The following is a 144,179-nucleotide window of genomic DNA, read 5'->3' as shown; positions in this document are numbered from 1 at the left end:
GGCCCTCGTAATCTGCAGACCCATTAATCATGTTAATGGCCTTGGTGCAGTCCAATTCAAACATCACTCTCCGGTAGCCAAGCTCCCATGCCTTCTCAATTCCAAGATGGGTACCCCACATTTCCGCCTCCAAAGCTTCACACGTGCAAATATGTTTCGAAAAGGCACCTAAAAATGTAGCATCCTCATTTATGAAAACGCCTCCACACGTAGCACGGTTGTTTTTTCCAACACACCCATCCATGTTGACCTTAATCTAGTCGGTGTCTGGGGGTTTCCATGGTTGGCTACGCCTGTTGTCCCTCCTTTGCATGCTGTCTTGAGTTCCTCCTTAGTATCACTTCAATATCATTGAATTGGTGATGCAACCAATCAATCTTGTCTTGGATATCCTTCTCCACTCCATTGAACACGAAGATGTTCCTCCACTTCCAAATCCACCAAGCCATAATTGCAAACCTGGCGTTCCTCTGCTTTCTCCTCTGTTCGTTTGGGTTGCCTGCCATATTAGTGCTTAGTCGCGCCATTGATTAAAGTCCATGGAAAGAGACATACTTGGATTCTCCAAAATGCTGATTCTTCTCCATCCTGTCGCAGCTGCCAGACAACTCCTAATGGTGTGTTCCACGTCTTCTCTTTCAGCGCCACATATACTGCAGCATTCATCAAAAGTAAAACCTCTTTTTTTCCTCTCCGTATTGCACATTATCCTTCCATGCTTAACAAGCTGTTGAGTTTGTCTCATATATGGATTAGGAATATGAGTTTGGCTCATACTAGGAGTAAGAGTGAAACAGGTATACCCATTGTACAGGGATTAGATGCCTATAAATATATTAATTGTATCCCTAAGGGGTTGTGTCACCACCACAATCACCATCACTATGAATAAGAGTATTGTTTCACTCCCGTGGATGTAGGCACATTGCCAAACCACGTAAATCTTGCCTACTTTACCTTTTTTGCCATTATTATTTTTCTTTTTCTTGTTAATCTCTACAAATTGGTATCAGAGAACTATTGAGATGGTCCGTTCAAGTATAAAATTCGAGGTATCAAAGTTTGATGGTATAAGGAATTTTGGGTTATGGCAGTCTAGGGTAAAAGATTTGTTGGCACACCAGGGCCTTCTAAAACCTTGAAGGAGGGAAAATCAACTAATCTGGATGAGGTTGATTTGGAGGAGTTGAAGAACCAAGAAGCTATGAACGTGGTTCAAGCTGATGACTCTTATTATAGTGAAGGTGATGTTCTAGCGGTAACTAGTAACAAGTTCGAACATTGTTTGGACTTGTTGGGCGTTTCTAGATGTTAGATGAGAAGGTGGTGAGGGGCGCTGTGGTGTTAGGCAGCGCGGATACCAGGAGGGGCCGCGGACATGGTATGGGCTAGGCTTGTCATGAGTCACGGCTGGTATGAGCTGGGCTAATATGGCTTGGTGTGACGGATTGCTTGGGACGAAGCAGTTCGTGAACATGCATGGGGAAACGTTTGATGCTGCGTGGTGCGTGTTGCTTACTAGTGGCAATTACTAGTTAGTGGAGCATTGGTCAAGGCGCACGGGTTTAGTGTGACTTTGCAGGGGCGCTGTTGTGTTGGGGCAGCGTGTATACCAGGAGGGGATATGGACCTGGTATGGGCCAGTATGGCACTGGTATGGGCCGGGCTTGGCGTGAGTCACGACTGGTATGGGCTGGGCTTGTCATGAGTCACGGCTGGTATGGGCCGAGATTGGCGTGAGTCATGGCTGGTGCGGCGGATTGCTTGGGATGAAGCAGTTCGTGAACATGCACGGGGAAACGTTTGATGCTGCGTGGTGCGTGTTGGTGACCAGTGGCAATTGCTGGTTACTAGAGCATTGGGCAAGGCACACGAGTTTAGTGTGACTTTGTAGGGGCACTGTTGTGTTGAGCAGCGTGGATACCAGGAGGGGATATAGACCTGGTATGGGCCAGATGCAGGAGGTCAACTGAACGGGCAGTTAGCATGAGTCGCAGCTGGTATAACAAGTCGACGGCTGAGGGCGAATGACTTGGGACGAAGCGGTTCGTGTACATGCACTGGGTAACGTTTGATGCTGCGTATGCATGTGGCTGGCTAGTTGGAATGAGCATGGTTGTTCCTACCCATGTGTATATGTGAGATAAGTCTTTTTCTCCTAAAGGCAATATTTGTAAAGGTGGAGATGGTGAGATAAGTTTTTTCTCTTAAAGGACATATTTGCGAAGGTGGAGATTTGTTGAGTTATCTTTTCTCCTAAAGAGCATATTCGCCAAGGTGGAGATAGTCTTTTCTCCTAATGGGCATATATGTGAATGTGGATATGGTGAGATAAGTCTTTTCTCCTAAATAGCATATTCGTCAAGGTGGAGATTTGTTGAGTTATATCTTTTCTCCTAAAGAGCATATACGCCAAGGTGGAGATTGTTGAGTTCGTCTCATATATGGATTAGGAATATGAGTTTGTCTCATACTAGGAGTAGGAGTGAAATAGGTAGACCCATTGTACAGGGATTAGATGCCTATAAATATATTGGTTGTATCCCTAAGGGGTTGTGTCACCACCACAATCACCATCACTATGAATAAGAGTATTTTTTCACTCCCGTGGATGTAGGCACATTGTCGAACCACGTAAATCTTGCCTACTTTACATTTTTTTGCCATTATTATTTTTCTTGTTCTTGTTAATCTCTACACAAGCCATAAGAAAGATCGAATTCTGTTGGGAGTACGAAGCTTCCAAATAACTTTCCAGCCTGCATTTTCGATACTGTCTTTTCCGTGCATAGTCATTCCATATGTTGATTTGGTCGAAAAGATGTTATCATCAGTAGGTCTCCATCCCATAATGGCTAGAATTGACGGGATCCAAAGAAGCATGGGTTGTCAACCGAGCAACGGTCTCATCAAACTTGAAAGGAAATTACGTTCGGACCTTGAGGAGACTCTCCACCAAGAAGAGCTGCAGTGGTTTCAAAAAATCCAAAGAAGATTCGATTCTCTCGGGTGACATAAACATCAGGTTCTATCACACCGCAACCATGGTTCGTTGTACAAGAAATAGGATTCACAGCCTCAATAATAGCAACGAGGAATGAGTTCACGATAAGGAAGAAATGGACACTATGATCGAGGAGTACTACAATAATCTGTACTCACTAGAGAATGCAAATGATATTCCTGAAGCTTTACCCGGTATGTTTCCAAGACATTTACCAAAATATGCAAGCAACAATTGAAAGGTATGGAAAACATTTGTGAAAAAAAAAAATCACATTCTTTCCAACATCCATAGTTAGAGAAAACATATTTGTCGTAACCACTTCTATTGTTTCAAAAAAATATTTTAAAAATAAATAAAAATCAATATATAATTTTGAACGTTTACAATACAAAAATTTGTTAATTGCATTTAGTTAGTTTTTTTTTTCCTCCTCTGTTAGTTCTCTTGTTACATAACTTTTTACAATAAATTTTGTCCAAATTCATAAGTATCAAGTAAGTTTGATTTGACATTAAAAATATAATACTGTTAAACAGAAAAAAGACACAGAGTGGAGAAGGAAAGTTCAGGATCTTTTCATTCATCATCTCATACATAATCCAAGGGTACACAATATAAAGGAACGATAAATGGTCTACATAATGATCATTAAATGTGTCTGTTACAAATATTGTCCACCATCAATATTATTTTTAACACTCCCCTTTGGACATTATTTTACCACGATCTTGCCTCGTTAAAAACTTGCTAGGAAAACCCTGTGGGAAAAACCTAAACAAGAAAAGAGTACAAGGTATATGGATAGCATATTTGAATACATTCATGCCTCATTAAAAACTTCAATAGGAAAACCACGTGGGAAAGACCTAGTTGAAGAAAAGAGTACATGATATTTGTAAAATCATATATTGTATTGATTGCCTCATTAAAAACCTTAACTTAATAAAACCCTGTGGGAAAAACTTAGTTAAGGGAAAAAGAGTACAAGCATAAGCCTTCAGGGCGCAAACTGCATAATCTTCAGGATTTTGGGATTTGTCCATTGAAGCAATTATTTTGCAACATTTCCTCATTTACATCATTATATCATACTCATGCCTCGTTAAAAACGACACTAGAAAAACCCAATGGGAGAAAACTAGTGAGGAAAAGAGTACACGATATTTATGTATTTATGTGTTGCAAATAGTGCGCAACTGTTAGTCTTTTATGACTTAATCTTCAGGATTTTACGTCTAATCTTCTGGATTGATTCGAGTAAATGTACTTCTCGTCTCCCCCTGAAGATAACAATCTTCAAGTTCTACATATATTTCAAAATTTGAAGAAATGGATTAGACAAATCTTCTGCATTGTCACTAGACTAAATATCTTGTACAATAATCTTATGGCTCTTTCTAGAGCTCATATAATATTTGTGCAACACAAGTGTTATTGTCCTCATTTCGAACATTTAGGGAAATTCATTGTATAACCAGTTTGGACTTGGCATTGCGGGGATCAAACAAAATAGCCAGTACCCAAGTAGCCTATTAAAACCGTATCATAGTTTCTTACATAAATGTCATGTCTTTTGTATCTCGAAGATACTAGAGGATATGTTAATCATTATTCAAGTACTTCATTTGTAGGAGGAGCACTAAGATTTTGCTAGCAATTTCATCGCAAATATCATGCCTGTTGCGATTATGGAACTTCTGGTTCTAAAATGGTGCTCCAACTATAATGAAATAAGGGACTTCGAGTCCAAAGGGCTCATTATCTGCTTCAAGAGATTATTAGGCAACCTTTAGTTTGATAAAACATGACACTTAAGCATATAGACATGCGAAAAAGCATTTTTAGATGTAGGTTGACTGGTGTAAAAAAAAAAAAAAAAATTCTTCAAGGAAAAACTCGATCTTCAAGTCGAGACAAAACTTAGTTTTCCCAAGCTTTTGTTTCAAAAAAACTCCGTCTTTAGACATGAACTGATATCATCAAGCTCTTTAGATATTTCATTGATGCTTATATTATCAATATTGACTGAGATAATAAATAAGTCCATTTATCAACTCTTTATTGAGCACATAATGGTATATATTAGTCCTTCTACATAAGGATAATAACCCCATTCGCAACTCTTTAAAGAGTAAATAATGGCACATAATAATACTAAATAAATCCTCATCTCAAGAATTATATATCCATCCGGGATTCCTCAAAATAAATTTAATTGCATATCTAAATTTATTATTCTGCCAATTTATTATGTAACGGAACTTAATGCCATTTACCGTGGGAGAGTATATTTGATTAAAATCAATTAAGGGTCTCTGCGTGGACCCATAGGCTACAAACTCGCTGCATATCATATCACCTTGTTATTCTTACTTCTCTTTCATGCACACACCCATTTGTAACCTTCAGGGTTAACGCTCAACGGTGTAATGTTATAAAGAGAATTTATTCATTTTAGCGAGTCGAGCTATGCCTTAATTGCTCCTTTATATGTTAAATAGTCATGACACTTCCGGTGCCTAACTCTGGATCCAGATTATCATATAACGAGCAATTTGTAATGGTAATTGTGTTGTTGACAACTATAACCTTTTTATAAATTTCTCCCATATATTTGTAAAAGTAATGACAATTTCTAAAACAACCAGATTCTAGACATTTCCCAAAGATATTTTGATCTGGTCGTTCCGCATCCCTAGTATTACGTTTGTTTGGTGCACCTATAAATTTTACTAGGGTTTTTCGTCATCTGGGCGAACGTCTGCAGGACATAATTGTTCAATGCTATTTCAAGAGTGACAATGTTTCTTTACTAGATCTAGTATTACGATGCACATCTCTTTCACCCATAGATCTCCTACACTTCTAGTGTCAAGGAGTATCTGTAGATATGTTTGATCCAAGTTTGGGGAAGAGATATGGGACCTAGTCACTCTTTTATGATCATTATGATAATAGGTATGTTTGGCAGATTATTTGCTAAAATCGAAAATAGATTATCTTTTGAACTTCAAGTTCAGTCTAACTAGTACATGGATTTAAATAATAAAGACGTTTTCATTCTATGACATTTCTTGGCATTCCATTAAAAGCTACGGAGTAGTATATTGTCTCCCACTAATGCCGAGGAACAATCTTCATTGGGAATGCAGTCAATGTACCCCATTATATGTATTCATCCCCTATCATGGGCTTTCGGTATTTAATCGATAGACGGAGGTTCTTTGGTAGCCCTTTTAGAGGTACGTTGTTGTGGTGATATATAAAATAGACTGCGCACTAAAAATAACGCAGATAGGGAAATATTACTTCTGAAACCACGTACTAGGTGAAAAGGGGGTATACCAATCCTTGAGGGATTGATTTGTGATATGCATTGAGTTAGACTTGGGTAAAAAAAAAAAAAAAAAACTTGACTCATAGTAACGTCATAGCAATCCTGAGGGGATTGATGGGATAGGTGGACCATTTTTGGTCAAGAATTCATCGTCAAGATTCATCCTAAAGGGTGACTTAGAGAATTAAAGTCCTTAATCTACCTCTGCGCAAATAAATAAACAAAAATAAGGGCTATAAATTTAAATAACATATACCCAAATCTCATGTCAAAGAGTTTCTATAGCAGAAACTAGCATTGTAAACAGGTCATAGCCTTTAATTGTTATCACATGCAAGCTAAGGTTTAGCAACGACAGGTGCAACCTAACCATAATGATAATTCATGCTATTGTCTCACTTATAAGTTGTGTGATGAATTTCAATAGCTATGGCCTATAGCAAATCATAAATTTCCAACAAGAGAAATAACAAAATCTCTTATATGAACATAATCAAGAGATTATATGCTAAATATTGTCAATTAAAGAGAAGCACATGCAATATGTGATATAATTGTCCCTTATGTCTTGGACACCAAAATCTCAATTGAGTCATGCACATCCATTAAATAAAGAGTATCATATTTGGTACACACAAGGCATGACATGACAAGAGATATTCTTATTAATTCATAAATTAGAAAAATGAGAGAAGTAACGTTCGCTGAAGAATAATGAGCACATGTTTGCTGCCGGGCCCATTCATTCTTATTTTAGGGAGTCAAAAACAGTACTTTTCCAAGCAAGCTCTCATTTTATTTCATAATTTCATACAAGTATGAAAACATCACAAAATAGCAAGATATACAAGCTGAAAACGTCAGAAATTTTCAGAATTTTGACCTAGATTGCTGAATTTTCTGGGAAACAGCGGTAACACATTTTGACACGAAATTTTTCAAATATGTATTTCAGCAAGTCTAGAATGTACATAAAAATTTTCATGTCAATCCAAGGTCTAGAAGTATTTTTGACAAAAATTTTCCCAACATTGCTCCAGGCAGAAAAATAACTGGCAGCATACTGCCAAAACCTTTACAGAATTATATTTTCTGGGATAACTGGAGCATATTTTCAACAAAAACTTTTTATAGATACCAAATGACACAAGTTTAGGTTCTCCAGGAAAAATTTTATGCCAAAAGGAGTTCAAGAAGTATTTTTCACGAATTTAATTTTCAAACTGCGCCACTCAGAATTTTCAGGCAGTGATTACTATGTGAAAAAAAATTATTCATAATTTGTTTGCTTTAGGCAAACCAACATGATGTCAGTCAATTTTGACTTTTGGAGAGTAGCATAGCATTAGAAATAGAAGTTGCAAACTTCACTCATGAGCCATTGGTCACCTTAAAGATCAATCCACATTCAGGGTCTTCCAGACCTTATTAAAAAATAGCCCAATGACCAGACACTTAGCATAATTTTGTCATGTACTACTACTAGAGTACAATACGACCATTGACAATGAGACCCGTATACACCAAATATCCTTCAGGGATTGACTTAGGGTCTATAGATCCTTTTAGATCAAATATCTATAATTGAGGGCTTGTAGCAAGATAACGGGTGACTCATAAAATTAGTGCTCTTGATTTACCTTCTGGGTAAAACTATATTAAAAATTAGACAATATCATTTTGTTTAAATACTCAGAGTCTCAGATTTAAGATTTATTCTAATGCCGAAGACTGATGTGAAATAATTTCTATAGCAAATTCGCACCATCAATTAACTTTTAAAACAATACAAAACCAATTTTACATTAGGGAAACCGCCCTAGTGCTGTTACTTCTAATTTGTGCTATGACTTCCATAATCGTCTCAAAAGGACCAAGGAGATGACTAATTGAGTTTAGCCAAACACCTGCCGCCGACGCCGAAAAAAATGGCCGTAGAAGTTTGCGAAGGTGTTGTGACTCTTTTTTGCAAATCGCCAGAGCAGTTGCGGTTGGCGTGCGTGGTTTAGGCTTTGGGGTTCTGTTCACCGGGATGTAGAGCAAAGTGCTGATAACGTGTTAAACAGAAAAATACAGAGAGTTGAGAAGGAAAGTTCAGGATCTTTTCATTCATCATCTCATACATAATCCAAGGGTACACAATATAAAGAAATGATAAATGGTCTACATAATGATCATTAAATGTGTCCGTTACAAATATTGTCCACCATCAATATTATTTATAACAAATACCATAACAATATAATGATCTAAAGTATGAATTGAAGTACAATGCCATTTCAAAATGATATTCTAGAAAATATTTTAATTTCTTTTCACTATTACAAATTACAAATTCAAATCTCATCACTACTATTAAACACATTACAATTCAAATTAAATGATATTCAGAGAGTACAGTGGCATAGGTTATCCACTAGTTAGTACATAAAAAAATATTAAATACATATAATTAAAGTGAAAATAGTTTTTCTTTTTTTTTTTTAAATTAAGATATCAAATTTGAGCTTTATAAATAAAATGATAACTCTTTAGAAGATAAAACCAAATAGTACAACTCTAGATAGATTGATTAAACTAATGCAATTTAAAAACAAAATAAAACTTTGGACCGATACGCAAATTAAACGATTTTGTTGGTGCCAGCACAATGACTTGTTTGAAAGCCCTGACAGATACGTTCAATTTTTAAAATCCTTATATTGAACAGACGTTATGCCATGGAACCGTGTTCACCAATTCATGGTGAACACGGTTCTAACGGTGTTAGTACATCGTTATCTTTTTTTTTTTTTTTTAATTAATTGCGTGACTTTTCTTCTTTATTTTCACATTTTGCGGTTTCACTTTAATTTGAGGTGAACAAAGATTTCGGACATTCATAAATTATGAATTCATGCCTGCACATTCACTTTGGAACCATGCCTACACATTCCCGTCCGAAATCACGGACATTCATAAATTATGAATCCATGGCTGCACATTCACTTTGGAACCATGCCTACACATTCACTTTGGAACCATGAGATTATGAATTTTTTGTTATAAGATTATGAATTTTCTGTTATGAGATTATGAATTTTCAGTTATGAGATTATGAATTTTCTGTTATGAGATTATGAATTTTCAGTTATGAGATTATGAATTTTCTGTTATGCGATTATGAATTTTCTGTTATGAGATTATGAATTTTCATTACATTCATAATTTCGAACATTCATAAATTATGAATTCATGCCTGCACATTCACTTTGGAACCATGCCTACATATTCCCGTCCGAAATCACGGACATTCATAAATTATGAATCCATGCCTGCACATTCACTTTGGAACCATGCCTACACATTCACTTTGGAATCATGAGATTATGAATTTTCTGTTATAAGATTATGAATTTTCTGTTATGAGATTATGAATTTTCAGTTGTGAGATTATGAATTTTCAGTTATGCGATTATGAATTTTCTGTTATGAGATTATGAATTTTCATAAAATTCATAATCTCATAACAGAAAATTCATAATTTGATCAAACGCGCGTCGTTAACTCCACATCCGCGAAATTTTTTTTTTTTTGGCCTAAAAACGACGTCGTTTTGCCTTGTGTTCACCATTCTCGGTGAACACGATTCCATGGCATAATTTGCGTATATTGAACCTATAGGCTATAGTACAGAAACTGCTGAATTATTATTATTTGTTGGTCCTGTTACAAGTAAACGTTTATAGGAGTAAATAGACTTTTAAACAATTTTGAATTTTGAAAATGTACACAAAGTATGCATATCGGAAGCCTTAAACTTGAGAAAAACTTACCAAAACATTTTGGATGCGCAAGTGTATATATGAATATGGACAATTTTGTATATAATAAGTATAAAGTGTAATAGAGTCAGTAGAATTCAAAAAAAAAAAAAGTATAAAGTAAAGATAGAGGGATGTTTGGTAAATAACTGTAAGGCGATTGGGTTAGTGCGTTTGACTAGATGATAACATTAGCTGATTGTAAAAAGATGTTTCGTAAATTAGCTGTTAGCTTATAGCTGACTACATACAAAATGACTTGATTAAAAAGTTAATCAAAAAAGTAACTTTGAACAACTTTTTAAATTTTAGTGTTTTGGAGCAATAAACTGTTATAGTGGTCAACCAAGCCAAAATTATATTGGTTGATAGGCTAATTATTTTACCAAACAGGGTTAGAGAGAGATTTTTAATGGTTTGAGAAATCTCTAACTCTACTCTTCTCTTATATATTATTTGACTAGTTTTATTACGCGCTTTGCGCGAATGGGATAATGTCCAATGATTATTTTTAAATAAGTATTTTAAAGTATATCAATGCAATATTATATAGGAGATGTTCATGCATAGGTAAATAAATGTTAAATTTGTTTATTTAAATCGGTAATATAAATTAAAGTATATAAATGCAAGATAATATATGAGAGATTGATTATAATTTTTATTAAAATGAATGTTTGTAACTTTGCAATAACGCTAGTCAATCTAAATAATTAGTCTAAAAGCGATAGACTAAATACATTTTGTGGTTTAAATTTCTCTAATTCTTCTTAATTATCTTTTTGGTAGCATTGTCATTGTCTTCATTTTCAGTACATGTCCTCTTTTTTTTTTTCCTTTTTTTTTCTTATATATATATATTTATTATTGGCAGTGTGTCATGTGCAATTGGGTTACTGGTGGTAGCATAGAGGGATTCATCATACAATGGGATTATGGTGTAGGAAGCTTTTTGGCCTTGCTGTGTATATGACTAGGATCTTAGTTGTACTATGAACTCTTTATCTTACAAGCACGGTTGATATTTGAAAATAGTAGTTTTTCCCCTATATGTTTCATGTGTTGTGAGATGTGTGTTGTAGGTTATCATGTGAAAGTATTGAACAAAATATTAATATTAATATTTATTATTTGTATAAAATACTTGGTAAATAAATATAACATATTTTGTATTATAACTGTGATATTTTTTTTATTTTTTATTTTTGAAAACATAACTATGATATTTAATTACTACATAATGTAAAAAGAAGACAATGGACAATGTAGTGAATATAATAAATTAATAAATTTGAAGGTAAGAAATCTTTGAATTGTAGAAAATGAAGATAATATAATTAATGCAACTATATCTCTTTTAAAAAAAAATTATAATGAATAATTTTTTTAAATAAATGCATTATAGACATCTAATTCAAAATTAATTAAATGCAAGCCTGCTAATCATGTCGTAGTACTTCATTTCCTCAGCCTAAACTGGTAAAGAAAATTCTTAGGTCCCTACATCAATGGTTCAGAATAAAGGGAACCAGCCATCCAGGAGAATGCTGGTTGGGAGAACAAAATCGTGGTCGAGTTAATGAGAAATTTACAGACCTACAAATTGGAGATGTTGTCTGATCACAACAAAAAGGAGAAAAATATTGCCTTCACTGCTGGAGAAAATAATCTTGACTTAGACTCTAAGGAGTCAAATGATGATCCTATTTTTTTACTAACCAACCAATTTTCTAAAATTTTGAAAGAGGTAAAACAAAGGAACAATTCACGTGGAAGCAAATCACAAAGCCAGAAAGGACAAATTTCAAATTCATCAAAAGGCTCAGCAAGAAATGGCGCTTCAAATCACAACCGGGGATCATCCTCAAAGAGTTCACAATCAAAAGATAAGGCCAAAGGAATTCACTGCTACGAATATGAAGGATACGGGCATGTTCAAGCTGAGTGCCCCACATACTTAAGAAGGAAAAAGTCCATGTCTGCATTAAGATGGAGCGATGATGAACCTGGGCCAGACAACTCTAAATCTGACTTAGAAATTGCAGGAAATTTTGTTGCATGCACAGCTTTAGCTGGAACCGAATCAGAAACAGACGATGTAGAGTATACATCGACCGAAGACAAAGAGCTACCAGCCCCCTCATATGAACAAGAGTATAAGAAGTTGCACAAAAGATGTCAAATTTTTTTAAAAGTTAATTGTTCATTGTCTAGTCAAGTTAGAATGTTAGAAAATGCTCAAAAAGTATAAAGATCGTGTATCTGATAGAGACATACTGATAAAGGCAGGTCTAGACCGAGAAGAAAAGCCGAAACTGGAGCTGGAAACGCTTAAACGACGAATCAAGATGATGGATAATACATCCACTCTGGATCAAATGCTTGATTCAAGAAGGAAATCCATCACAAAGTTTGGTTTGGGATTTACAAGGGACAAAAATCACATCAACACAGTTTTTGTCAAAGCTGTTATTGGAAACACTAACATCCCTAAATCTTGCACAGCTCAGCAAGAACGTCGTAAAGAAAGAAAAACTAAACCAAATTATAAGACTTATAATCTTGTTTGTAATTATTGCATGTTACGGGAGTATCCAAGGCCATAATGCTTTTACTTTTACAAAGATAAAAGGCATGAAAAGTATACCTCCAAACACATCACACCATTTGTAAAGCAAGTTTGGGTCAAGAAAGCAGATTTTGTATCTCGTTTAATTCCAAAAGCATTTCAAGGGAGGCAAAATGAGATTTGAGAACTAGCGGAGGATAGAGAAAATCTCCAAATTCGTTAATTGTGGATCTCTGTAACACCCCACTTTTCTTACTCTTAATTACAACTCTAAGCAGTCATTAACATAAATTAAGCAGCGGAATTAATAACTAAAAAGGGTAACTAGTGGAAATGTCACCGCCACAACCACCACTCCGTGATGATTGCACAGACTAAGGGGTAGAACTAGACATAAAATAAAAATCTGACATTCATATAGAATACTGAAAACATAAGGGAAAAAACGTCACCCCAAAAGTCTACATCATCCTCAAAAAAACACAACATCAATAATGAGTCTAAAATCAATAACAAAGTCATAAATAACTAGAGTTTAGACATCTCAAACTACGACACTAATCTAATTCGATCTCTTCTCACTGTTGGGCCCACCTGAAAGGGGTTTTGCAAGCAACACATAGACAATAGCACGAAGCTAAGTATAACCACACTCAACCCTGTAAAGTATTATAGAATATACTTTGAAAACATTTGATTTCACTTGTATACAACAAACTCATCTCATATACATCTTTAGATCTATCATATACTTTCTAGATGCTTGCAACCTATAATATCAACAGACATGTTTCGAAACATAAGACTTAACAACTTAGATACCACAACATGTAATCTTCACATTAAACTTAACAAGAACATCATGCTTACAAGTAGTATCATGCTAATAAACCATACAACAGGTATTCTCATGCTCTCAAATTCTCATCACATAAACTGGATATACAAGGCTTCAAATATAACTATAAGATCAAGCTTGATGTACAATCTTAAATCAACATTTTCATTATACAATCACATACGATATTCTACTCAAATGCAATCTTGTGCAATATTATTGTTACATGCAATCTCGTGCAATACTATACTCATACTCATATGCAATCTCGTGCAATACTACAGTCATACCCATATGCAATCTTATGCAATACTATACAAATACTCATATGCAATCTCGTGCAATGCTATAATCATACTCATATGCAATCTTGTGCAATACTATAATCATACTCATATGCAATCTCGTGCAATGCTATAATCATACTCATATGCAATCTTGTGCAATACTATAAATATATCTACTCATGTACACTCATTGTAAAAAATAGAGTAATTTCTGTGGAGGTCTCTTTCTTTCTTTCTTTCTTACTTTTGAGTCTCTCTTGACTCGCTTTCTTTCTCTTGAGTCTCTCTTGACTCGCTTTCTTTCTCTTGAGTCTCTCTTGACTCGCTTTCATTCTCTTGAGTCTCTCTTGACTCGCTTTCTTTCTCTTGAGTCTCTCTTGACTCGCTTTCTTTCTTTTGAGTCTCTCTTGACTCGCTTTCTTTCTCTTGAATCTCTCTTGACTCGCTTTCTTTCTTTTCGCTCGTAGATGGCTCAGGGTTTCACCGTAGCGTGAATTGCCCCATCGGAAACGGCGTAAGTCCGACCCAATATCTTCTACCGTCTACAGAACCAATCTCGTGGTTCTCACGCTGTGGAATCAGGTATCGAACTTTAAGTGTGCACACCCCCTACCAGGATTCCAAGTCTGGCAGGTAGTTTTCAAATAACACTTGAATAACTTGGGGTGAAAATGTATTTTTCCAAAAAGATTTCCAAACAAACATTTGGTTCAGATTTCTCCCGGTCTCACTTAGATTGGTTTCTCAGTTTTAAACTTGGTACGCGAAGTACCCGAAAATTTAGGATTTTGAATTTAAAATAAATCCCGGTGTTGAATTTACTTAAAAGTGGCCCAAAATAATTTATTCAACACCGATTTCATCGCAAAAATCTTTACGGAGTGAAAAATGGCTATTTCGGAATTTCTTAAAATTGGATTTATGAAATTAAATTTTGGGTTGTTACACTCTATCCCCCTTAAAATTGCACAGGCTAAGGGTAGAACTAGAATAAAACAAAAATTTGGCATCCATATAGAATACTGAAAACATAAGGGGGAAAAACGTTACACCAAAAGTCTACATCATCCTCAAAAAAACATAACATCAATAATGAGTCTAAAATCCATAACAAAGTCATAAATAACTAAAGTTTAGACATCTCAAACTACGAGACTAATCTAACTCGATCTCTTCTCACTGTTGGGCCCACCTGAAAGGGGTTTTTCAAACAACACATAGACAAATAGGAAAACACCCGTTAGCACGAAGCTAAGTATAACCACACTCAACCCTGTAAAGTACTATAGAATATACTTTGAAAACATTTTATTTCACTTGTATACAACAAACTCATCTCATATACATCTTTAGATCTATCATATACTTTCTAGATGCCATGCTTCAAAACATAAGACTTAACAACTTAGATAACAGCTTAGATACCACAACATGTAATCTTCACATTAAACTTAACAAGCACATCATGCTTACAAGTAGTATCATGCTAATAAACCATACAACAGGTATTCTCATGCTCTCAAATTCTCATCACATAAACTGGATATACAAGGCTTCAAATATAACTATAAGATCATGCTTGATGTACAATCTTAAATCAACATTTTCATTATACAATCACATACGATATTCTATTCAAATGCAATCTTGTGCAATACTATAGTCACATGCAATCTCGTGCAATACTATACTCATACTCATATGCAATCTCGTGCAATACTATAGTCATACCCATATGCAATCTTATACAATACTATACTCATACTCATATGCAATCTCGTGCAATACTATAATCATACTCATATGCAATCTTGTGCAATACTATAATCATACTCATATGCAATCTCGTGCAATGCTATAATCATACTCATATGCAATCTTGTGCAATACTATAAATATATATACTCATGTACACTCATTGTAAAAAATAGAGTAATTCCTATGGAGGTCTCTTTCTTTCTTTCTTTCTTACTTTTGAGTCTCTCTTGACTCGCTTTCTTTCTCTTGAGTCTCCCTTGACTCACTTTCTTTCTCTTGATTCTCTCTTAACTCGCTTTCTTTCTCTTGAGTCTCTCTTGACTCGCTTTCTTTCTCTTGAGTCTCTCTTGACTCGCTTTCTTTCTCTTGAGTCTCTCTTGACTCGCTTTCTTTCTCTTTAGTCTCTCTTGACTCGCTTTCTTTCTATTGAGTCTCTCTTGACTCGCTTTCTTTCTTTTCGCTCGTAGACGGCTCAGGGTTTCACCGTAGCGTGAATTGCCCTATCAGGAACGTCGTAAGTCCGACCCAATATATCCAACCGTCTACGGAACCAATCTCGTGGTTCTCGGCCCGAAACGACACGTAGCTGAGCCACAAGGGCCCGGCCACTACACAAAATCTCCTCAGAATCAAACTCAGGGACCTGGGGCGGGACTCCTCATGGTCCGCCCCATGAGCCCCGTTACTCCATCAGGATTAGGCGGCGACCCTCCTCTAGGGTCGTGCCCTAGTTTCGTGTAACCACGGCTCTAGCCGACGGCCCTCCTGATGGGCCGCGGTTAGGGCCGCTAGTCTGATCTGGTGCACCAGATGGCATTTTCACCAGCAAACTCAATCCAAACAAGTCTAAAACATTCTCAACAACTCACAAACAAATACTAGATCACTTCTAAGCATAAACACAACAAAATCTCATAGTTTCTACTCATTTCTACCAATCTTAAGGCTTCACAGAGCCAAATTTCAAGAAGGAATTCATGGGGTTATACCTCTTGTAGTTCTTATTCTAGCTTGGATCTCTTCTTCCTCCTAACCTAGCTAGTGCCTCCTTCACCACCTATACTTCCCAAACAAACCATACAATCTTAGCCTAGAACCTCAGAGGTTAAATGAAACTAGAAGAGAAATGAAGGCTAGGATTGAAGAAGAAGATGATGAGCTTACTGTGATGTTTTTCTCCCTTCTACTTTGGCAGACAAAATGTTTGGAGAGGCAAAGAAAGAGATCAGGAAACCAACAATGGAATAGTGATGTTTATATAGGGTCCAAAACTCTAGGTAGAAGGCAAATGATTGGATGAGGGCAAAATGGTAAAAGCTTGGATAGAAAGTGTTCTCATCAAAGTTTTCTTGGAATGAAGTAGTTCACCTTGTATCATGAACCATAGTCTAGAAAGATGATTTTTGAATAACTTGGGGTCAACATGTATTTTTCTAAAAAGATTTCCAAACAAACACTTGGTTCAGATTTCTCCCGGTCTCACTCAGATTGGTTTCTCAGTTTAAAACTTGGTACGCGAAGTACCCGAAAATTAGGATTTTGGATTTAAAATAAATCCCGGTGTTGAATTTACTTAAAAGTGGCCCAAAATGATTTATTCAACACCCATTTCATCACAAAAATTTTTACGGAGTGAAAATGGCTATTTCAGAATTTCTTAAAATTGGATTTATGAAATTAAATTTTGGGTTGTTACAATCGCAATCCAAAATAATATGGTATCACTAAAATTAAATAAATTTTGTTGTTATCTAATAAATTACGTTGATGTTTTCAGAAACAGCGATAATATCTGCCAAGTTTCAGTTTTGAATTCAAGTTATTGCAATCTTGGAAGCGAAAAAGACAAAATCATCAATATCAGGGACGTCGGTAACCTCTACTATTTTATCTATCTTCTGTTGTTGACATTTCTTTTTTGTCTGAATTTGAACTTGTTATTCCTTATATGTCTTTTATATCTATTTCTATGTGTTCTTATATGGTCCGGTCATGACCTTGTCTGATATTGTTTGTGTGCCCTATGTGCTAATTGTTATGAATCTATGTCTATATATGCTTTACCGTGTCTTTCTATGCTGATCTTCATGGTTTATCTAACTGTCTATCTAGTTTCAACTTGCCAATATCTAAATTTGTGTCTATAAAAGCTTCTGTTACTAGAAGTCTGCTTGATCTATTTACAAATCAAAACCACTGGATAAAACAAGTTTTGAGACTCTCTAGGCTCCGTTGCCTAGCCTACTACCATGAAGCCGCCGCCACCGCCTAGAGCCTCCTTTGCTGCTGCCTCTCAGCCGGTCGCCCAACCACTTTCCATTAATGCTGCCATGGCCTCCACCGCCCTCACAACTACTGCTATTGCTGACCAGAAATCATTTGCACGGGTCTCCTTCACTAGCGCAGCCCAAAACGCCTCCGCCATTGCACAGTCCACCTTTGACAAAGATATCCGAAAATCATCCACAAAATTGTCTACTGAAATTGTTCAATCTACTAAAATTGAACCACTCATGGATGCTGCTGCTTCTGGATCTTCTACTGTTATTCCTTCTATCAAAAAACTTCATTGTTTCCCTGCAAACTACTACGTCTGTGATTGAGCTGAGTCTTCTGACTCTCCTATAGGTTCCTAAATGCTCACCTTCTTTAACATTTATTTGACAAATATATGGAGTATTTTGTGAGGAGGAGCAAAGCACACAAAAGACAAATAATGTTGAATGATGTTGTTCGTTTATTTTTGTTTATGTTGGTTGGATAAACTATGGTGATGAAGTTATGATGATGGGGTACGATTAATGTGGATTTTTTTTTTATGATACACTACTACTACAGTCTCTTGAGTACGAAGAACAAGCTAGCACCTCTACTAGATGATCACAGGTGAACCCTTTGTCAATTATGGCAAAAAGGGGGAGTATTTATTGTGGAGGAGCTTGCAAAGCTAAATGTGGTAATGCTGTTATATTTTTATCAGTTGGTGAAAAATTTTTGTTCTGTTTTGTTATTGGCTAGTAATCGTTTGCAAGATCAGTTGGTTTGATTGATTGAATGATGATTGGATGATGAATGTTGGTCTATCTTCGCATAATTAATTATAACTTGTTGTCTAGTATTTTAAGTGTTATCAAGTTTTACATATTTACACAACATATCTTAAGTCACCATTTAATGAAAATATTATGTTGATTATTATTTTTATTTTTGCCTTAAGAATGTAAGTGTATAGCTTTGACAAATAATTGCTAAAGGGATAGATTGTAAGTAAATAATATTTTATAGGATATATTGTCAATATATTTGTTAGTCTAATTTAATTAAGGTTTTAGTTAGTTGATTTATTAATTAATTATGCCAAGAACAAAAAATTGTGGTTACTATTTATTCAAGGAAATGATGAGTTTTTTTAGGGAGAAGATATGGATGCGTGATTCTCCATGTTTCAAGGGAAGTTTATGTAAAGGCCTTGTTTGGTAAAAAATTGATCTATAGGTTAATTTTGGCTTATTTGACCACTATTAATTGTTTTTTTTTTTTTGAAAATCACTATTAATTGTTTGATTTAGTTAAAATATCAATATAAATGTTTGGTTAATTAGCTTTTTGCAACTCCAAAAGGCTAAAATTCAAAAATCTACTCCAAGCAACTTTTTCAATTAACTTTTTGAGAAAAGAAATTATACCAAACGACTATCAGCTAACAGCTAATTTACCAAACACTTTTCTACAATCAGCTAATGTTATCAACTATTTATACCCTCTAATTAACACAATCAGCTAACAGCAAACAGCTATCCGCTAACAGCCATTTTATCAAACAGGGCCAAAGATTATTTCAAGAGATATCTAGTATAAATTGAGGTGAATCGCAAGAGTTCTTTGAAGCTGAAAGATACACAAAAAGCCACGCCAAACCTATTTGTTGTTTAATATTGGCCCTGCTGTTTTAATGTTCTAAGTATGTTAAATTATTTTAGATTCATTTATTATAGATGGCTGTCTAGATTTAAAGTTTTGTTGTAATCTGGTATTATTCAAGGAGTAGAAATCTTATTGATAGGTCAAAGAAATGTGAAGAAGGTACCGACGCAGAAGATAATGAATTAATGATGGTGATTAGTTGGTGTTGGAGATTAGGCCATAATTGTTGTATGAAAATCTATTGAATCTTGTATCATCTGTGATCATCTAGTGGAGTTGGGTTTCGCCTGTGTGTGGCCCCGTAGAAATAGGAGAAATTTCTTAACTGCGTAAACATATTCTTATTCCATTTATTTTTCTATATTATTTTTTTTTTAATGCTACTGACTCCATTACAATGTAGTAATACAGTACTAAATACAGATGGTTACTTCGTTCTAAAAACTAAGTAGGACCCAGATAGGTTTTCTCCTGCATTCAAGACTCACCAATTTACATTCCAAATCAGCCATAAAGATCATGTAAATTTTACTGTGGACCATGGTCCATAGATGATGGTCCAAAACGGTATCGTTTCTTTCAGCACAACTAAAGTTTCATTTTTTTCCAACTACCTACAGTTCCATTCGACATTATACATACAATAGTCTTATTACAGTGAGACATGTTATTTAATTTCATTTTATACCCACTGTAGTCTTATTACAATACCACCAAATTATAATTCTAATTCAACTATGGTTTAATTGGACAATATACACTCAAATATATGAAATTGTTATTTAGTTTAATTTTATATGCACTGTAGTTTCATTACAACACAACTAAAATATCATTTTGATATGAGTACAGTTTCATTTGACAATATACATTCAATATGTGAGACACGTTATTCAGTTTCTTTTTATATTATTGTAGTTTTATTTCAGCAAAACTAAAGTACCATTTCAATTCAACTACAGTTCTATTTGACAATATACACTCAATATGTGAGACATGTTATTCAGTTTCATTTTATGCATATTGCAGTTTCATTTCAACACAACTAAAGTATTATTTCAATTCAATTACAACTTCATTTGAAAATATAAACACAATATGCGAGACAAATTATTTTGTTTCATTTTAGATACACTGTAATTTCATTTTGTTATGAACACACAAAAAATATAAAATTTATTAAAATTTAACAATTATTATTTCTTTACTAAAAAAAAAAAAAAAACAGCACTGTTCTTAGACTATGGTCCACGGTATAACCACCGATGTCAAGTGTCAACCAACCCCAAAATTAAATACTCCTATAATAGTATATACCCGACCCACTTATTTGGCAAGATTTCGAATTGAATTTGAACTTCAATTTTAATTTCCCTCCTCTTTTCTAAGACATCATCAATTGTTAGATTTCAAATTGAATTTGAATTTCCCTTTTCTTTCCAAAAGGTTGAACCACCTGATAGAGCAACATGAATCACAGAAGCTAGACATCATCAATTATTAGATTTCAAATTGAATTTGAATTTCAATTTTAATTTCCCTTTTCTTTCCAAAAGGTTAAACCACCCGATAGAGCAACATGAATCACAGAAGCTAGACTTCCGCTGGTGAGACTTGATCTCTGATCATTCTTTATAACTTTTACCTCTATGACCAGTTGAACTACTCATGCGAGCTAATTTCCCTTTTCTTTTCTTAGACAACATCAATTGTTATATCGTAGACCAAGTTGAACCACTGACAAGTTTGAACCACCATCAATTTTAGCAGGTTACCTGCTTACGTGGCAGCTTAGTTGGCATTTTTAATAATTTTTAAATAATTTTTAATAATTAATTTTAATAATAAATTTTATAAAAAATTGGAAAAAATTAAATAAAAAATAAAATAAAGTCGTTTTTATTTTTTTTAAAAAAAAATAATAAAAATTTATTAAAAATGCCAACTCAGCTGCCACGTAAGCAGATAACCTGCTAAAATTGAGGGTAATCTGCTATCAGGTGAAATTACACATTTTTGGAGTGTTCAGTGGCCTAATTGCACTTTTTTTTTCGTCCATTGGCTTAATTGCATTTTCAGGTTACGTTCAGTGGCCAATTTGAACTTTATTTCATAAAATTTCAAGCAAGTGACTTATCTTGATGGGAAAATTTGTCCTTTTTGATCCCTTTCTCAAAAAGTTTAAGAAAAAAGCTAAGTAATGAGAAATAACAATTTTACCCTTTAAGATAAGTCACCGATGAGCGGAAATTAAGTCAAATGGACTAAATGTGGCAAATTATGCTGTGCAACCGAGTGCACCATGGATGGTGCACACGGGTGTAGATTCATAATTTCTATACTGTAGATTCAGAATTGCTATATTGTAGATTCATAAAATCTATACTGTAGATGCATAATTTTATAAATATATGTTCATAATTATAGAGCTATATGTTCATAATTTTCAATGTTCATATTCCCAATTGTTGAACTCTGTATTTACAAATCACATAATTATATGTTCAGAATTTGATAACTATAAAGTTTAGAAGTTATGAATCTACAGTAGAGAATTATGAATCTACAGTACAGATATTATGAATCTGCAGTATAAAAATTATGAATCTACTGTATAGAAATTATGAATCTACTGTATTTAAATTATGAATTTACGGTTTAGAAATTATAAATCTACAGTATAGAGTTTATGAATCTACAGTATAGAAATTATGAATCTAGACCCGTGTGCACCATGGCTGCACAGCATAACAATCCGTGTTATGTGGACCATAACAAAAAGTACATTTTTAATATACTAAATGTACATTATTATTGTACTGTATATACATTATATAATATAATGTACACTCGGTACAAAAATAATATACATCTCTTGAATATAATGTACATTAATTTTGTATTGAATGTACATTATTTTACAATATAAAAATATGGTCCATACAATTTGTATGAATTATGGCCCACAAAATAATGATAGGTTGGGCCTCAATTATGCATGTTGGGTTTTAATTTTATTTGGAAAGTCTGCTGCTGGACCCTTAAAGTAGAAATAATATGAAGATTAAAGGAATTATTGAAGCCCATACCTCAGCTATATAAATCTTCAGAAAAAAAAAAAAGAAAAAAAAAATCCAATGCTAAAATAAAATAAAATAGAAGTTAAACGAAATCTATCTATCTATATATATATATATATATATATATATATATATATATATATGTATATATGTATATATGTTTATATATATATAGAAGTGATTGTGAGTTTTTTCCCGCCCAACTCAAAGATAATTCAATAATATCAATATCATTGGATAAAAACGTCATTTAAGATTAGATTTAAAACCCTTAAATTAATAATTACAATTTTCTTTTGAATATATAAAAATAGGATGCTGTATGGATATAATCGAGATATTAATAATTGTATTTATATATATGATCAAGCATCTGAATTCTGTGTGTTAATACACTGAATCCTTACGTGTTAATACAATATATTAATGAAGATGCTTAATCATATATATGATGAATGTTCTGAGAGTAATAGAATTGTGTTCACAGTCAATAAACAATAATACACAAGTCTAAACAATATACAGGAGATAGAGTCCTAGTGTGACTCTACATATAAGAGTTCTATTACACCCCCTCAAGTTTAAGGTGGAAAAGACGCAACATTAAACTTGGAATGCAAAAGTTCAAAACGCACAGCAGACAATGGTTTAGTAAAAATATTAGTCACTTGATCTTTAGTAGAAATAAAATGAATCTCAAAGTGATAGTCAACCTCAACGTGCTTCGTCCTCGTATGAAAAACAGGATTTGCACAAAGATAAGTCGCCCCAAGGTTGTCACACCACAAGGAGGGTGGCTCAGCCAGGGCTAAATCGAGTTCCCTCAACAAAGACACGATCCAAGTAATCTCCGCAACTACATATGCCAAACATTTGTACTCAGCCTCTATAGAAGACCGGGCAACCGTCCATAGCTTACGACAGACCCACGACACGAGGTTGCTCCCAAGGTACACAACAAATCCACTCGTAGACTTACGATCAGTAGTATCATCAGCTCAATCAGAATCAGAATATACACGTAAAGCAAAAGACTTCGAGCACTGCAAACGCTAACCAAAAGATAAAGAACCTTTAACATACCGCAACACACACTTCAACAATACCCAGTGTGCAACAGTCGGTGAGTGCATATGCTGGCAAAGCTGATTCACCACAAAAGAGAGGTCCGGCCTCGTGACTATCAGGTATTGCAAAGCACCTGCCAAACTTCTGTACTGAGTGGGATTATCATGCGGAGCATCAAACGGGACAGCCGGGCGAGCCACCGAAACTGGCGTGGAGGATTGCAATCAGTCATCCCAACCCGCTTGCGAATGTTAGTCATGTACCTGGGCTGTGACAAAATAAGACCACCATCAACAGAAATGGTCTCAATCCCAACGGAAAAACAAGGCGACCCTAGATCACGAATCTTAAAGCAGAAGGCAAACGACCCAACAGAGTAAAAACTAGATCAGGATCACTCCCCATTAACAAAATATCATCTACGTACATAAGCAAAAACACTTGAGACCTGTTAGTCGAATAATAGAACAGCGATACATCAATTTTAGAAGCTTTAAACCCCACAGAAAGCAAAAAATCATGTAAACGCTTGAACCAGGCTCAGGGAGCCTGCTTCAACTCGTACAGAGACCGCTGCAACCGCTGCAAGAGGCAAACGTGGTCCGGATAGGCCGGGTCGGCATAGCCTGGTGGCTGCTTCATATACACCATTTCAGCCAAATGCCCATTGAGAAAGGCGTTATGCTCATCTAACTGACGAAGGGCCCACTTCCGAGACAAAGCCAAGGACAACAACATCCGCACAGTATTGGGTTTGACCACCGGACTAAAAGTGTCGAAGAAATCCTCAGCGGCAATCTGATTGAAGCCCTTCGCAACCAACAGATCCTTGTAGCCAAACTCCTAGTCCATAGCTAAGGATGAGCAGGAACCAACCACCAAGTCTGGTTATAGAGTAAGGCATTGAACTCCTGGTCCATAGCCAAACTCCACTATGGATGACGGGCAGCCTGAGTGTAGCATTTCGAATCAGAAGCAATAGCCACTAACGCCTGTAACAGTTCAACATGCTCCATATGCCGAAGAACCATCAAATGAGAGCAAGTCGAAGGCGGACCAGTCCTACCAAGACGTCTCGTAGACCGAACAGGAGCCTGGGTAGTGTGCGCAACACTAGTAGGCGCCGTAGGCAAAACAAGAACCACATCAGGAACTACAAGCGGCACAAAAGCAGGACCCAACAGACCAACACCCCAAGGATCCGGGTCACCAACACTCGAACCACCCTGGTTTACCTGCACAGAAGACAGCCTGGCAAAGGGAAAAACCCCCTCATCAAAACGCACATGCTGACAAATAAATAACTTACCCGTACTCAGGTCTATGCACCAATAACCACGAAAAGAAGACGTATAGCCCAAGAACACACAAGGAGACGACCGAAAAGCAAACTTGTGCTTATTATACTATCTGAGATAAGGATAGCACAAGTACCCAAAAACCTGAAGATAAGAATAAGACGGTGCAGAATAAAACAACCTAAAATGCGGGCTATCCATCACCAGACTGCCTACCACCACGCCTTGACGCCATCGCAATAGGGACCGCCGTCTAGGTCTCCGGCGCCGGCAAAAAATGTCACTGCGGATGAACTGATGTACGAACAGATGAACAAACAACTGCGAGATCGTTACATGGACCCCCGACGTGACCAACGAGGATGCCATGGCGCGGAACTCTAGACGCAAACCTCGGAAAATGAACAGATTCTGTTCGTCCAACAAAACTGGACGGCTGGCCATCGCCAACTCCTCAACAATGACCTTCGCTTGCCCTAGATATTCAGCCGGGGAACTCTCCCCTTGCCGGAGCCCTTGGAGCTGTCCGAGAAGATCTAGGGTACGCGCTCGAGTGGAAGAACCAAGCGCACCCTCCACCGCCTGCCACACTGCCCTGGACGTTGACTGCCCCACTACAAGGTATAGCACCTCCTCCGAGAGAGACGCCACCAACATGGAAAGAACAACTTGGTCCTGCTGCACCTAAGCCACCATCGTTGGGTTATCAACCGTAGCATTGTCATCGCCCGTGACCGCAACCAGCGAGGGACATGCATACAAACCGTTGACGTAACCAAGCAAGCCTTGGCCACGGAGGAAGGGAACCATCTAGGTACGCCAGAACAGATAGTTCCTGGAGGTTAGTTTAATCAACACAAAGTGGTGTGCCGAAGAGAGGGAAGGCGGAGTGACAGCCGAAGACGCCAGTAGGGCGCCGGCGGTGACCATGCGATCAGTGGAGGCATCAGACTGGTTATCACGTGGAGTAGCCATCACCAGAATCACCAAAAGCTTACTGATACCATATGAATATTCTTAGAGTAATAGAACAATTGTATTCACATTCAATAAACGATAATACACAAGTCTGAACAATACATGATATAACCTAGGAAATAGAGTCCTAGTGTGACTCAACATATAAGAGTCCTTTTATATATAAATACAATTATATTCATATAATTCTATATATATATATATATATATATATATATATATATATATATATATATATATATATATATATGTATGTATGTATGTATGTATGTATGTATGTATGTATGTATGTATGTGTATATATATATATATATATATATATATATATATATATATATATATATATATATATATATATATATATATATATATATATATATATATATATGTATATGTATATATATATATATATATATATACATATACATACATACATACACATACATACATACATACATACATACATACATACATACATACATACATACATATATATATATATATATATATATATATATATATATATATATATATATATATATATATATATATAGGCTATCTTTCTGGTGCAAACCATTATTAACATGTGAACTAGTGAACCAATATGGTGCGTCGATGTATTAGATCGTAGGGCACAAAATCACCAGCGCACCACATCCCCCTGCACCACGTAACACGGAGAAGAAACACAGTGTTCTTACGTAACAAAACTTCTCCCACCCATTACACAGACATTCGAATTCGAGTTTGACATCGCATCTTCCGCTAATGTATTGCAAGAGCTGCGGTCCAGACGTATCACCCGTGTGCGAACGACGAAGGATGACGACAAGCGACTCCGATGCCGGCGACTTAACAGGTCAGTATGTAATTTTACCCAGGTGCATGGCTATCGGCGCTGGTTTTTTTTTTTCCCCCATAGCAGCCGTCCCATATTTGTGCAGATAGCGTAGTGATGATACCGGACACAGTGTCCGAACCCGGCTTTGCGGTGGGTTTAACAGACACCGACCAACCACAATGGACCCCGATTGTGGACACTTCCATCCGGCCAACGCCGGGGCGTCTATTTAAAACACTCAACAAAGGCATCCAATGCTATATCAACTACGCTCGAATCAGCGGATTTGATGTCCGCCAGAGTTCCGTGAAGCGCGACCGAGCCGGAGAAATCTACTCATGCTATTTGGTGTGTATTCGGCAAGGGGAGAAAGGCAATGGTATTAAACCTCGTGGTATTGGAGGTTATATTATTTTTTTCAAATAAGCTCCACTTCAGTTGTTTGGCATTTGGACCATTATTATGGTCTTATTAGAATCTCATTAGCATACTACCTTTTAATACATATTTGCCATTTTTCTCAAAGCCGGCAATGCATGGTTTCATAGAAATGCAATGATGATTTACTAGACTGTATGTGCTGTAACTTCTCTCATTTGGGAAATGTGGTTTTCAAATGATTTGGTAGTGACTTATGTTAGGAAATAATTAATATATGGCTCAAATCCATGAAGTAATACACAACCCACCCACGTCGTAGCTGCATTTCTCCATGACGCACGCTGTTGCCGCAATTGCCTCTTCTATTGCACGTCTTCAATTTCCATGCGCTATTTTCTCATTTTTGAAGTATATAAATAGTAGCTTTGCTTTGTAATTCAATGCATCAATTTGAATTCTTTCCTTCTTTATCTTTTAGCTATCTCACGTGAATATATATATATTTGATTTCTATTCTCTTTAAGAGATTAATATATATATATATATATATATATATATATATATATACTTATATTTTGCCATTGTTCGTTATTCATATGTCATTTATATAATTTCCCTTATTTCTATTATTTAACTTCTATAATTCTCAATTTTTGATTCTTCGCTTCCACATTATTCCGCTATATTCCTAACAAGTGGTATCAAAGCGGTTTAATTGAGAGTTATTTTCAAAGATTTCGACTGTTACTAAGTTCGATATCGAGAAGTTCGACGGGAAAATTAGTTTTTCTATCTAGAAGGTTCAAATGGAAGCCGTTCTAACCCAGAACGGTTTGAAGAAAGAGTTAGCTGGGAAGAAGAAGAAACCGGCTATAATGACAAATGAAGATTGGGAAGATTTGGATGACAAGGCACGTTCAACCATCCTTTTGTGCTTGTCTAAAGAGGTTTAACGTGAGGTAGTAAGTGAGACGACTGCGTCAGATTTATGGTCCAAGCTGGATACGCTTTACATGGCCAAAACTCTGGCGAACACGCTACGCCTGAAGGAGCGTCTGTAGACAATCCGTTCTAACCCAGAACGGTTTGAAGAAAACATTAGCTGGGAAGAAGAAGAAACCGGCTACAATGACAAATGAAGATTGGGAAGATTTGGATGACAAGGCACGTTCAACCATCCTTTTTGTGCTTGTCTAAAGAGGTTCTACGTGAGGTAGTAAGTGAGACGACTGTGTCAGATTTATGGTCCAAGCTAGATACGCTTTACATGGCCAAAACTCTGGCGAACACGCTACGCCTGAAGGAGCTTCTATACACAATCCGTATGTCGGAAGGTACTTCTATTAAATCTCACTTGGATGAATTCAATTCTATTTTATTGGACTTGGAAAATATTGATGTCGTAATTGAAAATGAGGATCGCGTTTTTTTATTGCTTGTCTCTCTCCCTAAATCATACAAGCATTTCAAAGAAATTATGTTGTATGGTAATAGTAGTGATACCCTTACTTTTGACAGTGTTAAGTCAAGCCTATTGTCCAAAGAAAAGTTTGACTTTGAAATTAAGTCCAAGGACAAAGGTGAAGGCTTGACCGTAAGGGGTCGTTCACTTGAATCTGGGAGTAGCAATAAAAAATCTAGATCCAAGTCCAAAGGACGGAAGTCCAACAAATCCTGTAAGTACTGCAAGAAGCATGGTCAGGATGTGACTGAATGCTTTAAGTTGAAAAACAAGCAAGAGAGAGAAAAGTCCGTTGAAGCTAGTGTTGTTCAAAGTGATTCAGCAGGCGATGTTACGTTATCTGTTAGCTCCGGTTGCAAACGGAGCGAAACCGAGTGGATTCTGGACTCTGGTTGTACATTCCACATGTGTCCTCACAAAGACTGGTTCGTCTCTCTGGAACCGGTTGACGGTGGAGTTGTCTTGCTGGGTAATGATACTGAATGCAAGGTTAGTGGAATTGGAAGTGTGCAGATTAAAACTCATGATAACGTTGTCAGGACTCTTACCAATGTTCGGTATATTCCTGATTTGAAACGCAATCTGATATCATTGGGCACCTTGGAAAGTCTGGGGTGCAAGTACATAGCTGAAGGTGGAGTTCTGAAAGTCATAAAAGGCTATCTTATTCTCATGAAAGCTTCTCGTTCCGGAAGCTTGTACATCTTGCAAGGCAGTACTGTGACAGGTTCAGTAGCGGTATCCTCATCGACGTCTGATGCGGATCTCACTCAATTATGGCATATGCGTATGGGGCATATGAGTGAGAAAGGCATGCATCTCCTGAGCAAGAAAGGTCTCCTTGGTGGTTCAGGTACGGGTAAATTACAATTTTGTGAGCATTGTGTTTTTGGGAAACAAAAGAGGGTTAGTTTCTCTACTGCTACACACCGTACCAAAGATGTATTGGAATACATACATTCTGATTTATGGGGACCAACTAAATTCCAGTCTATGGGAGGCTGTAGATATTTTATGTCTATTATTGATGACTTTTCTCGTAAGGTCTAGGTCTATTTCCTGAAACATAAAAATCAGGCATTTTCTATTTTCAAGAAGTGGAAAATACTTGTTGAGACTCAGACAGGTAAAAAAGTCAAGAAGCTCAGGACAGACAATGGCTTGGAGTTCTGTGAGTCAGATTTCAATGACTTTTGTGCGGCAAATGGAATCACCAGGCATTAGACCTTGCCTGGTAAACCCCAGCAGAATGGTGTTGCCGAACGTTTGAACAGGACTCTATTGGAAAGAGCTCGTTGTATGCTCTCTAATGCTGGGTTATGGAAACGACGTGATTTTTGGGCCGAGGCCGTTTCTACTGCTTGCTATTTGGTAAATAGATCTCCACATTCATCCCTTGATTTCAAAATTCCAGAGGAAGTTTGGTCAGGTAATCCTGTTGACTACTCTATCTTAAGAGTTTTTGGATGTCCTGCTTATGCTCATTCCAGTACGGGTAAATTAAACCCGAGAGCTGTCAAATACATTTTCCTTGGCTATGCTTCTGAGTCAAAAGGGTATCGTCTATGGTCTCATGATTCTCAGAAAATCATTCTGAGTCGAGATATCACTTTTGACGAAAATGCACTACTTTCTTCTGGAAAAGTTCCCAGTACAGATGAGACACAGAGTACTGGTGAAAAGGTGGAGTTTGAGTTCAGGCCTATTGACCGTATTACTACCACTGATGGTAATACTAAAGATGATGCATCTACTAGCACCGCACCTCTCGTCGAGTCACAACGAGAGTATTTCATTGCTATGGATCGTCCTAGGAGGACAATTAAAAAACCTGCTAGGTATGCTGGTGTTGCTTATGCTCTTTCAGTCACACAGGAGGTTGATGGTGATCCATCCTGCTATTCTGAGGCTCTTCCTATTGCTAAGTTCAAGCGGTACTTGAGTTTAGTTGACTGTTCCAGTTGTTAATTTCCTCAATGGATTTGATCCAAGGTGGAGATTGTTAGGAAATAATTAATATATGGCTCAAATCCATGAAGTCATACACAACCCACCCACGTCGTAGCTGCATTTCTCCATGACGCACGCTGTTGCCGCAATTGCCTCTTCTATTGCACGTCTTCAATTTCCATGCGCTATTTTCTCATTTTTGAAGTATATAAATAGTAGCTTTGCTTTGTAATTCAATGCATCAATTTGAATTCTTTCCTTCTTTATCTTTTAGCTATCTCACGTGAATATATATATATATTTGATTTCTATTCTCTTTAAGAGATTAATATATATATATATATATATATATATATATATATATATATATATATATATATATATATATATATATATATATATACTTATATTTTGCCATTGTTCGTTATTCATATGTCATTTATATGATTTCCCTTATTTCTATTATTTAACTTCTATAATTCTCAATTTTCGATTCTTCGCTTCCGCATTATTCCTCTATATTCCTAACAACTTATATTGATTGATTTGCCAAAGAACTTCATTGATAATTGAGTTCTTTTTCAATATAAACAATATTAATATAGTTGCACATCCACGCTATTGCACACATCACTCTAAATAACAATTTGGGTAATAAAAAAAAATCAATGACAAGTACTTTTACAATCTTTATATATATATATATATATATATATATATATATATATATATATACACACACACACACACAAAAAAAAAACAACATGATTTCACACACACACCTAATAACAATTTTGGTTTAAAAAAATAACAAAAAAAGATCTAATGTCCACAGTCTTATAATATGCACACGCCATACCACAACTATGCACACACCACCATAAAAATCATATGTCTATTGTTTTTGCATTCTTTAAAAAAAACACCAACATAAAATCATGAATTCACGGTTACACCAAATAACGACTTTTAAAAAAAAATAAAGATAAAAAAAATAATAATGTCATGCAAAGTCCGTGGTACAGCAAGTTGCACACCACCGTAAATAACAACTTGTACGCACACGCTCAACTACATGTACGCATGCACCACCCTAACTATTCAAATACATTCAACAAAAAATCAACAGAATACCCTCTTACCTTATTTTCCAGTAAAAAAAAAAAAATCTAAAACCACATTACTGTACGCACACACGTACTAATAATTTCGTGCAAAATACACCACAGGAAAAATAAAAAAAAACATTCACATGCCCTATCCCAACACGTTGCACACACCTTAACACGTACACGCATACACCAGTGCAAATAAAAACAACGGTGCATAGCAAAACAACCGAATAATACCCTTACCGTCTATTTCATTCAAAACAAACTAACAATATCATTCCACGCACACCCATAATAATTATTTTGGGAACAGAATGAAGAAAAACCAATTGCAAACCACCTTAACCTACAATTTGCACACGACATACAATTGCAACGCACACACTTTCATAAAAAAACGCAGCCACAAAGCTTCTGCATTCGTTACATAAAATTATACCAAAAAACCATTACATATCCAGTCTCACTCTGCTTACCAAATGTTATAAAATGCATACCCAAAATAAATGACATCTACATATCATGTACCCCAGCATGCCAATTAATCATGCACACGCTGAACTACATGTACGCACACACCACCCAAATCGTCTAATTTTTTGGAAAGTCCAATCCCACCGTCTAATAAATATGCACACGCCAGATACCTTACACGCACACACCACCGTTATATATACCTCTTGTTAACAAATAAAAAAACAAGTCCTTCCAATATTAAAATCTTTTTCTTTAAAAACATCCCACCAACATGAATTCACGCACACACCAAATACTAATCTTAGGTTTTAAAATAAAAAAATTACAAAAGCAACCCCCCCCCCCCCCTCCATTCAATTTGCACACGTGAAAACACATATACGCACACACTAACGTAGTATACGCCACATGTCGAAAAAAAAACAGTTGCACTATGTAAGTCTTTTTCTTCAAAAACAAACTCCCAACGTGTACTAACGCACGCACAAACTAATAATCTTGAAAACCCTAAAAAAAATATCATAGAACCAACTCCATACAAAATGCACACGCCATCGTTCTTACTCACACGCACCACTGTAAAGAATTAGCAACAAAAAAATAATATTACAGTTGCACATACTAGTATTGTGACTACCCATTTTGCAAGCTCTGAATTGATGTTGTATTCAGCCTACTCTAAGCACATTTTCTCTTCAACAACTATGTACACATGTTATAACTAGTTGTTGCCATTTATATTATCCCTAATATCAAGTAAATGATTTCAATTTGATTCTCACCAAATTTAAACACATGACTACAATTACTTATTTATCCTTCTGATTTAGATATATCCTTAATTAATTTACATTTCTCTTTCAATCTTAATATTAACAATGAATTAATAGGTGTGATTAGATCTCATGATCTCATATACCATAGGGGTCTCACTGGATCCGCACCCTATATAGATTTTGGATCTGGTGCACCCCCCCTATTTAGGTGTGTTTGTGAGATGTAATCTGGGCCCTTTGATTGATTATTTTAACGGTACGGATTTAGGAATTATGAAGTGGCGTGTCTTCTCTTTGTAAATAAGCCGAGGGGTAGTATTGTATTTTGAAATGAGTCTATTTATGTAAAGACCTTGATTCGCGCGTGGTGGTGTCATATCGCACATTAAACTAGGGGGTTTTGTCCGTTTATCTTACTCTGCAGTCGATTCGGAGGAGAAGGTTCAAGTCGAAGGGTTTTCGACATTCACGTAGACGAGCTCTCTGGTGGATTTATTGCAGGTTTTTTTTCAGTCGAGGGGGGTGTGGTTTGCTTGTACCGGCGCTGGTCATGGCAGGGACGAGGTCAAGGAGTGCGAAGCGGCGAAGGGGGGTTGGGCATGCTCCAATTCGAGGTATTAATCATTTTTTTTTGTTTTTTCGACCGATCGTATTTGATTGTTTTCGTTTCTGGTCTTATTTTCTTGTGTTCTTGGCTATGGGGTTTGATGGGAACCGGTTTGGGTCTTCGGGGGTTTTTTTTTTTTTTTTTTCCTGTAATTTTTTTGTGTGGGTCTTTTGTGGGTTTCTCGTATGGGTTTTGTGTGGTGGTCCGGGTTTAGGTGGTAGCGGCTGTTTCGGGTCGTAGGGTCCATAGCAGGGTGCAGGTGCGGGTGCGTGTGTGTGTGTGTGTGGGTTGTGGGTGGTTCAGCTCACCGTCATTTGGGGGGGGGGGGGGGGGGGATTGGGGGGTAGTATGGGTGTTTGCATGTATCGGGGGGGGTGGTCTGTCTATTTTGTTATTTGTGGAGGTTTTGGGGGGCAGGGGGGTGGGTTGTGGCCGGACTGGTGATGCCCATGGAGGGGGAGGGAGGGGGGGATTGAGGTGGTAATGGTGTTTTTGGCCGCGGTTACGGTGGGTATTTTGGGGTTTGGTATTATTGTTGTTATAATTTGCTTGGGGGTGGGAGGTGGGTGGAAAGTTTTTTTTTGTCTGTGTGTTCTGTTGTCTTTTTGCGGGCTGTCGCGTATGGGGGATGGGGGTAGGGGATGGGGGTGTGGACGCATGGTTTGTGCGGGTGGGGGTTGAAACTATGTGCGTATTATGTTGTTGTGTTGGAATTTTGGGATTAATGTATTTGTTTTTGACATTGGTTGTATAGTAGGGCCAGTCCACAAAAAAAAAAAATAATAATAATGACTTTGTTAGGTTGTTATTTGGTGTTGGGTTTTGGAATTAATGGTGAATGCATATCCGTTGAATGCATATCCGTTGAATGCATATCAGTTTTATCGGAAATTGAAAACAGATTGTAATACCCATGGTTTTTTAAAGTGTTAGTACAGTAATGGTATGTTAGTATCGTATGGCTTTAACGGTAATGAAGTGTTCACAATATTTTTTACTAATATGGTGTGTGCGTTTTAGTGTGTCGGCTTGTGCATATTATTCTTTTATGGATTTTTGACATTACTGTTGAGGTGGTCTTGTCGTGTTTGTGTGGTGGGTGTAGGTTGGACTAATGTATGTGTTTATGTGTATGGATGATGCGTGTTGTGGTGGTGTTTTTTTTTTTTTTTTCGTGTGGGTGTTTTTTGTTGGGTACTAACAGGTTTTAGAGGTCTATTGGGTGTGTATGTGGGTGTGGGTTATGTCGTGTTTCTATGTGCATTGCAGCAGTAGTGGGTGCATGGGGTGGGATGAGAAGAATTCTGGTGGTGGGGGGGGGGGGGGGTGGTTGTGGTTGTCTATAGTTGTGTGGATTCCGGTTTTATGTTTTTTTTTTGTGTCTATTTTTTGTTGTAATATGATTTTTTTTTTTGTTGTGTGTGGTTTTTTATGCAGTGCCGTTTGACGTTGCTGCTGTGCCCGCACGTGCGACTGTTGGGGTGACAGATTTGCCCGTGTCTGACGCGCCCGGTGTTGCGGCAGATGGGGGAACAGTTTTGCACGAGACTGCCGCGCCTGGCGATGCGACAGAAGTGGTGTCAGATTTTCCAGTGGCTGATGCGGGCGAAATTCCAATTGAGCTGGCACGTCAACCCGCGGATTCGGATGATTCAGATGTACAGCCTGACGAAGTCGACCGTGGATTGTTTCCGGCATTGAAGATCCGTGCTTCGCCCGCGCATCTTGTGAAAGCAATGAAGCGATTCAGTGCCCACCAGCGGAAAGCCGTGTATGAACTGGGGTTGGGATCGCTGTTCAATCTTGACGTGCATGACATTCCGAAATCGCTATCAAGGTGGCTGCTTGAAAACTTTGATCATGACGATATGTGTTTGCGTGTGGAGAATGGGGTTGTTATTCGGGTGACGGAAGCAGATGTGCATCTGGTGTTAGGTCTGCCCGCCGGTGAGACTATTATCTTCAAAAGGGATAAAGACGATATCAGCGACGAACTTATGCAATGGCGTTGGAAGTTCGAGAGGGTTAATAATGCTGTTACACTGCCTATGATTTCAAGAAAGATCAAGACACAACGTGAGGGCGATGTGTGGTTCAAGAGGAACTTTGCGATGCTGGCAATCAGTACGTTGGCTTCTCCCATGATGAATGGATATGCATATCAGCGGGTGTATCACCATTTGGTGGACGTGAATGGGGTTAAGAACCTTAATTGGTGCAAGTTCGTTGTTGAGTGTTTGGTTCATCGGCGGAGGAATTGGTTCAACGATAAAAAACAGCCGTTCTCGGGCCCTATTGTTTTCTTGTTGGTATGTTATAATTAATGTTGCTGTTTTTTTTGTTTTTGATGCGGATGAATGACTCTTTTTCGGTCTTGCAGTTGTTGTATGTGGATAGACTTGTGCACGGAGAGAGGGTTGTGCCTCGTGCGATGCCAGCATTGATGGACAATTTTTATGTCCTCGCAAGTGCACGAGTCACGGTAGTAATAGCGTGCAAAAGCAAGGATCGATCCCACAGGGAATTGTACGATGCAATTTAACAACTTAAGAAGTAATTGACTTGAAATTAAAACAATTAACTTATCAGCTTCAATAGTTCAATTCTACGAGTTGATGCAAACTAAACTAATTAACAAGTGGAATATTTGAAAAGCAAAATCAAGATAATAATAACAGAAACATAGCACTGGCTCATTCAAGATCAACAATTAATTTAAATCTACTAACAAATAGTGTGAATGAAATTAAAATCATCTTGTTCCTAATAATATCAAAAGCATTTCAAAATTAATTGCAAACCAATTTAACATTGTTACGACAAGCACAGTACGTACACCACTCACAAAGTTGAAAGTAAAGAATTTATAAATGACAAGTGAAGATTTAAGAGGAAGAAAACCAGAGAACTGCTACTGCTAATTAGAGAATGAAAGTATAAACAAAGGGAAAAACCATGAAGAACGAGAGCTGTTGCCAAACGTTGAACCAAACTGATGCCACCGCCGGTCGGAAATCACCACCGCCCAAGGGCTGGTTGCTACCGAAGAATGCCAACGTTGCCGCCGGAGATCGCCGCCGTACGGACCGGAGTTGCTCCGGGGAGATTGATGTGGATCGCCTCCGGAATTGGTCCGGGGCCAAATTTCATGTTCAGGAGAATGAATCAGCGTCCCTTTTATACTGTCTAACCTCCATCGCCTCTCCAAGCCCAGCCACAATTTCTTCGATTCAATCGGATCGCCAAGATGACCAAGCCGCTGCCCGAGTTCTAGTTCTTCTGCGAATCATCCTCTCCGTTCGGCTCTTTTTGTTCACCGCACAATGACTTATTCTTTAGTTAAATAAATTAAAATTAAAAGCTTAAATAAATTACAATCCTTATTTAACTAGCTACACTTTTATTATTAACTTAAAACTACAACCATAATAATAATAATGATAATAATAATAATAATAATAATAATAATAATAATAATAATAATAATAATAATAATAGAGACCATATATAACTAATCTACATTTATTTAACTCCTACTGAACATGTACTACTAAAATTATAAATATTAATCATTAAATTAGGATCAAGAAATTATTAGACTAACAGAATTCAAATAATAAAATAAATTTAATAAAAACAACCTAAAATTGAATAATATTACTAAAAAACTAATTATAGCAATAATAAATAAAAATAGATAAGAATTAATCAATTATTGCAAATTAACTATAAAAAGATTATATAAAATAACACTAAAAATAATGTTTGTCAAATTTCCCCACACTTATTTATTTGCTTGTCCTCAAGCAAAAGCATTATTGAAAAGAAACAAAAGAAATTAAAAATAAAACCAAACATTAAACTGAGCTTTACCCAAATCACCTTTCAAATTTATTTGTCTCATCAATGCAAAGTTAGTGCCAACTCAAATAATGTATAAAACATTTGACTAGAAATTAAAAACTTTAACAACTAAAATAAATATAAAACGTGTGCTCGTGTGCTGACACCCCTTATATGAACTATACAAAAACTCAATAGAAAAATATGAAAATTTCACCAAATTCAACCTAAACCAAATTCAGAAATATTCTATCACAGTGCAGGTGCAAAACATGAAGGAAATAAGGATCAAGGCATTTATTAAAATTAAAAAGCAATTGCTCATCTCTTCCAAAGTTCACTCATTATTTTTTTATTTTGACTCTTCTCAAAGAGAACTTCCCCAAAAACCTCGCCATTTTACGCCAGACTTGTTTGGGTTTTCATTTTTGTGTGTACTCATAAACCAGACCACGACACTTATTTATTTATTTATGGTACATGTGTATAGGTGGCTGATTCAGCGAAGTAGAATCTCTTACTTTATTGCAAACAAAATAAATAAATAAATAATACACTCATTTTTATTTTTTTTTCATATTTTTCAAATCTTTTTTAAAAGATTTTTCACCTCACTTATGCCATACACAGATGATCCTTGAACCAACACACTACACCACAATTTATAGCACTCAAGAATTGTTTAAGAATTTGATAAAGGTAATATAAGGTGAAAGACACATATAAACTACTAAAGAAAAGATTATATAAAATAACACATATAAGGTATTTGTGATTTTCAAATTCTATTTTTTTTTTTCGTTTTTTTGATTTTTTTGGTTTTTTTTGAAACAAAGATATTCAAAATATAAAGAAATTAACAACTAGTCAAAAGCAATATACACACTAAGAGTTGACAAAAACATGCATTATTTTTATCACCGAATATTTAAAAGACTTATGGATAAAGCTCAAACTAATGCTAGAATTTTAAAATAAAAAGGTTTAAGAAAATATACATAAGAAAATTAAAAAGTTTGAAATTTTTAAATTTTTTACGATTTGTGGGTAGAACCCCTTCCCCACACTTATTTTCAACATTGTCCCCAATGTTGTGAGAGGAAAGAAAAGAAGACAAAGAGAGTCCCCCTTTATTAGATTTTTTATTTGTGGGATTCTCATTTAGCCCCGGAATTTTAGAATAACAATAAGAAGATGATTTATAATCAACGCCATTCAAAAGATTCTCCTTTTGTAGTTTTTCAAACTCCAACTTACCATCCTCTGCAAAATTCAACCCCTTAACTGCAAAATACTGGTTAGCTCTATCAAAGAAATTCATAGACATAAAAATTAGAAACTGAATAGTTTCATCAAGCACATTTTTGGTCAATTTATCTTTTTGAACATCAAAAGGGATTGTGGGCAAATCTTTTTGTAGCACTGCACTTACAGGCACACAACTTTTGAGCCTATTTGAAAATGGAGCCGGGGGCATATAAGGCTCGGGTGGTACATAAAGCTCTTCTTCCTCAAAATCTTCATTTTGTATAGGGGTGGTTTCAAAGCTTTCATCAACAAGAATTGGGGGCACATAAAGCTTGGGAGGCACATAAGGATTATCAGATTTATGCAATTGAGGCTCATCATTTTCTATAATAATATCATCAACAGCATCATGCAATTTTTCAATTATTTCAGTTTGTTCAGAAGTGATATTATCTTTTAACTTGTTTTTTTCATCATTCAGAGCATCCTCAGGTTGATTAGGTAACTTACCTGGCACATGCCCTTGCACAAATTTAGCAATTTGCTCTAAATGTGCTTCTATTCTTTTAAAACAAGCCTCATTTTCTTCAAATCGTTGTTCATCTGTGTCTTGGGGCTCATAAGCTTCTTGTTGCATCTGCAACCATTGACCATGTTCTTCTTGTTGCTTTTGGAACCATTGATCATGTTCTTCTTGTTGCTTTTGAAACCGTAGATCATTTGCTTCTTGTCGCCTATTGCAAGCCTGTATATAATCATTCAAGGAGTCCTCCAAAGATGGTTTTTCAAGTTGGGGTGGAGTTGATTGAAAATTATTTTGATTATTACCCCAATAAAAATTAGGATATTTTGGCTGAAAATCATTTTCATTATTCCAAGAAAAATTCGTGTGATTTTCCCAACCCGAATTATAAGAATTATAAAACGGGTCAGGCACAGGCCTTTGATTAGAAACATTAATTGAATTTGCCTGTACATAATCATCATTATAAGAATTATTTTGGTTTGATAAAAAAGAGTACATATTAAAATGTAAAAATTTTCAAATTTTGGTTTTTTTTTGTGTGATTGAGAATGAAAATATAATTATCAGAAAATAGAATGGACCAATGAATTAAATAAACGAGCAAGCTTAAAAAGGAAAAACAAACGAAATAATAAGAAAGAGATAACATTAAAGAATCAAGCAGTTAAGAAATGAGAAAATTAAATAAAGAGAATAGCGAAAGCAAAAACAAATATAAAGTAGTTTTTAAATGAACGAATGATTTAAATAAAATGCAAGATCAAAAATGAAGAAGATGACAATAATGAAAGGATAGCGAAAAATAAAATAAAAAAATCAAGCAATTAAAGAAAGAAAAAGAACACAAGCAAATTAAATTGCAAAATAAACAATTCCCCGGCAACGGCGCCAAAATTGATGGACAATTTTTATGTCCTCGCAAGTGCACGAGTCACGGTAGTAATAGCGTGCAAAAGCAAGGATCGATCCCACAGGGAATTGTACGATGCAATTTAACAACTTAAGAAGTAATTGACTTGAAATTAAAACAATTAACTTATCAGCTTCAATAGTTCAATTCTACGAGTTGATGCAAACTAAACTAATTAACAAGTGGAATATTTGAAAAGCAAAATCAAGATAATAATAACAGAAACATAGCACTGGCTCATTCAAGATCAACAATTAATTTAAATCTACTAACAAATAGTGTGAATGAAATTAAAATCATCTTGTTCCTAATAATATCAAAAGCATTTCAAAATTAATTGCAAACCAATTTAACATTGTTACGACAAGCACAGTACGTACACCACTCACAAAGTTGAAAGTAAAGAATTTATAAATGACAAGTGAAGATTTAAGAGGAAGAAAACCAGAGAACTGCTACTGCTAATTAGAGAATGAAAGTATAAACAAAGGGAAAAAACAGGAAGAACGAGAGCTGTTGCCAAACGTTGAACCAAACTGATGCCACCGCCGGTCGGAAATCACCACCGCCCAAGGGCTGGTTGCTACCGAAGAATGCCAACGTTGCCGCCGGAGATCGCCGCCGTACGGACCGGAGTTGCTCCGGGGAGATTGATGTGGATCGCCTCCGGAATTGGTCCGGGGCCAAATTTCATGTTCAGGAGAATGAATCAGCGTCCCTTTTATACTGTCTAACCTCCATCGCCTCTCCAAGCCCAGCCACAATTTCTTCGATTCAATCGGATCGCCAAGATGACCAAGCCGCTGCCCGAGTTCTAGTTCTTCTGCGAATCATCCTCTCCGTTCAGCTCTTTTTGTTCACCGCACAATGACTTATTCTTTAGTTAAATAAATTAAAATTAAAAGCTTAAATAAATTACAATCCTTATTTAACTAGCTACACTTTTATTATTAACTTAAAACTACAACCATAATAATAATAATGATAATAATAATAATAATAATAATAATAATAATAATAATAATAATAATAATAATAATAATAATAATAATAATAGAGACCATATATAACTAATCTACATTTATTTAACTCCTACTGAACATGTACTACTAAAATTATAAATATTAATCATTAAATTAGGATCAAGAAATTATTAGACTAACAGAATTCAAATAATAAAATAAATTTAATAAAAACAACCTAAAATTGAATAATATTACTAAAAAACTAATTATAGCAATAATAAATAAAAATAGATAAGAATTAATCAATTATTGCAAATTAACTATAAAAAGATTATATAAAATAACACTAAAAATAATGTTTGTCAAGCATGCCGGGGGTGGTCCTCTAGGATGTTAAAGGCCCGGGAACTAGATGAGTTTAGGGCGGGGGGGTTTGGACGTGGTGAGGTGGTTGGACCGTTCATCTCGCAGGTATTATTAGTGAACTAATGTTTATGTTGTTTACGTGTGTTTTTTAATTAAAGATTATCATTTTATCTGTGTTTTATCATTGTGTGGGGGGTAGGATCGCGATGAGGAGGGTGATGTCGATGAAGATGATGTTGATGCTCCTGAAAAGGTAATTGTTTCATATTTTTGGGGAAGGGTGGATGCGGTCCGATTTGTGTTTTTTGAGTGCGAGTTTGTGCATACTGAGATGACAGTTAGTGCATAACACTTTTATGTTTGTGCATTCTATTATATACCTGTTTTGGTTCAGAGATGCCAGTTAGTGCATAATACTTTTATGTCAGTTTGTGCTTACTATTATAAACCTGTATTGGATCATGTAGTATGTTGTTGATGTTTAAAAATATTTTAAATTTTTGGGTATTGGATATTCTGTTAGTCATGCACTGTGGTGTTTAACTATTTTTTACGAATTTAGTGCATTGGTTTTTAAGTTTTACCCATCTTGGTTGCATATTGGATTTTGTCGAGGTTTAAAAATAGTTTGTTTTTTGGAGGTTGGATATGCTGTTAGACATGCATTGTCATGCTATTAGTGTGTTATCTTTGTTTGGAGAGGAGGGGGGGGGGGCGGTGGTGTTACTGTTCTTTTTTTTTTTCTTTTTTTCTTTTTTTTTTTTTTTGGGGGGGGGGGGGGGGGGGGGGGGGGGGAGTGTAATGATGTTGGGTTGGCCCAGTTTATGTTGTTTGTTCTTGTTTTATTATTTTGGACGAGCATGTGTGTGCATGGGGGTGCGCGGGGTGAATGCGTTATTGTCTAAGCATGTTATATTATTGTTGTAGTATATTGGATGCTGTTGAGGTTTGAAAGTTAATTTAAATTTTGAGAAGTGAATATTCTGGTAGACATGCACTGTTATGCTATAAATATGCGTTGTTGCTTTCCCGTGTTGTTTTTTTTTTTTTTTTTTTTTTTTTTTTTTTTTTTTTTTTTTTTTTAATGATGTTGGGTCGGTGCAGGTTATGTTGCTTGTTTTGGATTTACTAGGGGGGCGGGGGGTGACGAGCTGTGTGTGCGTACGGGAGGGGTGGGGTGAGTGCGTATAGTTTAAGCATGCTATTCTATTGTTATAGTATATTGGATATTGTTGATTGTTAGAAATAATTTAAATGTTGTGTACTTGATGTTCTGTTAGACATGCACTGTCATGTTATAAACGTGTTAGCTTTGGGGGGGGGGGGGGGGGGGGGCGGGGGGGGGATGTGTTATTGTTATGTAATTTTTTTTTTCTGTGTTGTTGTAATGATGTTGGTTCGGTGCAGGTAATGTGGTCTGTTTTTGGTTTATTATTTGGATGCGTATATGGGTGCGTACAAGTTGGGGGGGTGGATGCGTTGTAGTATAAGCATGTGTGCCTTCTCGATTTTTTGGATGTTAGCTTTGGGGGAGGGGGGGATACTGTGGTTGATGCATTGTTGCATAACCTCCATCTTGTGTTTTGTTGCAGACTGTGGCAGAGATTTATGCTGAAAAGGCCGATGCTGTAGCTGCGGCTATGGACGATTTGCTGCTTTTTATGGACCACCATGGTGATGACACAGGACTGACGGAGGACTTTCTTAGAGTCGTTGCAGGTGCTCGGAGGATCATCTCGCTTGCTGATCAGTTTGGGTCCAAATGTGGTGCACCGTCTGATGGTCTGGGGGGGGGGGGGGCTACTGCGCTGAGCGGTGATGATATCTGGGACAACCCGGAGAACTTTGAGACGGTCGATGCGGTTGTTAGTGCTGTTCAGCAGAAGTCTACTGTCGTTGAAGTCTCACAAGCTGATGCGGGGTTAGACCAGCAAGATCCCGTCGAGCAGCAGGCAGATGTTGCGGGGAATGCGGGTCAGTGTGTTGAGACTGCCGGTGATGCTCCGTCCGAGGCGGGGAATGGAGGTGGTGTGCCCGTTGCTGTAAGTAAGGTTGTTCGCCGTCGTAGGAAAAGGAGGCGGTATTAGGGTTGGAGTGGGTGGTATTGTATGTTTTTGGGGTTGGTCTTTTTTTTTTTTTTTTTTTACGTTAGGGGGGTGGTGGGTTTATGTGTATTTTGATGACTTGGTTGGTTTGCGATTGTATCCGTGACATGCGGGTAAATATGTATATTTTTTGGTACTGCACGGTGTGTGTGCGGATGGCGAATGGTTGGTGTTATGCGTACATGTTTTGTCTAGTTTCATATTTTTATTGTTGCGTTACTTCATTCAGTGTGCAATTAGGGACGGTGTTTTGTATATATGGTGGAGCTTGTATGACTGGTTTTCTCATTTATTAGGATGATGCGTTCCGTCCATCGTTCAGTCTTGGGTTGTCTCAGCAATTTTCGTGTGTGGGTGATGGTCTGTCGCAGGATCTACCTTCCCAATGTTGGGATGTGGTGGACGCGATTGTTCGTGAGTATAACGCACAGTCAACGAATGTAATGCCTCGGGGGTGCTCTTCGGCCCCATGTCATCCAGTAAGTGTGCCTTGATACGTTTTGATTGTTTACATATATATTTACTAGGTGGTCGGTGCGTATAACAGTGTGGTTTACACAGCATCTTTTTTTTTTTTTTCTGTTTTTGTGGTGGTAGGTTGGTGATCACAGCACTCTTTCGCCTGGTGGTCGTGTTTTTGGGTCTTCGTGCGATGATGTTCGTGGACAGGCTTTTACAAAACGTATTGGTCGGGAGGGGGTTAATGTTGATCCCGGCACCCCATTCACCCCTAATGAGGTACGGTGTATAATGGTGTGTATATTTATCCAATATATGTTATTTTATGTGGGTCTTTTTTTTTTTGTTACACATTACGGTGGTTGGGGATCGGTTTGCTGTGCAGCGTATTCGTGTAGGGACGGGGCCTGGCAGCGTCATTGTTGATTCTGAACCGTGCCGTGCACCAGCGAAGCATTCCCGGCAGCCTTTAAATAATGTTCGCGCGTTGAGGACTCTTGATTTGAATTCGTACGAACGGTGGACACGCTCACGCGTTGTACACGCGGAAAATGTGCAGGGTCCTAGTGCGCAAGATGTTTACAATTGGATTGCTAGATCGGGGCGCGCTGACATGTATGTCAATTGTGATACCTTCTGTTTTTATTTCCTACTTTACTTGTGATTTTATTTTTCTTTTTTCTGTCGGGATTTTATAATCAGGGAAGAGGTGTTGTTTCTTTGGCGTGGTCGGTCAGCACGTCGGGACGACTTCGTCTCCCTAGTGGAAGGTAATGAAGTGTTGGTGGGCATTTTAAATGCGTGGACTTGTGTGTTATCTTTTAGGGAAAGGTCAAAGGTTGCTGGGGAACCGTCTAGGCTTTTTGTCTCCACGATGACTACGGTTTGTCTGTTGTTGTCATTTTTTTTATAAATTCATATCCCATGTTCCGTTGTTTAGATGTTTTAATCGGGGGTCTAACATTGTAGCTGTACACGGTGGTTGATGTCTCGGCTCCTCGTGGAAGTCGTTTACAGTTGTTTACAGATAGCATGCAGGACGAGTTGAAGTTGTCGCCTTATAATTCATGGGATGATATAGACATGGTTCGGTAACTTTTTGTGTCCATTTGGTTAATGCGCATTTGACATCATTCATTTTTTAAAATGGGTGTTGTTGCATTTCTTTGTGCTGCAGTTTTTTTTCCCCATACTTCAAGCGCACCACTACTATGTCGTTTTAGTGGATTTCAGGCGTCTGCGGTTTGACGTCATTGATAACTCCTCCGCGGAGGATCCGTCGCTCGACAAATATGGTCACACCCTAACGGTGTTGGTAGGTGCAGTCAGTGCATGTTCCTTTTATTTGGTGTATGCCCGCGGATATACATGCTTCCGGTGTTGTGTTTTAATTTTTTGGGTTTTTTTTTTTGTAGCACAATCTGCTGTCCGTTTTCTTTGAGGATATGGGGGTGTTCGCATTATATATGAAGGCATCAAAATTGGTGCCTCGTAGGGTTCGTTTATCGTGGCGGGACGCAAAGAACAAAGTCGATTGCGGTGTGTTTGCAATGCGTCACATGGAGTCTTATGTGGGGCAACCGTATTCTACATGGAATTGCGGGCTACGTCGGGGTGATGCGCGTGCCTTATTAGAATTACGTGTCAGGTTCATGTTTGATATTTTGTTGTTCCAACGCAACACGCATAGAGCTGCAAATGTCGCCCGTGTTAAGAGCTTGGTTTGATGCAGTCCGTTGAATGGGCGTACGGTTATTTTATTTTTTTACTTTTTTTTTTGGTTTGTTTGCCGTTTGTTCGACATTTCCTAATAATGCGGGGTTAGACGCGTGTCGTCATTGCATTGGTGTGTGGTGTTTTTATCTTGTATTTCCACGTAAAATTTTCCGTATTAATGATGTTTGTTCATGTTGCATTTATTTTTTTAGCTGATGCGTCAATGTCAGACTACATGCACATGCGTTCAGAAGTATTACGCACTCACGTTGTTTTTTTTTTTTTTTGTTTTAACCTCCAAATTTTGCAGATATATGCAAAAAACTTGCCTGGCATGCATTTGTTTGTTTAGGTAACCAATGGGACCTGACGCTTTTAGATGATGACCGTATCATTCTATTAATACTTTCCGACACTCGTTGTATACGCACATGCGTACTTTACAGGCGCGCACTTTTTGTTTTTTCTTTTTTTTCAGTAATTTTTTTCGGAAATCCATGTGGGGTATTTCGCAGGTAGTGATCCGACATCCATTGTCCATCATCGGTACAATATGGCGGTAATCTGACTGTCTTGATAAAGTTTAAATTCACTCTGTACGCACACGCGTAGTTTGCACCGGGGTTTTTTTTTTTTTTTTTTTTTTTTTTTTAAAAAAAAAACTAAAAACATTTATAGGTACGGAATGTGCTATACATTAGCTTGATTAGTAAACTGATGGCACTAGGCGCGTTCCGATGATAACCATATCAGTCTATAACTACTTTCGGTCACTTATTGTCTACGCACATCCATATTTTACATTCACGCACCTTTTCTTGTTCAACTGTATTTCCAAAATCCATGGGGTGTATTTTTCGCAGGGAGTTGTCCGGCATCCAGGTTGCGTCAGCCAACCAATGTGGTGCTAATCTCAATTTCTCAATATAGTATTGACTCGTTCCCCACGCACACGCATTGTTTGCTGTCACGCACTGTTTTTTTTTTTTTTTTTTTTTTCAATTTTCATGTTTACGGTTACTGGGAGGTGCATTGCCTTTGTATTGGTATGTGAGTATGTTTGTTGGTATTTTCGGGGTCCAGGGATGGAAGGTTTATTGAATAGAAATATTTATTAACTCGTAATTTAGTAATAATGTCAGAACAGTTGTGCACAGAATAGCATTCACAGATATTAAATTATTTCTACTTTTGTGGACAGCTTCTACTGTTGTGTCCGGTTGCGAGTCCACATGTTTTGCATGTTCGCTTCTTCTTATTTTGTTCCTTCATTGCGATTTCTTTGGCTGTCCTCATTCGTTTTCCTGACCCTTTGGTACTTGATACTGCGGGCGGATGCACGGTGATTGTGTCAGGTGTGGGGGCACCACAAAATGTCTCTTTGATCGATTGTTTCCCTTTCTCTACGGCCACGTCGTCTTCACCGTTGTTGCACCATGTGGTCTCAATTTCCGTTAGCGCATTGCGTATTTGTTTTAGCTTCGTGGGATCTCCTTGCGCCATGGCTATGCACCTGTACACTGTGTTAAGCACGTCACTTTCTTCTTTGGTGCCCCGTGCTTTTGGGGTGCCACGCTGGAGCGTATCATTGCATGTTGCGATTGGCGAAGTGGTTAGTGCGGTACGTGTCCACCGGGGTGTGATATGTTGGGGGGGTATGTCCTCGTTCCTGTCATATATTAACACTGCAAATGCATGGCTGCACAACAGTCCAATCCGGATGTACATTCGGCACTCGCAGGTTGTCGTCCTTGTCCCGTGTTCAACGAACACCGTGTATCGTACATCGTGCGCATCCTCGACCTCATATGTGTTCCCGGCCTCACTGGGGGTCACTCCACGGACACGGCAATCAAAACATCCGGCACATATCTCCTTCTACACATCATAAAACACAGTTAATGTATATATTGACGCTGCCGCTCGCTCGATGCGCAATTGGGTTTTGTAGGGGGGTGTCTGTGCAAGGCTGGCACCGTTTAGCTCGGTCTGTGTTAGGCGTTGCTTCCTGATTGAACTCTCTATCCTGTTAAAGAATTCCGAAACACAAATGTGTTTGCTAGTGTTGCTTCTGAAAATCCGGTTCTCTGCTTCAGAGCGTGATGTTGTACGCAATAACCCACCCATAAAAACATCTTCGAAACATGCAGGGATCCACGATGCACGCTCGTCGTACATGCGGTTTAGCCATGGATTTTCAATTAAGCCAAACTTTTCTATAATCGCTTTCCATGCAACCTCAAATTTGGGGGTAGTCAAGCTGTCATTCCAAACAACATCATTCAGCTCTCTTCGGAATGCTTCATTTTTTGCTAATTCAGGACTCACTTTATCGGTGACCTTCGACATTATATGCCACATACAGTAACGATGCCGAGTTTCTGGGAATTCTTGTGCAATAGCAACCTTCATCGCCGGGTCTTGGTCGGTTATTGTGAGTGGTGGTGTGCTTCCCATTGCGTTTCTAAAGTTCTTTAGTATCCAACGGTACGAGTCGACATCCTCACGGGCAATCAGTGCTGCTGCGAATGTTACGCATCTTTTATGGTGGTCTATGCCGGTGAATGGGACGAACACGAGACTGTACCTGTGGTCGCGAGGAAACGTGTTAATTAATACGCATGTAGCGCACAGGGTTTCATACTGTGAAATAAATATAATTATAGGAATATGTTGTGTGGAAAATATTAAAGTTAGGGCTGTGTACTGTGAAAGATGTAATCAATAAATTTATTAGCATTTTAATGTAACCAATCGTCTGATCCATTCATATCTATAGCCGTGCAACGCACAGACCGACGGCCCGTACACGCACTCCAGTAGGCGTTAAACCATCTACACGCACCAACGTTAATGCAGCCCGTAAATGAGGTGCGTACCTGTTAGTTTTGTACGTAGCATCAAATGACACAACATCTCCAAAAACACTATACTGCTTTCTTGCCATACCGTCTGCCCAGAAAACACGGGCCAACTGGTCATTCTCGTTTGCCTCGTATTCGAAATACATATCGTCATAGTCCGATTTGAGATCGAGGTATTTGGATATTACCATTTGCGCATCTCCTCCTTGCATGTATGCCAAAATCTCCCTTCTATAGTTCTTGAAGTCCTGTTGTGTCGCTCCCACGTTTTCAACTCCTTCCACCATCTCGGCGTACAGGTCATGACTTTTACTAGCCCCAATATTGACTTTTGAGCAGTTCACGATGAATTGTTGGTGTCCAATATCCACTTTTCTGTTCCCTTTCAGGAAAGGTTTGTAACTCTCCTCGCACAAACAGTGGGTGTGCCCCTCTTCAAACTTCTTGACCACGTACCGTCCTGTACTGTTTCTTCTGAAAACTATTTTCGCCATGCACCCAACTCTGTTAGACGGGCGTCGTCGTTTTGTTTGTGTGGTGTTATTTTGGTCTGTTGTGGTGTTTGGTTTTGCATCCTTATACCCTTCACGATTACAAACTAGTTTCTTCTTGAGGATGATCCCATACCTGTTCTTAATGTCGGAACTCTTGCGCACATCAAACCCAGTTACGGATGCATATGTCTTGTAGTACGCGATGCCATCTTCCAACGTATCAAACACTTGGTCGACAAATGGTTTTATCGATGGGTCGCATTCCGTAAACCAAATGCTCGTACCGTCTTGGGATTCATCCATCACATAGTGTTGGCTTTTCCCTCCTTCTTCCATGCTTATGCCACCTACGTAATGATTCGTATTATTAGTACTGCAGTTAAAAACCGTATTATTCGTAATGGAGTTTTAAAAACATAGTTCACACAGTCAAACGGAATTTAGTCGTCATGCACGGGCATTGAAACAAACGACGCACCCACGCAAACACAAAAGCATTCACATCCATTGCATGCATGGCGACTCATTATATGCGTAGTGCACAATGGTTTAGTCTACAACGCACTCACCACAATAACTCCCAGATGGTTATATACAACGACCTAAATTATATGCGTGATGCACAAAGCTGTTTACTACCACGCACTCACCAATAATCAGCTTTAAGCATCATGCATATAATTTAGGTCATTGTATATAATCATCTACAACGCACTAACCACTATAACTCCCAAATGATTTCATAAAATAACCTAAATTATATGCATGATGCACAAAGCTGTTTACAACCACGCACTCACCATATTAGACATTGTTCAGAGGTGTGGGGGAGCCCAAATTGTGGCCGTGTCGTTACACGCGTGGTGCACAAGGAACCATAATGCCGTGCACCATCTCCCAGATTCGACTTCGGCCTTTCCGGATATAATACCATGCATCAACCAAAACACGGATGCCATTGAGGCAATACGTACAAGTTTATACACCATGAAACCACATGCCTGCCATTAGACTACACACTCGCGCACAAACATTCATATGCACACGCACCCACTACATTTAGTTCATTAGGTGCTAACTGGCAGCTTTTTTTTTTTATTCTGGGCTTTTGTCATTTTGCAAATTAAATGTCAGGGGGTAATCAACAACTGTCCGTAACAGATAGCCAAATTCACAAATGTCAACAAAATAAAAGTGAGTACACAAATTCGGGGGACAAAAAAAAAAAAAAATTATCGCTTTCATACGCATATGTACTGCGTGTTCTAATATTCATACACACCAGCTCAAGTTCGCGTTTGCCACTTTATACCCATTTTTTTAATCAATATATTATACTTCCATGCACTAACTGGTACATACCCAATTATCCTTAAATGGCCTCCGTAATCAAAAGTATGTGGTGTGTATGTTGGTTCCCAGACTAGTCGCATTCTCATATATACACACAGACACACATACAGTTTGTTGGGTTTTTAGTGCTCAAACCTTTAAACTCGTATCCCAGTTACATATAAATTTCAGAAACTGGCCACGCACAAACTGTGAATCTAATATGCACAAACCTGGAATGGTAGCTTCTTGAGCGTCCAACCTCACCGTCCGGCTTCCAACATGAAATGTATCGACCTTTGCTTTTTACTTATTCCCATGTGATGTATCACACCATATATATTTACTGTGTTAGTATCCCTTGATTCATGCATAACTTCCCATATTAATTTTAACCATAATTAAGCCATTAGGTACAATTACTGATAACACCCCTTATTAAAGACGAATCTTTATTTTATTCTAGGAAGATCACATGATCTCAACCATTGATGGGGAATCAATCTATGGATATCAACAAATCTCACAGGATCATCTAATTAGGGGGATGCACCAGATTTGAAGCCTATATACATATATATATATATATATATATATATATATATATATATATATATATATATATATATATATATATGGAGAAAATATATAATATGAAGTAATGAAAATGCACTACTTAGAATCCCAATTGGGCTGAAAGGAATATTGAAGCCCATACCTCAGTGATATAAATCTTCAACAAAAAATCCAATGCAAAAGTAATAAAATAAAAGTTCAACCAAATTATACATACACACATATATCGGAGGGTTGATCGAAAAAGGCCCCCGAATAAAAAAAAAAAAAAAATAGAATTGATTTGATCCATCTATTTGGGTAAATCAACGGTCGAAGATTATTGAAAAATAAGAAAAAATAAATAAATAAACTAGTTTTATAAATACTACAAACTTAAAAGTTTACAATAATTATAAAATTGACTTTATATATATATATATATATATATATATATATATATATATATATATATATATATAATTTTTGTGTAATTGAGTGTCTAAATTTTAAAAAATGTTCATTTAAATCCTCAAACAAGTAAAATATGTTTTTTTTTTTGAAAATAAGTAAAATATGGTTAATTGGTATATTTTTCAAATTTTACTAATAGAATATGATCATATATATAACTTACATGGTATGTACTAAGAATCGTCATTTCCTATGCTATACTAGTTGGGATGAAAGATTGAAATGTTTTCAACTTAAATTGTATTAAAAGAAATAATAAAAATGTCTCAATTACACATATTTTGATTGTTTGATAGTTCGATTGCACATTTTTTTAAGTTTAGTAACTCAATTGCACAAAAGTAACACATTCAATCACTTATTTCACACTTATTCTTTTTTGTTTTACTAAAACTTTAATTTTAATTATTAATAAACACTGCATTTTGAGTCATTGATAAATGTTCATTTTTAATATACTGATATATTAAATATTTATTTTTAGGTAATATACAATATATTGAATATTTATTTTTATATGTTAGTAGTTCATATTGCATGGTATAATGATTTCTACCGTTTGTGATGGGTTTTAATTATTGGATTTTTTAGGGCAGCATCCAATCATGATTATTGAGTGGAGCAACATGCTGTGTGCTGTTGCATTAGTGGGTTGGTGATTTTGATTATTATTGGGTTTTATTTTTCTTAATGGTTCTTGCTGTTGCCCAATTATTGGCCTTGTAAGCAACTTCTTGTGTAAGCATTTGTCCCATTTTGTTGGCACATTATGCTGTGTATCCTGGTGCATACGGATGCAAAAACGACATCATTTTAATAAAACGCGCATTTCCCCTTTAAAAAAAAAAAATCAGGTTCGATTCCCAGAAACAACATATGAACTAAAATTCCATAATCGATGAACTATAATTTCATAATCTAATCTATGCACTAAAAATTCCAAAATGAATGAACTAAAATTCCATAATCTATAAACTAAAATTTCATAATCGATGAACTACAATTCCATAATCGATGAACTATAATTCCATAATCAATGAACTATAATTCCATAATCTATGAACTAAAATTCCAGAATGAATGAACAATATAATATTGTTGCTGGGAATCGAACCTGAATTTTTTTTAAAGGAGAGACGCGCGTTTTTTAATAAAACGACGTCGTTTTGGCATCCGTATGCACCATGCATGTGGTGCATACGGATGCACAGCATAACTATCCCATTTTGTTGCCCTGTAAATTTTGAGACGATTTTTTTTTTTTTCATTTCACACTGCTGGAAATTATGGAATTTCCGACCAACTGAAAATGATCTTAAATTAAGGGGTATTCCGACCACTTTTGATATTCGGAAAAACCTTTGGTGTTATTTCCGACCACTTTTTACTTTCAACTTGATATAATATCACTTTCAGGTGGTCGGAAATTCTATAATTGCCAGTAGTGTCATTCCCGTAAGAAAGGTGAGTTTTATATAGCAGGAATGTAACCTTTAAGAAGATTAACGCAATAACACGAGTTGTTATTTTATCGTAAATTTCAGTCAAAATCTAACTGGAATAGTTATTGACGTAATACTTCAGACAGAATACAATAAAAATAATCAAACTAAATAAAAAAAAAATACACATTCAAAAAAAAAAAAAAAAAAAATACATTATCGCGGTTGGAGAACACCTCCTACTCTGCAAAGCCACGTCCAAAACTTTTCACTAAAGATTAACCGATGTTTTGAAAAGTACAAGGTTCAAAATATTTACAAAAAAAAACTAGGTCTACCACCTATTTTTTAACATTGACCGTAAACAATAACTTAGTAAGAAAGTCTCAAAATACAATATGTGCTAGTCTTAAGTGGAGCAGCTACTCCACATAATACTCCAATATGTCCCTTCTTTCTTGAAATTTCTTCACAAGCTTTGTGATTAAATGTCTGAATTTCGAAACCTAAAACTTCAATTTTCTTCATTACAAAGTCCCTTATTTATAGTCCTCAGACAATACAAAATTAGGCTTTTTAATTTGGATCACAACTTCCCGCATGATTTACGTAGTAGGGTTGAGGAAGTTTTTCTTGATATATTTTCATCCACAAATTTGGTTGAGAGATATTTGCATCTTCTACCAGCACATCTAGGACTCCTTAATCCCTCAAAATTAGGCTCCAAGATATTACAACCTATTTTTACTTAGACTAAAATATATTTGACTAACATTTACAATGGAGCAACGTATGACAACAAAAAGAACTTAATTAATATGTTCATATTAATTACGTACTTACAATCTCTCCTTGGCATATATTGATCAAACGAAAACAATTTTCCATTTACAAGAAAACTTACAACTCCCCCTAAATCTGTACATGTCTCCCCTGAGATGTTATAAATGTTCTCCCCCTCAGGCCAAAAAGGTATTTTCCGATGACAAAAAGATTTTTTTTTTTTTTTTTTGCTTTACAACTAAAGTAGATGATTCACAAAGTCATGGACTAAAACAAACGTGGTCAGACTAAAGCCGATCGGGTGTGTTCACTTCTTCACATAATCCTAAGCTTCCAACTGTGCTGCAAAATGATTCTCCCACACCCAGAGGTCTTCACGTACTCAGTATCGCCATTGATGAAAGATGATTTGGGGACGAGTTGAAGGATATGAAGTCAAGAGTCAGGTGAAGGAGATGGTGCAATCCACGGCTGAAGAGACAAAAAAAAAAAAAAAAAAAAAAAAAAATCAACACCGAAAACCAAAAAACTAAAAAAAAATTTGAAAAGACAAAAATATAATTGCCTAAAATAGGGCTTCATTAGAAAAAGTTATCAAAAGGTCAAAAAGTGTCCAAAATATGATACACTGGGTTGTTAAATGGCAAAAACGATTGCCTGGGAGGCTGGGACTAAATTCAAAATTGTCATATACTTCATTGGGAAAGTAATAAAAAAAATTTTGAAGAGATGACAAGGCTTAGAAATAGGCTGAGGGTTCACAAAGATAAGGCAAGAAAGAAAGATAAGGTGATAGATAGAAGATTTTCCGGAAAGGGATACTAACTCCACACCGAGCCTAACTCCGTGTTTAAAACTAGCCAACGATCTACTCAAATCTAACGTCTTAGCTAGCAGGACACAACCTATAACCAAAACTGACACCAAGAGGACTCTAGAGCTAGATCACTCGGGATCAAAGAACCAGGATGGCGTCTTCAACTGTCCTCCGCTGACTTCATCAACCAAAGGAGGCAAGGTACGCACACTACACAACTTGAGCTCGGCATCCGCTTGAACTTGATCTGTCACTTCCAGACAAAGGCTACAACTGCCAGATCCAAAACACGAGCAGAATGTCCTTCTCCCTAGATCTTGGGCTGACTTGATGCATGCTGCCGACTTAACACTTGCATTAGCACAGAACCCAGAGCTCTCTACAAAGCAACGCTTGAAACTTCAAAGGTTCCGGTCCGGATGAAAGGTCCAAAACAGGAACGGTAACAAAGGAGGAAGGTAACTCAGGGGAAAGAAGGCTCACAAGAAGAGATGCGGTTCAACGGAAAGGATTAGAGTGAAGGGTTTATGGTTTGAAAACTCGAAGATCACATTGGTTAAGAAGGGAAGAAAGGTAAACATGGCTACAACTTAAGAAGTAAGGAATCAAAACAAAGTTTAAGGGAGTTGAAAAGGATTTCCCCACGGAGGGTATCCGATTTAAACTCAAGGATAGCGCTGATTAGGAAGGGAATCAAGATTTTCAAGGTTACAACTTAAGAAAACGAGGTTGTCACCTTGTACAGAATCAAATCCAGAAGGAAACAAGAACGGGATTCGAAGAGTTAGGACGGATTTCTCGAGAAGGGGCAAAGGGTTTGATGAGGGTAAGAGAGGAAGATTGGCTTCAAGATGTGAAAGGGTTCACGACTACAGGCGAAACTTCAGCTTGACGCTGATGATCACTACGCTTGTCGAACTGAAGGCTCTCTACCTCGACTCAGACGCGGCTTAACACTTAGACCTTTCCCGATTCCTTCCTAAGCTGATGTCACCGCCGCCTTGCACAAGATGGTTTGGAAAGAAAACAAGAACAAGGTTTGGAAGAAAAGGATTACATGGCAAAAAGGGTGATTGGGTTTGTCTAGGGGAAAGAAAAGATTAAAGGGGGTCAAGGGTGACTCCCGAACAAGCTAACGCCCGAAGCTAACACGCAAGGAAGGGCACAAGGACAAAGGGAGGTGCAACAAAAGGGTACAAGAACTTACTTCATCGATTCCCACTTGCATCTGACTCACGACTGTGGATCTTGCCTTGCCGAGGTCTCGACTTCGTACACAGGTCCTGGATACTACTTCCACTTAGTTCATTGTTGCTTCTACTTCGAGGCTTACTTCCCGACCGGGGTCTCATACTACCAACTAGTTTTGAGTCCGCTGAAGTCTTCCTCTTAATCCTGCACTCAAAAGACCGGTGACCCTTCTTGCCGCAAGCAAAGCACTCTACCGATTTCCCAAGACAGTCCACGCCGGGGTGGTCACTTCCACACTTCTTGCAAACGGAGCGCCTTCCCTTAGCCTTGTTGTTCCGGATTGGCTGAGGAGTCTTATATCTCTTAGAGCCGTCTCTTTGTAGACTTCTTGCTTATTCAGCACCAGTAGCCATCAAACTCCTAACCACAGGTGTAACACTTCCTTCAAGCTTCCTCTTACGGTTCTCCCGGATTCCTTTCTGAACTTGTTGTACCAGGTAGGGGTCAACTGCACAAAGGTAGGCTTCCTTGACATGAGCAGGATAGAACCGCTCACGTAACTTAACCTTTAGATTTTCCCAACTGAACTCCGGATCTTGTCTACATATTGGCCTTTCAAGCATCCACCACAAGTCCGCTTCTTGCCTAAGGTAGAACGTAGCCAACTCTACTTGGCGATCCTCCGGGCAAACCACAGCTTCGAAGATCTTGTCGAACATCCAGATCCACTCATCCAGCATGGCGGGATCTTCTTCACCGGCGAAGAACGGGGGACGGAGACTTGATACTTAGCGTACGAAGTCCCAATTCCCATTCTGAGGAGGGTAGCTGTTGTTGTGGAGGGTGTTGCTCAGCGTCTGGGTGATATGCATCAGTTGATGAAGGCTTTGAGCTAACTGCTCGCATGTGGCCGTTTCTGAAGACCTTGCACGACGTCTCGATGGTGCCATCCTTGACTTCTACAGAAATAGCACGATAACGAGAGGGAACTTAGGGCCCGCACCCTTACCTGGTGCCTTAACTAAAGAGAACCAAAGCTAAAACTAAAACAAAGCACAGGAAACACAACAGAAAACGATAAGAGAAGTCACAACCTCACCGCGCGCTTCCTAAGGATCCTATACTTAGGTACTTAAACACTTAAAGGTTTCACTAAGCATTTTAGGGTCTCAACTTACAAGCACTAACCTAAGCTCAACTTAGGTTCTTAAAGTCCAACTCTTAACATCCTAGGCTCAAACCTAGGCTCTGATACCAACTGTAACACCCCCGATTTTTACCACATTTTTAAAACTTAAATGCACAAGCGAACATCTAATCATCAAGATATAAAACAACGGAAGCTATATAAAACCAGGGTATGTTATGCCACACCTATCTCAGATATAGGTGCACAGGCGGGAAGAACTATCAATTCAAACAAGTCATAAAGTATCTAGGCACACAGGCTGCTAAAACAGGCTCACAGGCCAACAAAACAAAGCGTCTAAACAAGGAAGCTAAGCTATCTATTGATCCACGTCTAGCGCTCTCAAACATCTACTCAAAACCTGTAGAACAAGGAAAAAACATGGGGATAACACCCGGTCAGCGAATATTGCTGGTAACCATCAATACGCGTTAAATAACATATATAGATAAGTATAAGTCAAAACCATTTTGAAACGGAATACAGTATATATCATTTCAAAAGTCATAGAGAGAAGTCAACTTCAAGGACTCATTAACACTCTCAAAAGGGAAATGAATCACCATCCTTACAACAACAACAACAAGACAAGAAACATGAAAGACGATACAACTCAAGATGCATTCTACTGATCACAAAGTAGAATACATCGAGACATGCGCATAAGCAAAGATTACACATTCACATAACGACAACTACATGCCGCAGTGACAACTACATGTCACAAGTAACATAGTTCCAAGTTCCAACCTTATGCCCTGTTCCAACCTTATGGCTACGCCTGGCCTTATTTCAGTTCCAACCATTACCTCCGAGTAACCCCTGTACTTCTGAGTCCAACCTTATGCCTCCGGGAACCGTCGTTCCCCAACCAACAACCACCAACATTTCCACCAACATATCAGTACACGAGGGGACGATTCATTTCACAACCACCAACATGTGAGCCAAGCTCAAGTAACAACCACCAACATATAAATCATAGTCACACAAGTCATCATCATTACCAAGAAGACTAAGGTTCCACAATAACCTTAATCAAGTATCAATCAAGGGGTACAACGATTACATACGTACACATCATAGGAATCAATCAAAGATCACAACAAAGACATGAGACCATACTCAACAACAAGGGATCACAATCCAACACCAAATGATTGTCAACACAAGTTGCCAATCCCAATAGGAAGGAACAAACCACACATACTAGCATTTCAACATCAAACTAGCATGCTTAACAAACGGGTAAACCAAAAGTAGTTCCAAAGAACATTCAAGACTCACATTAGCCCAACGAATCACAAAGTTGGACCCTTAGCACGATTCAAGACACCAAATCCTACATGGATTCCTAACATACCGTTCTACACATACGAAACATCAAGAAGACTCACAAATAGCCCAATAAAACAACATCGGGAGGTCAAAACATCAATACTGAGTCAAAAGAATCACGGGAAACAAATCCCCGCCAACATCCATACTCTTTCCCAGCGGGTGGGGCCACGGGTGGACAACCACCAGCGGGTACAGAACTCACGAGGCACCTGTTCCCCGCGGGTGGGGCAGCGGGTAGGCCTCTGCCCGCCGTTCTGCCCGCAGGTACCACTCTGTACACCAAAATAATCCCTTCGGGGATTTTCAACAACAAGTCCAAATTCAAGTCCAAAACACCCAAAATCTCACACACAACAACAATATGACTTGAACCCAAGAAATAGCAAGCAATGGCATTCAAGAACCCTAAGAACAAGCTCTAAACATGCATTACCATAAGACAATGCATCAAATCTCACATTTCAACACAAGAATCACAAGTAGAAACCAAGAATCATCATATAAGTAAGAAAATAGGTTTTCTAAAGCATGGGTTACCTTTGTAGCCTAATAACTTCCTCTTTTCACCCTTAGAAAGCCTTTCCTAAAGCTCCTCTTCCACACCAACCAAAAGACAACAAAGATTCTATCTTTAGAAAAAGACACCTAAAAGGAGGTTAAAAACACCAAAAGACCAAGGATCTTACCCTCCCCTATGCTCAAGATGAAGAAAGTAGGAATCTTGGGAGATAAACTTGCAAGACTTGGGTGCTCAAATCCTAGCTTGGAGAAGAAGCTACACCTTTTTAGAGAGAAGCTAGAGATTTTGTGTTTATATTGTAGGGTGAATGAAATGAAAGGGTATTGCTAGGTTAGCTTGAACCACAAACCGTAGGTAGAAAGACATTCCTACCCTTACTAATGTTAGGAAGACAAGGGAACAAGAGCACAACTCAAGAAGCACAAGGTACAACTCTTTGACTTAAGTGACTAGTCAAAATCTAGAGAAAATTTAAATTTTGGTCCACTGACTATTGGAGTTGTGTTAATTGCAACACTTGACTTTCAAAAATGTTAATTTAGTACCTTGACTATACAATTTCTATCAATTTTGGTCACGCCGGCCAAATCTCACCGAAAAAATTTAATAGGTCAAATAATGGGGGTATTTTAGTCATTTTACTCATTTTCTTTCTTCTCCGATGAGTTTCTCCATTTCCGGCGACGTCCTTCTCCATTTCCTTGCTCTCAACTTAGGCCATGAATTCAAAAGAAAATCACTACTCTAGAAAGCAGACTTTTCTCTTTTGAAATTTGTTTTTAAATATTCAAATTTGATAATTTTGATAACATAAACTCATTCCGACAAATTAAGTTTAAAGCTGCATTGCAGGTGGAGCTATGTGGGCACGCCACTCTAGCGGCTGCGCATCATCTCTTCGCAAATGGTTTGGTGAGAACTGAGACGGTGGAGTTCACCACACTGTCTGGGGTTTTGACTGCCAGAAAGTTACCCGACGACCAAGCAGCCGACAATAGAGAAAAAAAATTGATTTGAGAGCAAGGAAATGGAGAAAAATGTTGCCGGAAATGGAGAAGAACGTCGTTGGAAATGGAGAAGCTCATCGGAGAAAAAAAAATGGGTAAAATGACTAAAACATCTTCATTATTTGACCTATTAAATTTTTCCGGTGAGATTTGACTGACCATTTGGCTGGCGTGACCAAAATTGATAGAAATTGCATAGTCAAGGTACTAAACTAACATTTTTAAAAGTCAAGTGTTGCAATTAACACAACTCAAATAGTCAGTGGAGCAAAATTGAAATTTTCTCCAAAATCTAGTCCCTCAACTATTGAATTTCAGGATTTTTAAGAATAAATTAACAAAGAGACTAGGATTAACTCTCTAATTAATCCTTGATTAGAGTTTGGATTTACGGGGTGTCACAGGTTGGGTGTGTCCCGTACGATTGTGCGGTTAAATATGAGTCATTGATCTTGCCTAAATCAACATCTAGGATTAAAAATGATTAAAAACGCAGTGGCAATTTGGTCTTTTTGCACCTAGGTCAAATTTATGGTGAGTGATTTTTCTTCTTAAGGTGCGTGATTTTTGTGCTTAAAGTGCGTGGTTTTTGTACTGTGTTGCTTAAGGTGCGTCAATTATTGAAAATTTAAGTGCGTCGATCTAAAGCTTTAGGTGCGTAGTTTTCCTTCTTAAGGTACGTGGTTTGTGTGCTTAAGGTGCGTTAGTTATTGAAACTTAAGGTGCGTTGGCCTAAAGCTTTAGGTGTGTGGTTTTCCTTCTTAAGGTGCGTGATTTTATGCTTAAGGTGCATCAGTCATCGAAACTTAAGGTGCGCCAATTTAAAACATTAGATGTGTGGTTTGTATTCTTAAGGTGCTTTGTTTGTGTGCTTAAGGTACGTGATTTGTGTATTTAAGGTGCGCCATTTTAATGCTTAAGGTTAGCTGCGTCAATTCTACACTTGTGCATCTTTTTGTTTTAACCGCACAATTGCACGGGAAGTTATCTTTACACCTGATCAATTCCATATATATATATATATATATATATATATATATATATATATATATATATAAAGATTCTAGAAAGTACACTACTTTCATCAACTAATCCCTGCCAAGGTGGCAAATTATGTTGTGCAACCGTGTGCACCATGCATGATGCACACGGAATTAGATCCATAATTTTTATATTATAGATTTATAATTATTGAACTTTATATTCACAATTACAAAACTCTATGTTCATAATTTTCAATGTTCATATTCCCAATTGTTGAACTCTGTATTCACAAATCACTAAACTATATGATAATAATTTGATAATTGTATGGTTTAGAAATTATGAATCTATAGTATAGAAATTATGAATCTATAGTTTAGAAATTATGAATCTACAGTATAAAAATTATGAATCTATAGTATAGAAATTATAGATCCAATTCCTTGTACACCTTGCATAGTGCACACGGTTGCACATCATAACGCTCAATCATTATTGTGTGGATCATGGTCTACACAAGTTGTGCGGATCATATTTTGTCTACTTTAAAATAATGTACATTCAGTACAAAAATAATATACATTTAATATATTAAAAATATACTTTTTATTATGGTCACATTACATTGTGTGGACCATAATTGTCCCATAACGCTCCTGCCAAGGTTTAGCCAAAGTTTGTGAAAAATAGACGGAATTCATCTCTAAAGGGTTTCATTTTAAAAAAGAAATGAAGCCTGTAAACAAACAATGAATCCATGGGCATTTGAACCTGAATATCCCGTCATTGAAAAACACATGCGGATAATTATCCAAACAAAATGTACGTATAACAAATTGGGCCAAACTTAGGTGTTATGCTACCAAATTTAAAATAATATTTACAACTCTACATTATTTAAAATATTATTTACATTTTATGATAGCACAATTAAAACATTAATCCACTAATACTATATAAATCTCTAACATCTAATTTTAAACCGAAATGAACAATTCTAGTTTTACATACACATGAACTTAAATTGAGTCCTTATAAATTTGAAATTGAACAAAAAATTAACTATTAAAAAGATGGTCTCCTACCAAAAAAAAAAAAAAAAGATGGTCTCCTTTTTTATTTATTTATTTTTAAATTATAAGGAGGACAACTCCCCACTCAATCTAAACGCATTTCAAGTGCAAAATTCCCACCTTATCAACGGGCAAAAGCTACACACATGAATGAGGTAGAACTTGTATAGTCCACAATATTCTTCAGTCATGACAAAGAACGCCTACCAAGTAATCAATTACCCAGGGCATCATAAGTAGATCTCCTTTGAAAATACATAGTAATAAATTAATACATCAATAAGTAAAAATTAACCCAACAAAATTGTTAACCCGGCATCAATAAAAATAAAATGTTAACTATTAACATCAATCATCAGTTATCATATATTCATATTAAGGAGTTTAAATGATGTTGAATAGAAAACACTTTCAATTTTAAATACATTAATTAATTTAAATCAGGACCTTATAAGTTTTTTTTTTTTTTTAATTTTAAATTAAAACTAAATAATCATTTAATTTCAAACCTAAACATGTGCAGGCCGGGCCAAAATTACACGGCAAATTATGCTGTGAGTACGTGCTCACTTTGCAAAGTGAGCACGGTTTCATATCCATAATTTTTATACTGTAGATTCATAATTTTTATATTGTAGATCCATAATTTCTATTTTATAGATTTATAAAATTTATACTTTAGATTTCAATTGTTGAACTCTGTTTTTCACAAATCAGAGAACTATATGTTCATAATTTGATAACTATACAGTTTAGAAATTATGAATTTATAGTACAGAAATTATGAATATACAGTACAAATATTATGAATCTACAGTATAGAAATTATGAATCTGCAGTATAAAAATTATAAATTTTATGTATAAATTTTATAAATCTATAATATAAAAATTATGGATCTACAATATAAATATTATGAATCTATAATATAAAAATTATGAATCTACAATATAAAAATTATCAATATGAAACCGTGGTGTAGTGGGCACGTGACGTTCCAAATTACACATGCATCTAATAATAATAATAGTAACCTTGCCCATACCCACACGCATTCCTAAGAAAATACTAATACGGCATTAGCAAAAAGGCCTATTGTTCCCACTATGAAGGAAAATGAGTTTGACCAAACAAATAACAACATGAAATTTGTGTATAAAATTGCACAAAAGGACAGATCCAACAACCCCCACCAATCACGTACTCCCATCAAGGCATGAAGTACTGACCCAGAACTGCACAGAACAATCTACCTACTCCTCCCACACCCATTAGCCACAAGCCAATAGCTTATTAACTTCTCTCTAGATTTAGCGGCTTACCATAATTGATTCATAGCATAATTTTAAAAGTTATGACTGGAAATTATTGCGCGAGTTTAAATCAAAATAAAATATATATAAGGAAAAAGTCGAAAGATAATCTTTGTGCAGTTATGTTACATGTGGACTAAAATCTGACTAGTAAACTAATTTTGCTATATAAATGGACTTAAGATTAGTCAAACAAAACTGGGGTTTAAAAAAAAATAAAATTAAAAAGCTATTAAGTATAAACCACCAACTCTTATGGTGCAGAGTGAGTCGCTCAATCTCGCTGTATATATATACCCCAAACATCCCCGCTATTGCCATAAGCCCATAACCTTCTCTCCCTCACTTTGAACTGGTTATCTCTTGTTCCAGATCCAAACTTCATTCAACTCAGGTACGTTAAGATCTAGAACTTGGCATTACTTTCTCGTGTTTATAGAAGTGTTTTCTTTAGTGGGTTGTTTCTCTATGAATTCGAAGCTGTAAAGATCGAACCTTTGATGGGTGGCTTAGGTAGTTTGTATTGATTAATGGTAATGTTTTGTAGGTTGATGCGAAATTAGATCTGTGGGTTTATGCATTAGTGTCTATATTGATTCATATGTTGTGTTGTGACTTGTGAGTGTGCAGATCTGATGGCTCCATTAATGAAGCTTTATTGAAATGTCAAAGATAGGCTTAAGTTTAGTGTGATTTGTGTTTGTAAAAGAAATGAAATTGATGTGAATTAGGATCTTGAATCCAATTAATGATTAAATCTTAAAAGTTTGTGATATGTTTTACATTTGGTTTGGTTACATGAGATAAGAAACTGATCAAAGTTGTGTCCTTATTTGTGAATAGAAAAGGAAGATGGATTCGTTCTTGTTCACCTCAGAGTCTGTGAATGAAGGTCACCCAGACAAGCTGTGTGACCAAGTCTCAGATGCCATTCTTGATGCTTGTTTGGAACAAGATCCAGACAGCAAGGTGGCCTGTGAGACGTGTTCCAAGACGAATATGGTTATGGTGTTTGGAGAGATCACGACGAAGGCGAAGGTGGACTATGAGAAGATAGTTCGTGATACCTGCCGAGGGATTGGGTTTACCTCGCCAGATGTTGGTCTCGACGCTGATAACTGCAAGGTCCTTGTGAACATTGAGCAACAGAGCCCCGACATTGCCCAGGGAGTTCATGGTCATTTCACCAAGAAACCCGAGGAAATTGGAGCTGGTGATCAAGGCCACATGTTTGGTTACGCCACTGATGAAACCCCCGAGCTTATGCCTCTTACTCATGTCCTTGCTACCAAGCTGGGTGCCAAACTCACCGAGGTGAGAAAGAACAAAACTTGCGCGTGGCTGAGGCCTGATGGTAAGACCCAAGTTACAGTTGAGTACAGAAACGAGAATGGTGCTATGATCCCGGTTAGGGTTCACACTGTTCTCATCTCGACCCAACACGATGAGACTGTTACCAACGATCAAATCGCCAAGGATTTGAAAGAACACGTGATCAAGCCTGTGATCCCGGCTAAGTATCTTGATGACAAGACCATCTTCCACCTTAATCCATCAGGCCGCTTTGTGATTGGTGGTCCACACGGAGATGCTGGACTTACTGGCCGCAAGATTATTATCGACACATATGGAGGGTGGGGAGCTCACGGTGGAGGTGCTTTCTCCGGGAAGGATCCTACCAAGGTGGACAGAAGTGGTGCCTACATTGTTAGGCAAGCGGCCAAGAGTGTGGTGGCCTCAGGACTTGCTCGTAGATGTCTAGTGCAGGTTTCATACGCCATTGGTGTGGCAGAACCTCTTTCGGTGTTTGTTGACACTTACAAGACGGGTAAGATTCCAGACAAGGATATATTGGTTCTGATTAAGGAGAACTTCGACTTCAGGCCCGGAATGATCACAATCAACCTCGACTTGAAGAGAGGGGGTAAGTTTAGGTACCAGAAGACTGCTGCATATGGTCACTTTGGCCGCGATGATGCTGACTTCACCTGGGAAACCGTCAAGATCCTCAAGCCCAAAGCTTGAGTTTTTTTTCTGCACCCATTGTTCTCGTTGCAGACCAATAAACGAGCTGAGCACATTTGATAGTGGGGTAGTTAGAGAGAGGATTTTAAGATTTCTCAGTAGTTGTTTTTAGCTTTTCCAGTGTTTATTTGTTTTGAGGCAACAATTAGTGTTTTTGGATTATTGTTTCATTTTAATTAGGTTGAGTTTGTGAAAATGAAGTTTGTGACAGTGCATTCAGTTTGAAGTAATCTCTGTCCTTTTTTTTTCCTTGCTATTTTTCATGGATGAGAAGCACAGATAAATCAGGGCATGGAATCAGTTCCTTCACAGAAAGTGACAGAACAATTCATACATACGCCAACATAAATTCAATTTTGACTGATTTGACCAAGTTAATAAGCTACTTTAATGGGTTGTTTGTGTTAAAAGAAATAGAGAGACAAGGGAGAAAGGGAGAATCATGTCTTCATTCATCTGTATCCCTTCCATTACACATACAATACATATATATAATACCGAGTAATAATGGCATACATAATGACACATTAATATGTCTGTTACAAACGTTACAAAATAATGGCCACCATTAATATTTATAACACTCCCCCTTGGACATTATTTGTCCATAATCTTGCCTCGTTAAAACTTGCTAGGAAAACCCTGTGGGAAAAAACCTAGACAAGAAAAGAGTACAATAGCAAATATATTCATGCCTCATTAAAAACTTCACTAGGAAAACCACGTGGGAAAAACCTAGTTGAAGAAAAGAGTACATGATATATATAAAAACATATATTGTATTTGGTCGCCTCATTAAAAACCTTAACTTGAGAAAACCCTGTGGGAAAAACTTAGTTAAGGGAAAAAGAGTACAACCATAAGCCTTCAGGGCGCAAACCGCATAATCTTTAGGATTTTGGGGTTTGTCCGTTTAAGCAATTATTTTGCAACTTTTCCTCATTGTCATTACTATATCATACTCATGCCTCGTTAAAAACCACACTAGAAAACCCAATGGGAGAAAACTAGTGAGGAAAAGAGTACATGATATTTATGTATTTATGTGTTGCAAATAGTGCGCAATTGTTAGTCTTTTATGACTTAATATTCAGGATTTTACGTTCAATGTTCAATCTTCCGGATTGATTCGAGTAAATGTACTTCCAGTCTCCCCCTGAAGATAACAATCTTCAAGTTCTACATATATTTCAAATTTTGAAGAGATGGATTGGACAAATCTTCTGGATTGTCACTTAGAGTAGTGTACAATAATCTTATGGCTCTTCTAGAGCTAATATAACATTTGTGCAACACAAGTGTTATTGTCCTCATTTTGAACATTTAGGGAAATTCATTGTATAACCAGTTTGGACTTGGCATTGCGGGGATCAAACAAAACAGCCAGTACCCAAGTAGCCTATTAAAACCATATCATGGTTTCTTACATAAATGTCATGTCTTTGTATCTCGAAGATACCGGAGGATATGTTAATCATTATTCAAGTACTTCATTTGTAGGGGGGGCACTAGATTTTGCTAGCAATTTTATCGCAAATATGTTGGGGTTATGGAACTTCTGGTTCTATAATGGTGCTCCAATGATAATGAAGTAAGGGACTTCGAGTCCAAAAAGGTTCCTTATCTACTTCAAGAGATTATTAGGCAACCTTTAGTTTGATAAAAACATGACACTTATATGCATATAGACATATGAAAAAGCATTTTTAGATGTAGGCTGACTGGTGTATATAAAAAAAAACTGTAAAGAAAAACTCGATCTTCAAGTCGAGATAATACTTATAGCTTTCACAAGCTTTTTGTTTCAAAAGTCTCAGTCTTTAAACATGAACTGACATCATCAAGCTCTTTATATCTTTCATTGATGTTTACACCATCAATCTTGACTGAGATAATAAATAATAAATAAGTTCATTATCAACCCTTTATCGAGCACACAATGGTACATATTATTCCTTCAATGAGGATATTAACTCCATTCGCAACCCTTTAAAGAGTAAATAATGACACATAATAATACTTAAATAAATCCTTATTTCGAGAATTATGAATCCATCCAGGATTTCTCAAAATAAATTTAACTGCATATCTAAATTTATTATTCTGCCAATTGTATTATGTTGCGGAACTTAATGCCATTTACCGTGGGAAAGTATATTTGATTAAAATCAATTAAGGGTCTCTGCGTGAACCCATAGGCTACAAACTCGCTTCATCACCTCATTATTCTTATTTCTCTTTCATGCACACACCCATATGTAACCTTCAGGGTTAACGCTCAAATGGTGCATTATTATAAAGAGAATTATCCATTTTAGCGAGTTCAGCTATGCCTTAATTGCTCCTTTATACGTTAAATAGTCATGACACTTCCGGTGCCTAACTCTGGATCCAGATTATTATCATATAACGGAGCAATTTGTAATGGCAATTGTGTTGTCGACAACTATAACCTTTTTATAAATGTCTCCCACATTTGTAAAAGTAATGGCAATTTCTAAAACAACCAGATTCTATACATTTCCCAAAGATATTTTGATCTGGTCGTTCCGCATCCCTAGTATTGTGTTTGTTTGGTGCACCTATAAATTGACTAGGGTTTCTCGTCATCTGGACGAGCGTCTTCAGGACTAAAATATTCAATGCTATTTCAAGAGTGACAATATTTTTATACTAGATCTAGTATAATGATTCTTATTTCTTACACTGATGGATCTCCTATACTTCTGGTATCAAGGAGTATCGATATATTTGGTCCAAACTGGGGAAGGTATATGGGACCTAGTCACTCTTTTATGATTAGTATGACCAATATATGTATTTAGCAGATTATTTGCTAATATCGCAAGTAGATTATCTTTTGAACTTCCAGTTCAGTCTAACTAGTACATGGATTTAAATAATGAAGATATTTTCATTCTATGAAATTTCTTGGCATTCTATTAAATTTGAACTCTTATCTCCCCCTAATGCCGAGAAGCAATCTTCATTAATTAAGTATGCAGTCAGCGTACCTAAGGATATATATTGGTCTCCTATCATGTGCTCTTGGTATTAGCTGATCAAGAGACAGAGGGTTCTTTGGTAGCCTTTTTAGAGGTACGCTGTGGTGGTGATGTATTTGAAATAGACTGCGCACTATAAATAATAACGCAGATAGGGAAATGTTTATTTTTAAACCATGTACTAGGCATAACAATCCTTGAGGGATTGGTTTGTGATATGCAATGAGTTAGATTTGGATTTAGAACAAAAGTATATCCCCAAAACAGATAATTCAGTAATTTTTCCTTCACACATGCTCTATAAAGTACTCATGTGGATAAGAAATTGTAATATCTAACTCATTATGTTTGCCCTAAGAGACCCAATTGGTCATGCCGTAATTTAAAAAATGGGTCTCTAAAAAAAATAAAGATTATCACAACAAAATAAGTTGTCAAATGTATCCGGGTTGGACTTCCATTTGGAAGGTTGTGAGTTCGAGCCTCAGTGGAGGCGTTATTGGCTCTTTGTGTTTCAATAGGTTGAGAAAGAATATGAACAGATACTACAATACTACAATGTAATAGAGCTAGTAGCATTCAAAAAAAATCACAAGTGGCATATAAAATCAGATAGGGCAAGCATACACATTGAACAAAATGATTGAAACATTCGATAATCTTAGGGAGATTAAATGCCAAATATTAGCAATTTATTTGCTTCAGGCAAACCAGCATGGTGTGACTCACTTTTAGCTGTTAAGCACATAACATTTTTGCATAGTAGCATTGCATTAAAAAATAGAAGTTGCAGACTTCATTCATGAGTCATTAGTCATCCAAAAATCAATCTCATCAGGGGTCTTCCAGACCTTATTAGATAAATAGCCCAATGACACATTGTCAAGTATGGAAGGTTTAAAGCTCAAAGAGTATATTTCCACGAAAGTTAAGTGTTGTTGTCTTTTAAAAAATCGACGACACTCAAAGCACTTAGTATAATTTTGTCATGTACTACTACTGGAGTACTATGTGACTATCATAGATGACAATGTTTAAAATAGTTTTGGTCATGTACTTCTACTGGAGTACAATGAATTCATGTACCATCCGGAAGGTAACATCCGGGAGGTAAAATTAGGGAAGTAAAAACTAAGTAGTAAAATCTGGGAGGTGAACTTTGAGAAGTAAAATTCAATAATTAGCTTTCCAGATAACCAAGAATTAATTGTTCGGATCATGCATTGTATGCATTGGGGGATCATAATGATATTATAGACTCATGGTAATCCTTCAGGGATTGACTTAGGGTTTATGGATCCTCTCCGGTCAAATATGCATAATAGAGGGCTTACGACAAAGGGTGACAATAAAAACTAGTGCTCTTAGTGGTTACCTTCTGGGCAAAACTATATTAAAAATTAGGCACAATCATCTTGTTTAAATACTGAAATTTGAAATTTATTTCAATGTCAAAGATTCATGTGAAACAATGCTATAATAAATTAGCACAACCAACAATCTTGAATTTGGACAAATAACAATTGATGACTTTTAATATCAGTACCAAGTCAATTTTACATTTGGGAAATTTGTCCTGGTGCTATTATCATATATCATTGTAGCAACAAATTTGCCTTCCGGGAAAAGCTATATTCAATATTTATGCTATATATCACAATATTTAGACTCATATCAAGATCAAACTAAGGTTTAGCAACGACAGGTGCAACCTAACAATGAAAGACCTTATTGAGAATTCATACTATTGTCTCACATATAAGTTGTGTGATAAATCTCAACCCTTATGGCCTATAGCAAATAATTAATTGCCAACAAGAGAAATAACAAATTCTCTTATATGAGCCTAATCGAGAGATTACATGCTAAATATTGTCAATTTAAAATAAGCATATTCAATATGTGATATAATTGTCCCTTGTGTCATGGACACCAAAAAATCTCAATTAAGTCATGCACATCCACTTTAAACAAAGAGTATCATGTGTGGTACACACAATGCATGACATGAAAAAAAAGAGATTCTATTAATTCATAAATTAGAAAATAAATTAGAGAATAAAATGAGAGAAGTACCATTCGCCAAAGGATAACGAGCACATGTTTCACTGCCGGGCCCATTCATTCCTATTTCGGGGAGTCAAAACCAGCACTTTTCCAAGCAAGCTCTCATTTTATCTCATAGTTTCATACAAGTATGAAAACATCACAAAAATAGCAAGATATACAAGCTGAAATCGGTGAAAATTTTCAGAATTTTGACTTGGATTGCAGAATTTTCTGGGTAAAAAACGGTAACACATTTTGACACAAAATTTTGCAGGTATGTAGTTCAGTAAGTCTAGAACATACATAAAAATTTTCATGTCAATCCAAGGTGTGGAAGTATTTTTTCTGAAATTTTTCCCAACACTGCTCCAGGCAGAAAAATAATTGGCATGACACTGCCAGAACTTTACGGAATTTTTCTGGAACAACCAAAGCATATTTTTGAGAAATTCTTTTTAAAGATATCAAATATCATAAGTCTAGGTTCTCCAGAAAAAAAATTTCAGGCCAAATGAAGTTCAACAAGTATTTTTCACGAATTTAGTGTTCAAATTGCGCCGATCAAAAATTTTTATGGCAACGATTACTATGTGTGAAGATCATTCTTTCTAGACACCATAAAAACACCAGATATACAATATATGGAGTAATCACGTCAAGTAAGCATATCGCAATATTTCATGTACCAGTCATAATGCTCTAAAGGACATGGCATTCATAGTTGTTAAGAAAATAAACAGATCCCACTTTTTTGAAGAAAAACCTTTGACAACAAAGAGGGAAGATACACCCTTCAGCAATTATTTGTTTACTTCAGAGCTCTCTATTGTCAAGTTTTCAGAGATCCTAAAAGTTTGTTGCTGAAACATAGGATATGAACATTGACACACAATGATGCATACACATGAATTACAAACATCTCTTGCAGAGTTGGTAAGTAGTAGCTGCTCTAGATCATTCGATGATGCTCACAAATGGTTCGCAATGGGCCACCACAAGATTAAAATAATTAATAAATAGAGATGGATAATGCTTTAGATGATTCGCAATTAAGGGGATATACCATCACACACCATAAATTACATGAGAATATATGCAGAGCATATGAAATCAAGTAGAAACACTAGCAAATAGCTTTTCAGAATTTCTATCCATAACCTTGGAATTTTCAATAGGTTAAGAGAAGAGTTACCAACGCGTGGGTTTCGATCCGCAGCGTACGAAGCCGTTTAGCAGTTACAATCGTCAAAACATGTATTTCATGTGATTGAGATGCAGACAGATTGAATAGTCATAGAAACAGATAAACCAACAATTTCAAAAATATTCATATATAGATGAATCTAAAACCCTATGACTTAAAAGGTCAGAAATTGGAATGTTTAACCTGGGGGTTTCCATTGTTGGTGTGTCAATAGAGCTTCAGTATGCCTCATCATCTCGGTCACTCACCATTCATCGTCTCTCACGAACGATCGGACGTCGCAGTCCGAGACCAGATTGGCCTTCTCTTCTCGGCGATCCAAACAAGACTTGATTGGTCTTCGCAGCTGGCAATTGGCCTTCGACGAACGGAGGTCTCCGGGAGTCAATGTGCCGCCGGTCGCTTTCTACCGAACATCTCCGTAACGTCTCCGATAATCATTGGGTAGAGCATCACTGCTGATAACGTGTTAAAAGAAATAGAGAGACAAGGGAGAAAGGGAGAATCATGTCTTCATTCATCTGTATCCCTTCCATTACACATACAATACATATATATAATACCGAGTAATAATGGCATACATAATGACACATTAATATGTCTGTTACAAACGTTACAAAATAATGGCCACCATTAATATTTATAACAGTTTGATGGTAGATATGAATTGCATTGCAATCACAATTTTTTGCCCATCCCAATTATAATGTTTGATTGGAGGGAATTATAATTTCACATAATTGCAATTTCCTCCTTTTGTTGAATTACAATTCATGGGATAAAATCCCATGAATTGCAATTCCATTGGATTGTAAAAAAATGAAAAATGGATGAAATGACATTACTACCCTATTCATCCCTACAAAATAACATAAGAGTAGTCTTTGATTAGTTTATTAACTTTAATTATGAAATTATCATTTTACTCATTATTCCTAACATTAATATCTCTTGTGAACATCTTCCTTGCCCCTTTTTATTTTTGTTTTCATAACAACAATAATAATGTTTTTCTTTTTTTTTTTTTTTTATTATTATCACTAGATCTTTTACTTGCGCAAATAAAATAATGCATAAAATGATAGTCTAAACACTTAGTCTAAAAATGATAGTCTAAATAAAATAGTTTGGTTTAAATTTCTCTAATTCTTCTTAGGGTCTGTTTGGTTTCCCTTGCCGGAAGAAACCAGAGAGAACTTCTCCCTAGTTTCCCTCGCCGGAAACACCGGGGCGAGGGAAACCAGAGAGACTTCTCTCTGGTTTCGTCAGTATTCTTTTTTTTTAATTAATTTTTATAATTTTTTAATAATTAATATTATTTGATTTTAAAAATAAATTTTATTATAATTTTTTTAAACAAAATAATTAATTATATAAAATGGTTAATTATATAATTCTATCTCATTTTCCAGAAAATGAGCCAAACACACAAAGACTGTTTTCTGTCGTGGTGCCAAACGCAAGAAAGGAAAATGTTTTCCAGAAAATGAGTCATTTTCCGGAAAACATTTTCCAGAACTCATTTTCTTGCTTTCCAAACGGACCATTAATTCTCTTTTGGGTAGCATAGTCATCTTCAGTACATGTCCTCTTTTTTTTTTTTTTTTTTTTTTTTTTATTGGTAGTGTGATATGTGCAATTGAGTTACTGGTAGCATGGATGGATTCATCATGCAATGAGATTATGGTGTAGGAAGTTTTAGATTTGCCTTGTTGTATATATGATGGGATCTTAGTTGTACTATTAACTCTTTATCTTACAAGAACCTATTGGTATTTGGTAGTAGTAGTTTTTTCCCTACATGTTTCATGCATTGTGAGATGTGCGTGGTAGGTTATCATGTGAACAAAATATTAATATTTATTATATTTGTATAAAATACTTGGTAAATAAATATTTATTATATTTGTTAAATAAATATATATAACATATTTTGTATTATAACGTTGATATTTAATTACAAGATAATGTGAAAAGAAGACAATGGACAATGTAGTAAATATAATAAATTAAAAAATTTGAAGGTATGAATCGTAGAAAATAAATATAATATAACTAATGAAATTATATCTCGTTTTAAATATTTTATAATGAATAATTTTTTTAAATAAAGGCATTATAGACATCTAATTCTAAATTAATGAAATGCATATGTATTATTTTTTGTTGTAACTACTACTTTATTTCTACAATCTATCTACAATTTTAATAAAACCGAATATTGTTAGATCCTTAACTGGAACAAAAAAAAAATGTCGGTAAGCCACATGCTCAACAAAATTGTACTTTGCGCTTTCTAATTGTACAATGCCAACTTAAATTCCTAATATAACCTTTTTCTTCTAAATTATACCAAACTTTCACTGTTAAACTTAACAATTCTGTCAAAAGAATATAGCGGTGGCAAATTTGAAGTTTCTGTAAAATTAAATGGCAATTACTAGGACTCAGTTTCCGTAGCCCTTCTCCTCCACTTTACCGCGATGAAGACTGCCAGCCGCCTTACTAGGACTCAGATTCCATAGCCCTTCTCCTCCGGTTTACCGCGATGAAGACTGTCCGCGCCTGAGCCTCCTTTCATCGGAAGGAAGAAGAATCACACACCTCCGGTTTACCGCGATGAAGACTGCCCGCGCCTGAGCCTCCTTTCACCTAGGTCTTCATCGTATTTTCACTAGAAATCCCAATTTCGAAAAACCCTTGCCCGAGCCACAGCTCATGATTCTAGAGCTACCAGGAAACAAGTAGAGGTACTCCGGCATATAATTGCCGTCGGTTGGTTTTCTTGCTTTTTCATTGTGTTTTTCAATCTAATTGTCGTCTGTTGGTTTTCTTGCTTTTTCATTGTGTTTTTCAATCTTTCAATGTTTCAGGTGGGGTCTAAAGTCATTTTTGTTGTTCTTGGTGGTTCTGTTATTAGATAGCATATGATCTAAAAGAAAAGATTGTACAATAAATTAGCCGATGAGGACAATGAGTTTAGGGAAATAGCCTATTGTTCATGAGAATTACAGGCAGAAGAGAAGCTGGGTTTCATGATTTGGCATCTCTGTTTCATGTAAGTATCTCTTACTCTCTTTTAGAAGATAATGAGATTAGGAAAATAGTCTATTGTTGTAGCTATTCATATGAATATAAGATATTCTGTCCCATAAATTATTATATTATACTGTTTCAATTTGGTTGCTGACAGTTATTTTACGGTTCTTTATTTGATAACTCAAGGATTTTATGATACTTTGATTTAAGTATTTATTGTTAATTTAATGGTACTATTTGTAATTTGATTCGAGGTTAATATAATCTAGCACATGGTGAAAGTATACTATTTAAGCTTCTCTAGAGTTTCAAATATCCACAATTTATTAGGATCATGGTGAAAGTGATCTATGTTGGGATTCCAGAGACCTTTTCCTTCTTTCTTTGTTCTCTGTGTCCCCAATGTAGAAGGCAATTGCTGAAGCAAAATAAGAATTTATGCATCCCATGCATAACTTTTTAAGCTTCTTTGGATTTTGAAATAAACACAATTTCCCTAGATTATGGTGACAGTGCTGTAAGTATAAGATTGACTTTGTCGAATTTGAAACACTGACTCTGGGGTTATTGCCTCCCTCCTCTACAAGATTGTTAAATGATTGATCATTCATAAATTTTCTGTTTTCCCTTATCGTGTTGCTTCTTTCAAGTTGGCTTATGTTTGTTATCTTGGGAATTAATATACAAATTGTGCTGGAAAGGCAGTCAGGTTTCACTTGCTCTATAAGTTCTCTGCCATCTTTAACTTTTGATTGTCTCATTCTCTTCCCGGTATGAAGGTCTATGTTACTGATAAGAAAGAGTTAATAATGGAGCCATCATTCAAATGTGCAGGCAATCCTAATGTCACTATTGTTGGTAAAGCATTTGGGTTGAAAGCAACTGCTCAAGTTTTGCACTTCTCTAAATGTTTTATATTTTATTCTTTTTCTTTTTGTAAAAGGTTTATATTTTATTCTATGTCTTTATAAACATATAACCTATTAATGTATATTTCAGGTTGTAGATCTACAGATCTTTGTAGTATGCATCACCTTGAAACCTTTGGTCCATAGCTTTCCATGTTTTGTCAATAATTATTCCGCATTATGTAACCCTTTTTTGTGTGTAATACTAAAAAAAAAAATTTATTCTTTTATAAATGCCACAAAATAAAAGGATTAGAAATGTCATCATCAACTTCAAAAACTAATGTTTTCATCAATTATTAGTTATTTTGTACTTTTTTTTTGTTGAAATATCATCATATAATCAAGTTTTAATGCTTTGTTGCTAGGCTCATTAGACCGGACAAGAAATCAATTAGTATTTTGAAATTTTATTTCCAATTTCCTTATCATTTATATTACAATAAACATGCACCAATATTATTCTTTTGGACAAATTAAAAATCTATTGCGATGCCGATTATATTATGAACATTTATTCTAATGTATAGTGATATTCTTTATTTATTTGTTTTAACTTTATGCATTGGGCATTGATTAATTCGCGCAAAGCGCGTGATATCACTAGTAATTCAATAAGAGTAATAAAGTGGCGTACATATTATTCATTAATAATAATGAAATCATTGATTTTTTTTTTAATTTACATTCGTTGTTGAGACAAATTGTTTTGAGAGTTTGTCAACGACAATCGTTACAAATCCGGCCAATAGAGGATGATAATAAATAATTCAAAATATATAGTTACAATAGATAGTGTTATAATGATATACGGAGTAGTAAAAATTAACTTACAAATTTCTTTGGAAGTTTTAATGCATTGATAAAATTCTGATGTGTAAACTTATTCAATTAGAGCCAGTGGGATGTCAACATTGTCAATTCGTTAGAAAATGGTCCTACCGTTTTAGAGTCCAGGTGTAATTGTATTTATGATCAACAACTTTGTAGTTAGGTCGCACAAGCCTGACAATGATGTAAGAACAATTTTGTCCGATAAAAAAAATAGTATAATATTTGTAAAGTAATGTACAATTGTACCATTATAAAAATACATACAAAAAAATATTAATACCATAACGACCTAAATTATACCAATAATATAAAAGTATAATTAAAATATTAAGTTCTGTTATGATCTAAATAATCAAAAGAAGATTAATTAAACGAAAAAAAATGTAACCTAAATTTGTTTGTTTGTTTGTTTGTTTTTTAAATGCATAAAAATCAAATGATTTTAAAAGTTCTTGATTTATAATCTTTGATGCTTAACTTTGAATGTTAGGTATTTAGCCGGACTAATTATTTGAACAAAGTTTATGTTAAATTTTATATTATATATATTTTTTAGAGTAAAAGACATTTTTGGTCCTAAACTTATAGTGACATGGACAATTTTGGTCCTTTATAAAAAAAAAATCAGACAATTTGTGGACACTCTTATTGTGACGAGGACAATTTTGGTCCTCCGTCACTCTTCCTGTTAGATGTCTCGTTTGAAAGGGGTATTTGCGTCTTTTAATCCTATCTCCTTCTTCATCATCTGATCTGCTTCTTTACTTACGCAAGTCACCCACCATGGAGCTCATGTAATGGTGGTATGGCTAAGCTTACAGGAAAAAAAAAATGCCCGAATCGGAGTGTAAAGCTCATAGCTTTGAAGCTTTGAGTCTTCTCTGCCATTGAAGAAGCTTTGTTTCTAGGGGGAAACTTTTTTTTGTTTTTTTGTGCTTTTGTTTCTCCTAGATCTCTATTGCACTTGAGATTTGGTATTGGGTTCTGGGGATTATTTTTTTTTCTCAGGTTTCTTGCATTTGCAGATAATAGGAATAAAGTATAATAGCAATAACTTGAGGGGAAAAGTGTTCTTGAAGTTTCTAGGTTTGGGTCTGCAATTTCTTCCTCCTTAGTGCCCCCAGATGCGGCCAAGTTCAAGAAAGGTAGCGGCTTTGTGAGCAATGAACCGGTTTTTATTCTGGATACGAGGAGTCCTAGCCCCTCTACTTCTACCTCCGCTTCCTCATCCACCCTCAGCGGCGGCGGCGGCAACAGCGGGTATAAAACAACAAGTCTAGTGGCTCCTTCCATCGCCACTACCATTCAAACTATGGAGGCTAATCCAGTCGGCATAGGCTCCGGCCATAAAGAGAAGTGCGTGGAAGAGCTTCACCCTGCGCTGGAGTGGAGCGAGGGTCCTGAAAATTTTGATCTTGGAATGGAAGACTGGGAGTGTTTGTTGGCTGAATCCGACGGATTGGACCAGTATCTTCTCCGGTGGATTTCCGGCGACGTGGAAGACCCATCTTTAAGCTTGAAGCAGCTGCTGCAAGGAGGGAATCCAAGTGAGATCCCATTGCAATGTGGGGTTTGGGGCTTCTGATCAAAGCTGTATCCAAATTCTCTCTCATCTCTATTATCTCACGTCTCTCTCTTCTCTAGATTTAATTATACACACCAACATATACATAAGCACGGAAGAGATTTAATTATACACACCAACATATACATAAGCACTGCCGTCCCCCACCATCTTGGTCTCCATCCTCCGACGACCAACACCACACTAGCAGCAAGTGGATCCGGTAAAGAATGAACAACGACGAACAACAGCATCTCCGATGACCTTTGATCTTGGTTTTCCGGCGATGGATGACTGCCGTAAGTAAAGAAGCAGAGCAGATGATGATGAAGGAGGTAGGATGAAAAAACGCAAATACCCCTTCTCAAACAGGGAATTTAACGGGAAGAGTGACGGAGGACCAAAATTGTCCTTGTCAGAGTAAGAGTGTCCACACATTGTCTGATTTTTTTATAAAGGACCAAAATTGTCCATGTCACTATAAGTCTAGGACCAAAAATGTCTTTTACTATATTTTTAAAATATATTTTAATCGTAGTATATGTTGTACAATTATGCCAACTCTAATTGAAATGTGGTTCGAACCTAAGACATTTCTTAATGAGTAAGTTAAAAATAATAAATAGTTAACGGAATATTCCGTTACTAAAGTTTATACTAACAGAATTTAAGTTATTTTAGGAAAGAAAATAATATAATAGAGGATAAATAAGAAAAATCATTAAAAATACTAAAATCAAAATAAATGAACTATTCATTTTAAGAAAATAATACTACCAACATTTTTTTTTATTCCAGTTAAAGGCCTAACATTATTGGCTCTTATTAGAATTGTATGTATAGATGTATAGATGTAGATTACATAAATAAATAAAAATTGTAAAAATAATTTAAGAATTAATAAACTAGCACAATATATTTATGCCCTTATATTTCATTTAAACAACTAATTTATCAAACCACTTTATTATAACCAACTAATACTATCAGTGAAACCAATTAACCCAACTAACTTAGTCAACTATTAGCCATTTTTGCAACCAACTAATACTATCGATCAAAATAGTGTTAACCCAACTAACTTGGTCCATTATCAGCCATTTGCCAAGAAAAAACATGGCGGATTACAGTAGTTGATAACAGCAATAGTACATGTATGATGTTTTTATAACATTGAATGACACACTGCTTTCCCACTAAGAGTGCAACCACAGCCTGTCATGCAGTCTCTCTTCTCCTGCACCGAACATCTCATCAACCCTCTCGCCATCTCGATAGAAATGAAAAGTTGGCGTGTACCGGATGTTCAGAGTAGTCTCTGGACAAGCGTCGATATCAGCATACACGAACGAGAGTTTAGAGAACTTGTTACTCAACTCATAGAATGCGGGAAGCATCTGGCTGCAAACACCACACCTGAAAATGATCAACTGCCTTATTTCAGTGCAGATAATTAGCAGCAGACAATCAGCTTAAAATTGTTTCCTTGTTCTTTTAAGCTCTACTTTTGAAACAAAGACCACTATAATTCTATAAACATAAGAAGAAATCACCATTTATTCAAACAGGATATCCGTGTTCAAAGATTTATATCCTGAATATAGCGGGATGTGCTATCAATGTTAAACCCCTAACATATTTTGAGAGTCTAGTTTAACGAGGCCACATCACTCGTTCACTCCTCAAACCACCAGAAGACTAGGAGGTGAGGTGCAAGCTCATAGGAAATATTCCATTGCAAATCATTAGCCATCAGAAGAATTTTTTAAATTGAGAGAAAATTCCAGATTGCAGACAGCCCATATTCAAGTTTTTTTTTTTTTTTTTTTTTTTTGAGTGACGAGAGAAACCCACAGCCACTATAGAGGGTGTGCACTAGGTAAACACCCCGTCTTGTGACCCTAGCGGGCAAAAGATCACAAGGAGGTAAACTAGCTTAGATTGCCCATAGTTGACGGGCTCAAACCAAGAAGGCCAATAGGCCAGCAAAGGATCACAAGAAGATAAACCAACCTAGGTTATCCTCACTTATCCATAACTAACTAGCTCAAACCAAGAAAGCCAACCGCCTCACCAAAATCCTAGTACATTTTGAAGGTCTGGTTGGGGCCATATCACTCTACACTCCACACCGGCACAACCCACCACAGACTAGGTGGAGGAGATGCAAATTCAATGGATATACTAACTCCAATGCAGAATCATTAAGCATCAGAAGAATTTCCCAATTTTAGACATAAAATTCAGATTGGATATCCATATTCAAGGAGTTATCCCCAGAGGACAGAGCAATTAGCACTTTTAAATTGAGCTTATAACATATTTACACAACAAAAAATTGTGAGGAAAAAAAAAAAAACTACCTTCAACAAATCAGGTCAAGGCCAGTATAAAACATTGTTCTAAAGAAGAGAACGAACAAATTACCTTCCCTTTCCTCTAAACAAACTTCATTTTAGATCTTTCTAGCAGAATTCATCTAAATTCAAGTTCAACTGAAGCTTTGATTTTAGCATTGAAAGCAAAGCACATATAATAAGCTTTATGGAAGTTCAGAACATACCAAGTTGCGCCATAGTTAATAACGGCCTGCAAGAACAGTTTTCGAATTGGAATTCAGCACACTTATGCATCTAGGGTCATATGAATCTGTGGGCAGACACATGCATATGCAGATATACAAGAAGATGGATAAAATTCAAAAGTTGAGGGGAAGAATATATACTGACTGGGGTTTTAGAAGTGCTGATTTGGTGAAAGATGTCCTTTAGGTTATCATCACCAGTGGCTATAACAAGGTTTCCAGGTTGAGTACTGCATGGATTTTCCTTGTGTTCTTTGTCATTCTGCTCCATTTTTGCTTCCCCTTCTGTGTTCTAATCTTTTTATCTTCTCTACAGGACTATCCCTCAACCCCCAGCTTATGTTATGACCACTACAAATTTGGTGAAAAAAATATATTGACAAAAATTTGTTAGGATGCTCAAAACATGAAAAAGGTAGATACTTCTAGCTTTTCATAAAATTTTGTATAACTTCAATATAGAGATATGATAAAAATATCCAAGGTACCCCAAATTGTCCTAATTCAACGAGACTAGTTGCAACTTGCATAACCCTGCTACAAATTCTACTTGGGAGTAGCAGGTTGCTCCATGATACTTTCGGAAGTCATTTTTAAGATTTTCAAACGAACCCTAAATCTTGAAAAACTGAAAACATGAAAGTTGTATATGGTTCTTCATTTAGTTTTTCATAAGATCTTGAATAACTTCAATCCGATTTTATATAGAGATGCAACACAAAATACTGAAAATTCGCCAAATTGTCCTAATTCAAGACGAGACTAGTTGCAACTTGCATCACCTTGCCACTAAACCTATTTCTCCTACCAGAATTCTACCTTAAGAGTAGCAACATAAGACTTCCAAAAATCATTTTTCAGGTTTCCAAACATACCTTCAATCTTAAAAAACTCAAAACATAAAAGTTGTAAATGTTCTTCTTTTAGCTTTCCATAAAATCTTGAATAACTTCAATCCGATTTCATATGAAAGATACGACAAAAATACTAAAGATACCCCAAATTGTCCTAGACTCCTAGTTCAATGAGACTAGTTGCAACTTGCATCACCCCGCCACTAAACCCGTTGCTCCTACCAGAATCCTTCCTAGGAGTGGCAGGTTGCTCCATGAGACTTCCACAACTCACCACAAGTCCTCTTGTACCTCCAAAAACAACTCAAAATGCTACTTCAATTTTGGCCTCAGACCAATACCCATTTGAATTGTTACAAGATGTTGTAGTTGTGACTATGCATCAAGATTGAAGCCAAACAAAGTATTACTGTCACACATATTAGGGGTGAGCAAACGGAGTCAGTTACGTAACCAACCGAAAAACCAATTGAAATTTTTTACCATCATAACCGACCGAAGGTGGTCCCGGTCAGTTACCCAAAAACCGAAAAAATAACAAATAATTCCACAATTAATAATTAAAAACTCTAATGTTTGCAATACTACAGTAGACAAAATGTTTTAAACCCAGTGTCCAGTAAATTAATATGTTTTGAATTGAAACTTACAATGATGATAGAAACATTGTCCAGTACCCAGGATTAGAAACAATGTAGAGCTGTCATGAATTTAAACTTACAGTGATGATAGTTTTAAGAACAATTATGTTTTAACAATGATACAAATAAAGAAAATGTAGCAAAATTAGTAGCAGCAGTCAGCAGAAGCAGAAATAGTAGTAAAATCAAAAAATTAAACTAAAGAAAAAAATAATTAAACTAAACATGAACTAACCAAATATGTACAAATTTACCTTGACTCCTTGAGGAGGAAACGGAGGAGTTGGCGAGTTGCAGTCGTTGAGCCCCGTACGGTCGCCGCTGAGTCGTTGCGTGGGTAGGGTCGTAGTGAGGTCTGACTGTTTGGCGTCTGCGGATGTGAAGAACGAGGGCAGAGGGAGTGACCAGAGTGCCGCCAAGGGCGGAGGGCGTGAGGCGGTGAGAGACGAGGGAGAAAGAGATGAGAAATGAGGGCGGAATCCGGCGGAAGAGTGGAGAAGGTGAGAAGCGAGGAAGGAATGAAGGATAGGCAAATTATACCATGTGGTGGTACTTTGGTCCAAAATAGAGGAAATTTCAATTTTGTTAGGTGTTGTTAATTTCAGTTCTCCATTTTTTAAGTGTTAATTTAGTATTTTGATTATGTAATTTTTTTTCAATTTTGATTATTGCGGTCAAATTGTCAATCAAATTTCGTCAAAAAATATTAATGGTTAAAAAATTGAAGGTATTTTAATTTTTTGCATGTTTTTTTTGTCCTCCCCATTTTTTTGCCGAATCTATGGAAATTCTTCGAAGAAGATGGTGATCCGGTCCAAGTTTGCAAACAGTTGTGTAGGCACTTCTTTTCGTATTCCTTAAGGTTCATGGTGGTGTTGTACCATGTTTTCCTCGATTCTGACATTTTAATGTCGGAAAGTGTCCTAAACTCATCTCCTTCTCCAAAATCCACCAGATTGTTCCTGACGTAGTCGCCGGACCAGTCCGCCTCGTTCCACTGCTTCACGAACTTAGGCCGGAACCCTTCCAGATTCGACGAATTTCCACAGATCTGGCAAAAAATGGGAAGGAAAAAAAACATGCAAAAAGACTAAAATACCCTCATTTTTTTAACCATTAATATTTTCCGACGAAACTTGGCTGACAATTTGGCCGGAGTGACCAAAATTAAAAAAAATTACATATTCAAGATACTAAATTGACACTTTTAAAAGTCGAGGACTGAAATTAACAAGACTCCTATAGTTATAGGACTAAAATTGAAATTTTCTCGTCCAAAATATTACTCCTTATACATATATACATAAAATATTACTCCGTATACATATATATACATGACAAAATATACTAAGTGCAAATACATCAGATATTATAAACATTTTATATGTCTACATTTAACATATTCTGTATATTGTATGTGTCTACAGTTAACCTATTATGTATCTACACTTAACAATTTAAATTTATATATATGCAGTTATCATGTTACGTGTTTGTAATTATCATGTGATGTGTCCCCGATTTATTTACAAAAATAATTAATTGTAAATACAAAATATGCCAGCTGCAAACATATAATATTTGAACCAAAATTCACAAATGTAACATGAACCCATGTCCATTGTATAACAATTGAAGGATAGGATGATTCTGGCAAAGGTCCCCACAGTTGTGCAGACGACGGTCCAAAACAATATCGCGAATATTATGCGTAAAAATAATGTACGTTATATTTTAAAATAATGGCCATTATGTTTTACAATAATGTACATTATATTTTAGAGTAATGAAACATCTAGGGTAATATAATGTACATTATGTTTTAAAATAATATACATTATGAGTTATAAAAATGTATATCGTAGCTGGGCGCACAAAAAATAAAATTAAACAAAACGATTTCGTTTTTAGAACATGGTTCACACAGCTGTGTGGACCACAATTCATGCAATAACTACTGGATTATTGTCTATTAAGTTTTGTTGAGCTATTATATATTTCGATTGGACTAAATATTACGGAGTATTTGTTATGGGCTATTAGCATACTAGCGGCAACACGGCAATTTATATCCTACACCACAGCGCGTGTTGCACTGTGCGCCCAGATGCAAAACAACATCGTTTTAATTTATTTATTTATTTTTTTTTTTGAAATTTCCCGCCCCAGTGTATGACAGTTAATTTTTCTTTAAAAAAAACTCCTGTTCAAAAATGTACATAATGTTATACTAGAATATACATAATTGTATACATGAATGTACATAATTATATAACAAAATATACATACTCTTTTTAAAAGATAATACACATAATCTAACATAATACATAATAAACATAAACTTTTAACATAATACACATCAACTCTTAACATCGGATGTACATAATTGTATAAAAAGAATGTACATAATTGTATAAAAAATATACATAACTGTATGAACAAATATACATAATTGTATGAACAAATATACATAATTGTGTGAGCAAATAATAATCACAGCCAACTTCCTACCGCGCCTCCCAAAACGACGTCGTTTTGGAAAGCGCGCGGCGCATAGTGTTACGCACGCCGTGGTATAGGGTATAACGATTGCGGCAACACACGGAGTATTTGTTATGGGCTATTAGCATACTAGCGGCAAGACTATTGTTTTGGACTATATATGTGTGTTAGTTATTAATCACCGACCAATAACCACCGAATAATCAAAATTAGTTATTGATTATCAGGAGGTTAACTCGTATCACTCCTACATTATAATATCACATAAGTGTGTGCCCGTGCGGTCGTGCATGTTTTTAAAACAAAATACAGGTGACTTTTCAGGTATTTCACTGCTTTATATTATATAGAGCTATAAATAAATGAAAACCATTGTTTCAACAAATTAAAGCTGTCAGATACTTCTTGTCAGACAATATATTTGAACATCCCTCTTTCAGTTGCAATAAAGTAAAACTACATTTCAATTATAATAATGGATATTCTTCATTCATATTAATGGTTTCTCTATTTCTCTTTCTAATCTTTCCCCCATCATCCTCCATAGTCACATGAGAGAGATACTATCATCAACACTTTCCCCCAAGACGTCCGACTTGCAGATATACAAGTCGCTTTTGGTTGCATATTCGGCCCCGCCCCATCGGGAAAGCTCAGTGTATTGGGATGGCGATCAGGAAGGAGTGGTGGGGATGTAATACTCAGGCTCGGTCCACGTTAGAGAACGCACCTGGATGGAAACTCTTGCACAACGCTTCGGCAGCTGCTTCTACCCGCGATAGATCCTGCATAAACGCCAAAACTACTGGCATTAAACGTGTTAAGAGTCCCACATCTATAAAATAAGAGAGAACATATGGGTTTATAAGGCCATGGGTTAGACTAGTTAATTGGTGGGATTCAATCTTTTAGCGTGGTTTGGCCCATGGGCTATATCTTAAATTATAACAAAACGCAACTTCCAACTACAAACTCCATAACCAATATCATATCCCTAGCCACAATACTTGCCTTTCCTTCAAATCTGATCACGAGATGGCCATGCCTAGATTCTCGATAGCCACCTGGTTGTCCATACAATAGGGGAATCGATTAAATAGTTTATTTTCAGTTTTGTTTTCAATAACGCTATAGAAACGTCCTTACCAATGTAAATGTCAGGAAATTGAAGACACAGCTTCGATAGAGGTTGAGCAACTTCCACCTGCATTATATTGCGGGTTAACTTCAAAAGTGGGCTGTTGCCTTATTACTCGGCACAACCATTTGTTAAACACTAAAAACCTCGAAGCCTTTTTAGGTGAAAATAGTCATTTATAGGTGGATACTGGCAGTAGTGTATTTGAGTATTTTACAAAATCGGGAAACTGCATATAAATATTAAATATCAAGCATTGATTCATGAAAGAAACGAGGAATTTTACTATAACTCACATCAAAAAGAGTCGTTTCCAAGCACTTGGATACAAATGGCTCGGCCAATTCAAGGAGACCTTGAGATTTTGTCAATTTAATTAAACAATCCCATTGCTCATCCAGTTCAGTAACATTTGTTGCATTCAGAATGATCACATTATGGCACTTGATCTGCACAAGAGAATAAAAATATAAAATACTTGATGATATCCAACTTTACGGCAAGAAAAAAATTATTTCCCCAGTGAAAGAAACAACACAACATTGAAGGCACACAATTACAAAGAAAAACTGCAAAACTAGCCACAGATGATCCGCACAGGAGATGGGAAAAAACTAGTTAGAGAAAATTCAATCATGAAGAGACCTAAGTACCCTATAAATTTTTTTAAATAATAAAATAATTAAAAAAAAAAAACCACACAAACACACACACACACTGCATTGCTGGGTAAAAAAAATCATGTGCAACTAAACCGTAATGAACACCAGTATCAGAAAAACATAATCATCTTATCAGAAACGGTGGCCTACATACCAAAGGCACCTCCAGCTGTTCATGATGCAACAATTCTGTAATACCCTCTGGCAACTGTGCCATCTGAAGAAAGAAAAAGAAAAAAAAAAAAAAAAACCATTTCAGTTACTCAAAGTAATCATCATGCCACCAACTTCAAATCACGTAAAATCCTATGTCAGTAGATCTATCCCATAAGTTTCATGTCTTACATAAGCATACGTTCTGTTAATATTTTCCTATCTGCATGATTATAAATAACTTTTTATTATAATGTGTTACAAGACAAAAATGAAGTATCGTAAATTCAATATTTGGCAGAGAGATGATATGAAGTAGATATGAAGAGTGCATTAAAATATAATTTGAAGCTCATTTCAAGCCTTCGTTTGGTGCAACCTCATTCTTATCCCCAGTGCATTTTCCACCAATTATGCGCCTGAGATATTCTTCAAATTCTTCATCAGGAGCCTGCAGCCAGAGTATGGAATAGGATAATAAATAAATATTTTATTGCAGCCAGAGTATGCCACTGTTCAAGTGAGTCCACCCCTTCCCATGGGGCCGTGTGGACATATCTGGTCCATTAAAAGGTAGAGATCAATGGTCAGATCTGGTCCATTATCAACTGTGCAACTACTAGATCTGTCCACACAGACTCATGGGAAGGGGTGGACTCATTTGATCATGAGTATATATATATATATATATATATATATATATATATATATATATATATATATATATATATATATATATATATACACACACACATACACATATATGTCCGGCTCCCATAAGAACCATGTCCTAGGTGAGAATCTGTGGACAAATCCAAACCATCGACCTAGTAGATCTAACGGTTGAAAATAAAGAAAAAAAAGAGGAAAAAAAGGATGGGGCTGTTTTCATAAATATTACAAAATTCAAAATTTTCTAATATTTATGAAAATAACCCCGCTCCTTTTTTACTTAATTTCCTATCCATTAAATCTTGCGGATCAACGGTTTGGATTTGTCCACAGGTTCTCACCTAGGAATTGGTTCTCATATGAACTGGATTGTGTGTGTGTGAAAACAAAAGAAATATTACTAACCAAGCGGACACCAAAAGCTTTTGCAACTCCTGCTACAGTGACATCTGAGTGCAAGGGCCCAACCCCTCCGTATATAAAAACCTGCAGTGACAAGAACAAAACAGATAGGAAATATAAGTTTAGGGCAGCCAAATAAACCGAATAGAAACAACCAAATAAGAAGTAATGAAAAGAAAATTTAAAGAAACCATGTCATTCGTAGACTTTCGTCTCTCCACTTCCTCAGCTACAGAATCTACCTGAATTCAGAAAGGAACTGATTGAGAATTGAAACTAATAAGAAAACTAATCTTCAAGTATTTTTTTTTTTTTTTTTGAAACACTTGATTCTTTACAAGGTAGTATTTACTTTCTCAATCTTTTTCAGCTCAAAGAATCAATGCCCCCACCACCGGGGTTCGATCCTGTGACTACCCATTAGTATACGCTCATAAAGATCAAACAATACTCACATATTACTGTATTACACTAAATAGCTTGAAATTAGAAGATCGTGGAACCAAATACGGTTTGAGTAAATAGAATTCGGGAGACCTGTACACAATTGGCCACAAAAATTACCAAAATCTAAAAACTATTGCAGCATACTCCTATAACCTACTTACATCATTCCGAGTGACAGCAAGATGAGATACAGCCCAACCTATTGAATGGAGCTTTTTGCACAATGAAGAACCCAAGTTATCCTCAACAGTGCCAAATCTGAGCTATGGAGCCAAGAGAAATATATAGAATAAGTAAGACATCACAAATAATAGTAATTTAAATTGCAGGAGGCGCTTTAAATATGAAACTTGTATATATTTTTGTGCATATGAGGCTGCAGTCAATAAGCCATATACCACTGCCTTTTAGAAAATTTTTGAAGCCACAATAAACTTAAAACTCAAACTCACACTAGATTGAACGAAAAAGTAGTACAGCATCCAATAGTAATAGAAGAAAAAGTGACAAGAAAATTGCCCAAGGATGGTAAGAAAGATATTTGATTGAAACAGTGTAGCAACAATAACTTACAAAATCTCATCACCAACAGCAATAATTGAGGCTGTTAGCATGCTTTTCCTGTGCAAATTTTCACTTTTCAAACCATTGCTAAGGGTGTGCAACTTTGCAGATGCTGAAGAAGAATATTTCTTCGCTCTTCCAGCTCTTTCCAGCCTTCCATCTTGGAGTAAATATGCAGGTCTGAATTTTTCTCCACTATTAGTGGAATCGTTGACACACAACAATTCATTGGGTACAGTGTCATGGATGCTCCCTATTGAAGTATACCTGCAATATAACAAGTTTAAAAGAATGTTTGAATTAATATGCCACCTATGTGATAGATCCCCCAAAACAAAAAAAACAAATACAGAATCTGAGTGCAATTATAAAACATGATGAATACCAAGATAGATCATAGTGGCAGGATCAAGTTTCAGTCCTAGTGCTAGGAAATGATGACTTAACTTCAGTAGAACCCAAAGCAACATAAATAAATAATTAATTAAAAATTACCCTTGGTCATAAAGGCTGCAATACTGAACTTTGCAAGTCAAAAGGAAAGCCCATACATCTCTGCCATGTCAAAATAAACGTGTTATTTACCAGTTGTCAAAATCTAAAATAAAACCAAATCTGAAAGCTGTGATGAAATGGATAAATAAAACAGTTGGAAAAGAAGTTCCATTCATCCAGGGAAAGGAAACTATTCATTAGGAAAGATGCACTTAAGGAAACATAGTCAAACGGCACAATTTTCAGATGGCTGCTATTGAATTTCAAAGATTTCATACAATTCTAAAAGGTTGCAGTAAGATGGCTGCTATTTCAACAAGGACAAGTGGAACATGGCTAGTACTTTAATCACTATTTTCCCGACACATGGAAAATCTTGTATAATGTCTGGAACATATACTCTTCACCAACTTGAACTCCTTTAAATGCAAAAGCCAGCCATACTGTCAGTATCGTCCCCAGGTTATGATATGCAATTAAACAATAATGAGCGAGCATTTCATAATTCATGGTAAGCTATACTTTCATTTGCAAATTTTGGGGTTCTAGCCATTAATCTAATTAGTTAACTGAAGTTTCAAATTAATATCTCATACAATACTTTTCTAAACCTGAAACTTTTACCAGCTTCTCTTTCAGATGCATGGAGAGTTTATTACCTATATGACCAATCCAAAATTGGATTCACCCTCATGAAAGGTGGCCAGCCAGGTGAGCTAGGCGAGAATTGTTCTTGACCTACCTGAAAGGTAGATACAATAGATAGTATGTTAACACCTGCAGTGATAATTAGTTTTCATGGAAGATTTAAAGATAATTGCATGGATATAAATCTAGAAGGAGATTTTTATACCGCAGTAGGATCACCAATTCGAACACCAAGAAAAATGGCTTTAATTGGATTAGCCTTTAGCAGAGACTCTAAACCAGATTTAAAGTCAAGGCGAATAATATCCATTTGCAAATTGTACCTGCTCAGACAAGAGGGATCAAGTCAAGATAATTACAACCTAGATATGATAATCAAAGAATAAATCCTTATGATTACAACACGAACATATTGCATATATTGAGGTGGGGAAAGGGGGAAATGTAAAATAGCAATAGAGCATTTTCCCACGTACATTGCAGCAATTTCATAGGTAAATGAATTTATCTCCGGAAAAGCAGACGAGCTTTCAAAATATATTGTGCGTATTGGAAATGGTATTTCACCATAACCAAGGTCCCCATTGGAATGACACTTCTCACTTTCATGCAAGTAATAGCCTGCCCTAAGCAGGTGAAACAAAACCTACATGGAAAAATTCATTGGTAAAACAAACCATAATGTGCCAAATGTTAGTATAGAAAATACACACACAGAAAGATGAAGAGCTTAAAAAGAACATACAGTAGAATCTTTCCCTCCATTGAAGCTCAGTGCAACCTCTTCTATACTGTTTATATATTCAAAGAACAACAATGAGAACTTGCCAACTTTATGTCAGAAGCTATAGATGAAAATGATAATTCACAAACTCAGTCAAAGTGTAAATCGTAAGTTTACGGTTTTGAATAATAAAAAAATGACATGCAATTATGACTACATATAATTTTTCAGACAATGACCTAAAACTATTAAGTTGACAAAATGGATATGCATTCATCCAACTTAACCTAAATCGATTAGTTAATTCATCCCTGATAAGAAACACATAGGGGCAATTACATTAGAAAATTATAAATCAGAAACCAATTATAATGAACCCTTCAAACACTTAAATTCCATAGCTAATATGCACTAATTCAATATCAGAAAATAACCGATAAATAGGAATAACAAAAGAACCAATTCAAAGAGATCTCAGAAATGAAGCTTACGAATATAGAGCAAGAGCTCTTTTGATCACATAAATGGCATTGTTGTACTTTGTTTTAAGTCTTCGATCATCACATTCTCTGATTGCTTTATCAATCTCCATGGCTTCCTGTCTACAAACTGAACCCTTCTGCACAAAAGTACATCCATAAATCCCAGAGATCAATTGCATCCAAATTCCAGAAAACAACATATGCAAATATATAACTATTAATTAGTGAACTACAAGAATTGTCTCCCACTAACATCAACAAAACTGGCAATCCGAACTCCAAGAAAATTGGAACAAATATGCAAGAAAATCAGCTGATTTGCTCAATTAGACATAGAAAGAGCAAAAGATACCAGCTTTGAACCAAGAAAACAAAGTGGGCACACGTAAATTGAAGAGCAGATTAAATCTTTGAAGAGTTTAACACGGAAAATACACCTGATGTTGAAGGGTTCAAGCACCGAGGGAGGAGACTTTGACGGCTGAGAAATGTATTCAGAAACTCTACTTACACGGGGAAGGTTAGTTATGTACCACAGACCGCCTATCTTCTTTCCTTCTGAGGAAAAACACAATCCCAAATGCGAAATGGACAAAAGAGAATTTGGTTTTTAACGCAACAATTGAGGAAGATGCTGAAAACTATGGTAATATTCTCCGCTTATCCCATCCGGGCTTCGGACTGGGCCTTTTTACTCGCTTCCTGTAAGTAATTCATGTAATTTTTTTTTTTTTTTTTTTACGTGATTCGCTGCTACATCTACTATCTACTATCTACTATACTATCTACTATACTAATAAGAGCCCAAGAGAGTTAGGGCTATAATGGGTAGAGAAAATGGCGGTCAAATTTTTTTAATCAAATGAATGGCTCAGATTGATCAGATTTTAATTTTTCGTTGAGATTTCCTAATTTATCCTTAATGAATATGATTATCCGTTACCTTTTCCGTTAAATGTTATCTTTTCCGTTAATTTCTGTTAGTTCACCATTAACTTACTCATTGATTTCAATAAGAAAGGTCTTAGGTTCGAACCACATCCCAATCAAAGTTGGCATAATTAGTATTCTGTTTTACTCTTATTAAATTAAATAATAATTTAGTAGCTACAACAAAAAATAATACATATGCATTTCTTTAATTTAGAATTATGTGTCTACAATGCCTTTATTAAAAAAAAATATTCATTATCAATAAATTAAATAAGAGAAACAATTTCATTAGTTATATTGTCTTTATTTTTCTCCAATATAAAAATTCTTTACAATCAAAATTTAAATTCATCAATTGATTATATTCGCTACATTTTCTTTATTAAAAAAAATTATTCATTATCAATAAATTAATTAAGAGAAATAATTTCATTAGTTATATTGTCTTTATTTCTCTCCTATGTAAAAATCTTTACATTCAAATTCATCAATTGATTATATTCACTACATTGTCTATTATATTTTTTGAACACTATTCTATAATTAAATATCAAAGTTATAATACAAAATAATGCTATATATTTATTTACCAAGTATTTTATTAATACCATGAAAAACTTTAAATTAATAAAGCCAATTATATGAACTACTTGAGGAATTTGTTGACAAAGAGAGTATTCAAATCACACAACAAATTGAAGTGAGAAACTACCTCGCAATGTCCTTGTTTGACAATCAACAGTTAGCGATTAGCGTTAGCAAATTATATTACCGGATTTGACCAGCGAGTTATATCAACGGTTCATAAAAAGATATTTGAAAAAATTAGCCTTTTAAAATGAACTAAGGGTATACATATAATAATAATAATAATAATAATAATAATAATAATAATAATAATAATAATAATAATAATAATAATAATAATAATAATAATAATTGTTTTAATAATAATTTTTTTTTTTTAAATATAGATGTGTTTTGGAAAAATCATTCTAAAAAATGTTAAGTGAAAATATTGTAAATTGCAACATTTCTATTTTCAGTGGTTTGCAACACATTGTTGCTTCAAACTGTTGAATAAACAAAACACTTTCTTTAGCATTTTGATCTTTGGGTTACATCATATTTACCAATCGTCAAACATCTTTGGGTTACATTATAATTAAAAATTTTAAATTTTTACTACATCTAAATTCCTTAAATTAGGAATTTCTTTATCCATAATAATTTATTCGACAATAATAGTTGAACTAAATGAACACTGAGCAAAATACCTAAATGAGTGGTACCGTTGATTAATTCATTGATCTTGTATATATGTGCATTCATTAAATATATTAGAACCCTTTGCAACAAAAATACTTGGTTACTATTTAAAAAAAGTTTAGTACAATTATAATGAATCTCCTATATTACATTGTATTCATATACTATAAATTACATATTTAAATAAACAAATTATACATTAAATTACTTATGTTGAACTTCTCATATATAACCTTGCATTTATATACTTTCAAATATTTATTTAATTATAAACATTGGGTAGAAAAAATGACCGTCAAATTATAAAATCAAATGAATAGTTCAGATTGTTCATATTTTAATTTTTCTTTCAGATTTTCTAATTTATCCTTAATTATATGATTATCCAATCCGTTAACTTTTTCAGTAAGTACCTTTAATTCACCGTTAGTCTAATTCTAATATTAAAGTCTAATATAGAATTATAACTACAACATTAATATAATTCTAATATTAAAGTATAATATAGAATTATAACTACAACATTAATATATTTCTAATATTAAAGTCTTAATAGAACTCTAAACACAAATCCTACTGTCGGAATCTCCTCAAACAATATTAGTATATATTTAATATTTTATGCTTTAATTTTTATTTGCTCTCCCTTATGTCCCGTATTTGGTTTCAACCATACCCATACAATTATTTTATTGACAATTATAATCAATCTTGACTATATTATCTTGCATTTGTAAAATTAGAATTACCAATTTAAATACGCAAATTCAACATTCAATTATCTCTACATGAACAATTATAATATAATCTTGCATTGATATACTTTAAAATACTTATTTAAGAAAAACATTGGGCATTATCCCAATCGCGCAATGCGCGTAAAAAAAACTAGTACATTTTATAATTCATAATGTACATTATTTTAAAATATAATATATATTATTCTAACTCATAAAATATATTATTTTACTTTAAAAGTTTTACTATTTTAACACATAATGTACATTACTATATTTGTATAAAATACTTGATAAAAAAATATATAACATATTTTGTATTATAATTTTGATATTTAATTACAAGATAGTGTAAAAAGAAGGCAATAGACAATGCAGTAAATATAATTAATTAATTTGAAGGTAAAGAATTTTTGAATTGTAAAAAATAAAGATAATATAACTAATGAAAATGATCTCTTTTTAATTTTTTTTTTATAATGAATAATTTTTTTTGAATAAAGATATTATATATAGACATCTAATTCTAAATTAATTAAATGTATATGTATTATTTTTGGTTATAGCTGCTAATTTATTTAATTTAATAAGAGTAATAAAGTGGAGTACTTACTTTTCATCCACAATAATGAAGTCATCGATTTTTTTATTTTCATTCGTTGTTGAGATAAATTGTTTTGGGAGTTTGTCGATGATAATAAGGGAGTTTGTCAATGACAATAATTGTTACAATTGTTGTCAATAGAGAATGATAATAAATAATTGGAAATATATGACTACAATAGATATTGTTATAATTATATACTAAAAATTACTTACAAATTGAGTTAATAACCGATTTGGTCCCCCGACTATTGCGAAACTACCGATTTGGTCCTCGACTATAATCCTTATCAAATTAAGTCCTCAACTATTAAAATTTTACTCGATTTAGTCCTCTGTTCAAATTTCATCCATAAGCTGTTAAATTTATGGGTAGAAACGTAATTTGACATTCCTCTTTTCTTCTTCCCATATTTCGGCTTTCTTCATCACCGATCACCGATGACAAGTGCGTGGTTTGTATACCACCAGTCATCACAGACCAGAGACCGTCCGAAACGGCAGGAAAAATTGCGGTCAATGGAGTGTAACCATGGAACAGCAAACGGTCGGAAAAATTGCGGTCATTGGAGTGTAAAGATGGAATAGCAGCCACCATTCACCAACTTCAACTGAATCCAAGCTCCAGAGGCCATTTCAAATTGGAACAATCCAAGAAGGGAGTCAAAGGCATTGTGAAGCTCTCGCCGGAGGAATCCAGTACGCTAGAAAATACACACAACTCGCCGGAAAAGCCATCCAATTCCAGAAAATCATACATCCTTCATTCAACATTCAAAGCAAAAGAGGAGCAAGTAAGGGCTTCAGTAAAAAACAAACCACCATCCATTGAAGCTGCTCTCCGGTCACCGTGAAATATGGAGTGACCAAGAATGAAACGGGGTGGTTACTTTCATTCTCCTGATCCGACCACCCCAAAATGGGGAACGACGAAGGTCGGCAAGGCAGGGGAACTCGTCCTGCCTTGAACTGGAAGCGTTTGGAGGCCAGTTGTGGTAGCCACCGGAACAAAAACCAACTGAGAACTACAAACAACAACCACCAAACGGAGGAGAATCAGTCGCACCCATCAAATTTGTTGTTTGGTGAAGTCGCCGTCGAGAAGAAGCAACGTTCATGTCTCGTCTGAGAAGCCCAGAAAAAGACAAAAATGCAATCTCAAACCACGCACTTGTCAGCGATGGGAGGAAAGATCGAAAGACGTTAAATATTCCGGCGAGTCGCAGAGCTCCAGTGGTACCAGCTTCACCTCATTGTTGTCATCGACGACTGAGGCTTCCGAAGGAGAAGGTGACGGCGGCTTCGAGAGTTTTAGCGAGGAGTGGAAGAAGAACATCGTCCCTAACCCTCTAGACAATATTATTTTCTGCAGGAAACTCATCTCTAGCAAGAAACAGCAACCGTCGTCGCGAAATGCGACGTGGATCCCGGAGAAGAAGATCGGGCATGGTGGTGGCGGTAGCTGCTTTCTCCGGACGTTCGTAGCAAAGTTTTTTGGCTCATCGAAAAAAGATGCGAGCGCGGAGAAGAAGAGCCATGAATCGTCGTCTACGGCAGCGGCGAAGGTGAAGAAGGATTATTGTTGTTATTCATCGGCTAAAAACGAAGACGTTCGTAGCCTGTCAGTGATGAGGAAAGCCGGGAGACGGAAAGAAGAAAAGGGAAATGTGTAATTACGTTTTCGCCCTTAAATTTAATAGCTTATGGATGGAATTTTAACGGAGGACTAAATCGAGTAAAATTTTAATAGTTGAGGACTTAATTTGGTAAGGATTGTAGTTGAGGATCAAATCGGTAGTTCATAATAGTCGGAGGACCAAATCGGTTATTAACTCCTTACAAATTTCTTTAGAAGTTTTCATGCATAGATAAAACCCTAAGAATGATGTGTGAAACTTGTTTAATTGGAGAACCAGTGGGATGTCAACATTGTCAATTCTTTAGAAAATGGTCCTACCGTTTTAAAGTTCATGTGTAGTTGTATTCCTAATCAACAACTTTGTAGTAAGGTTGCACATGTATGATGATGATGTAAGAACAATTTTGTCCGATAAAAAAAATAGTACAATAGTTGTAAAGTAATATACAATTGTAGCATTATAGAAATATATACAAAAAAATATCAATATCAGAATGACCTAAACCATTCCAATAATGCAAAAGCATAATTAAAACATTGAGTCTTGTTCTAAATAATCAAAAGAAGATTAATTAAATGAAAAAAAAAAAAACAAAACAAAACTTAACCTAAATATTTTTATTTTTTAAATGCAAGAAAATGATTTTTAAGGTTCCTGATTTATAATCTTTAATGCTCATCTTTGAATACTATGTATTTAGTTGGGCTAATTATTTGGTCAAAGTTTATGTTAAATTTTATATTGTATTCTTTTAATACATTTTAACATATTCGTAGTATATGTTTAACAATTATGCCAACTCTTATTGGGATGAAGTTCGAACCTATGACCTTTCTTATATAAACTAGTTCTTTTACGCGCTTTGCGCGAATGGAATAATGCCCAATGATTATTTTTAAATATGTGTTTCAAAGTACACCAATGCAATATTATATCGGAGATGTTCATGCATAGGTAAATAAATACTGAATTTGTTTATTTAAATGGGTAATTTAAAGTATATAAATGCAAAATAATACCAGGACTATGTGGTCTAATGGTACTCGGGTTGGACTTCCATTTGGAAGATTACGAGTTCAAGCCTCAGTGGAGGTGTTATTGGTTCTTTGTGTTTCAATAGGTTGAGAAAGTATATGAACAGATACTACAATGTAATAGAGCCAGTAACTTTCGAAAAAAAAAATGCAAAATAAGATTATATTGTCATTTTAAAAACGATAGTCTAAATAAATACTACTTTTGGTTTAAATTTCTCTAATTTTTCTTAATTCTCTTTTGGGTAGCATTGTTATTGTCTTCATCTTCAGTACATGTCCCCCCCCCCCCCCCCCCCCCCCCCCTTTTTTTTTTTATTGGTAGTGTGTCATGTGCAATTGGATTACTGGTGGTAGCATAGATGGATTCATCGTGGAATGAGATTATGGTGTAGGAAGCTTTAGATTTGCCTTGTTGTGTATATGATGAGATTGTACTATTAACTCTTTATCTTACAAGCATCTATTGATATTTAGTAGTGGTAGTTTTCCCCCTACATGTTTCATGCGTTGTGAGATGTGTGTCGTAAGTTATTGTTGGTTTTATGACTTTTGGGCAGTCAACGGCAGGCCAACACTACCGTTAGAATAACGAGAATATAGGAAAAATATAGGAGAAATATATGGAGAAAATATAGAAACTTTGTATTGAAGAATATTGCTCATGAATGCTAAGAGAGTTGTCCCCTTTCCTATGTGAGAGGGAGCGTTATGTTGTGCATCCGTATGCACCATGCATGGTGCATACGGATGCAAAAATGACGTCGTTTTGGCGTCTAACTTAAAAAAAAAAAAAATTCAGAATTACATAACTACACATCCATAATTTCACTACACTTCCAGGATTGCATAACTACACTTCCAGAATTGCATAACTACACTTCCAGAATTGCATAACTATAATTCCAGAATAGCATAAGTACACATCCATAACTTCATAACTACACTTCCAGAATTGCATAACTACACGAAACTGATTTTTTTTTTTTAAGTAGGGCGCGCGTTTTATGCAAAACGACGTCGTTTTTCCATCCGTATGCACCATGCAAGGTGCATACGGATGCACAGCATAATTTGCCCAGTGAGAGGGGTCTATTTATACATATTTTGGGCCTAGAGCCCTACAAGCTAAGGAATAAAAATTCTAAACTGCCTCATATTGGGAGTTTTAGTTACATAACGAGACCTAATTCTATTATATAGTAGAAATAATGAGTCCAATTCTAATTATATTGGGAATAACAGGCCCACAAACTCTTGGGTTGCTCCATGTCGTATATCTTTCTTGGGCATTCTTGATTCAATCGCTTTCTTAAGCCGGTCCATGTGGCTCAGACCTAGTATGATATCCATCATCCAGTTCCCCACTTTCTTGAGATTTTGCAAAGTCGATGTCTCAGGAAAGTATTTTGAATTATTCAATAATAATAATAATAGTAATAGTAATAGTAATAGTAATAGTAATAGTAGTAGTAACAACAACAACAAGTTCACATGCCTGTAGCTCTTCGTAGTTGAATATATATATATATATATATATATATATATATATATATATATATAAAGACAAATTAGTGGATTATGTGCATTCTTATGTGCTGACATATGAGATGCCTAAGACTGTAAATAACAGAAGAAATATGTAGGCCTGCAGAGTGTATTAAAACGTATTCATAAGCTCATAGGATCTGCAAAGTAACCAGCGGTCTTCGCATATATACACTGTGTATTCAAATATCCCCTCGCAGAGGGTAATTTTTGGCGAAAGAGAGAGATGCAAGCAAGTAGAAATAGATAATGGAGTTTCATATTTCTCAGCGAAGATAACGTAACTCATCACCTTACTCCTCTCTCTCTACTCCTTCTCAAGTTCAGTAATTAAATTTTCTTGCTCCCAAGCAATGGCGTTGGCTTGAGCTTTAAGGGCACGCAACACTGACCAATGTATGCTTCTTGCTCTATGTGATACATGGGCATCTCCATATCGCCGGGCATCTATGCAGTGCTAGGGGCACAAAGTCTCGTTATGGTGGAGCAGATGACGGTGGTTCCTCTAATATAGTCTGCTGGAGACAAAACAAATATCAAGTATCATAGCCTCCTTGCATCTCTCAGGCTTTTTCTCTTCCTCCCCCGGCGGTGAAGAACGACGTTAGCTCCCAGAATAGAGACGACAGCGGACCCTTCTGGTGCGTATCATTTCTTCCAACGGGATTTCTTGTGCTGCTTGAGTCTCTTGTTTTGTTTCCCGGGATTCAACCTCATATGTAGAAACATTTATGCTGTTTGTTTTAATCTTGCCGTTCATACTACTGCACATTCCGATCTCTTTCCTCTTTTTTTTTTTTTTTTTTTTTTTTTTTGGAAAAGAGTCCCGCGGTTCCTGGTGGCTGGCCAAACTGGCGGGCCGTAACAATGCCGGTCGGTCGCTGCCGACCAGGCTTTGTGCGATCGATCTGACCTCGTTAACAGCGTCCATTTTTTTTTTTTTAAAACACACACACAAATATATATATATATATATATATATATATATATATATATATATATATATATATATATATATATATATATTTATTTATTTATTTATTTATTGGGGAATACCTTCTTCTGTCTCCTTTCTCTTTTTTTTTTTCTTTTTTTTTTGGGAGGGCCTAATTTTGGGAAAACCTTATTCTGTCCTGGGACGGCTCCAATGTTGGGGAGTCTGATCCAGAGGCTGAGGCTTTTCCTACTTCGCACACTCGTTGTCTAACTATTGTGATGGTTTCTCGCGTGCAGCTTCTTCGTGAGCAACTTCGTTGCTAGGCCCGGTCACAGGCTGCTCAGCCCACAATTCCCCAATGCTCTTCGGTAACAACTCTATAGGATAAAGGTAAGAAACCCGTGGGGGGTCTTTCGATTTACTTCCTCCTCCCCGGGCCAATGGTGTTATTTTTCCCCTTGATTAGCAGGCCCTGAAAACGATCTTCATAGGTGGATGACTGCTCAACTTCATCGGGTGAGTTAGCATCTGCCATAACTTTTCTTTGGTCGTAAAGTTTTCTTCAATTTTGTTCTTCTTTGTGATTTACTGGGTGTTTTTCCCGTGATTAGGCCATTTCAGTTGGCATGGAGACCTTTGGGACTTATCGAGCGTGCTCTTCTGAGGTGGGGGATCTTCGCATACGTGTGGATGAGTTGTCTGCAGATTCTTTTAGTTTCCAGAATGGGATTGAGCAAGGGGATGCTTCTAGCCATGATTTTGCTTTCTAGATGATATGTAACATTTTTTTTTTTGTACAACTAGGTTTTGTAAATAGCAATTTCTATTCTGCCTATTTCATTTTTCTGTTCCTTTTTTCTTTGCTCCTTTTTGTTTTGTGTATGTTATTTCCAGTTTTATCTAGTTCCATCCACCCAGTATGCTCATCTGTCCACCAAAGTTTTGTTTTTTTTTTTTGAGAACGTCGCTCGTTCTCTACCAGTATATGCATCCACCCATGGCTTTTGAGAACGTCACCCGTTCTTAGCCAGTATGCCCATACGCCAAAGATTTTTTTTTTTAGAACGTCTCCCGTTCTCAGTTAGTATGCCCATCCGCCAAAGATTTTTGAGAACGTCTCCCGTTCTCAACCAGTATGCCCAACCACCGAATGATTTTTTAGAACGTTCTCGTTCTCTGCCAGTATGCCACTCCGCCAATGGCTTTTCTGAGAACGTCTCCCGTTCTCAGCCAGTATACCCAACCACCGAATGATTTTTGAGAACGTCACCTGTTCTCTGCAAGTATGCCACTTCGCCAATGGCTTTTCTGAGAACGTCTCCCGTTCTCAGCTGGTATGCCCAACTACCGAATGATTTTTGAGAACGTCGCTCGTTCTCTGCCAGTATGCCACTCCGCCAATGGCTTTTATGAGAATGTCTCCCGTTCTCAGCTGATATGCCCAACCACCAAATGATTTTTGAGAACATTGCTCGTTCTCTACTAGTATGCCACTCCGCCAATGGCTTTTCTGAGAACGTCTCCCGTTCTCAGCCAGTATGCCCAACCACCGAATGATTTTTGAGAACGTCGCCCGTTCTCTACTAGTATGCCACTCTGCCAATGGCTTTTCTGAGAACGTATCCCGTTCTCAGCCAGTATACGCAACCACCGAATAATTTTTGAGAACGTCACCTGTTCTCTGCCAATATGCCACTCCGCCAATGGCTTTTCTGAGAACGTCTTCCATTCTCAGCTAGTATGCCCATCCACCGAATATTCCCTGAGAATGTCTCTCGTTCTCAGATTTATGATGTCTCATACTCCCTTTAACCACTTCTTGTCGATGATGCTTTATACCTTGATGACTCCTAGACTCTACACTAGACTTTATACCGACTAGAATTCTCTCCTATAACCCCTAGGCCCTACACTAGACCCCTTAGCCCCGACACCCTGTCATCTATTAGACTTTCCTTCACCTGATATTGTCAGGTTCATCCTTCTGACAGTCATCTTTGCTTGTTTTACCATAATTTGATTACTGCTTCGTGATCTGGTTTTGAACTGTCCATCGAGGGGTGAGAAAACGAGTCGACTATTGAGAAGTGAGAAGTTCCATAGACCACCATTTGGTGGGAAGATGGGTCGACCGCTGAGTGGTGGAAGGTCTGTCGACCCCTGAGTATTGGGATGACCAACCTAGATGACTAGTCCGCCTAGATGATCAGTCGGGGTGACCAGTTTGGGTGACTAGTCAGGGTGACCAGTCCACCTATACCGTCTGTCCAACTTATGTGCCAAAATTCTGAAGACATTCGAGGAGGTAACTAAGCGTGATACCCTTTTAAATCGAAGTAATAGCTTTATTACGATACTATAATATAATAGTCTATTGTACATAGTAACTAATTGCACGAGATTATTTTCCCAACAATTAATAGAGCTTCTTGCGATACCTTGAATGCGTCTTCTCGGTTTGTTCCCCATTGGGCGGGGCAGTCGAACCTCATGCACTTGTTTGGGTCTGAAGGCGGGGACTGCTCTATGTTGAGGGGGGTGGCCCTCGGTCAATGTTGGGTCTGTCTTCCCGTTTGGACGATCGGTCCGCTGGACGCACTCTTGCCTCATCACGGTGGCGTTTTGCCTCTCGCCTTCGTTTTTGTCGCAAAGCCTCTTTTGTTTCTGCGTATTTGTTGGCCCGCTGGATGGCCTGTGCATACGTTTCTGGGGTCTCCCTTCGTAGGCTGGTGAACAGATCACCTGATCTTAGGGCCTCCACGAACAAAGCGAGAGTCGTTCGATTGTTCAAGTCCTCTACTCTTTGTATCTCTTTCTACCATCTTTTTAAGAATTCCTTTAGTGTCTCAGTTTTTCCTTGTTGAATGGTGGTCAAATCCATGAAGTGCTTCTTTGTTTTCATGTTTCTCGCAAAGTGGGTTAGGAATTGTTCGGCTAAGGTTTCGAAGCAGTCGATGGACCGCGGTGGTAGAGATAGGAACCATCGTTGCGCTGCCCCTCCCAGGGTTGAGAAGAAGGCGCGACAGTACATGGGGTCTTCTGCCCCTATTACCATCATCTTTGCCTAGAAGCCTACCAGGTGATTGCTGAGGTCCTCCATTTCATCGTAAGTAGGCATCATCAGGCATTTGAAGTCTCTTGGTGTGCGATATTCTTGGATCCTCATAGAGAATGGACTGGCAGATAACAGAGATGGAGCGGTTAGCCGGTCTCTTCCACCTTCAACCTTTCTTTGGAGGTCTCTTACTTCCTTGGCAAGTTCCGCTATCTCTTGATTTCAGTTCCTCTGGCTATGTTCGGGAGTCTTTCCGCTGCCCTCCATCATGTCTTGCAGAATTTTTTCCCTTTCGCGATCTCCTACCCTCATCATTTCTGTGCGAGGACCAGCGGCCTGGGTGGCCTCAACTCGTCGTTGGGGGTTGTGTCTGGATCATTGCTGCGGGCCTTCTATCGGGGTGTCTCCCAGGTCAGGCTGTGGGACAGTTGTCCGTAGATTTGGAGGCCCTATACGGTTGAGAATGGAGATCGTGCGATGGTGTCCCTGGGTAGGAGCCGATCTCTGTACTCTTTCAGGTAGTTGATTTGCGCCGACAACCTGGGTGGTGTCTTATAAGGGAGGGTTCTGGGAATTCTGCCCTCGTGTTCTGGCCGCAATGTAGGGCCTCTAAGAAGCGTGCAGCGGCCTCCACTATCTCGGATGGGAGCTCCACTGGCTGGGTCCGTGGGACGCCGACGGCTGGTGTGCGTGCGTTCGAGTGGATCTCCTCCTCTTCTCGGGGATCTCCCAATTCAGTCTCCCTCAAGGGGAATCTGCCGACCGGATGGTACCTGCGAGGGGGGTCGACTGAGGGTTTCTCTCGAATTTCTGACGAGTCCAGTCACCGGTCGGCTAGTTCTAGTATTTCGTCGTGTGGTTACCATGCTTTCAGGGATTTGAGGAACGAGCGAAAACTTTTCGTATCGATCCTTACAGACGGCGCCAATGTTGGTTTTATGACTTTTGGGCAGCCAACGGCAGGCCAACACTACCGTTAGAATAACGAGAATATAGGAAAACTATAGGAGAAATATATGGAGAAAATATAGGAACTTTGTATTGATGAATATTGCTCATGAATGCTAAGAGAGTTGCCCCCTTTCCTCTTTGAGAGAGGTCTATTTATACATATTTTGGGCCTAGAGCTCTACAAGGAATACGAATTCTAGACTGCCTCATATTGGGAGTCTTAGTTACATAATGAGACCTAATTCTATTATATACTAGAAATAATGAGTCCAATTCTAATTATATTGAGAATAACAGGCCCAGTCCTTGACAAACTCTTGGGTTGCTCCATGTTGTGTATCTTTCTTGGGCTTTCTTGATTCAACCGCTTTCTTAGGCCGGTCCATGTGGCCCAGGCCTAGTATGATATCCATCATCCAGTCCCCCACTCTCTTGAGATTTCGCAAAGTCGATGTCTCAGGAAAGTATTTTGAATTATTCAATAATAATAATAATAATAATAATAATAATAATAATAACATAAGGGAAAAAATAATATAATAAAGGATAAATAAGGAAAATCATTCAAAAATACTAAAATCAAAATAATATGAATCATTCATTTTAAGAAACAATACTACCAGCATTTTTTTTTTCAGTTAAGGGCCTAACATTATTGACTCTTATTAGAATTTTAGAAGATTGTAGATTAATGAGTAAGTTAAGAATAATAAATAGTTAACGGAATATTCCCTTACTAAAGTTTATACTAACACAATGCATGGTTATTTAAGGGAAGAAAATAATATAATAGATGGTAAATAAGGAAAATCATTAAAAAAACATACTAAAATTAAAATAATATGAACCATTCATTTCAACAAATAATTACATCAACATTTTTTTTGTTCCCGTTGAGCACCTAACTTTATTAGCTCTTATTAGATTTGTATTTGTACTAGTTTTACACGCGCATTACGCGAATAAGTTAATGCCCGATGTTTATAATTAAATAAATATTTGGAAGTATACCGTGCTAAGTCAGGTAGAAGATTTGCAACTAATCTTCGACGAGATCCGTGACAAGGCCATGGTGCTGAGTGAAGGCTTCCAAGTAGGATCTATGATCCACTTGTTACCTCCAGGTTGGAAGCACTTCAAAAACTACCTTAAGCATAAACGAAAGGAGATGAACCTGGAGGACTTGATCCAGCGACTCAGGATTGAAGAGGGGAACATGACGAATGATAGGAAAGTTCTTATCATTGATGGCGCTAAGGCCAATGTTGTGGAGCACGGTAAAAGCTCCAAGAGGAACATGAAGGATAAGCGATATCTAGGTCCGAAAGGTGGCGTTACCAACAACAAGTTTCTCGGTGAATGCTACAATTGTGGCAAGCCTGGCCACAGAGTGTCTGAATACAAAGCTCCAAGGAAGAAGAATAAGAGTTCTGAAGCCAACGTTGTTAGAGAGAGTAATCAGAAGGAGGTCGAGATTAGCCTTTCGGCTATGGTGACCGAGGTGAACCTCGTGGGCTCTAACCCACGTGAGTGGTTCATCGACACTGGTGCAACCAGGCATTTGTGTTGCAACCGAGAGATGTTCAAAACCTTTGAGACCGTTGAGGGTGAAAAGGTGTGGATGGGAAACTCTGCTCAGTCTGCTGTGGAAGGCATTCTGAAGATGACTTCCCGAACTGACGTTGAACAACGTGCTGTATGTTTCTGAGTTGAGGAAGAATTTTGTGTCTGGCTCCCTGCTGAATAAGCATGGGTTCCGCATGGTGTTTGAGTTAGACAAAGTAATTCTGTCTAAGTTAGGGATGTTTGTTGGTAAAGGATATGTAACTGATGGGCTTTTTAAGCTCAGTGTAATTCCTGTTATCAATAAAAGCAAAATTAATTCTGTTTACTTGCTTGAGTCTTCCAATTTGTGGCATGGTAGACTAGGTCATGTTAATTTTAATTCTATACGCAGATTAATTAGCATAGACCATATTCCTAACTTTCAAATTAACACAAATAACAAGTGTAAAATTTGTGTTGAGGCAAAACTAGCGAAAGTACCTTTCAAATTGGTAGAAAGGGAAACTGAACCACTAGAATTAATCCATAGTGATTTGTGCGATTTTAGATCGATACAAACGAGAGGTGGTAATAAGTATTTTATCACATTTATCGATGATAGCACACGATACTGTTATGTGTATTTGCTTAAGAGCAAATATGAAACCATTGATAAATTCGTTCTTTATAAGAATGAAGTGGAAAACCAACTTAATCATAGAATTAAGAAGGATAGAAGCGATAGAGGTGGTGAGTACGAAGCACCGATTGGTGACTCCTGTGCAAGTGTAGGTATAATACACGAGCATACGGCACCTTACGCACCTCAATTGAACGGTGTTACCGAACGAAAGAATTGTACATTGAAGGATATGATGAATGCGATGCTTATAAGCTCAGGCCTACCTCAAGGTATGTGGGGTGAGGCGATTTTGACAAGTAACTACCTTTTGAATAAGGTACCCCGCAAGAAGCTCGATAAGATTCCTTATGAGCTGTGGAACGGTAGGAAACCTTCCTACGAGTACCTGAAAGTGTGGGGGTGTCTTGCCAAAGTTTTGGTGCCAACACCTAAGAAAGTAAAGATAGGTCCTAAGACGGTGGACTGTATCTTTATTGGCTATGCACAAAACATTAGTCCTTATCGGTTCTTAGTACACGAGTCCCATAATCTGGACGTACATGAGAACATGATAATAGAATCAAGAAATGCATTTCCTTGTAGGTCCAATGAGGGACCGAGTACATCAAAACGGACATTTGACGAAACTATGGATAATGATAGTGGGGAATCTGAGAAAGAACCCGAGCTCGAGCCGAGACGCAGTAAGCGGGCGAGAGTTGAAAAATCATTTGGTCCTGATTTTCTAACTTACTTGTTAGAGTATGATTCGGGTACTCTAACTTGTTTATTAGAAAATGAACCCGATTTTCTATCTTGTTTGATAGAGAACGAGCACCGAACGTATGTAGAAGCCGTGACTTCTACGGAAGGACTAATGTTGAAAGAGGCTATAAAGAGTGAAGTGGATTCTATTTTACAGAATCACACTTGGGAACTCGTTGATCTTCCTCTAGGTAGTAAACCCTTAGGATCCAAGTGGGTCTTTAAAAGGAAGATGAAACCGGACGGTTCCATCGAGAAGTATAAGGCTAGGCTTGTAATCAAGGGTTGCAGGCAACATGAGGGCATTGATTACTTCGACACATATTCTCCCGTAACGAGAATAAACTCCATTAGGATGACACTTGCCATAGCCGCGTTGCGGAACTTGGAAGTTCATTAAATGGACGTTAAAACTGCTTTCCTAAACGACGAATTAGATGAGGAAATCTATATGGAACAACCCGAAGTATTCGTGGTTCCGGGCCAAGAAAGGAAAGTGTGTAACTTGGTTAAATCGCTCTATGGTTTGAAACAGGCGCCTAAGTAGTGGCACGAAAAGTTTGACCATACGATGTTAACCAATGGGTTTAAAATAAACAAAAGTGAAAAATGCATCTACGTTAAGGAAACGATAGACGACTATGTCATTCTTTGTTTATACGTAGATGATATGCTCATCGTAGGTAGTAACGATTGGATGATCAAGTCTACCAAAAACATGTTGAATGCGAGATTTGACATGAAAGATATGAGTTTGGCTGATTTAATCCGCGGGATTAGAATCATTAGAAGACCTGATGGTCTCGTGTTGAGTCAATCAGATTATATTGACAAAATCCTTGGGAAGTTTAACAAAGATGATGATCAATTAGCTAGAACACCATTAGATACAAACATTTATCTAACCAAGAACCATGGAGAAGGTATTTCACAAGTGGAATATGCTCGGGTTATTGGTAGTTTGATGTATCTTATGAGCTGTACTAGGCTGGATATTGCCTTTACAGTTAGTAAACTCAGTAGATATACGAGTAATCCCGGTGCTATGCACTGGAAGGCAATAGTAAAGGTTATGAGATACTTGAGGTATACTCGTGACCTTGGACTACACTACGAGAGATATCCACTGTACTTGAAGGGTATAGCGACGCGAACTGGATATCTGATATTAAGGACTCTAAGTCCACGAGTGGCTACGTGTTTACACTAGCTGGTGCAGCCGTCGCATGGAAATCCTCTAAGCAAACTGTGATAGCTAGATCCACGATGGAATCTGAGCTGATAGCCTTGGACAAAGGTTGTGAAGAGGCTGAATGGCTACGCCATTTTCTAGAGGATATTCCGAATTAGGAAAGACCTGTACCTCCAATATGTGTGCATTGCGATAGTCAAACCACAATTGGGAGAGTACAGAGTCATATGTATAATGGTAAGTTTAGACATATGCGTCGTAGACATAATACCATTAGACAACTTCTCACAACTGGTGTTGTCTCGATTGACTACGTAAAGTCAAAAGATAATATAGCGGATCCGCTGACCAAAGGGTTAAGCAAAGAAGTTGTGGAGAAGTTGACACGAGGAATGGGTCTAAAGCCCTTGGACTAAAAAGTTCTATAGTAGATACCCAACCTAGCTAGCACCTAGGTTCAATGGGAAAACTAAATTATGGAACGGAGCGTGTCACTGTGGGGGTCTCAGACTCCCTACCACTCCTCGTTGAAACAGCGACTCCCGCAAGAGGCTAGCACGTTGATGCTTAATGATTCAAATGTCGGTTGACATGCGTGAGTATGCGGGATACTCGAGAAAGAATCACCTATGTAAGAGAGAAGTGAGGGTCGCTTCAAAGGAGAATTGATGGGCACGATTCTTTAGAAACTCTTGCAGAACCAGGAATGGTGACCCACGACCAAAACAGGCACACTCATGAGAACAAAGCACGGTTGGGAGGTTCCTGCGTGAGATATGTCATCGTCACACAAACGACAGTCGGTTCAAAGACATCGCGTTCTACCATATAGCCAGTAGGGTAAACATATCTTCACAAGGAAAGGTTCAAAGGGTGCGGTACCCCTACCTATCCTATGCTGGGATCGACCGTTGAACACAGTTGTTTCCGATTTCAAAATACCTTGAAAATCAATTTTTCATTCATGTGGGGGATTGTTGGAAAAAATAGCTTAAAATGGCATAAAATAACATGTTAAGTGGCTATGTTGTGGTACAATTATCAGCGGGGTCCACTGCTGATTTTGGTCGGGTCAAAGTGGATTCGGGTTCTTCGTAGTGAGACGAAGAGATTGATATATTGTACGCTCTAAACAGATAATGGGTGAATGAGATATTGATTCTCAAAGTAGACCCATTTGAGTTGGAAAAATGAAGGGAAAAAGTGAAGCTTTTGTCCCACATTGGTTTGGAAAGAGGATTTGCCCTACTATTTACACAAGAGCTCTTTTTAGGCTTATTAAATTGTATAGCATAGAGGTTTTTTCTCGCGCGCGGGGGGGGGGGGGGGGTGCGAATCAAACGTTACGTTGCGCCGAAGTCGTCCGAGCGGTACGTACCGGTGCAATAACGTCCACCGTTTTCGGAACGGTACAGGTACATGCCTGTACAGTTCCAATTACAGAATTAATTCTCAGGTTAATGGTGCTGTTACATGGGTGTTTTAAAGTCATTTTTGAATGCTATTGAATTCCTTCACCCCTATATAAGAGAGGATAGAGCAGCAGATTTTTATAATGTAGAAAATCATATTTTCCAGCCTCAAAACTCTCTGCTTCTACTCTCTTCTTAGCCTAATTGTGTTCATCCCGTTGCTCTAGTTCGCCGGATTCCTAGTTTGGGTGCTCATACACTGGAGAGTAGCAAGTTTTATCCTGGGAAGCCTAGGCTACAATGCTCCTAGCACTTGTGGGCGGTATCAAATAAGGTTTTAAGGAAAGAGTGATCGCTTGACTCTTGCTAAAAACCCTACACCAAACACGAGCATATCTCATCATCTTTCCTTCCCTTTTTTCTACAGAAAATAATAATCCTTATTTTTGTGGGGTTATTATTCGATTTTACCAACGAGATATCCAACATTACAAATATTTTATTAGTAGTTTTCTAATCCCTTTTGGACATGAATATGTTTTAATTCATGATGGCTATCTACCTTCTGAATATTTAATTTTATTCTCAAATCATTTTATTGATATATTCATTTAAATGCTATGAAGATATCTGTTCTGGGCATATTTTCAAACTGTGATAATCTAAACTATAATTATGTCATGTGCATTTGAATCCACTGGATGCCTAGAATTTGAGAGCTTAATTGAAATATATTGGGTCCGTTTACTAACAGAAAACTGTTTTTTGTTTTCTGTTTTCTAATTTTCAGTTTTCATTCTCTGTTTTTCATTCTCTGTTTTCTATTTAGAAAACTTGTTTACTAACAAAAAACTGTTCTCTGTTTTCTGTTTTCTTATTTTTCAGTTTTCACCTAAAATTTAGTTGAGATAATATTAATATTTTTTGAGCTAATATTTAAAATATTTTTTTGGATGTATTCATTTGAATGACATGTATATGAATATATAACTTTTACTTTGAATTCTAATATATGTGAGATTTCAATATTCGATATCTAGACCGAACTTGTATTATAATGTAACATAATTAAAAATATTCAAACTAATAATCTATTGAGTTCAATCAAAATCTAAAACATTATATAGAGTTTAATTCTTAATTTTGATAGTGTAAATAATGTCTAACTTTAAAGTGTAAGCAAATAAATTATGTTTAAATAAGTCAAGTAAGTAGAAAAGATAGAAGATGGTGATAAGTAAAATAAGATGATAATGAATGTAATCATAGTAATGTGGTTATACTGACATATAACTAAATAGATGATAGATGATTCTGTTTTCCATTTCGAAAACAGTTTTTAAGTGTGTTTCAGTTTTTCATAAATTTCCAGAAATTATTTTCAGTTTTCAAAATAGAAAACTGTGTTAGTAAACATGTTTTCTGTTTTCTATTTTCCAGTTTCCGAAAATTTTTGGAAATTTTCAGTTAGTAAACGGCCCGATAATGTTGTGACACACTTGCATACATTGTTCAGTGAGTGTGTTGGTTAACACATGACAATTACTTTTGTCACGATTTGTTTTCTTATAAAATGTGGCTATGTGTATATAATAATAGAAAATGTGGCATAACAATTATTTGCAATAGGCCATAAATATTACATCCTGCTAGAAGACAAATTCATAGCACTGATTATAGCTCTCAATTTTGAGGATATATATTTGCCCAGACGGTAGACTGAGGGTTTTAATTCTCTTAGTCACCCGTTAGAATGGACCTTAATAATGATTTTTTGATAAAAATGGTCTACCTATCCATCAATCCCTGTAGGATTGCTTATATCACCACCATAGCATACCTCTAAAAGGGCTATCAAATGAACCTCTGTCTGTTGGCTAAAAGCCAATAGCCCATTATAAGAGTCCAAATATAGGGGAATGGAATGCCGAGAAATTTCATAAAATGAAATCATTATTTAAATACACGTACTAGTTATACTGAACTGGAAGTTCAGGAGATAACCGATTTGCCAAATATATCTATTGATCATAAAAGAGTGACAATGTCCCATGCACCTTCCCTAACTTGGACCAAATATATCTACTGATAATCCTTGACACTAGAAGTGCAGGAGATCTATCGGTGTAAGTGATAAGAATCATAATACTAGATCTAGTAAAGAAACATTGTCACTCTTGAAAATACCTTGAATAATCATGTCCCGTAGACATTCGCTCAGATGAAGAAAAACCCTAGTAAAATTATAGGTGCACCAAACAAATATAATAGTAGAAATGCGGAACGGCCAGATCTAAATGTCTTTGGGAAATGACAATAATCTGGTTGATTTAGAAATTTCCATGCATGAATCCTATTAATATGGGAGAAAATTATGATAAAATATTATAGTTGTCGACAACACAATTGCCTTTACAAATTGCTCATTTTATGATAATCTGGATCTAGAGTTAGGCACCAGAAGTGTCATGACTATTTAACATATAAAGGAGCAATTAAGGCATAGCTCGACTCGCTAAAATGAATGTATTCTCTTTATAATAATACACCTTTGAGCGTTATCCTTGAAGGTTACAAATGAGTGTATGCACGAAAGAGAAATAAGAATAATGGGGTGATATGATGTAAAGCGAGTTTGTAGCTTATGGGTTCACGCAGAGACCCTTTGATTCTAATCAAATATACTCTCCCACGATAAGTGGCATTAAGTTCTGCTATATAATACCATTGGCAGAATAATAATAAATGTGCAGTTAATATTTATAGAAATTCCCGATGGATTTATAATCCCCGAAATGAGAAAATGAAAATTGTAGCATGTATGGTATTAAATTTTCAATGGTCTTATTGACTGAGTATTATTATGCTTGTTTATTATCTCAGTCAATATGTTGTACAAATGATAAATGTGAATGTTTATGAATACTCAACAAAGTATATATAGTGTCAAAATGCAACTCATGTTAGCTCTAGAAGAGCCACGAAGATGTTTTACAGAATAATTCACTCTAGTGACAATCTTGAAAAATGTACCATATTTCTTTTCTACACTTATTTTGGAACAATGTTTTCTTTATATTAGAACGTGTAGATTTTGAAGATTGTTATCTTCAGGGGGAGTGTCATTCATTTGAATCAATCCTGAAGATCAGACTTGAATCAATCCTGAAGATTATACTTAAATCAATCCGGAAGATTAGGTCTTGAAGACCAATGTACTCTTTTTCCTCTAATTAAGTTTTTGATATTATTTTCTTAATTAAAGGTTTTGTAATGAGGCAGCTAGCGCAATACATGAATACACATATTATGTACTCTTTTCCTCAACTAGTTTTTCACACTAGGTTTTTTTTTTTTTTTTTTTTTTTTTTTTTTTTTGTGAGGTTTTTAATGAGGCATGATTTTAGTATAGTGACGTCAATAAGATTATGCCCAGAAGTTTATGTTTAGTTTATGATTGTACTCTTTTCCTTAGCTAAGTCCCACTGAGTTTTCTTAGTCTAAGGTTTTTAATGAGGCAACTTTGTATAACACATGACTATACATACATCATGTACTCTTTTCCTTGACTAGGTTTTTTCCCATAGGGTTTTTCCTAGCAAGGTTTTTAACGAGGCATGATCAAGAGAAGATAATATCCAAGGAGGAGTGTTATGAAGACTTAGTCTGTGGCCAAGTCTGTTGCCATTATGCTTCAGAGGTAGTTACACTTCCTAATTGATAGGAAGTATTTGTTATATATATATATATATATATATATATATATATATATATATATATATATATATATTGTAAATGTAAAGTTTGTTGATGATGGAATTAATAAGAAGATTCACGTATATTTCCCTAAGCAATATCAATTATCGTTTTACTTTTCCTTCTCTCTCTTCTATCTTCTTAATTGTAGAGTTTAATTTGTATTATGATCTATATCAATTATCATTTTACTTTTCCTTCTCTCTCTTCTATCTTCTTAATTGTAGAGTTTAATTTGTATTATGATCTATGTCCACGCAAGATTATATAAATTCACATAACAATAAGCAATTTGTGAATGGATATTGTTGATCGAGGTGTGAATGTTGTTAGAAGCAATTATTATTATTATTATTATAATTATTATTAAATTATAATAAATGTTGTTATATTTTAAACGAAACAATTAAAATACTTAATTTTTATAATTTTGTTCATTTTCTGAAAAATGAACCAAACATATCGAGATAATTTTCTAAAATGCAATCAAACATTGAAAAAGAAAATATTTTCTAAAAATTAAAATGTTTTCCAAACACACTAAGAAGAAGTTTGTTGTTATCCATAAGCCAATTGACACACTTATTACTTTTTATATGCATGTGTACAAAAGTACAAGATCAATTCTTCATTTGAACTTCTCCAATGTGGCTCCAATTAATTAATTGGTTGCATACATGTAATGATCACTAGATCCACGAATTCTTTGGATTGCCAATATGAAATCACTCTCCACTTCTAGTTAAGACTTAAATAATGCATGAATTAAAAATATTAAGAAGCATTTAATTTGAACATGGAATCAAAATCAAAATTAAAAGTGAATATTCACTAATCAATGTCCACGCAAGATTGTATAAATTCACATGATGGCCAGTGGTTATATAAGGTCACTAGTTCTCTCACTGCTCACAATACATACCTCATACACCATCTAGAGAGAGCTGAGTAAAGTGAGAGACAAAATACTCGTTATCTCTGCTGCAGTCCGGATCGCTCAACCGTATCAATAACTATGGTTGGAGGTTAGTCGATCCTATTATCACGTATTATATGATGCATGTGATACTTTAGTCTAACAGTTGGTATCAGTCGCCATAAATAATCTCTACCTAGTTTTTTTTAATTGCTTAAATATTTGCATATTTTATATACTTTGTTATATAATTGAGATTATGTGAATATTCTTGAGTTCGCAATTAAATTATCTGGGTTGCTGGAAATTTGGTGTTTTCTTTTTCGCATTAAGTATTAAAAACAAAAAAATTAAAATTGGATAATATTTTCTGCTTCGCCGGTCTTCAGTACATCGTCGGCCCTTTGTTCATGGTTGGAGACGACGATTCATCAACGAACAAACAATAAATTTGGTTCTGGTCGTCCTGTCCTTTCAGTTGCCATCAAGAACAGGGTTCCGGTGATGGAGACGGACGGTGACGCAAAAGGCAGCGGTTTCGCGATGCAGCTACGAACAGCTGGCAGTGGCATCGGCGTTGCGTCGAGGTTGGATGGCAGCAGTGGAGCTGGGTTTTTTTTTCCAGCGACGATGCACTGCCTTCACTCCTTTCAGACGATGCCGGCGGCAATTGCTTCTGCTCATCTATTCGTCACTGGTGTCCATGGTCTACTGCTGTAGCTTTTACACGAAGAAGATGATGAATGAAGCTAAGCTAAATGGGCCAGGTCTGGCCCAATTGGGCCAGACTTGGGCTCATCATAAAAAAAAAATTCTTTTTTTTAATTAAATCTTGGCCTGTTATGGTTTTGGGTCAAACCTGAATTGATATTTGGACAATTCATTCAGATTTACATCTTCATCGTATTTGGACTTCTTCTAATTAAATTATCCAATTGAATTTTTTTTATTAAGTCTATTATTAAATTATTATTCAACTTTGAATAATTATTCAGTTTTAATTTTTCAGTTGAATTATAATTTAATAATGTTTCAGATTAAATTGTATTAAGTGTTACAATTTAATTGTGGAGTATTTTGTGAGTAATATGCATAATCTGAGCATGCTATTTATCTCTTTATTGCAATAATTATTTGACTGTTATAATTATGCCTGTAGAAAAGCATGTTCATTAAGAAAAATTTAGAGCCTTTTAGGTCTAAATTATATGCTATGCATGATTTAGTGCATTTTAGGTGAATTAGTGCCTTTCAGGTTAGATTATGCATATTATTACTCAATCTTCAGTCATTACTCCACTCGTGCTCTTATAAAGTTCCTAAAGCACATAAAGTACATAAACAATTCTTCGTAGTTTACCCTATTCAAAGCCTTATCCATAGGTGAAACTACTCTTTAGATCTCTCAAACGATTTTACTTCAAAAATGAGAACACATGAATTAGGGAAGTTTCTTGGGGAGGAATACTAGTTCTATGGCCCTGGCTTAAAAGCCTTGTTGCTATTAGTCCCCTTGCGACGCTACTCTGTCTAAGGAGTTGGTTTTTAACCGAACTTCGTCTCGACCAACTTTCCTAAGAGTATACCTAAGGATTGTCTATCATATTTTGGTTTAATCTGTTTGTTTTTTAGGTTTTCTTGCTAATGTGATTATGTTTTTTGGTTAATTAAAGAGTAGCCACATCATCTTTAATTTTTCCAAAATTACATATTGAGTTTTACTCACATAAAGTTAATGCAAGAATATTGTAATTCACTCTGCGTGATATGACAAAATTTAGCCCACAGGCAATTTTGTTATATTTGTAGGGTTAATTAGGATGAAATACCATACTATGATCATAATTTGCCCACAGGGATTATGTATCGGCTTATAGTTTTGGTAGTTTTGCCATTAAGGGTGGAAAATTTAAAATCGCACCCATTCCGTTTCCACCATTCAGTTTTGGTAAATTCATTATGCGTAAAAATTTAGCCCACAGGCAATTTTTATGGCATCCGAATTTATCTTTTGCATAATTTTACATTGGTAATATTATGTATTTCAGTATCTCTCTCTAATTTTGTGCCTCGAAAAAAATTCTAACCAAGCTTTCAATTTTCTTTTACAGTCACTCTTCCAATCACTCAATCAATAATTATTGATATTCCTATCCTTAATGATGATAATCACAAAGAGTGGAAAGACGCTATTCTATTGAATTTAGGAATATTAGGGTTTGATTATGCTCTTCGCATTGAGAAGCTTGCTGAGCTTACTGCGAAAAACACTGAGGAACAAAAAACGCTATACGAGCGATGGGCAACAACCAATCGCTTAGGCGTATTCCTCATTAAGTCTAAAATTGCCAGAGAGATTCGTGGTCCCGTCGATGATATTGAGGACATTGAGCCATTACTCAAGGCCATCGATGATCAATTTGCTGACGCGAACAAATCTCTGGCAAGTACCCTGATAATGCAGTTTATCAATACGCGTCTTTCCACTATCAAGGGAACGCGAAAACACATCTTACAGCTCAGGGACATTGCGGCTCAATTGAAGAAGTTGAAAATTATTCTTCCAGATGCCTTTGTGGTGCACTTCGCACTAAATACCCTATCTCAGGAATATAGCGCGTTTAAAATTTCCTATAATACACATAAGGATGAATGATCTATCAATCAATTGATTACCATGTGTACTCAAGAGGAAACACGGCTTTTAACTGAGCTTGGGGAAAGTGCTTTAATGGCCACAACAAGGCCTAAAAGAATGTTTGGAAAACCTAAGGGACTTACCATGACTGCTAAGGGGAAACTAACCCCTAAAGCAGACATTAAGAAGATACAAAAGTGTTTCTTTTGCAAAAAGAAGGGACACATGAAGAAAGATTGTATCAAGTTCAAGAAATGGATGTCCCAAAAAGGTAACATTTCATCTTCTTTCGTTTGTTTCGAATATAACATGTCAGAAGTTAATACTAATTCCTGGTGGGTTGACTCTGGTTCAACAATCCACATTGCAAACTCTTTGCAGGATATGACAAAACTGAGACAGCCAATGGGAACTGAGTGTAGCATCTTCTCTGGAAACAAGATTGCGTCACCAGTAGAAGCTGTCGGAGTTTGCAATTTAGTTTTGGACAATGGCTTTGTATTGACGTTAGAAAAGACTTTTTATGTTCCTAGTTTTTCTAGGAACTTAGTTTCAGTATCTAGACTTGTACCCTTCGGTTATTCTTTTGAATTTAATGCCAATGATTTCAAGTTATTTCGTTATTCTACTTGTGTTGGTACTGGTACAATGTCTAATGGTTTTTTCCGTCTTAAATTAAAGAATGATTCAGTTTACAATTCTTTACATGTTCAAAACGGCACCAAACGGTGTAGTATTAACGACAATTCTCAATGTTGTGGCATCGGAGATTAGGTCATATCTCCCTTGGGCGTATTAAAAGGTTGGTAAAGGATGGAGTACTTTCTACTCTAGACTATACTGACTTTGAGACTTGCATTGACTGCATTAAAGGTAAGCAGACAAACAAGTCAAAAAAAGGTGCCAATAGAAGTTCAACGTTGTTGGAAATTATTCATACTGACATATGTTGTCTTGATATGACAATACCTGGTCAGAAATATTTCATCACCTTCATTTATGACTTCTCAAGATTTTCCTATGTGTATTTACTTCATCATAAACATGAAGCATTGGATGCCTTTAAATCATTTAAAGCTAAAGTTGAAAACCAATGTAACAGGAAAATACACATAGTTAGGTCTGATAAGGGTGGTGAATACTATTGTAGATATACTGAGAATGGACAAACACCTGGTCCCTTTGCTAAGTTTCTTCAAGAGCATGGGATTGTTGCCCAATACACCATTCCTGGTTCTCCAGACCAAAATGGTGTAGCTGAAAGAAGAAACCGGACCCTTCTGGATATGGTGCGGAGTATGCTTAGCAACTCTAAGCTTCCTAAGTCGTTGTGGGATGAAGCACTTAAGACGGCAACGTATATATTAAATCGTGTTCCAACCAAGGCTGTCCCTAAGACACCGTTTGAGTTATTCAAAGGTTAGAAACCGAGTTTGCAACATATGCGTGTTTGGGGATGTCCGTCTGAGGTGAGGATATATAACCCACACGAGAAGAAACTTGACCCAAGGACGATTAGTGCTTTCTTTATTGGATATGCACAATCTTCTAAGGGTTATAGGTTCTATTGTCCATCTCATACTACTAGGATAGTGGAATCGAGGAATGCTAAATTTCTTGAAGATGACTCGATTAGTGGGAGTGATCGGTTTAAGGACTTAGTTCCTTCCTTCGATCATATTGGCTCTTGACCTTCTACGTCATCTGGTGGGGTTGTACTTATCCGCAGTGCTCCTTTAGTTCGGCCTGCAGATATACCACCTACCGTTGAGATTCCACAAACTGTTGAGGATCAGCCTTTGGAAGAACCAGTTCAGGACTTACAGTAACCGCCTGAACTAGATTTCGAACCAATGGTTGAACCAACTCAGGATATACAGCAAGATTCTGAGCCGATGCAGACTGAACCGATTCAAGAACTGCCACCAGTTCCTGAAGAGGTAGTTGCCCCGCAGCCTGTACAAGGTGATGAGGGTCCAACCTTAAGATGGTCTACTCGGATAAGGCGATCAGCAGTTCCTAGTTATTATGTTTCGTATCTACAAGAATCTGACATAGGGGCTGAAAATGATCCTGAAACATTCTCTCAAGCCACAAATTGTGCACAGTCTGACTTATGGTTAGAAGCCATGAAAGATGAAATGAATTCCATGAAGGACAATGGAGTTTGGGATCTTGTTTAGTTGCCTAATGGGACCAAGGCCATTGGCTGTAAATGGGTTTTTAAGACTAAAAGAAACTCATTAGGCAACATTGAGAGATACAAGGCCCGGCTTGTTGCCAAGGGATTTACTCAAAAAGAAGGAATTGATTACAAGGAGACATTTTCTCCTGTATCAAAGAAAGATTCACTTCGGGTCATTCTGGCATTAGTTGCACATTTTAATCTTGAGTTGCAACAAATGGATGTGAAAACCGCTTTCCTAAATGGTGATCTAGAATAGGAGGTTTATATGAAACAACCTAAAGGTTTCTCTTCTAGGGGTGGTGAGCATTTAGTATGTAAGCTTAAGAAATCTATATACGGTTTAAAACAAGCCTCCCGTCAATGGTATATCAAATTCGATGGGGTAATTTCTTCATTTGGTTTTGTTGAAAATCGCTCAGATAACTATATATACCAGAAGGTGAGTGGGAGTAAAATTTGCTTTCTTGTTTTATATGTGGATGACATCTTACTTGCCACCAATGATAAGGGGATGCTTCGTGATGTGAAACAATTTCTTTCTAAGAACTTTGATATGAAGGATATGGGTGATGCCTCTTATGTTATTGGCATTAAAATTCAGAGAGATAGGTCCCGGGGTATACTGGGTTTATCTCAAGAAACCTATATAAACAATGTTTTAGAGAGATTTCATATGCAAAACTGTTCACCAAACGCTGCTCCCATATCTAAGGGGGATAAATTCAGTTTGGACCAATGTCCGAAAAATGATTTGGAGAAGGAATCCATGGAGAACATCCCTTATGCTGCAGCAGTTGGATGTCTTGGATATATTCAAGTCTGTACGAGGCCGGATATTGCTTTTGCGGTTGGAATGCTAGGGCGTTACCAACACAATCCGGGGTTAGACCATTGGGGAACTGTAAAGAAGGTTCTAAGGTATCTCAAAGGAACCAAAGGTTACAAGCTTGGGTTTAGGCAGACGGACAATTTAGATCTTGTCGGTTATTCAGACGCGGATTTCGCTGGCTGTGTTGATTCTCGAAAATCAACTTCAGGGTGCGTCTTCATTATGGCCGGTGGGGCTATCTCATGGAGAAGTGTTAAACAGTCCTTAATAGCTACTTCTACCATGGAAGCCGAGTTCGTTTCCTATTTCGAGGCTACTTCACAGGGTGTTTGGCTAAAGAATTTTATCTCTGGGCTTAGAATTATGGATTCTATATCTAAGACATTGAAAGTCTACTGTGACAACTCAACTACAGTCTTCCTAGCTAAGAACAACAAAAGTGGAAGTCGAACTAAGCACATCGACATCAAGTTCTTAGCAATTAGGGAGCGTGTCAATAAAGTTGTATTTGTTGAACACATTCATACTGAGTTGATGTTAGCAGATCCCTTGACTAAAGGCATGCCACCATTTAAGTTCAAGGATCTGATTCAGAAAATGGGACTTTCGTCCAATTTGTAATTTGTATATATACATTCAGTTTTAATAAAATTCTTTGGCATTCAGACGTTTTCTCAATTAAGTGTGTACACCTTCATTTACTTTATACTAATGAGAAAATGTACTTTAGGGACTTGGAATAAACATAGGGTTTATTTCGTTGGGTTTTGTTTCCTAATTAAGTGCTCAATGACAGTTTGCATTTGATCATAATGGATGCTACTCGCGCTAATGAGAACATATCATTATGGTTGGTGTATTTCTGTTATTGAGTGGTAGTGCTTGCACCAAGTGGGAGAATGTAACATTTATCCGTTACTATTATTATAACATTAGGATAAGTTATGATAATATTCAGTATTTGATGTGTGGTGCAACACTAATAACCTAATAGCTAGACTACCATTATGATTAGGAGTCTGGTTAGGGTTTAGGAGACCTAAAGACAATCAACCACAATGATGGCCAGTGGTTATATAAGGTCACTAGTCCTCTCACTGCTCACAATACATACCTCATACACCATCTAGAGAGAGCTGAGTAAAGTGAGAGACAAAATACTCGTTATCTCTGCAGCAGTCCGGATCGCTCAACCGTATCAAAAACTATGGCTGGAGGTTAGTCGATCCTATTATCACGTATTATATGATGCATGTGATACTTTAGTCTAACAATATATATGTTCATTTGGTATAATGAATACAATATAATATTTTCCATTCCTAAACACAAACTTCATATTAGACTAAATAATCAAATATATCATTTACCTACATTTCCACCGTAACAACTAACAAATAACCCCAATAATAATATGCACGTGTGGTTTGCCACACTACCACCACTGAAAATCTTATCCACCGAAACTAGCTAGTGAGTCACTTTCAAACTCCACATCCCTACATCATCGATCCCAACTCAAAGCCAATCCATTATATATAGCCCAAAGTTTAAACCTCAACTTAAACTAAAATCTACAAATCCCTTCTCCTTGAGAATCATGCATAACCCACCAATAGCAACCAACTACCCCAATTATCCTCTCACACTCATGTTAATGTTAACTTTAATGTTTGAGTTATTAACTTAATTAATTACTCTATCTTACTAAAAGATTTTGTCTTGATTTCCATTGATAAGATCCAAATTAAACATTTAGCTTATACCTCTTTTCCTAGGCCAACAAAACTCATTACACTTATCCTCCAACACCACATTAGGCAACTAGCTTTACTAAAGACAATTTTGCAAGACATTCTCCCCGGCCAGCTAGTATTATTTTTCCCAACCCACTTAAACTCGATCTCAAGAAAGAAAATTGTGTATGCATGCACATTATATTACACAACTCTAAAATCATTTCATAGCTATCTCATTGTAGTAAAATCTCGCAAAATGTTAACATATATGGACTCCTCCTCCCTAGCACTTATAGAGCAAGTGGATAGTGTGTAGTTTGGGTTGCAAATCTTGGATTCGATGCCTCTGGCTGCATGTAATTTATTTTAAGAATAGACATTATTAGAGTAGCACAAACACATTTTGTGTAATTCATGTTGTCTTTTCTCGTATCCAAAATAAATAAATAAATAAAATCTATCATTTATAGCCACTCAATATGGAAGCTGTGTATTCAATATTCAAAATAAACAGAAGCTACCTCTTAAATCCTTCAACAAATCCAAACCAATTTCTAATGGCTCAAATTTGAATGTAGCCTTGCTTGTACATCAGTTATGATGCATGGAATTCTATGGGCAATGTTTCTTCGTTTTAAAAATCTTTCCACCTTCAAAATGTGTTTATAAAGGTCAAAATAATTTTAAAAAAAAAAAAAAAAAAAAAAACACTTTAGATCAAGATGCGAAACTCCAAAAAATTAGATTTTAACCAAAATTCCTAACTTTACCAATTCTATTTTTTTCTCCTCTTTCCACAAGTTGCAATATGTTATTCAACTTCTTCTATTTTGAAAACTCCAATGAGGCAATTCCTTATTTATACATTTCCCTTGCAATCTTTATACCATGGACCAGGGTTCGCACTGCATTGTGAACCTTGGTGCATATGTATGTGTCTTATATTATGAGTTTTTTGTCTTTTATTATAAAATTTTGTACTTTTAGAGTATAAATTATGTACCTGAAACAAATTAGTAATTGTGTTATGAATTTTTGTTTCTTGTATTGTGAAATTCTGTACCTATGAACACAAATTGTGTATATAAATCAGATTTGAAAAAAGAAAAATAAATATATAACATGTGTATGTGTCTTGTGTTGTGATATTTTGTGTTTTATATTATAAAATTTTGTACCTCATTATTTTGATCTAGGGTCCATATGCTATGTGGACCTTGATCCATGATATAAATTGCATTTTCCTTGTGTTTCGGCTCTTACATTTTATAAGTGTTATTTCGCTTTTTATTTCGCCAGTTTGTCTAAATTTAGATAATATTAATTTATTACGGCAAGTTAGAGCACAATCCGACCTTAGCTCAGTTGGTAGAGCGGAGGACTGTAGTTGGTATAACCCGAAGCTATCCTTAGGTCGCTGGTTCGAATCCGGCAGGTCGGACTTCTGTTTTAAAAATATAATGAGTAGCTTTCGGAGAGTTCTTTTTAAAAATAATTTCCCAAAATTCTGCAACATTTTTGTTCTATTTTATTAGCAATCACTTCCAGAATCATATTATTTTCAAAGGAACTATTCCAACTAAATAGCTTACCAAGTAAGTGGAGTATGAAATTTTTCTAATATAGTTTTAGTTTTTGTTTTTTTTTTTTGTTTTTTATTTTTTTATTTTTGTTTTTGTTTTTGTTTTTGTTTTTGTTTTTTTTTTTTTTTTTTTTTCTTTGTACATGTAAGACATATCTACAAATCTAATAAGAGACAATAATGTTAGGCCCTTAACTGGAACAAACAAAAATGTCGGTAGTAGTTGTTTCTTAAAATGAATGGTTCATATTATTTTGATTTTAGTATCTTTTTAATGATTTTCTTTATTTACCATCTATTATATTATTTTCTACAAATCTAATAAGAGACAATAATGTTAGGCCCTTAACGGGAACAAACAAAAATGTCGGTAGTAGTTGTTTCTTAAAATGAATGGTTCATATCATTTTGATTTTAGTATCTTTTTAATGATTTCTTTATTTACCATCTATTATATTATTTTCTTCCCTTAAATAACCCTAAATTCGGTTAGTATAAACTTTAGTAACGGAATATTCCGTTAACTATACATTATTATTCTTAACATACTCATTAATTTATATAAGAAAGGTCTTAGATTCGAACCCTATCCCAATTATAGTTGGCATAATTGTTTAACATATATTATGAATATGTAAAAATGTATTAAAAAAATAGATAATATAAAATTTAACATAAACTTTGATCAAATAATTAGCCTGACTAAATACATAGCATTCAAAGTTGTCAAAGATTATTATTTTTGAAAGTCAACTTGGCGGTTGTATTTATAGAAGAGTTAAAATAGAGTCTGGTGGAACATTGTTCCAGTACATAACAGTATTGAAACTAAGTGCTGAAGTAGCTAAAGTATGAGCTAATAAATTCTGTAATCTAGGAATATAAAGCACTGAACAATAATTAAAGGCAGACATATAGGTTCTGCAACTATCGATGGCATAATCTAAATGCGAGCGTAACGTGGGTGGTGGCCCAGATAAGTAGCACTGTAACTGTTGACAATCCGTATGAATCCGTATAGATAGCTCATTCCTCCTCTTAAGCCATGATAAATACATAGCATTCAAAGTTGTCAAAGATTATAAATCAGGAACTACTTTAAAATAATTTGATTTTCTTGAATTTTTTTTTTATTTTTTTAAAAACAAATTTATGTCAAGTTTTTTTTTTTTTTTTTTTTTTTTTTTTTTTTTTTTTTTTTTTTTTTTATGTTTAATTAATCTTCTTTTGATTATTTAAAACAAAACTTAATATTTCAATTATGCTTTTGCATTATTGGAATGATTTAGGTCATTATGGTATTAATATTTTTTGTATTTTTTTTATAATGATACAATTATACATTACTTTACAAATATTATACTATTATTTTTTTATCGGACAAAATTGTTCTTACATCATTGTCAGACCTGCGCGGCCTAACTACAAAGTTGTTGATCATAAATACAATTACACATGGACTCTAAAACGGTAGAATCATTTTCCAAATAATTGACAATGTTAACATCCTACTAGCTCCAATTGAACAAGTTTACACAGCAAAATTTTATCAATGCATGAAAACTTCTAAAGAAATTTGTAAGTTAATTTTTACTATATCATTATATTAATATCTATTGTAATCATATATTTTGAATTATTTATTATCATCCTCTATTGACAACAATTGTAGCAATTGTCATGGACAAACTCTCAAAACAATTTGTCTCAACAAGGAATGAAAATTAAAAAAAAATCATTGATTTCATTATTGTTAATGAAAAGTATGTACGACACTTTATTACTCTTATTAAATTAAATAAATTAGTAGCTACAACAAAAAATAATACATATGCATTTAATTAATTTAGAATTAGATGTCTATAATTCTTTATTTAAAAAAAATTATTCATTATAAAAAAAATTTAAAAGAAATATAATTTCATTAGTTTTATTATCTTTATTTTCTACAATTCAAAGATTCCTTACCTTCAAATTTATTAATTTATTATATTCGCATTGTTCATTATCTTCTTTTTAAATTATCTTGTAATTAAATATCATAGTTATAATACAAAACATGTTATATATATTTGAGTTAATTCCAGCAATGGTCCTCCGAATATTGTGATATTCCAAAATTGGTCCTCGTCTTTTAATTTGGACGAAAAAGACCCTTGACTATCATATTTGTTCCAGCATTGATCCTTCCGTTAAGCTTCCGTTAGTCAGGCGTTAGTGTGGAGGGTAAAATGGTCATTTCCTTAGCTTGCTTTCTTCATCACCCTTCCCCTAGGAAATATGAGAGGTCCGACTGGCACTATGGCCATCAGAGGAGGCACTACCATAGGCGGAACCCGAACGATTTTCTTAGCCGGCCACTACCCAAACTGTAACGAACCAAAATTTCAATTTATAAATCCGGTATTAAGAAAATTCAAAATAGCTTTTTGACTCCATTAAAATTTTTTGCGAACAATCGGTGTGTGAATAAAATAATTTTCGTCACATTTTGAAATCAATTCGACACCGAAGAAGAGTATTTCTTTCGAAAATTCCAAGTTATAGGGTACTTCGCGTACCAAGATTTAAATCGAGAATTTTATCCGAGTGAGACCGGGAGAATTAAAAAGGGAATTTTGAACAAGTGTTCATCCATATGGTTTTTGGAAAAATTCACTTTCCACCCCAAAGTAATAAAGAAATATCATTTTTAGCCTATGGTTCATGATACATGGTGGACCACAAGACATCCAAAAATCCCTTATAAAGTCATCTTTTAGCTTGGGGAAGTTACCCCTTTGCCCTCAACCATTCATTGTGTATCATCCTAGGGTTTTCGACCCTATATAAACCCTTTATTCCATCACATTTTCCTGATCTCATTTTCATTGCCTCCTCCTCACATTTGTCTGCCAACATCCAAGGACAAAAGCTCCAACTTAGTAAGCATTGTTCATGTAACACCCCGAAATTTTGAAACTTTTAAAGCTTATATAATAAAGGTGAATTCTCATTAAATCCGAACGTTAACATAAGAGTGCGGGGTGCTATGCCACATCGGAGCTGGGAAACTCAGATGCACAGGCTAAACTAACTAAACAACCTCAAAGCAATGTCAATACATAATCATGGCATGCAGGCCGGAAGGGAAACTAACTAATCTACGCTCCGGATCTCTAGCGTGCTCCGGTGTCTACTCATCTGTGCCTGAAAGCCAAATATATCTGTTCAGCGAATGATGCTGGTAACCCACTCCAAGGCGTTGAAATACAGTATAGGTATATATATATATATATATATATATATATATATATATATATATATATATACACACACACACACACACACACACACACACACACACACACACACATATATATATAGGAAAACCATTTTGAAGTAGGAATATATATACTTAAGAGACTCTAGCTTTAAAAACCAGGAGTAAACTCAGCAAATAGAGGCAAACACAATAATCAATGATACCAGTTAAGTAGAGACAATCATCATAAAGAATATGCATCTAAGGTCACGGATTACTTCCAAATTAATCATATCATCATCCAATCATCATTCGTGTCACACAATCATACTTTGGTGGCGCCACGGGACCAATCACATGCAATTCCTAGACTCTTTTATCCTACGAACGGTACCCGAAACATCAAACTAGACTCAAGCACGACAAACGAGGTCCGTTGGGACACCACGGGGAATGGGGAACATCAAACGAGGAAGCCAAAGACCCGGGGTGGGTGACAAACCAGCGGGTAGCCGGTGGGTGGAGGGCCACCCGCCGGCGATGATTTTCGGGCAGCGGGTGCCCGACAGGCAGACGGCTGCCCGCCGGGTGCCCGATGCCTGGCGGTCTCACTTTGGGCAGCGGGTAGGTGGCGGGAACCCCTACCCCCCACTGACTCTTTTATCAAATACGTGTCCTGGGATCCTTCGTGGAACCCGAAACCATGCTTAGACACTTTTAAACGCAATTAACGACACCACATAGGCATTTAATGGATCGGAAGCATGAATCATATTGAACACCTCCTATCATGACTTCTAGACACGAAAAACACCCAAACATGCAAATTCCCACCCAAATATAAATCAATAACATCACAATATCAATTCCCAATCCAACCTAGGGCTCTAATCCCACCAAAATCATCAAAATCATATTTTATTTTCATTATCAAGAACCATGAAGATTTATCAAGAATCATCACATAAATATCAAGAACCTCTTTTTAATATCAAGATCATCAAGATCACTCATAAAATCATCACATCAATAAGTCAAGATTATATCACAGATATCATAAAGAAATTCATCAAGACACAAGTATATAGAGGGAGCCAATGAAGGGGATCATAGCAAAGAAAATAGGTTTTGTTGAGACATGGGTTACTTCTTAGCCTTAATTATTCCTCCCTTGGCTTTAAAGGTTCTTCTCTAAGATTTTCATCCGATTGATCTCCCTAGGCTTGGTGGTGGTGAATCTCCCGGGAATATTTTCGTGTAATATAACTATGGATGGTAAGGGTTCTAATTGCTTTCTAATCCCCTATTTATAGAATCAGGAATCCTAATCATAATCTGAATATAAAGGCCTACTTTCTTTATTCCTAATAGATATATAGGTTTAGGATTCCTAATTAGAATTTGATTAGCAAAAGGTTTACTTTCTTTATTCCTAATAGGCTTAAGACTCTAGTTTAGGTAAGGGTCCACAATCCATGGTGGACCACATTAATTGATTAAAGGGAATCCTTAACCAAATTAAATCCTTTTTAATTATTATTTAGCGGAATTAATTAAATAATTAATCTGGGATTGAAGGCCGTAACACGGGGTGTTACACTCTCCCCCCCTTACAAGAAGCTTCGTCCCCGAAGCTTAATTAGAAATCATTACGGGGATGACGAGTCAAAACTGGTATGGTGGTCACATATAGAAAGTGTTCTACGGGGAAGATATATAATTATGTATCTATGTATACTGAGTTTTTGGGAATGATTGGGTTAAAAGGATAAAGAGAGTGGACGATTTGGGTTTTCAAATATGCAGACAAGGTTAATTTGGGAAATAGGATCGATGTTTTCAAAGTGGCAACTTAGGAAATAAGGTTGCCACCTTGTATGGTATCATTTGAAATAAGGAATCAAGAATGAGGTTTGGGACGATAGAGTGAGTTTTTTCAACGAAATGGTATTTGATGGACAAGGGAAGGAAGGGAGTTTGGCTAGAATAAGGTTAAGGATTCTCGACTTCGAGCGATTATTCCTGTCTGAGGCTTGATTATGACGTAAGGACGAGTTGACGGTTTCTTTAATTTTTGGCGCTGCTTGACTCTAAGATTTCCGTTGATCTTTTCTTTCCAGGCTAAAGCCTCATCCATTCTTACCGATTTTGAAGGAATTCTCGTGATGAATCCCGTGCATACTTTCCCAAAATGCTCAAAAGTCTTGTCCTAGTTGGTTAGCTAAGCCAATTCTTCTAGGGTGCACTTCCAAATTCTTCCCAAGGTCTATTGGGAGTCAATAAACTTCGGATTGACTTTCTCTCCTTATTGAATTTCATCTCTTCTTTGGTGAGTAAGACTTCATGTCCTCCCTGGAGTTTGGCTTGCTGTACCCCTTTGTGTTACTTTTTATTAGTGAAGGCGCTTTTGCATGTTCCCCTTCTTTTTGAAGTGCAATTGGTTACCTAACCTTGTTGCGGAATGGCTCGGTGACCTCACGAGTCATCTTATTTCTTTGTTGGTCCTTTAAAAACCCTTGAGGCCTTGGCACCCATGTGCTCTTTACTTTTTTTTAGCACCACGAACAACGACACTCTTGATTTTTCACAACTTGTAAGGAGCCTTCTGATTACTTGAACGATGTCCATGGTTGAAGGAAGCCTGGTCCATCCTTAGCGCTTGATCTTAAGGCATTTTTAAGTCCTTAACACGAGCTCCCAATCTCGACTCCTTGTTTTGTACAATCCTTCACGCCAATCATCCCTAGTCGATTGCATCGTAGAGTCCAACTACAACTCCACGTGTAATGTAATTGGTTGTGCTTTTCCGACGGTGCCTCGCGGGTCAAGGTCTTTTACCGAGGTCACCATGTTTGGGCAACCCATGATTCCTTACCCAAGACTCGCGTTCATCGATCGAAGCACACACGTGCACCATGAATCAATAAAATGAGAAGTTAAGAAATCAACACATTGTACCAGTGGGCGCAAGGTGGGCGGTCGTCCGCCTGCCAAGCTCCTGTCAGGGTCCCGTCAAGGACCCGTTAGGATCCCATCAAGGTCCCGTTGGGGACCCGCGGGAAGGTGACTAGGAAGAGGGAATTCCTTCGGGAAAAATCCCAAGAATGCACAGATTCAAGTCCCGACAAGCCCCATGCCCATGTGAACAATAAAGGGGACTCGAATACATGTAATGACTCATCGTACAGTTTTATTGATCCTTAAGCACGAGTTCTAGATGAGTCAAGACTCTCTCATGCTCTTTCCGCTCATCAGGTCGGGTCTGGTTTCCAGTTAACAACCTCGTCACCTTCACCGGGTAGTCGGTTATTTAGCCAACTTTGTCTTTTCCTTGCTTGATTAATGACAAGCCTTCTTGGTTTTTCTTGGAGTTTGGCTTGTCCCCCATTCCTTGTTCAATCCTTTGGTGACCAAATGCTTAGTGATGCATTTCTCTTCCTTGGAACGCGTTTTGATTGACTGCCCTTGATGTCGCAAGGTGTTTTGGCGATTTTGTGTGCCACATGTACTTCTTACGGTGTATTTAAAACCATCAAGGTCCTTGTTCCAAGGTAAGGCCTTTATTGTAGGGAAGCTTTAGTTGTATGATACTTTCCACATGTCTGTCGCATCTTCTTGTCATGTCGAGTCCATTTCGACAATTCGCACTAAAGATTAAGAAAAGATGTTGTTTATGTGCTACTTTACTGCCTTGCATTTAATTGGCGTCCCCAGTTTTCTTTACAGGTGGTCCCCTACTTCTGTTACTCCTTCTTTCGGGTGTGTTCCTGAATTTTCCGTTGTAGAAGTTGGATTCGATAGAGGTCGGCAGCACTGGTGTAGGCTTTGTTAAGGGTTCGGGGTTTGCTTACAATTAGGGCCTTTTGGGTTTCGTAGTTTGTGGTCTATCACAGACTTTCTTTATCTTGGTTGTCTCTATAGGATCTAATTCAGGTGCGAAACGAGCCAGCTGGAGGAATTGTTTGTGGTATTCCCTGACGGTGGCCATCCCTTGTTTTAGGTGGAGAAATTCCTTGTACATGGTTGCCCTTAGGTGTGCGGGTGAAATCGTTCTCATAGCCGTGCTTCCATGCACTCCCAGTTGAACCCCCGGTTGTTGCCCATAAGTGGGTCCTTCGTGGATTTACCAAAGATCGGTCTCGTGTCTGAAGTAGAATGAGGTTATCTCTACGCGGTGTTCCTCTGGGCATTCCACTAACCCGAGGATTTCGTTGAAGGTTCGGATCCATTCTTCAAGGAGTGTGGGGTCCTTGACTGATTTCTTTGTTGGCGCCATGCTGCTGGTTTCCAGGGCCCATATTTATTGTAACGATGAGCCAATGTGTTGCACCCTTACCTTGGTGTGGTAAGCATAGGGGGTTTTCTTTAAGTTAAATGCAGGATAGAGTGAGGGAAAGTTTATGTGATGATAGGTAGGCTCACAATCTCACCGCGCGCCCAAAGGTTCCTGAATCCTATGTTCTTAAATACCTAGAATTCAAGCCTAACGTCTTAAAGTTTGGTCTTAAGAGTCTTATCCTAGGGTCAAACTTAGGCTCTGATACCAACTGTAACACCCCAAAATTTTGAAACTTTTAAAGCTTATATAATAAAGGTGAATTCTCATTAAATCCGAACATTAACAAAAGAGTGCGGGGTGCTATGCCACATCTGAGCTGGGAAACTCAGATGCACAGGCTAAACTAACTAAACAACCTCAAAGCAATGTCAATACATAATCATGGCACGCAGGCCGGAAGGGAAACTAACTAATCTACGCTCCGGATCTCTAGCGCGCTCCGGTGTTTACTTATCTGTGCCTGAAAGCCAAATATATCTGTTCAGCGAATGATGCTGGTAACCCACTCCAACGCGTTGAAATACAGTATAGGTACATATATATATATATAGGAAAACCATTTTGAAGCAGGAAGATATATACTTAAGAGACTCTAGCTTTAAAAACCAGGAGTAGACTCAGCAAATAGAGGCAAACACAATAATCAATGATACCAGTTAAGTAGAGACAATCATCATAAAGAATATGCGTCTAAGGTTACAGATTACTTCCAAATCAATCATATCATCATCATTCGTGTCACACAATCATAATTTGGTGGCGCCACGGGACCAATCACATGCCCCGAACATGAGGGTTAGAGCATATAGCACTAACACGGCCCCGCAACACCCTACCTCATACCGCAGCATGAAGGGAGTTCATTGCAAGCAACCCTATAGACCGCTGACGAACTCAGCAGCGGATCCCAATCCTACACACCGCTGACGCGCTCAGTCGGTGGACTGTGATCCTCTTTACAAGGGGGGACTTACGATCCTACACACCATTAACGAGCACAGTCTGTGGATCGTAGCGGATCAAGCCCTACACACCGCTAAGGGACTCAGGATGATCCTCGGAGACGACGACCCTACACACCGCTGGCCCATCACTCGGTGGATCGCAGCCAGCTGTAGCCCTACACACTGCCTGATTACTCAGGTCGGTGGACTACAGCCTTCCTCAGGCTTATTGGCCCTACACACCGCCTGGCGCGTCCAGGTCGGTGGGTCATAGCACCCGAAGCCCATGTGGACCGCAGCCCAAGAAGTGAATCACTGACCGCAGCCAGGAGAATGAACCGCAGCTCATAAGTAACCAAACAGTGGACCGCAGCCCTATATAATATTTATATACCTGACCGATCGCAACCGGCCTAGTTAACAGTTGGGATGGTTCTCAACCCATCCAACTGCCCGTATAGCCAATTTGATCGCAACCAAATTGGCAAATCATGCATCACATAACACATAATAACACATAATAGCACATTGGGAAGGGGGAGACACATAAATAAGCTTACGTGTGATCATCCACATACTAAGAATAATCCTAAGGGGTTCATACGACTTCCACCTAGGCCAACGGGTTACCGATTCAACTAGCATGCAATTCTTAGACTCTTTTATCCGACGAACAGTACCCGAAACATCAAACTAGACTCAAGCACGACATACGGGGTCCGTTGGGACACCACGGGGAAGCCAAAGACCCGGGGTGGGTGACAAACCAGCGGGTAGCCGGTGGGTGAAGGGCCACCCGCCAGCGACGATTTCCGGGCAGCGGGTGCCCGGCGGGCAGACGGCTGCCCGCTGCCTGGCGGTCACACTTTGGGCAGCGGGTAGGTGGCGGGAACCCCTACCCCCACCTACCCCGCACTGACTCTTTTATCAAACACGCGTCTCGGGATCCTTCGTGGAACCCGAAACCATGCTTAGACACTTTTAAACGCAATTAACGACACCACATACGCATTTAATGGATCGAAAGCAAGAATCATATTGAACACCTCCTATCATGACTTATAGACACGAACAACACCCGAACATGCAAATTCCCACCCAAATATAAATCAAGAACATCACAATATCAATTCCCAATCCAACCTAGGGATCTAATCCCACCCAAATCATCAAAATCATATTTTATTTTCATTATCAAGAATCATCACATAAATATCAAGAACCTCTTTTTAACATCAAGATCATCAAGATCACTCATAAAATCATCACATCAATAAATCAAGATTATATCACAGATATCATAAAGAAATTCATCAAGACACAAGTATATAGAGGGAGCCAAAGAAGGGGATCATAGCAAAGAAAATAGGTTTTGTTGAGACATGGGTTACCTCTTAGCCTTAATTAATCCCCTCTTGGCTATAAAGGTTCTTCTCTAAGATTTTCATCCGATTGATCTCCCTAGGCTTGGTGGTGGTGAATCTCTCGGGAATATTTTCGTGTAATATAACTATGGGTGGTAAGGGTTCTAATTGCTTTCTAATCCCCTATTTATAGAATCAGGAATCCTAATCATAATCTGAATAATAAAGGCCTACTTTCTTTATTCCTAATAGATATATAGGTTTAGGATTCCTAATTTGAATCTGATTAGCAAAAGGTTTACTTTCTTTATTCCTAATAGGCTTAAGATTCTAGTTTAAGTAAGGGTCCACAATCCATGGTGGACCACATTAATTAATTAAAAGGGAATCCTTAACCAAATTAAATCTTTTTTAATTATTATTTAGCGAAATTAATTAAATAATTAATCCGGGATTGACCGCCGTAACACGGGGTGTTACAATTCATCCTCCTTCTAGGTTCATTTTTTTCTAGTTTCTTTAGTCTTTAAGGTTTTATGCTAAGGATAGATGGTGTGTTGAGATGTGTAGGTGGTGAAGGAGGCTCAAGCTAGACCAAGAGGAAGAAGAGATCTAAGCTAGAAGAAGAGGTCTACAAGTGGTATAACCCCATGGATTCCTCTTTAGATTTGGCTCTGTGAAGCCTAGATTTGAGTGTAAATGAGTAGAAACTATGAGTTTTTGATGTGTTTATGCTTAGAAATGCTTTGATATGTGTTTATGAGTTGTTGAGATTGTTTTGGACATGTTTGGACAAGTTTTTGCAGGTGAGAAGCTATCTGGTGCACAACACAGTGTGCAGCAGACCAGAGTGGCGGCCCTAGCCACAACCCATCAGAAGGGCCGCCGGCTAGAGCCGTGCCACCACGGGACTAGGGCACGGCCCTAGAAGAGGGTTGTCGCCTAGTCCCGACGTAGTAGCGGGTCTATAGGGGCGGACCATGATGAGCCCCGCACCAAGTCCCTGAGTGATGATCTGATGAGATTTTTGTGCAGTGGCCGGGCCCTTGTGGCTCAGCTACGTGTCGTTTCGAACCGAGTGTTACGTGCCCTTGTGGCTCGGCTCTTCGGGATCGTCTTGACGCACGTTTTGGCTTTGAGTTTGTTGAATTTGGATTAAAAACGAGTATGCTATGAATGATTTTGTGAAGAAATGTGACACAGTGCATATTTTGCCTAACTCTCTGTATTTGAGAAATTGTTGAATTTGTGATCAGATAATGTTCTTGTTGAGTAAAGAAGCATGATCCTTTGGGAATATGATTTATTATGAAAGCATGATTAAATTGTACTATTTGATCCATGAGAATAGAAGCATACTTGTTGAGTGAAATGTATAGAAATTGCTATTTTGCAAACCGAGCATGATGATATATCCTTGAATAATTCATGTTAATGTATACATGATTTAGAAGCATGTTATAGAGCATTTGACATTTCACATGATGCATATTTCGAAAATGCATAAAGGGCCAACGTGAGCTCAAGAATACTTTCAAAAACCATAAGCATGTGGTACATCATTCTTTGATGCATTGAGAAGTAGTAGAATTGTTGCATGCATGAGATATATATTTATGTATTATCTATATCAGTGAGGTTTTGGAGGATACCGTTTGGACTATGTTCCTCTCGAGAGATATTTATGCACATTGCGGTCCCAGAGTATGTAACGCGGCGTATTCCCACGTTACGAGGTTGGAAACTTCCTGCCAGGCTTGGAATCCTGGTTAGGGGGTGTGCACACTAATAGTTCGATATCTGATTCCACAAAGTTTGAACGACGAGATTGGTCCGTAGACGGTAGGAGATATTGGGTCGGAATTATACCGTTCCCGATGGGGTAAGTCACACTTCTGTGAAATCCTAAACCGTCTACGAGTATAAGAGAAGGAAAGAGAGTCAACAGAGACTCAAGAAAGAGAGTCAAAAGAGACTCGATTATGAGAGTCAATATAGACTCGATAGAAAGAAAGAGAGTCAAGAGTGACTCGAGAAAGTAACAAAGAACCCTCCACAGAAAGAAACTCTATTTTATATATGAGTGTATGATTTTATTATTGCACTAGATTGCATATGAACATGAGTATATTGTTGCACTAGATTGCATAAGTGTATGACTATAATATCGCACTAAATTGCATATGAATATGAGAATATGGTTGCACGAGATTGCATAAGAGCATGAGTATACTTTTGCATAACGATTATGCTAAGTAACCCAACTCCAACGCGTAAAGATACATAAATATACATTTGATACTTCAAATAGTTCTGAGACTTGAGAATACATAAAGTATATCTCTACACAACTCTAATTTCATAAAATCACAAGGAGTAGATTCAAAACTCGACCATTCAAATAATATACTCAACAAACCACTCAATATACAAGGATATCAATAGAGATCAACTCAACAAGGCAATGATAACGAAGCAAGGATAATAAGCAAGATAGGATGTTCACACTTCATCAACAAGGTAGTTCTCATCATATTATGCAAATCAATCATCGACAAGGTTCCAAATCCTCAAAGGACATAGCCAAACCAAGTCATTCACCACGGAGTCATCGCAACGACTCGTTACCAATGTGGATCAGTGTGGTGGGCTCTAGTGCAGTCAGTTAGATTAGATTTTCGCGGGATTACAAACCCGATTCATAGATTCTGCGGGGTCAGAAGAGACCCGATTGGGGATGTCGGGGTGTCACACAGACCCGATTATGATTTCGCGGGGTCACAAAGACCCGTGGAGACAGTCCTAAATCCTTAAGTGTATACACCCATGTTGAGTTCTCCAGTCCCCAATAAGTAGAAATAGTCCCGACAACCTGGATATGTTTTGACATGATGTCCGTCAAACCATCATCTAGAATCAATAAGAACTCCCACACTGTCCACTTGTACCAGCTCAATCATCACAACAAGGTTCCACACAAGGAATCATAAGAGACAAAGCAAATGAATAGATTCCAAAAGAAGGTAGTCAACATTGGATAAGCTCAATCAAATAATCAACAAAGGAAAGGTGCAACGAATGTACAAGCTTACAACGATAGTTTAAGGTCAATGGAATTCAAGAAAGAGATGCGAGAAAGACATTTCAAAGGCAATACAACGATATCAAAAGAATCCAACAAAGAGATTACAACGAATGGATACACTCAATTTACCAATTCAATCAAGAAGCAAGCAAAGGTTATCACAAGGGAATCATATACTAGCATCAAGAAACAACATGCTAATACACAAACCAAAGAGTAATCACAAGGGTTTATATGAACATTACCAACTTCATCGATTAATCCAACGAATAGCAAAATTGGATATTAACTAAGATTCAAGACTCTAAATCCTAACCATTGGGTTCATAATACACTGCTCTAAACTTACGAGACATCAATAAATACATGCAAATACATGGGGAAACAACAAAACGGAAGCCAACAACATATGTACTAGTGGGCAGTTTGGGCGAGTGGAAAAGGTCCCGCCGAATGACCACACTGTACCAATGGGTGGTTTCGGCGGGCCCTAAACCACCCGCCGAATCCCCTGCTGAAACAAAGCACCGGAGGGTGCTTTGGTACCCGCCGGGTACACGAACCCTGTAGCAAAATGGACTTCGGAAAAAATTGCCAAGAAGGTGCAATCCAAGTCCAAACTCCTCAATACTTACATCAACAACAAATATGACTTGAATAGAAGGATTGGCACATCAAAGAACATCATACAACCTAGATACAAGCTCTAACAATAGCATAAACACAAGAATATGCTCAAACAACACATGATCACCAAGAATACACATTTGCATAGAGAAAATAGGTTTTGTTGGACATAGGGTTACCTCCTTAGCTTAGCAATCCAAAAGCAAGTATCCTCCAACCTTAGGCTTACTCTTGCAAGTCCCATTCAAGATGATCTTCATCATAAACTCCCAAACCCAACACACAAAAAGAAAGAGACTTAGATGATGAAGATGGAAAACCACAAATAAAGACTACTAACACCCATTTCTTACCCTTTCTATGCTTGGTGATGGTGAAAGGTAGAGTCTTGCTTAGTCTTCTTGGTTGGGGAAATGAAGAACACTTTTGGTAGAGTGGGAGAGGGAAAGTGGCGTGTGATAGAGTGTAGGGTGAGCTGAAATGTTTGAGTGTGATTCTATCTAAGTGCTAGGAATTCATGAATAAGTGTTTTAGGGTGTAGGAATAGGTATGTGCCATAAGTTAGAAGAGCTAAGGTACGAGCCTGATAATTCTTTAACAATTGGGCTAGGAACAATATACATATTCAAACTTGTAACAAAGTCCAACAAGATATTAAATAGGATTCAACCCAATGATTCCAACTAAAAGCTAAGGAATTGGGCCAAAGTGGTTCCCCTAACACGGTTCCAAGGCAAAAGTTAATATATATATATATATATATATATATATATATATATATATATATATATATATATATATATATATATATATATATATATATATATTCAGGTCCGGCGAGATATTAAATAGGATTCAACCTAATGATTCCAACTAAAAGCTAAGGAATTGGGCCAAAGTGGTTCTCCTAACACGGTTGCAAGGCAAAAGTTAATATATATATATATATATATATATATATATATATATATATATATATATATATATATTCAGGTGCGGCGGGTGCTTACGATGTGGCGGTGCAGCGTCACCAATAGTTCAGCACATATACACCATCAACGTTAGAAAATACATCACAAAAACACACACAAATTAGGTTCACATCACCAAAAACACACCATTAGGTGTGAGTAAAAGCACCATACAGTGCTCGGAAATACACTATTGGGGTGGTGAGTTATACTATGTATTTTTTTGGGTGTTTGTGTATTTCTAGGTGTTTTTTTTTTTTATTTCACTGTGGTGTGTTTTTATTACACTGTTGATGCATGTTGTTAACATTGTTGCCTTATTTCTGGAATCCCACCGCATCGCTGCACCATATACCACCGCTGCATTTGAACTTTTTCATAATATATATATATATATATATATATATATATATATATATATATATATATATATATATATATATATATATATATATATATATATATATATATATATATATATACTAGTTTTTTAAGCGCATTGCACGATGAGATAATGCACAATTTGTTTTTTAAATAAGTACTTTAAAGTATATATCAATGCAAGATTATATTGGAATTGTTCATGTATAGATAATTAAATGTTGAATTTGCGTATTTAAATAGGTAATTCTAAGTTTACAAATACAAGATAATATAGTCAAGATTGATTATAATTTTCAATAAAATAATTGTATAGGTATGGTTGAAACCAAATACGAGACATAAGGGAGAGCAAATAAAAATTAGGGCATAAAATATTAAGGAAAAATTGCATCTTTAGTCCCTGAGTTATAACCAAGTTCCAACTCAGTCCCTAAGTTATGACAGTATCCAAGTTTAGTTCCTCATTTACGAGCAAAGTAGCGGGTTTGGTCCCTAGCATTAATATTCTGTCTGCAGCTAACGAAGAACTTAAAAATAATTTAATAATAGAGGGGTAAAAGAGAAATTTCAAATTATAATTCCCTTCTTATATTGAAACCCATTGCACAACATTCATTATTTTCGTCTTATACCTACAATCGATGAGTTTTTTCTTCCCTAAGCGTTGAAATCTCAAATAGAGGGGTAAGTTGTTTCTCTATTTTATATATTTAAATAAATAATCAATATTCTCCATATTTATGAGCAAGAAAAAAGTAACTTGGAGGAGCTGTTTGCTAACTTCAGGAAGAATATTGACTACTTTTTTTTTCTTTTTTTTTTTTTTTTTTGATAATCAATATCTTTCAAGTTACTTTTTTTCTTGATATAAAATAGAGAATATTGATTATTTATTTAAACATATAAAATAGATAAACAACTTACCTATGAATTTCGCAGCTTAGAAGTGGATGAATTTGAAATAGGGATGGCAACGGGGCGGGGCGGGAAGTATACTCCCCGTCCCCGTCCCTGTCCCCGTCTTCGTCCCCGTCCCTGACGGGGAAATGAAAATTGTCACCATCCCTGCCTCAAGGGGAATTAAGCGGGGACGGGAATTCCCCGTCCCCGGTCAACTCCTAGTCAAAATTTTAAATTATTGTAATTTATAATTTGAAAAACTAAACTTTTAATTTTAAAAAATTAACATATATATATATATATATATATATATATATATATATATATATATATATATATATATATATATATATATATATATATATTATTTTTAATTATAATAATTAATTGGAGACGGGGCACATTGTCATCCCTAATTTGAGATTTCAAAGCTTTGGGAAGAAAAAGACCTTCGATTGTAGGTATAAGAAGAAAATAATGATTGTTGCACAATGAGTTTCAACATAAGAAGGAGATTATAATTTGAAATTCCTATTTTACTCCTCTATTATTAAATTTGTTTGGAATAAGGGTCAAATAGGCCATTGAACTGCACACCAAACTACAATTAGGCCATCGAACTCAAAAAAAGATGCAATTAGGTCCCTGAACTACACAAGTTCATGCAATTAGCTCTAAAATGACCTGTTTACCTGCCATGTAGGTTGTGGATTTTAAAAATAATTTTTAAATTAAATTTAAACAAAAATTAATTTTTTTTCTAAAAAAAATAAAATCAGAACGGCCGGAGTTGATTTCGTCTCCGACTGTTCTATTTTTTTTTTAATTTTTAATTTTTAATTAATTTTTTGTTTAAAATTATTTAAAAATTCACAACCTCCACGTCAGCAAAGTAGCAGGTAAACAGGTCATTTTAGACGTAATTGCATGAATTTGTGTAGTTTAGGAATCCAATTGCACTTTTTTTGAGTTCGATCGCCAAATTGCAACTTGTTGTGCAGTTCAGTGGCCTATTTGACCCTTATTCCAATTTTTTTTAAGTTTTCCGTTAGCTGCAGACAGAATATTAACGCTAGGGACCAAACTCGCTACTTTGCTCGTAACTGAGGGACTAAACTCGGATACTACCATAACTTAGGGACTGAGTCGGAACTTGATTATAACTCAGGGACTAAAGATGCAAATTTCTCAGATATTAAATATATACTAATATTGAAAAGCTAACTGTTGATTGCCAAATAATGACATTGCGAGGTAGTTTCCCACTTCAATTTGTTGTGGTGATTTGAATACTCTTTTTATCAATAAATCCCCCAAGTAGTTAATATGATTGGCTTAATTATATATTTTTATTTTTTTTATTTTTTAAAAACAATTATTGTTATTGTTATTATTATTATTATTTTTATTATTATTATTATTATTATTATTATTATTATTATTATTATTATTATTATTATTATTATTATTATTATTATATCATTAGATCATTTTACAAGTTAATCTAAACAACTAATTTTTTCAAATATCTTTTTACCGACCTTTGATATAATTCACTGGTCAAATCCGCTAACGCTAACCGCTAACTGTTGGTTGTCAAATAAGGAAATTGCGAGATAATTCTCACTTCAATTTGTTGTGTGATTTGAATACTCTCTTTGTCAACAAATCCCTCAAGTAGTTAATATGATTGGCTTTATTAATTATTGTTAGTACTAAATATATAGACACATATGTATATTAATATAAATATATTAATATATAGTACGTGTATATATATATATATATATATATATATATATATATATATATATATATATATATATACTGTACTCAATATATATTACATATATTATGGTTAATATATATCTGTATATTTAGCATTTTGTTTGGCATATGGAATTTAAGAAATGATATTTTAATCAAACATGCGGCTTTGCAAAAATTGTGTACATTTGAAGTGGTGAATGTGTATGTGTGTGATATGCATGGAATTAGGAAAACTAGTGGATTAGTGTATTACATGCACCATGAATCAAGGAAAAGAATTGCTATAAATTGGGTTTCATGTAATAGAGAAGAATTGAAGTTTCCAAAACGGGAAAATTAGCAATACTAATTTGGAAGGTGCTATAAGGGATCATTTGGAAGGCGCTGTCAGGAAACTTCAAAACAGGGAAAGATTGGTGTACTATCTGGAGAAGTCAGCTCCACTTTATATTAGTACAAGCTGTGTTAAAATTCAGGTTGGTTACAGTTTGTTTAATTGGTAGAATTAGTTCAAACTGTATTGTATACTTTTTCATAGAGTTGTTTTACGAGGTTAATGTTTAAATAGTTGGTAGGCCTAGTTTTGTAATTCATTGAACCTGTAATTGTAAAAACCGCGGGTTAATCTTGAGTGAAAAAGTTTTGGGCGTGGCCCCGCAGATTAGGAGGTGTTCTCTAACTGCGTTAAAAAATTCAGCTGTATACTTATTTTGGCGCTTCATTTATCTTTACATATTGTGATACATATCTGCAATACATATTTTCAATTATATTTTTTAATTTTTTCATGATATTAATAAAATACTTGGTAAATAAATATATAGCATTATTTTGTATTATAACTTTGATATTTAATTAAAAAAAAAGTGTGCACAAAAAAAAATAATGGACAATGTAGTCAATATAATCAATTGATGAATTTGAATGTAAAGAATTTTTACATTGGAGAAAAATAAAGACAATATAACTAATAAAATTATTTCTCTTAATTTTTGAAACCAACAGACAGAATATATTTCTCTTAATTTTTGAAACCAACAGCCAGAATATCATTATTTCTCTTAATTAATTTATTGATAATGAATAATTTTTTCTTAATAAAAACATTGTAGGGACAATGTAGCGAATATAATCAATTGACGAATTTGAATGTAAAAAAATTTTATATTGGAGAAAAATAAAGACAATATTTTTTTTTGAGAAGAAAAACGATAATATTAGATTAAAGGGAGTCTAGCTCCAAGTTCTAAACAACAAAGGGAAAAGGAACAAGGAAACATTCCGAACGATCGGACTTGAATAAGGCCTCCCGAGCAAGTGAGTGGGCGACCATATTCGCAGATCGTTTAACAAACAAAAAGCTGAGACTATGAAATCCTCTAGCTATATAGCAAATGTCATTCAAAATAAGATCAAAATAGGAAAATGTAGAGTGGGACTAGATGCCTGTGATAACTTTCATGCAGTCGCATACAACTTGAACTTGATCCAGGTTGTGTTGCTTCGTCCTTAAGAGCTTCATGAACCGCTATTGCCTCCGCCTCATCTGGTCTGCATAAGCCTTGCAATGGAATCATACCTGCTGCCCTGAACTTGCCATTTGAATCACGAAGGACAAAGCCAAATCCCATCTTAAAGTTGTTAGAGTCAAGAGCTGCATCAACATTGAGTTTGAGCCAACCATCCGGGGGTTTCGCCCATTTGGTGATAGAGTCTGAGCTATTGCTGATATGAGAGGAAATAAGATTAACTTGCTGCCATTCATAGAGAAGGTCTGTGCCCCATTAATAATAACCTGCATGGGAGTAATAATATGATTCCAAATTTTAATATTCCTTGCTTGCCAGAGTTTCCAGCAAATAGAGATCATTAAGCATAATTCATTAGTAGAGAGGGCTCTGAAGTTAAATTCTAACCAATCCATCAAACTGGAGCAGCCTTGGTGAATTATACTGCCAATGTGATTCCAACAACTTATAGCCAGGGGACATTTGACAAATAAATGAAAGCCAGATTCGTCATCACCACCACAGATCTGACAAGTTGGGTGAATCTGCACTCTTCTTGATCTTAAAAGATCCACTGTAGGAAGAGTCCCCGAACAAAGCTGCCAAAAAAACAATTTAATTCTCGGTGGGAGTCTCATCTTCTAAACCTTAGTCCAAAATGGAATTTGATCAGCAGGCAAGTGTCCTTGAAGTTTCCTGTAACAGCTCTTAACAGTATACATGCCCTTCTCATCTTCAGCCCAAATAATTCTGTCAGGATGCTTAGCTTTTGCAATAGGAATATTCCGGATGAGATTCACATCATCAGAGACAAAAAGAGCATTAAGAATATCCAGATCCCAAGCTGTCTTTGAAATATTGAAGAGTGAATCCACATGCAAATCATGAAGGGAGTCAGGCATAGGTGTTTGAATGAAAGGTAAATCATTATTGGGTAGCCAAGGTTCTTTCCAAACATTAATGGAAGATCCGTCCCCAACTCTCCATCTATATCCCTGCTGTAAAACAGTTTGAGCTTCCAAAATACTACGCCAAATGAATGATGGGTTACTCCCAAGTTTTGCTTCCAGAAAAGAACAAGGGGGGTAATATTTTGCCTTATAGAGTTTATAATGTAAGGAATTGGGGAATTAGACAAGCCTCCAGGCCTGTTTTCCCAATAAAGCAATGTTAAAATCGCGAATTCTCCTGAAACTCATACCACCCCATGGTTTGGGAACACAAAGAGCATCCCAACTCTTCCATCTAATACCTCTACTCCTATCACCCTCACAACCCCACCAAAAGGCATTCATTGCCCTTTCAATCTCTCTTCCCATTTCAAGAGGCAAAAGGAATACACTCATGGCATAAGTTGGTATAGCTTAAATAACATTTTTTAGCAATACCTCTTTCCCAGCTCTAGACAGAAATTTGTTTGTCCAACTTTTAATTCTCCCCAAAACCTTGTTTTTAATAAAGCCAAGAATTTCCCTTTTGTTTCTACCTATCAATGATGGCAGCCCCAGATAATTACCACACATGCTACCTTCTCTCATATTCAAAGATTCACATACAGCCCTTTTGGTATCCACATTGAGTGGTTGACAGTCTGACCAGAGGCCCTAGCAAAAGAGTCAATAATATTTCGAAGGACCAAAATTTCAGATAAGGATGCTCTACAGAAAATGTAGCAATCATCGGCAAAAAAGAGGTTAGAAACCACAGGAGCACCCCTAGCTATAGAAATCCCATGAATTAATCCTTCTGAAACAGTTCTGTGAATCATAGAATGGAAGACTTCCAACACAAGGATGAAAAGATAGGGAGAAATTGGGTCACCTTGTCGAAGACCACGTTTAGGAAAAACGGAACCAACTTCTCTACCCTCCAAAAGAATTCTGAATTCAACAGTGGAAACAAACTCCCATATTAAACTGATAAAGTAGCAGAAAAGCCCATACTATGCAGAGTTGCTTTCAAGAATCCCCAATTAACCCTGTCAAAGGCCTTGCTCATATCAAGTTTAATCCCTACAAAGTCAATTAAACCCTGTCTCTTCCTATTCAGGTAGTGATTAAGCTCATAAGCAACCATGACGTTATCAGTAATAGACCTTCCCGGGACAAATGCAATTTGAGTTTCAGAAATAAGGTGGTTGAGAAGGGGTTTAATCCGGTTAGCAAGCACTTTTGACACAAGCTTATATAGGATATTACAAAGAGCTATAGGCCTTAAATCCCCCATAGATTCTGGTTTTGATTTTTTAGGGACAAGCACAATATGAGTGAGATTAAGACCCCCTGGTAATTTGCCAGTCTGGAAGCACTCAACACAAAAAGCTAAAAGCTCATGACGAATAATATCCCAAAAGGATTGAAAAAAACCAGGGCTTAAACCGTTAGGACCCGGAGATTTATCGGGTTTCATATCAAAAAGGGCATGTTTAACCTCATGCAAGGTAACATGACTGCCCAGAATAGCATTTTGTGCCACCGAAATTTTTG

General features: G+C 36.4%; 5 protein-coding genes, 1 long non-coding RNA gene and 1 other non-coding gene across 14 annotated transcripts; 4 read left to right on the top strand and 3 right to left on the bottom strand.

The window, feature by feature from the left end:
• Nucleotides 1–48,464: 48,464 nt before the first annotated feature.
• Nucleotides 48,465–49,385, bottom strand: LOC109163580 (protein FAR1-RELATED SEQUENCE 5-like). Its single transcript, XM_019312328.1, has one exon. It carries the CDS (start codon nt 49,383–49,385, stop codon nt 48,465–48,467), a length of 921 nt encoding a protein of 306 aa, XP_019167873.1.
• A 13,972-nt stretch (nt 49,386–63,357) lies between these two features.
• Nucleotides 63,358–65,291, top strand: LOC109163668 (S-adenosylmethionine synthase 2-like). The gene is made up of 2 exons (XM_019312425.1): nt 63,358–63,464; nt 63,914–65,291. The coding sequence occupies exon 2, from the start codon at nt 63,923–63,925 to the stop codon at nt 65,093–65,095; it is 1,173 nt and encodes a 390-aa protein (XP_019167970.1). The 5' UTR covers nt 63,358–63,464; nt 63,914–63,922; the 3' UTR covers nt 65,096–65,291.
• A 5,609-nt stretch (nt 65,292–70,900) lies between these two features.
• Nucleotides 70,901–82,120, bottom strand: LOC109163643 (thioredoxin-like 3-3). 4 transcript variants are annotated; one of them, XR_002051312.1, is made up of 5 exons: nt 82,032–82,120; nt 80,428–80,633; nt 80,262–80,287; nt 78,827–79,114; nt 70,901–70,912 (listed from the first exon to the last, which is right to left on the bottom strand). XR_002051312.1 is itself a non-coding variant. In XM_019312394.1 (5 exons), the coding sequence occupies exons 3-5, from the start codon at nt 80,551–80,553 to the stop codon at nt 78,895–78,897; spliced, it is 372 nt and encodes a 123-aa protein (XP_019167939.1). In that variant the 5' UTR covers nt 80,554–80,633; nt 81,280–81,511; nt 82,032–82,082; the 3' UTR covers nt 78,747–78,894. The 4 variants fall into 4 exon arrangements, 3 of the variants coding, with proteins under 3 accessions (XP_019167939.1, XP_019167937.1, XP_019167938.1); XM_019312394.1 differs by lacking the exon at nt 70,901–70,912 and adding an exon at nt 81,280–81,511 and having other exon boundaries at nt 78,747–79,114; nt 82,032–82,082; XM_019312392.1 differs by lacking the exon at nt 70,901–70,912 and having other exon boundaries at nt 78,747–79,114.
• Nucleotides 73,831–75,497, top strand: LOC109163644. 2 transcript variants are annotated; one of them, XR_002051314.1, is made up of 4 exons: nt 73,831–74,103; nt 74,227–74,411; nt 75,227–75,282; nt 75,392–75,497. It is a non-coding gene; the product is annotated as an uncharacterized LOC109163644 (long non-coding RNA). The 2 variants fall into 2 exon arrangements; XR_002051313.1 differs by having other exon boundaries at nt 73,834–74,103; nt 75,227–75,442.
• Nucleotides 82,121–84,596: 2,476 nt separating the features above from the next.
• Nucleotides 84,597–114,908, bottom strand: LOC109163642 (FAD synthase-like). 4 transcript variants are annotated; one of them, XM_019312387.1, is made up of 19 exons: nt 114,898–114,908; nt 106,129–106,139; nt 91,019–91,277; nt 90,676–90,803; nt 90,206–90,251; nt 89,937–90,106; nt 89,666–89,783; nt 89,472–89,554; nt 88,813–88,872; nt 88,327–88,584; nt 87,915–88,011; nt 87,498–87,548; nt 87,310–87,390; nt 86,612–86,683; nt 86,234–86,296; nt 85,714–85,866; nt 85,426–85,483; nt 85,291–85,343; nt 84,597–85,064 (listed from the first exon to the last, which is right to left on the bottom strand). In XM_019312387.1, the coding sequence occupies exons 2-19, from the start codon at nt 106,131–106,133 to the stop codon at nt 84,981–84,983; spliced, it is 1,839 nt and encodes a 612-aa protein (XP_019167932.1). In that variant the 5' UTR covers nt 106,134–106,139; nt 114,898–114,908; the 3' UTR covers nt 84,597–84,980. The 4 variants fall into 4 exon arrangements, with proteins under 4 accessions (XP_019167932.1, XP_019167933.1, XP_019167935.1 ...); XM_019312388.1 differs by lacking the exons at nt 106,129–106,139; nt 114,898–114,908 and having other exon boundaries at nt 84,597–85,097; nt 85,248–85,343; nt 91,104–91,253; XM_019312390.1 differs by lacking the exons at nt 106,129–106,139; nt 114,898–114,908 and having other exon boundaries at nt 84,597–85,097; nt 85,248–85,343; nt 90,920–91,111.
• Nucleotides 113,681–116,237, top strand: LOC109163579. The gene is made up of 4 exons (XM_019312327.1): nt 113,681–113,690; nt 114,060–114,192; nt 114,302–114,348; nt 115,693–116,237. Exons 1-4 carry the CDS (start codon nt 113,681–113,683, stop codon nt 116,235–116,237), a joined length of 735 nt encoding a protein of 244 aa, XP_019167872.1.
• A 6,088-nt stretch (nt 116,238–122,325) lies between these two features.
• On the top strand, nt 122,326–122,416 carry TRNAY-GUA. The gene is given in 2 exon segments: nt 122,326–122,362; nt 122,381–122,416. It is a non-coding gene; the product is annotated as a tRNA-Tyr (tRNA).
• The last annotated feature ends 21,763 nt before the right edge of the window (nt 122,417–144,179 follow it).

The sequence above is a fragment of the Ipomoea nil genome, unplaced genomic scaffold (assembly GCF_001879475.1).
Source record: "Ipomoea nil cultivar Tokyo-kokei standard unplaced genomic scaffold, Asagao_1.1 scaffold3030, whole genome shotgun sequence".
NCBI lineage: Eukaryota > Viridiplantae > Streptophyta > Magnoliopsida > Solanales > Convolvulaceae > Ipomoea > Ipomoea nil.
Note: the sequence above shows the minus strand (reverse complement) of the source record. Positions and strands in the feature narration are given on the sequence as shown.

Coding starts and splice junctions, on each gene's coding strand:
- LOC109163580 (XM_019312328.1), bottom strand. CDS start 49,385: ATGGAAGAAGGAGGGAAAAGCCAACACTATGTGATGGATGAATCCCAA.
- LOC109163668 (XM_019312425.1), top strand. CDS start 63,923: ATGGATTCGTTCTTGTTCACCTCAGAGTCTGTGAATGAAGGTCACCCA.
- LOC109163643 (XM_019312392.1), bottom strand. CDS start 80,553: ATGGAGCAGAATGACAAAGAACACAAGGAAAATCCATGCAGTACTCAA. Junction 80,288..80,427: donor TCAGCACTTCTAAAACCCCA/GTCAGTATATAT, acceptor CTGTTCTTGCAG/GCCGTTATTAACTATGGCGC. Junction 79,115..80,261: donor ATTAACTATGGCGCAACTTG/GTATGTTCTGAA, acceptor GATCATTTTCAG/GTGTGGTGTTTGCAGCCAGA.
- LOC109163642 (XM_019312387.1), bottom strand. Junction 90,804..91,018: donor GTTTTCTTGGTTCAAAGCTG/GTATCTTTTGCT, acceptor ACTTTTGTGCAG/AAGGGTTCAGTTTGTAGACA. Junction 87,549..87,914: donor TTGCTGTCACTCGGAATGAT/GTAAGTAGGTTA, acceptor TTCTGAATTCAG/GTAGATTCTGTAGCTGAGGA.
- LOC109163579 (XM_019312327.1), top strand. Junction 114,193..114,301: donor GATGGCAGCAGTGGAGCTGG/GTTTTTTTTTCC, acceptor CTACTGCTGTAG/CTTTTACACGAAGAAGATGA. Junction 114,349..115,692: donor AGCTAAGCTAAATGGGCCAG/GTCTGGCCCAAT, acceptor TTTCTTTTACAG/TCACTCTTCCAATCACTCAA.